The 113,416-nt window shown below is 38.3% G+C and overlaps 1 protein-coding gene across 4 annotated transcripts; it reads left to right on the top strand.

Annotated features, from left to right (window-relative positions):
* The first annotated feature begins 7,642 nt into the window (after positions 1-7,642).
* LOC108713498 (protein NLRC5-like) lies at positions 7,643-103,684 on the top strand. Of its 4 annotated transcripts, none has more exons than XM_041590146.1 (48): positions 7,643-7,823; positions 27,282-27,493; positions 28,999-29,294; positions 29,378-29,413; positions 30,755-30,823; positions 32,544-34,257; positions 34,532-34,615; positions 36,126-36,209; positions 40,131-40,214; positions 40,300-40,389; positions 40,717-40,767; positions 41,084-41,125; positions 42,781-42,864; positions 43,577-43,660; positions 44,555-44,644; positions 44,951-45,016; positions 45,824-45,907; positions 46,011-46,094; positions 46,843-46,932; positions 47,011-47,058; positions 49,799-49,864; positions 50,720-50,803; positions 52,734-52,817; positions 53,555-53,644; positions 64,868-64,930; positions 67,280-67,363; positions 68,111-68,200; positions 74,229-74,294; positions 74,434-74,517; positions 76,073-76,156; positions 78,450-78,536; positions 79,056-79,115; positions 79,402-79,437; positions 81,501-81,584; positions 83,545-83,628; positions 84,750-84,833; positions 85,778-85,861; positions 87,092-87,178; positions 87,549-87,632; positions 88,346-88,429; positions 89,017-89,100; positions 91,239-91,322; positions 96,843-96,926; positions 97,845-97,928; positions 98,836-98,919; positions 100,135-100,218; positions 101,403-101,486; positions 102,965-103,684. In XM_041590146.1, coding segments are annotated over exons 2-48 (5,424 nt in total). In that variant the 5' UTR covers positions 7,643-7,823; positions 27,282-27,491; the 3' UTR covers positions 103,050-103,684. The 4 variants fall into 4 exon arrangements, with proteins under 4 accessions (XP_041446080.1, XP_041446078.1, XP_041446081.1 ...); XM_041590144.1 differs by lacking the exon at positions 7,643-7,823 and adding an exon at positions 7,833-7,998; XM_041590147.1 differs by lacking the exon at positions 7,643-7,823 and adding an exon at positions 7,833-7,998 and having other exon boundaries at positions 27,282-27,729.
* Positions 103,685-113,416: the final 9,732 nt, after the last annotated feature.

Genomic DNA, 113,416 nt, shown 5'->3' with positions numbered 1-113,416 from the left:
AATAAAAAATGATGCGAGGTGAGGTGGCAGTAGCCCGCAAGTTACCAAGAAACATACCTCCCAATTGTCCTGTTTTTCTAGGGACAGTCACGATTTTAATGGCTCAATCCGTAGTCCCGGATTGTTAGTGAAATGTCCAGAGTTTCTCTGTGATCTCCTCCACTGAACAGGCAGAAAAAGATACAATGTTTTTGAAATGTAATTAAATAAGAGGCTTTTCGCCCAATACTTTGGGCAATGTGCAATTGTTTTTCATTTTTTATTATTTGTGGTTTTTGAGTTATTTGGCTTTTTATTCAGCACCTCTCCAGTTTACAATTTCAGCAATCTGGTTGCTAGGGCCAAAAGTACTTTAGCAACCATGCCCTGATTTGAATCAGAGACTGGAATATGAATAGGAAATATCCTATATACAAAACTGAGTAATAAAAAGTAGCAAAACCATACATTTGTAGCCTTACAGAGCATTTGAATTTTAGAGGAGGTCGGTGACCCTCATTTGAAAACTGGTAAGAGTCAGCAGAAGAAGGCAAATAATTCAAAAACTATAAAAAATAAATACTGAAGACCGATTAAAACGTTGCTTAGAATTGGTCATTCGATAACATACTAAAGGTTAACTTAAAGGTGAACCACCCCTTTGGCAATTTCACTTTCATTAGCTATTTGTAAAATGGATGTGGTGGCATTTACGGGGTATGGCCATAAAAGTTGTTTCTGTTTTTTCAAATGTTGGGTAAAGCCACCCCTGGTAAATTTAAGAGGCAAAATTCTAATTATTACATCAGAATTCCAGTTCTACTAGTGCAGAGAGCTCAATCTTACCACCCCTCATCCTGCAGGGGGCCCAGGAGATATAGGGCAATTTCAATATATATTGGTAAAACAGGACAACCTCTGAATATGTTGGGGGCCCGGTAACATCTATTTACTCAACTGCAGACAACTAATCTCTGGTTGTGAGAGCATAATATGATACTTCTGTGCAACTGGTCAATTTTGAAAATCCAGGGCCATTGCCAATTACCATGGACAGAAAAAATCAAAACCAGAAATGTGTCCCTGGAAATGTGGGACATTTTGTTTTCAACACAATACACGAATGACCAGAAAAGTATTCCTAGAGAGACATTCCTGACGGGCTAAAATGTCACCTATGATCTGACTGAGTCTGAGCCCATCATAGTGTTCAGTGACTAACCATTACCATTCAGTTTGTAGTTGTGACTCCGATCAGCTCAGACAAAGCAAAAACTGCACAATTATGTATTTAATGCATCCACTGACTGTGACTCAATCTGAGTACCTGACTGGCCGATCAGGGTTGCCACGTCTAATTTTCAAAACCTGCCAAAGTCAACTACAAAACCAGCCCGAAACTAGCCAAGACGCACTAGTAGCCCAAAAATAGCACAATATGTACAGTGAAAAAAAAGTCTAAAAAATAAATGAATACATGTGAAAATATGCCCTTTTCAAATTTTCACTGTTTCGCAAATTTTTCCATGAAGCAAAATAGTACAGGTTTCATCAGGCGTGTAATTAAAGAGGGGGGCCCAGAATAAGCTGGAAAGCCCATAATACTGTACATACATACCTCCCAACTGTCCCTTTTTCGGAGGGACAGTCTTTTGACAGCTCAACCCGTAGTCCCTCATTTGTACTGGAAAGTCTCTCTTTTCCTGTTCCTTCCACATGGCAGTGGGCACACTATGGGTTAATCCCCCCTGTCACGTGATTGGACAGGCTTTCCTCTATAAAAAACTTACTTCCGCCCCTGGCCGCCATCTTTTTTCCTCCTGTCGCTCCCCCCTGAAGTCCAGCAGACTGCCTCTCTTCTGCTGAAGCTCTTGAGCCGAGGCCTGAGTCCTTGTGAGAGCTCTTGGAGAAGCCGACGGGCTTATGGCCAAATTGTGCCTCCAGTGCAGTCAGCCGCAATGCCGCGCGGGCGGCGCATGCGCAATAAGACACTGATGCTTCCACTTCCAAGATGGGAAGGACGCCGGCGTGTTTTCGCGGACACAAGTACGTATTCACGCCGGCGCATCTACGCGGACGCACGCTCATTAACGCTGAGGCGTAAAGGCACACGGAAGTGGCTTGGCACGAAAATCTAAAAATCTTGGCGCCTTCTCCCCCCAAAGCTGCCAATCTGGTAAGACAAACTGTTTGCCTGGAGTGCCTTTGTGCGGTTCAGAGGGTACAACTGTAAGTACACCTCTGTTTATTACGTTAGCCCATATGAATGAGCAGGACACCCTGGATACATTTATTCCTCTCCTTCCAGGGTCAGGATATAGGATTCGATTATTCTTCATGAGTTCCAGACGCTCTCATTCGGGCTCAAGGGGGTGAGTTATTATGAGAGGCGAAGATGGATGTTCTTTTGCAAGGGAATAAAACATAATAAAAAATGTTTGCAGAACTAATTATCTTTTTCTTTGACAGGAGTTCTCCTGGAAGCCATAGAAGAAAGTCAAGCAGGAAAGTATGTGTATCCTGCAATGATCCAGCTTTACCAGACAGCAACTCCTGCGCTAGATGTCTACAAGAACCATCAGATAACACTACTCAATTTAAAGAATTCATGACATGGATGAAGGATTCATTTAACAAATCCATGGCGGACATGGTCACACAGGTTACGGATAATGTACTTAAAAACATTAATCCTCATCTAAGTGGATCACATCAAGCAACACCAGTGGCTATACATCTTTCCAGTTCTGAGTTACCAGGTGACAGCCTAGAGTCAGACGGGAAACTATCTTCCAATTGTTCTACAACTGAGGATTCAGCTTTCAACACAGACATGGTAGAACCTTTAACTAAGGCTTTAAGGAAAACCTTGGACCTGGAAGAAAAATCACAGTCCCCAACCAAAAAAGATAAGATGTTCAAATCCGTATCGAAGAAGAATCATCTGTTTCCAATCCATGAATTTATCAAGAAAACGGTGGAATCTGAGTGGGAAAATCCAGATAAAAAATTTATGATTTCCAGAAAATTTAGGAAAATGTTCCCTTTTCCAGCAGACCAATCTAAGACTTGGGATTTTGCTCCTAAAGTGGACGCAGCAATCACTTGTGTGGCCAGAAGAACCACGCTGCCAGTAGACGAAGGAGTCTCACTCCGAGATCCTATGGAGAGAAGGCAGGACGCTTCACTAAAAAGAGCTTATGTTGTCGGTGGAGCCACTTGCAAAGCAGCGGTAGCCATTACTTCTGTCACAAGAGCTAACAATATTTGGCTGCAAGAACTGGAAGAAGCCATCAAAAGAGGCGAAGACAGAGGCAGACTCGCCAACATGTTACAAGATATCAAGATAGCCAATGATTTTGTAGCCGAAGCCTCTATGGACATGGTCAAACTAGCAGGAAAATCCATGAGCCTATCAGTATCTGCGAGGAGGGGTCTATGGCTAAGACACTGGAACGCCGACCCACAATCAAAACACAACTTATGCTCTCTACCCTTCAAGGGCAATCTCTTGTTTGGACCAGAACTGGATCAAATCATATCCAAGATGTCAGCAGGGAAATCACCATTTCTTCCCCAAGAAAGAAGAGATAATAGATCGGTCAGAGGCAGACCAGCTGTGGGGTACACTTCTAGACCCACTTTCAAGGATGCAAAACAATACAAACCAGGCAGACCTTTTTACAGGCAGTGGAGACCAAAGGACCAGTCCTTTCCTGGTAAGGGAGTCCAAAAACAGAGGAAAAGAGCATGAAGGTTGTGGGGCCCCTCCGTCCATCATAGGAGGCAGATTATCTCTATTTCAGACAGAGTGGGCTCGAGAAATACAAGACACATGGGTGACGGACATCGTGTCAAAAGGATACAAGCTGGATTTAAGAAATTCCCCATTTCCTCAGACAGACACATGTCCCCAGAGGGGAAAAAAGTTATTACCAGCATCATACAAGATCTGTTAGAGAAAGAAAAAGATCATATCAACAGTTCCCAGGGACCAAAGGTACCAAGGCTTATATTCCCATCTTTTCCTTCGCAGGAAAACAAATGGAGATTTCAGAGTGATATTAAACTTACAGAAACTCAACTACAACCTCCATGTCCCCTCCTTCAGAATGGAGACCCTGAAGTCAATATCCCAATGCCTGGAACAAGGGGATTGGCTAGTGAAGCTGGATCTGAAAGATGCCTACCTACACATCCCAGTAAAAAAGCTTCACAGGAAGTACCTAAGATTTTACATACTAAATCAACATTTCCAATACCGTGCCCTACCCTTTGGACTCGCCACGGCTCCAAGGATATTCTCCAAGATCTTGGCACCTGTAGTGGCCAAACTGAGACTAGCAGGTATACAGATCTTTGCATACCTCGACGATCTCCTGATCATGGGGCCCAACAAACTACTTCTGACGTCGCATCTTCTAACGACAACGTCGTACTTACAAAACCTGGGCTGGTTGATCAACTGGGAAAAAAGCCACACTCAGCCAACGCAAGAGCTAAAATTCTTGGGAGTCCTGATAAACACTCAAACTTTATCCCTAAGCCTCCCAGCAAAGAAAATCCCAGATATCAAAAGAGCAGCTCTATCGCTCATTCAGTTTCCCATGACAACAGCACGAGTATGTCAACAAGTCCTGGGGAAACTAGGATCCACATCAGAATGCGTCAAATGGGCCCGAATGCACACCAGAGCCCTCCAAAGGGAGTTTCTCTCGAAATGGGACCACAACCAGGAGAATCCCAATCAGCTCATCTGTCTAAGCCCAGACATTCTAACATCTCTAAAGTGGTGGCTGCAGGAAGACAACTTACTCCAACCTGTGTGTCTTCTCCCGAAGAATTGGATAACCATAACAACAGACGCCAGCAAGAAAGGCTGGGGGGCTCACCTAGAGAATCTCAGAATACAGGGGAACTGGAAGAAGGAAGAAATAATCAAAACTTCCAACTGGAAGGAATTGAAGGCCATACATCTGAGCCTTCTCAACTTCCAACACATAGTTCAGGGAAAGGCGGTAAGGATAAGGTCGGACAACATGACTGCAGTGACATACATCAACAAGCAAGGTGGAACAAGATCCAGAGAGCTATTAACCTTGACCACACTTATGTACTCATGGGTAGAACATCATTTGTCAGATCTCAAAGCAGTACATGTCCCCGGCAGTCTGAACTCTCTAGCAGACAAACTGAGCTGCTCCCATGCAGTTCCAGGGGAATGGGAACTACATCAGAAAGCTTTTCTCCTCATCCAGTCAAAATGGGGTCCGTTTTCCCTAGATCTGATGGCAACGAACAAGAACGCGAAGTTGGCAACATTTGTGTCCTGGAGTCAGGACAGAACAGCAATATTCGCAGACGCATTTTCAAAAAAGTGGAACTTCCACAGGCCTTACATCTTCCCTCCGTTCCCCCTGATTCCTCGGATATTGGGCAAAATCAAGGAAGACCAAGCAGAAGTGGTACTGGTAGCCCCACTCTGGCCAAGAAGACCTTGGTTCCCCCTTCTCCTACGACTATCAGTCGAACAACCCCTCAGCCTTCCGATCTTCCTGGATCTCCTCAGCCAAGGAGTAATACTCCATCCTCATCCAGAAAGACTACACCTGATGGCATGGCTCTTGAAAGGAGAAACTTAAGATCTTCAGGATTCTCTGCCAACTCCATTTCCACCTTATTGGCAGCTAGGAAAACTTCTACAATCCAGAAGTATTTTGTTGTGTGGGAGAAATTTCTTGACTGGGGAAAGTCCAATGACATGAACCAGCTTAATATATCAGAAGTCAAATTAATAGAATTTCTTCAACTAGGCGTGGATAAAGGTCTCAGCAACTCAACCTTAAAAGGTCAAGTCTCAGCAATTTCACACTTTTCCGAAACCACTTGGTCTCAACAGGCCTTGATCAGAAGATTTTTTCAAGGACTGAAAAGACTGAGACCTAAAGTCCGTTCACATGTTCCCCCATGGGACCTTAACCTAGTCCTTAACTCCCTGACAAAGGAACCCTTTGAACCTTTGGATCAAGTACCGCTTAAGTTCCTGACACTCAAAATGTGTTTCCTGCTAGCCATCAGTTAGGAGAGTTTGTGAGCTACAAGCCCTGTCAGTACAAGAAGGTAAACTCTCCTTTCTCCAAGACAGAGTCATCTTAAGAACAACAGATGATTTTCGTCCTAAAAGAATCTCTGATTTTCATACCTCGCAAGAAATCGTATTACCATCCTTCTTCCAAGACTGACAAGGAAACCCGGCTACATACTCTAGATGTAATCAGATGCTTGTCTATCTATTTAGACAGAGTCAAGGCCTTCAGAAAGACCGACTCCCTCCTGGTGATCTCGTCTGGGAACAAAGCAGGAACTCAGCCTTCCAAGTCGACAATAGCCAATTGGATCAAGCAGTGCATACACTCGGCTTATAATTCTCAACATGACAGTGTACCCTCTAAGATAAAAGCACACTCCACAAGGGCATTAGCTGCATCCTGGGCATTCCATTCCAGGGCTTCGGCGGAAGACATCTGCAAAGCAGCAGTCTGGTCCTCTCTTCACACTTTTGCTAAACACTACCAATTTGATGTCTTTATGAAAAAATGTTCGGCATTTGGATCAGCGGTTCTGCAGTCTGCTTTATTTGACGATTAAATATTCCCTCCCAGCAGTTTGTGTTGATCTTTTGTACATCCCATAGTGTGCCCACTTCCATGTGGAAGGAACAGGAAATGAGAAAATCAATTCATACTTACCGAGATTTTCTTTTCCTGGACTGTAACATGGCAGTGGGCACAGCTTCCCACCCTGTTTTGGGGGAGACTCCAGTAGGGCAAAGATGGCGGCCAGGGGCGGAAGTAAGTTTTTTATAGAGGAAAGCCTGTCCAATCACGTGGCAGGGGGGATTAACCCATAGTGTGCCCACTGCCATGTTACAGTCCAGGAAAAGAAAATCTCGGTAAGTATGAATTGATTTTCTCATTTCTCTGCACTGAACAGCCAGAGAAAGAAACAAAGTTTCTCACTTAATTGGCTTTTAGCAGAGAGCCCAGAACAGCTAACAGGTGCAAATAAGATACTTTGTAACAATTTTGAGACACAAAAACACAGTTTAGATAAGGAGAAATATTTTCAAACTTTCATAACCTGCCAAATTTTGTAAAACGAACATGGTAATTAGGGGGTGTGGCCACAGAAAGGGGTGTGGTCAAAAAATGCTGCGCTACGTGCAGAAAAAAATTTTGGGAGGTATGTACATATACAATTTCAATAAATATTGGTAAAACAGGTCAATCTCTATAAATTTGGTGGCCTGCAGATTTTTGCCCCAAAATTGTCTGAAATTGAGAAAAGTAACTGGAAAATGCAAGAATGATGGGTGACTGGGGTACAGAGGCCAAAATCTGGTAACTCCCAACTTCTACACAACTCAGTCCCATTGCATGCTGGGTATTGTAGTCACATTAAACTTGACGGCTGGCAAATTATTAAACAAATATCACATTACCCAACATGCATTGGGAGACAGGCGTGGCACATTAGGGCAAGAAACTTTGGCTGGTTTCCAAAGTACAAACCAGCCCAAGGCACAATAAGTAGCCCAAATCCGTACCTTGGCTAGTTTGTACTTTCGAACCCCATCTGGGCTTTAAATTAGTAGCCCAATTTGGCTGGAAAACCGCCAACCTGGCAACCCTGCAATGAAAACAGGATCATGCAGTGCCGGTGTTTATGCCCATAGGCAGCTCTTGGTTGCCCTGCCCAGCTCCTCACATGGTTTCTCCTAAACTGCAACTTCTTTCACTTTCGTTTTCCTGCAAACACTGCCTTGTGGATAAGGGGAGGAGAAGGTACGTGAAGCAAAGTTAACTCTTTCTTGTGAGAAGCAAGTGATGCTGCTGGCCCCTGGTTTAGCATGTGGGGATATAATAAGCTGATGGAATGTTATCTGGAAGCTGTGCCACGTATTGTTCATTGTGCTGTTTCTGTAACACACTCTTTAGGGTTGTGCAGCTGCTGCATGTGGTAAGGATTTTCTATATATTGTGCTTTGTATTCTCATTATAAATCTGTAACGCTTGCACAGGCAGCAGGCTGGCCGACCATCTGTCTTACGTGTATTCTATTATCATGGGTATCTTAAAGAGGTGATTCACCTTTAAGTTAACCTTTAGTATGTTATAGAATGGTCAATTCTAAGCAACTTTTCAATTGGTTGTCGTTTTTTTTTAATTATAGTTTTTGCATTATTTGCATTACATTATTATATTCTTCTGACTCTTTCCAGCTTTGAAATGGGGGTCACTAACCCCATCTAAAAACAAGTGCTCTATGAGTCTACACATTTATAGTTATTGCTACTTTTAATTACTCATCTTCTATTCAGGCCTCTTCTATTCATATTTCGATCTCTTATTTAAAGCAATGCATGGTTGCTATGGTATTTTGGACCCTAGCAACCAGATTGCTGAAATTGCAAACTGGAGAACTGCTGAATAAAAAGCTAAATAATTTGGACCCTAGCAAACCAGATTGCTGAAATTACAAACTGGAGAACTGCTGAATAAAAAGCTAAATAACTCAAAAACTGCAAATGATAAAACATTTAAACCAGTTGTAAATAGTCTTAGAATATCACTCTCTACATCACCTTAAAGTTAACTCAAAGGTGAACAACCCCTTTAATGAGACTGTAACACCAAAAATAAATCTATTTAATCTTTCTGACATACTATTTATTTGCTTCCCATATGTAAAATCATTTCATTTAAGTGGATTTTTGTCCTTTAAATAACATTTCATTATGATGTAGGGAGTGATATCATTAGACAATTTGCAATTGGTCTGAACATTTTTTTTATTTTTAATTCAGCTTTTTTTTTTTTAAATGCCTCTACAGTGACTCGAGAGGAGACCTAGAATAGGAGAGGCCCAAGATAGAAAGCTTAATCATAAAATAAGCTTCACAGAGCAATTGTTTTTGGCCCACCATTTGAAAAATGGAATGAGGCAGGAGAGGAAGGCAACTCCGAATGCAAAAATCATGAAAAATTCGTGATTTTTTTTATAAAATCGGATTTTTAAAATAATCACAAATTTTTTTGAATTTTTTAAAATCAGAGGATGGAAAAGTCAGAATCTGAAAATCCGGCATCTGAGCCCTATCGAGGTTGCATATAAGTAAATGGGAGAAGTCCCAATGATTTTCTGATGTGCGCTAGGTTTTTGGCAATACCCCGAAATTTTCAGAGTTTTCTGTCGAATAATCCAAAAAAACTTGAAAATCGGATGAAAAATCCGTGAAAAAACGTGAAAATCAGATTTTTCATGATCTTTTCAGATTTTTTCCTGCAAACAAAATTTGAGGGAAAGTGTATTAATAAATAACCCCTTATAACCTGTACTGAATTGGTCGGAGTTTTTCTCAGAAAATATTGAGATAAATTCGGACATTGATACTACGAATGCAAAAATGATGAAAAATTTGTGATTTTTTTATAAAATCAGACTTTTAAAAAAATCTTTAATTTATTAAACCCATAGGATGGAAAAGTCTGAATCTGAAAGTTCGGCATCTCTCAGACCTGTCGAGGTTGCATATAAGTCAATGGGAGAAATCCCAATGATTTTTTGATGTGCGCTGGGTTTTTGGCAATACCCCGAAGTTTTCAGAGTTTTCAGACAAAATTCGGAATTTTCGGGTGAAAAATCCCCCCAAAAAATCGCGAAAATCGGATGAAGAATCCGGAAAAATCATGTAAATCAGATTTATCACGGATTTTTCGGATTTTTTTCCGCAAACAATATTTTTGGGAAAGTGTATTAATAAATAAGCCCAAAAAACCCGTGTGGATTTGGTCTGAGTTTTTTCCAGAAAATATTGAGATAAATTCGGACTTTGATAAATAACCCCCTACAACTATAAAAAAAATATTTTTTGCCAATGAAATAGTTGGTAAGAACAGGGCATTTTGTAACACATCACATGTCAAATTAAAGGAAAATGACCATTTAGGCATAAGTACTGTTTTTTTAAAATGTATTTTAATGTGTCTACAAACAACTCTGCTATTTTCAGCCATCATTGTATCTGTTGTCTTAAAAACTTTACCCTGTCTATTGTGTTCTGTGGAGACTTAGATGATTCATATTCATGACAAGCCACCAAAAGCCCATACAGGAAAAAACACATGGGGCCTACTTATCAAGCTTTAAAGGGGTTTCAATTAATTTTTAACATGATGTAGAGTGATATTCGGAGACAAATGATAACTTGCAATTTTTTATTATTCGTGTTTTTTGAGTTATTAAGCTTTTTATTCAGCAGCTCTCCAGTTTGCAATTACAGCAATATGGTTGCTAGGGTCCAGATTACCCTAGCAACCATGAATTTATTTGAATAAGAGACTGGAATATGAATAGGAGAGGACCTGCATTGAAAGAGAAGTAATAAAAAGTAGCAATAACAATTCATTTGTAGCCTTACAGAGCATTTGTTTTTTTGATGGGGTCAGTGACCCCCATCTCAAAGCTGGAAAAAGTTTTAAGAAGGATGTAAACAAATTTAAAAAATATAAAAAAATAAATAATGGCAACCAATTTAAAAGTTGCTTAGAATTTGCCATTCTATAACAGACTAAAAGTTAATTAAAAAGTGAACCACCCCTTTTATGAGCCATATAAAATAAACAGTGTATTTATTTATTTAAAGCAGTGTCTTAAAAAAGCTGTGTCTGTCACCTTAGGCGGTTTTGTGCTGTGCATTGTGATCCCTGAAACATTCATTATAAAAAAAACTAGTCCTCATATTTATAAATGGCATTTATTAATTTGAATATTTACTTTTTCACTGCCCAGCCGTCATCTTTTTTGTCATGATGTTATGCAACCTCAGACGTGGCATTACCCATTTAACACATCTAGAAAAATTTCAAGAAAATGTATTGTCAAAGCAACTGCTACTTTTTATGGTGGAATTTTAAAATGGGCAGTGTAATGAAATCAATTTTATAATGTGCTATGTAAAATGCCTGAAATAAATACACATTTAAACAGATATACCAGCTGTTATGCAGTGATGCCTAGCGTTCAAATGTGTGGCGCCATTTTTTTTTATACAGCTTGAATTCTAAGGATGATTCTAAATGTAAATACCTATGGCATTTAGAATACATTCTACAGCTTAATAAATAGACCCCTTTTGAGAAAGCCAGTCAGGTGATTAGCATAACGTCTTCAAGGAAAAAGAAAAATATAGCAAGTCCTGTGGATTTGACTTCTTACTATAGATATACCATGAAGTGGATGAATGAGAACCTTCCCAGACATTTCCTCTTATTATTTCGAGTTGAGTTGGTTTAATTTTAAGTTCTTCCTCTGAGGGATCTTAATTGTTGAGCTCGACCACAGTTTCCACACGGTGCGCTATGTGTGGTGTCTTGAATGTCTCACCCTTTGGTTAAAAGCTATTTTAATGTAAATACAATGATTGTGAGTACCTTGTTTGGAGGAAAGGTTGGATCTGAAATTGAGAGCTTTTTTTTTGATTTTGCTGAATGCATAAGAAGAAAATGGTTTTATTGCAGCAGCTTTTACTAGTGATGACAGGGAAACAGTAGCTGGTAGGGTTTCATAAATAGGGTAAAGATGATTTTAATCTTTACAAACATTAACTGCCCTGCACACTGAGCGCCAAAACCCATTGAAACCTTTAAAAGCTCTTGTTTATTTTATATCAAAGGCACTTTTTGTGCACAAATAGCTTGTCATGTTGTCCAGCTGCTTGGTGCACTTGTGAACAGGGCCGCCATCAGGGGGGGGGGACAGGGGGGACTTACTTGATTAGCTGAGCCCCCCATCTTTCTGAGAGCTGCTGACTTCAGGAAGGCATGGACGTTTAAGGGACCCTGGCCACCAATTTTCTTATAATGGGGGGGAGCCCTGGCCACCAATATTTTTTCTCATGTGGGGTCCTACCCACCAATATTTTTTAATGGGGGGGCCCTGGCCTCAAATGTTTTTTTTTTATGGGGGGCCCTGACCACCAATATCTTTTTATTTTTTATTAACATGTGGAAACCTTAGCCACTAATATTTTTTTTGTTTTTTTTACTGTGTGGTGGGGGGGGGGCGGACCTGTGGCGTGGGGAGGGCGGACCTGTAGATGGGGCTTGTGGTGGGTGCAGCCCAGGGGGCCCAGGAAATTTTGTTGTATGGGGCCCTGCGATTTCTGATGGCCGTCCTGCTTGTGAAAGTGGGAACCACAGGTCATGGTGGTGGAAATGCTAATCATTTTTATTCTATTTGACCTTCTCCCCCCCCCACATTCTAGGAGCCTGTCATTTGTCATACTGCCTTCACACATACCTCCCAACTTTCCCATTTTTTTCCGCAGGACAGTCCCGATTTTGACAGCTCAACTGCAGCCCCAGATTGTTACTGAAATGTCCCCAAGTTTCTCCTGCAGTGAGCAGCAAAATTGTAATAACACATAAAATCTGACCCTAAAGCCCCCAGAAATGTGTTCAAACTTTCCATAAGCTGCCAAATTTTGTAAAATTGATGTGATGTTTATGGGCTGTGGGCATGGTCAAAAATGTTTGCCCCACTATGTACAGCAGATCTTTTTGTCCCTCTCAGGGCCAGAACTAGGGGTAGGCAGAGTAGGCATGTGTCTAGGGCGCAAAGCTGGGGGAGGCACCAGGCCTTATACTGGTGCTCAAGCCTATTCGCAAGTGCGCATGTGTCTGTGCACATGCCTATTCGCGTGTGCATGTCTATTCCGTGCCAGGACCAGCCAGGTTACCTAGGACTCCTTGCCGGTCTGGCCTCGCACTGGTCCCTCTTTCTATTTTTCAAATGTTGGGAGGTATGCCTTCACATAAAGTACTTGGCACTTCAGTTGTTCCACACTTAGCAATTAGATTGGGAATACACTTAATCTGATCTCAGCTCACTCGTGCTATCTATGAAATTAAAACCACTACTGTAACTGCTTTATAACTTAAATATTGGAGGAAATTCAGACAGTGTTACAGTCTACCTTAGAAACCATGCGGTCAGCTAGATATGACTGCTATAAATACCATGCCACATCTAAAATTATTGCCGGCCTCATTCGAGAATCACTGCCATTGACGGTGTATTGCTTTAAAAACTTTTGCCTGCCGAAGAATCTACAGTGCCATCATAATTATAGGCAACATGGGGTGTAGTAAGATCACAAGCTGCTCAAAAAAAGTTAATGCAGAGTTGGTATTAAAACAATATTGGAGAAATGGCTTCATTTGTAAAGAAAATATGATCACTGTCAGCTGTCTTCTCTGAAATCACATGACATTTACAGGAAAAGAGTCTTGTACAGGCAGCAGAAATTTGGCAGAATCACAAATTGAAATTCTCTTAACCTATTTGTTAATAATACAGTAACAATTCCATCTTCGATACCAAATATTAGATAAATTAGGCACGGTAACACCAATTTGAGTGTGCGAAGGAGATTTGTTGACTTTAAGATGCAGCACCTGTATCTCTCTATCCCAGGTATCCATTCCTTAGGATTAGACAGTGCTCTCTATTCAGTGCATACCTTGCTTATGTTTTATTTTTGAGAATCTTTTGAGAATAAGTCCTATTAGGGTAAATGAAAACTTTTGTTGGCAGCTCTGCTGCGGTTGCCACTTTTTCTGGAAAAAAGTACCGGCATTCCTATATTTTTATCTTTCTGCCCTATTAAAAATATTGGCAGCAAGCATCATTTTCATTGGCCACGTGGAAACCCTAAGCCCTGTATTAGTGTGGTGCCTTTATTAAAATTTTAATAAGGAATTTAAATAAAATAGTTATAGGCACAGTATAGATAGACAGATAAGTTAATTGTTTAATTAAACATAGATTATGACTTATTTTCACTTTTCTCTCCACATTTTACTACTCAAAGAAAGTCATTATACAGCAATCAGAGCTTGTCAGAGCTGGGTAGCTGGACCTGAATAGCTGGCTCAGTGGGGCATTGACTGTGGCCAGCATCCTCCCCATATGAATAACATGCAAGTTAGGAATGTTGAAGGAGGGATGCCAAAACAAAGTGCAGAGGCCTGCATCAATTCCTAAAGAAAGAAGGCACTAAAATACTTAAAAATACAATCAAATAAAGTAAAAAGTGTATAATAAATGCTGGATTTGGATTGTGTTCATTGATCACTGCCTTCAAAGTAAAAAATTACACCATTACTTAGATTTTGTAGACACTACAGTGAATATTGCTTTATTTGTTGCTGAGATTTCTGCTGTACCTGCTTCTATTGTATATCTTATATAATCAAGTATACTTCCCCTGCAAACCTTTGAAGCATTTTGTGGTTTATCTAGATGTGCAGCACTTTCTCTGCGTCTGCTGTATGTTTCTTGTATCTACCATTTCTAAATATAAAGTTTCCTATGAATATGTGTATGGAAAAAACTGTCAAACTAGCACTATAAACTTTTTTAAAAATATATAATTACGATTTTGGTTGCCACCGGGGGGGAGTCAGGTTGGCTATGGAAACACTTGTTCAGGTGGGCTTGGAAAGGGATAACCATCAGGGGCAATAGGGGTCTGCGAGTTGGATCGCAGGTGTATGGGCAGGACTCTATAATCAACCAAAAGATACATTCATATATATTATACCAACATATGTCAAAGGTAGTCAGTATGGTGTAATAAAAAATGTAAAATAATCGGACCTAGGCTAATGCCCAACATGGCATTTTCTTGCCTCTGTAAAAATGCATCAATGTGATATGTAATAGAAACACTAATGACAAAGGTTAAAATGCTTATAAATGATGCACAACAAGCGAAGCTGCAAATAATACACAAGAATGCTACAGTATACTGGGGTACCCAGGTACAGTTTTTATGTACAGTTGAGTCAAGCACCTCTTACCACTCCAGTATTGGGCCCCTCATCATAGGGCATTCTTTTTTTGTGTTTTCAATAACTTTTAAGTACAGGTCTAAAATCCATTATCAGGAAAGCCATTATCAAGAAAACTCAGAAATATGAGTTTTTTAAACATTTTTTATTGATTCTCTCAAAGTAAAAGTAATACAAGTAACAATGAACAACTGTGGTACATCAGTGTCACAAAATTAAATCAGATACGATAACACACGGCTCCTGGGGCTATTTCTATACATGCTCAGTTAGCATATGTTGGCTGTGTTGACCATACACTCTTAATCAAGTAATTCAAAATTTTAAAACATATTTCCTTTTTCTCAAACAAATTGTTTAACTGAAGTAAATTCTTAAACATACATAAGTCCCTTAAATGGTGTCATAAAACGAACTAACGATTTTTTTCAAACCACTGATATAAGGGATTAGGAGAGCATAGAAAACTGGGAAATCTAGCACTGGTAGTCCATGAATATTTCCATGTCACTTCCTTGTGGGCGAAGTAAAATGTGCGCTTAACTTTGCATGTTCTATGACCATTTGGCTGCTGCATCCTCCACTCACTACTACTTTATTACACAGAAGAGCAAGAATGAAAATATATGTAGTGAAAAAGAGAAGTTTCAGCTTTTTGTGTAAGTCGCATGTAAGCTCTGACAACTCGATTTCTGCATGCACTGTTAGGGACTGGCAAGATTGTGCAAGATGAATATCATTTTTTCATCTTTAAAGGAGAAAGAAAGTCGTTTCACACTCGGGGGTGCCGAATGTTAGGCACCCCCAAGTGAAGAGGGACAGTCCCTCTTTTGACAGCTCAACCCGCAGTCCCTCGTTTGTACTGGAAAGTCATGCTTTTTCTCTGCACTGAACAGGCAGAAACAGAAACAAAGTTTCTAACTTAATTGGCTTATGGCAGAGAGCCCAGAACAACCATTGCAGCAGATAAGATACTTTTGTAACAATTTTAAGTAATAAGTAATTGTAACAGGTCCCTTGGGGAAAGTTAGACTGTCCCTCTTTTTTATTTCCAAAATGTTGGGAGGTATGCCTGGAACCCTGGGCCGGTGCTCCTATAAGGAGAAAACTGCACTGGTCTGGGGATTCTTCCAGCAAGCACCACGGAGTGATCTTCTTCCAGCTTCTTCTTTCTTCAAATTTCCCGGGGCAGACACATGCACAGTAGAATGAAATAGCTGGCCTTTTAGTTGAAGTTCGGCTTATCACTCTAATGCAGTGATCCCCAACCAGTAGCTTGTGAGCAACATGTTGCTTTCCAACCCCTTGGATGTTGCTCCCAGTAGCCTCAAAGCAGGTGATTATTTTTGAATTCCAGGCTTGGAGGCAAGTTTTAATTGCATAAAGACTAAGTATAGTGCCAAGTAGAGCCTCTTGTAGGCTGACAGTCCACATAGGGGCTACCAAATAGCCATTCACAGTCATTATTTGGCACCCCAAGGGAATTTTCATGCTTGTGTTGCTCCCCAACTCTTTTTACATTTGAATGTGGCTCATGGGTAAAAAGGTTGGGGATCCCTGCTCTAATGCGCATGCGCTGCCGTGAGAAGAAAGAGGACCCTTAGGTAGAATCCCTTATTCAGATTCTGAGCCACAGGATGTTGCATTGATCTTATCAAAGCTATCTGAAAGCCTTTTTGAACCAAAACACAAACTAAATAGCATCTTTATGAAATTGTAACAAAAACAGAATTCACATGATTGCAGTTTGACTGACTGCAATCATAAGGCCAGCAGACATTTAGAGGGTTTTTTACTAAAATCTATTTTAATTTAAAAACCATGACCAAACTACCATACCTGATTTGACCTTATTTATTATTTAAAAAGCTCAAATTAATCGATTTGGGGAAAAACACAAAACATCTTTACAAAAAATTGTGTTGTACGATTTTTTCGGGTTTTTTCCCCGAAAATCCTGAACTCATCTGATTTTTCAGGCTAATTCCAGCACAGACTACGATAACTTCCAATTAGGATAGGGACCTCTGCCATTGACTTATACACAACCTCGGCAAGTCTGAGATGGCGGATTTTGGATTCTGGCTTTTTGCTGCAAAAAGCTTGAAAAATCGGAGTTGTTAAAAAGAAAGCTAAAAATTCCCCTTAACCTAGATCTTCTCTTCCAAGAGGTTTGGAGGCCTATTTTATCAAAGGTCGTATTTTAGTGGTTTTTGAAACCACGACTAAACTACAAACATTTATTTAAAAAGCCGAATAAAAAAAGTATGAACAGAAAATTACGCTGAACGATGCAGTCTAAAAAATCCAACAACCGTACCAAAAAAGAAAAAAATCCTTAAACCTCTAAAAGTCAGAATTAATTTAAAGCTGTCCAATAGGATCAGCACAGCTCCCATTGACTTCTATAGGACCTCAACAACTTTTACCTGGCGATTAGTGGTTTTCATGGTTTTTACACTTAAGAAATCTCAAATTTTTAGAGCTTTTTAAAACTACAAAGTTTTCCTCAAGAAATGTCTAAATTTCCTCAAGAAATATCTAAATTTGATTGTTAGAAAAAGAGAAAAAACGTAATCAAGAGGAAGAGGGCATATGCAGATAATGCTGCCAAGGCTACTTTATGTACCTTGGGCAGATTTTTAAAATACTCCAGGCATCCCAGTTCACAGGAGCTGCAGAACAGGCAAGTAATAAAAGCAGAGAGCTACTTAAACATAGAAATAAGGACCTCAACTCCCCCAAGAAAGCAACAAAAAAGACTTTCCCTAGCCCTTCCTACCTACTCCATGCATGAATATAGTGCAGGCATTTTGGATAAAATTATTACTGTGTGCTGCCTCACTTAGCATAATGTGCTTAATAAAGACGAAAAGACCTGGCATAAGAATGTGCACCTGCCTGGGTTTGCAACCTGCTTTAGAAGTGCCAGGTAAGCATAAAGGAGTTCAGACTTCTCTGAGAACCTCCCCCCCCCCGAGTCTGCATACGTCCTATTACTCTTGATTACCCAGTATAGCACACTTGGTTGTATTTTCGATCTTACGAAGGGATTGACTTAGAGACCGTCTTAGTATTTATGGTCTTTTTTCCTAGCAATGAAAACCACTCCACAACTAGCCTAGAACACAATATAAAATAAATTAAACTGCTTGTATACAGGCTTCCAAATAAAGCAAGTATTACAGGCTTGCAGACCAACACCTGTCCAATAAACGAAATAAGGAATGCTCCAACTCCAGTATACACTATTTGCAGGATTCTTACAACTCTAAATGGAACTTTTATTAATGGAAAGGGCGAAATATTAATGTTTAATAAGGATAATGTGAGCTAATTGTGTTACCCCTTAATTTAAGAATGATTTGCTGATTGCTATCACAAACTTGAAATTTCACATTTTAACTCAGACTTGTCCTAAACCTAGTGGACCCAGGAAAAGGAAGTTATCAAGTAAGTTATTCCCATGCTTAGATCTCATTATGTCCATATAAATGTGTTGACTACAGGGCATCCATATACTCTGTGGTAGGTTCTGTCTGATTGTTGTATTGCCGTTTATATGATGTAGAACTAACCATTTCCGTTTCCACTTTTTAATTTTAGCTTCATTTAAATGAAGTCTTTGCTTTCTTGAGCTGCTGTATTTATAGCTTTTTCATAAAGGTTATTTATAATTGGTTGTTGCTTTCTAAGCTAAGTTCCTTCTATGCATATTTTTACACAGTGACCATAATGATTCATACATTTTTGCATTGCCTTGGGTATATATAACCAAACAGCTATTATGTCTTGCACTATACAGACTTACATTGCTTCCAGTCTATATGGTTCAAATATGGTAGGGTTCTACTATGTGGAGTAAAGGTGGCCATACACGGGCCGATAAAAGCTGCCGACAGACCGAGTCGGCAGTTTATTGGCCCGTGTATGGGGCCCCTGACGGGCTTCCCCGATCGAGATCTGATGGGACTAAAAATCCCGTTGGATCGCGCCCGCATCTGTTCGTTGATGCGGTCCCACGATCCGACCACCCGTTCCCATTAGGTAGGATCCGATCGTTGGGCCCTAGGGCCCACGATCGGATCAGCCCGATATTGCTCACCTCAAGGTGGGCATATCGGAGAGAGATCCGCTCGTGTATGGCCACCTTAAGAGTGTAGCGTGTACATGGCACATTCGTTTTGGCTTCAGCTTCTGTGTTGTTCTAGAACAGTGCTGTCCAACTAGTGGCCGTCAGCCCCCCTTATGTGGCCCTCCATTTAAATTTGGCTTTGCTTACCTTTAAAAAGTATAAGAACTGTGATGAGCTGGCCCTGCATTGTTCACAACTCAGATTCAGGCTGTAAAGTCCTGCATTGTTCACTATTTTAATCCTATGTATTTTTCACACCTACAAGGACTGATCACACCTCATACTGTCAGTACCCACATTGTTCACCTGTTCACTGGCATTGTGTCACTGTACATAGTGCAGTACCTACTGTTCATCTTAGAGTTGTCGTTTTAGGTTTCACTGTTTTTTAGTTTGCCATTAGAAAAAGAGTGGGCTGGCACAAAAATGGATTACAATGAAAAAAACTTCCTGCTTAAAAATATTTATTGTGTAAAAATTACATCTGTCAAGGAAGCCTTATGAGTTTCATGCCTCACTGGGGCACTTAGACAGCCCTCTCTTTTCCTAATGGTGAACTATGGAACGGTGAACTCTCCTCTAGCTGAAGGTCTGGGGCATGTGCATCTGGACCCAACGATCTGCATGGTAAGTCTACACTTACTTCCAGAATGAGTCATACAATTATCTTTATTGCTTCTCTGTCTCTTAGCCTGCTCTACCCTATCTGTGTGTGCCCTACTCTGCCTGGCCTATGCTGTCTGTTTGTGTCATACTCTTCTGGTGTGTGCCATACTCTGCTTGCCCTAATCTGCCGATGTGTGCCATATTCTGCCGGCCCCAAAGTGCCTGTTTGTGTGCCATACTCTGCCCTATGCTGCCTGTGTGTGTCATACTCTGCTTGCCCTATGCTGCCTTTGTGTGCCATACTCTGTCTGCCCTATGCTGCCTAAGTGTGCCATAGTCCACCTGCCCTATTCTGCATGTGTGTGCCATAGTCTGTCTGCTCTATGCTGCCTGTGTGTGCCATAGTCTTCCTGCCCTACTCTGCCTGTGTGTACCATACTCTGTCTGTACTATGCTGCCTGTGTGTGCCATAGTCTACCTGCCCTACTCTGTGTGTGTGTGCCATTCTCTGCCTGCCCTACTCTGCCTGTGTGTGCCAAAGTCTATATGCCCTGCTCTGCATGTGTGTGCCATAGTCTGCCTGCCCCACTCTGGCTGTGTGTGTTTTGCCTGCCCTATGCTGCCTGTGTGTGCCATACTCTGCCTATGGGAGGTGAATTTGGTGGGGCTAGCATTTGGAAATATTTGTTAGGGCAATGGCACACCAGGAGATTAATCACTAGCGATAAATCTTTGCTTCTCGGGCGACTAATCTCCTATAAAAGCTTTTACCAGCAATAATGTGAATTGCTGGTGGTAAAACCCATGAGTTGCTTCAGTCTCCCCAAATCGCTTGAAGTTGCCTCAAGAGAAAACTGCATGAGATTTTGGGAGACTGAAGTAACACGTGGACTTTACCACCAGCGATTCTCATGACCTAGGCATTCACCACTGCATCCTCACACTGATCTAACAGAAATAACTGTGTGACGCTATCATATTGGAATGATCCTGGCCACAGATTTATTAAATTAACACAATACACTCCATCAATTCATAACATTTTCATGTAAATATAAACATAACACATCTCATAAATGCATTGAACATAGCAGAAATTACATTGATATTACATAACCTTAATGCAATCTGAGCCCCTGTGAGTCTACCCTTCCATTACCAAAGCAATATCCTCTAGCCGCAAGATCCTGACTATATATATATATATATATATATATATATATATATATATATATATATATATATATACACAAATATAAATATATATATTACCTGACTCCATTCACCCATGATGGTCACCCACCTTAGGGGTTAAACCATCCCACCAAGATTATGCCCCCCCCAGAGGCACAATTTTATACCGAGCAGACTGATAAGGGCCCGCCATAGCTGTGACACTTGCCTTTGACAGGATGACAAGTTGCAATTTGCCTATCCCTCCTTAAAACACTTACTAGATAATTGCTTTACCTCCCCCCTTTCACACCCCTAGTGGCAACTCTGAAAAGAAACTAAACAACCAAGGACGCCGCAATCTAGGGAGGGCGGGTGGGGAACCTTGCTTCAACTACCTCACAGTAAAATGGTGGCAGAATAAGCCTGTTCTCTCATTAAAATGGCCACCTATACTTAGCTCCCCCACCTACATAAATCCACCTATAGGGATCCATCTGGGTTAAGCCTGGGTTATGCTGCCCCTCCTCCAAGCTCTGCTGCTATCCGTGGCATTACTTTGTCGTTGGAAAAGCTTTTACAGGACATTAGTCGCCAGCAGAAACAGATATTTATCTCTAGCGATTAATCTCCTGGTGTGCCATTGGCTCCACAAGATGTTTAATCATGTGCTGGGGCTGCTGTGCTATCCACAGAGAAGGAGGAGGTATAAGGATTTAAGGGTGTATCTTAATATGACAAACTTTTTTCACATACAGTATGAGTGATGGGCGACCAACCATTTTTTGGTGTGCTACTAAAAAATGTGGATATTGTCTTAACATTTCTTGTAACATGGGTGTGGTTTAAAGTGGGTGTGGTCAACACTGGCTTTCATTATCGGCCCTCCACTACATAGTCCAGAAAAACTCCAGCACATGGTACCAACAGTTTGGACAGCACTGTTCTAGAACATGAGCATATTGAGAAGAATCAGAAGTGCTAATAGGAGCAAGTATATGAGTGCAAACTTTTCATTGGCCCATATACTGTACCTACTTATCTGAGCCTGTTTATAACAGCAACTTGTTACTGTCACAAGTTTAACGCTAAAAAGGAAAGTGAAAATATTCTGTAGCCTCTGTAAGAATGATTATAGGTTTGGACTGTATCGTGAATGTCAGTTTTACAGAAAACACATTTCTGTAACATTTTTGAAGACAATTTTCCTTTTCTAGCAACATAATTTTAATCGGAATCTTCACTCTGAATACAGAAAGAAACGCCCCTCACTATACGGGGATTTCCTTAGTATAGTTACTTTCTGTTTTATTTATATTGAATCAGGAGATAAAGTCATGCATGCTCTTCAACTACATGTTTCTAAATGTGAGTAACTTGCTTTGTCTCGTCATACTGTTTTGTTAATTGCTATTATTTTTTTAGTTTTATTTAATGTTACTAAATGAAGACAGGAAAAGAGGATGCATTCTGATACAGTCATGCCACATGACATGCACAAGTGTGAATTATAGCACAGAACTGTAACTTTTATACTATATTTTTTTTATTAAGATAGCTATGCATCTTTTATTCAACAATACACTGAGTTTTCATGTTAAATGTATGGGCTCTTTAGTTCAGAAAAGACTTATTAACTGTATGTTGCATTGCATTTAATTAATCCTAGCACATATAATATAGCCTCTTGAAATATTTTGCCTAATTTGGACAATGGTTAAAAACAGCCACTTCCAGACATCCTCATGGTATTGAAATATGACAGGCTGAAAACTTCCATATTGTGTTTTGAGAGCTGAAAATTATACAAACCAGCACAAACGTCTCACAAAGCAAACATTTTTTGTGCTTTGAGGATGCATGATTAATTCACATTTAAAATGATATGAAATGGAGCGACTGTAGGATTTACTTCGATCAGTGAGTCAGTCCAATGCCCCTCATTCTGTGTTGCACTTGTTTATCAAGTAAATATTCAGACACCTTATAAAACATATTTGCTGGGAAATAAATAATCAGCACATCCAGCATAAAATGATCTAATAAAGAGAATTAGTAATAAAATATCTGCACATAAAGTTTATATACTACTGAAGTTTACTACTGGTAAAGAATCAAATCACTTGCTGTTAATGGCGGGCAAGTACAGTTGCTATGCAGAGTAGTGTTGAAGCAATTATGAAATGTACCTGTAAATATTGTACCGGTTATATTTGTATTTTTTTTTAATTTAATTAATGTTATGATTACAGATGAAAAGGGTGGAGTGTTCAACAGTTATAGACGCATTCTCTTAAGATAAATGAAATTACTTAATGTTTTTGCCACTAGCCTTAATTATTCTAAACAGTTCTTTGTTGTTCCAACATCAGCACAGGCAGACAGATCAATCCCCTAATTACCGTAGTCATGATTAAGATCTTCAGATGAGTAGTGTTTTCCTTTGTCAGACATGAGGTTAGGGAAACACAAATCTTCCTCATTGACTTAATTGACTGTTTTTATATTTTTACAATCATAGAACTCAATGGTAGCTCTAACACATTCCGGGGCATATTTATTACGCTGTGTAAAACGAAATTCTCTAAAAAAAAAAAAATGGTGTGAAAAGTTGGGTAAAATAAATGGCAAATATATAATTGTGTGGGTTGTATTTTATGCCATGCGAACACCAGATTTGTCACCGTTATTTTACATTGCTTCTGGCGGAAGTCACTTTTAAGAAATACGCATAAAATATTTAGCCTGGGGATATGTGGTACATTATCCCGCTGTTTTTGTTTTTTATATTACATAATGATTATGCCTCTCAGTGTTGGACTGGGTACTTTTTGTTCCTATAAATGTCTCTTACATAAGGTTATACACTACAACAACAGTTAGTTCAAAATATTTTCTTTTATGTTACTATAATACAACTTTGCATTCCAGTTTCTTTGGTTAAACATTTTCATGTAGAAATATAAAAGTGCAGGGGCGTAGCTACAGAGGAAGCAGACCCTGTCAAACCTTCTTGTTGACATTTTTTGTTTTTATGTATTACAATAGGGCATACATTTTCTCTATATTATTTTTTGGCAGTGTTTTATCTCTTATAATGTTGTAGTTTATAACATGAGTTATAGTATATAATATAATATAATATAAAGGTAGAATTTGATAGATGTACTATTCTGTTGAAGCTTTCGGTTTATGACAGTTTCACTTTTGCATAACGTCTGCAACCTTATCAGAATGTATTATTTAAATGCATTGAATAAGACATTTTGCCACACCCACAGAGAGTCTAGTCTTTGGCAATGCATGATCTGGTAACTCTGCTGCTAAAGTGTTGTGTTATATGTTCTTAGAGCAGATTACTTGTGATCATGGGCATTTAAGAGAGATCTGAAGATTGGGTGTTAATCAATAGCATGTCTTGCTTCTCTGCAGATGGCTTTTATTTTTGCAGTAATAAAAAATAGGGATGCACCGAATCCACTATTTGGGATTCGGCTGAATCCTTGGTGAAAGATTCGGCTGAATACCGAACCGAATCCGAATCCAGGAAAGGAAAAAGTGGAAAAAATTCTTCTTTTGTGACAAAAAGTTACCTGATTTCCCTACCCGCCCCTAATTTACATATGCAAATTTGGATTCAGTTTGGCCAGGCACAAGGATTCGGCCAAATCCGAATCCTGCTGAAAAAGGCAGAATCCTGCCCGAATCCCGAACCGAATCCTGGATTCGGTGCATCCCTAATAAAAAAGTATGAATTTCCATATATAACAGTAAACTGGTGGCGCAGATAAGTATTAAAATAGTATAGCAATATATAAAGTTTCATATCACATTGTACTTCTTTCAAAATCTGCTTTCCTGTGCATAGTAGTTTATTTAATACCCAATGATTTCATGTATGTGTATATAATACACAAAAGCCGTGAATATCTTGTAAATTATATCCTTATAAACGGTGAGTAGTGATGTCATCAGTTATAAACGGTGAGTAGTGATGTAATTTCTGTCACATGACTCACTAAAATTTGTGTATTATAATTAATAAAGTACCCCCAGTTGCAAAATATGAGGATATTATGTTACCGAGGAGTTCCATGACCTGTATAAAAACACTCGGCCTTCGGCCTCGTGTTTTTATATGGTCATGAAACTCCTCGGTAACTTATAATATCCTTATATTTTACAAGAGGGGGTATTTATTCACTATATACCCGCAATTTGGAATAAAGCATTCCCAGGCCAGCACTTCCCTTAGTAAATCAAGTGATTTTATTTTTCACACATCACAGTGCTCCAACCTGCTCCACAAATTCAATGTAGTATTTTAAGATAGAATATAAGTATGCATGAAGATTTTTTTTTTATAGTTCTTCATAAAATACTGCATACAAAATGTAGGAAGTTGTACATCCACATAATACGCAACATTGATGGTATGATATGGGTATGATATAAAGAAACAAACAAAAATGAATAGAAAAAAACTGCATTCAAGGTTTTATAAAGAAACTTGTTTTTATTCCATATTAGAACATCATGGGGTAATGTCACTGAACAATCGTTGTAGTGACCAAAACATAATTGCTTTATTCCTCACATAGTAAAATAGTAAGTTAGGTTGAAAAAAGACAGACGTCCATTAAGTTTTATCTATTTTAACCTGCCTAACTGCTCGTTGATCACGAGGAAGGCAAAAAAAACAATTTGAAGCCTCTCCAATTTGCCTCAGAGGGGGAAAAAATTCCTTCCTGACTCCAAAATGTCAATTAGACTAGTCCCTGGATCAGAGCCGGGCCATGCTGGGCAGGCGCCCTAGGCAGGCACGGCAGTTGCAGCGTCTATTTAGTTCGCGTGCGCATGTGCGAATTTGCGCATGCGCAGAAGCGCGTAAAGCGCGAACAGTACATAGAGTCGGCCAGAGAAGGGAACCGGACTGGGGGTAGGCGACAGAGGAGGTACGTGCCTGGCGCCCTCCCAGCTTTGCGCCCTGGATCAACTTGTGCTATGAGCTATAAACATTTCAAAACATTCTGCTCCACCAGCATTGCAAGGGTGGTGGCATAGTATAAAAAAAAAAAACACCCAACCCAATATTTGCACCTATTTGTATTTGTACTCAAATCACTAGTGATTATGTAAGGGGGTCCAAGGGACCCATGTGAGTATTGTGGTTACATGAGATATTAGTGCCCCCACCTATCTGCACTGGGTGGTGAGGTAGATGATTTTGAGATCTGATCAAGGGAGAAACATGCAATAACTCAACATAGGTATTTCTCTGTACCTAAAACAATTCAAAATTAAACAAACAGAGAGCTTTTTACTCAGGTATGGTAAAACATTCTACAAAATAAATATAGCATTCTAGCTTGCACTATTGCAGCTAATCTATTGGCAATAAAATGCCTTAATAGCTTTCCTTCCATACAGGGGTGTTACTAGAAATAGGTTCCCTAAAGGACAGCTTAAGCTCCACTAATAATTAAAGGGGATCTGAAACCTAAAGAAAAATATGCCCAGACATTCTAAATTTTATATACCGGTACTTTATTTATATCAGTCCTATAATAACAGCAGGAGAAGCTCAACAGTAAGTTGAAAGTGAGGTTATTCCTGTCATAGAAATTGATGCTTCTTTGATTCTGATACAGAAGACATTGGGGCTCATTGACCAACACCAGGCACATTTTGTAAATGAGCTTATTTCAATGCTTTTATTTAATGCTATACTTAGCACCATCTTATTAGGGACTTTATACATATACTCAGAGCATTGGTTTGATATCAGAAGTAACAAAGATTGGGAGGTACTGGAAAAGGAGGCAGAGATCTTCACTGCTAAAGGGCTTGGTGGTGGAGGTCTAGAATATTTATGCTGAAGTGTGGCTATTACTGCCTCAAAGACTTTCTTACTATTAATCCTGCTTGTAACATTTTAAGACAGTAGGTCCTAATAAAGTACACACTGGCAATGCAAATTAGCTATAGATTTTCTTTACCTCACCCCAAAATAGGTGCTAGCAATAATAATCAGTAGGATTGGAAGTGTATTATTAAATGTTGTATTAAAGTGATACTAACACTAAAATACAACTTTTCAAAATATTAATATACACAGAAAATTACCTATTGGCCATATTGACCGTTTTTCCCTCATATGTCTGCTTTTGTAAGTATTTGTTACTTGAAGTTCCTAAACCTGTCTGTTTTGCCAACCTGACTTTCCCTTCTCATCTTGTCAGTTATAGTTTCTAATGCTAACGAACTACCGTTGCACAAATATGACAGCCCCCTTATAGAGAAACATGGGGGATCAGATAGGTAAACGTAAAATCATCAGTAAATAACTTTATGGAAAAATTATAAATAGCATGCAGAGACAATGTTATGATAGATGTAAAAAATGTTTAATTTCAGGTGTCACTATCTCTTTAAGGACCTTGAAGATTAATTCTTGATTTATTTACTTGCAGGTACCCTTTGGAAAATAATAGCCAGAGTCACGCACTGCTCAGCAGAATGTACTTCACTGTTTTCCAATTAGTGGCCCAGTTGAAAAAAATTATTCTTCTAGGAAATGCACCAATCAGAGAACAGTCTGCACTAATTATTGGAGGCTGCCACAGCTTAACAGAATAAAGAGACTTTCAGCTTCATCATAATTTTAAAGGACAACATTAAGAATGTGAGGATTTTGCTCTTTTCATTAAACTGCATAATTAAAATCACAATACAACTTGAGCGATGCACATATTAACTTACAGTCTTTACCATTTATAAATATGTTAAATAACGCCTTCATCTATGGAAATGCCTATAACATTCATATAAACTCTCAATGTGGCAAAGTAGAAAAAACAGCTAGTAAAAACAGGGTTCATGCCTCGTGTTTGCCACCCATGTCATCTTCTTCTATTTAAGGTAAGAATTTTATACCTAGATTTGCTGGCATGCAAACCAATGGCACAAGTTAAAGGTAGAGACCAGACCTACCATAAGTCTTCTACTACTTTCCTCTGGTTATTATTTTTGCAGGTCACCAGTTAATAAAAAGCTACAATTGTTTATTTTTGCTCATTAGGGGCAGATTTATTAAGGTTCAAGTTGTATTTTCCAATAAAAAATTTTTTGAGGTTATTTTTGAGTCAAAAATCAATTAATCGTGTTGAAAAAAGCTTAATTTTTTGGAGTTTTTCAAAGAAAACTAGAATTTTTAGAGATTTATTATACAGGTATAGGATCCCTTATCCGGAAACCCGATATCCAGAAAGCTCCGAATTACGGAATGGCTATCTCCCATAGACTCCATTTAATCCAAATAATCCAAATTTTTAAAAATGATTTCCTTTTTCTCTGTTATAATAAAACAGTAGCTTGTATTTGATCCCAACTAAGATATAATTAATCCTTATTGGAAGCAAAACCAGACTATTGGGTTTATCTAATGTTTAAATGAATTTCTAGTAGACTTAAGGCATGAAGACCCAAATTACGGAAAGATCCATTATCTGGAAAACACCAGGTCCCGAGCATTCTGGATAACAGGTCCCATACCTGTAGCAGATCCTGTAAATAGCTTGAATCCAAAAATACACTAAAACTGGTTGAGGTCACACGGCAGAGGTCCCTTGAACTATTTGAAGATGATGATGTTCGAGTTTTTTTCAGTCGGTCTTCCTTGAAAACTTGATCAATTCGGGGTTTTTTTCTGTGGAAAATTCCATTAATTTGAGTTTTTGTGCAAAATCGCTGAATCGAGTTTGTTCGTAAATTAGAAACCATTCGAGTTGTAAGTTCATTCAAGTTCATTAGAGGTTTAAAAAAGCTCACATAGTGTAACTAAAATTTTACCTTTGATAAATAACCCCCCCTAATGTTGAATCCATTATAGTTTTTGGGGTTGCTTTTAGCTTAATCAGGTACAATGAAGAGGATTGAGTCAGCACCTACAGAGACTGCATATGTATAAAGGATGTGGGTTATTTTGGATATTCACAGTAAGAATAGTTTATTATGGTAATGGCAAAAGTTTTGTAATTGTATCAGGGCATTTACTAGCCTAGACAGAAATTCTTATATCAGGTTAAGAAAATAACTGGAGAGTTTGTATAGAGACATCACTACTTACATCAGTATAGGTAATGCAATAATTGTATTAATTTACATAAACATTTGAATTTGTTGTTGCAGGGATAGGCTGGAGGGAATGGAATTTCCTGATGACAAAGCTCATTTACTGCCCAGGTTGGAGGATTATTTTTGCAGTAATTTTGACTATTTCCTGCAGAAAATATTTTTATTTCTCCCCAGAGTTGATTTTAGCCAATTCATTCATTTATCCGATATCAAAAAGAAAGTCTCATTACTTCTCCATGAATTGATGATGAACCACACTGAAACTTTAAAGAACATTATACAGAGTGTTTGCATGGATGGTGTCCTACCAATGGACCTGGAGATAGAGCTAGTAAACATGACAGGGGAAGGTGTGTTTTGTATCATTTTAATTAAACTAAAATTAATATAACAAAAACATTGTTGTGTGATGATGTAATTATTATTTCTGTAGGTAATCTGATTTCTACATCTTCATTTGAGAAAAAAAGTAAGTGAACACATTACATAGCAACATAGTAACATAGTAAGTTAAGAAAAAAGACACATGTCCATCAAGTTCAGCCTTAAGTCTGTTATAACATGCTTAACTGCTAGTTAATCCAGAGAAAGACAAAAAAAAACATTTGAAGCCTCTCCAATTTGCCTCATTCATTTTTTTTCATTCTTTGAACATTGTTCTAATTGCCTATTAAATGCAAAAATATCATCTAGGTCTAGATATTTAGGTATTTACGAACAAACATGTTCCATGCACCTCCCTGCATTTATCAAAGCGCTGTGTTCATATAGAGAATATTCTATTTTTATTCTATAATTCTATACAAGTGGATACATAGCTGGGGTGTTCATCTCTACAAAGCTGTAGGTAGAATGGAAAAGACAATATCATATTACCCCCACCTTAATCAGACATTGTCATTAACTTGCATTTTTTGTAGTACAGTGATTATATCATTGCTGACATGTATCACTATGATTTCTAGAGCCAGAATCCGGTGCAAACACATCTTGTTTGAACCAAGTTCTGACTTATCAGATTTACTTTTATTTTAGTTTTCTATTTTCTTCAACTGTTCAATATTCCCATTGCAAACTCAAACAAAACCTTGAGGAGAACATGATAAGAGTATTTTTTCTTTTAAAATGCACAAAAGTGATATCATTTTTCTTTTTGGCAGACACTTTTGTTTGTTTCAGTTAGAGAATTGTATGCTGCTATGCACTGAGACTTTGTTGGTAGATTGGGTTATAGTTAAATGTGCTGGGATATTTGTGAGCATATGTTTAACTTGGAAATCAATTTATATACAAGTAATATATATATTTTCAAATGATTAACTTCAGAGACAGTTATGGAGTACTTCCCAATCACCCGATCATTCTGATATTTCTGACCAAATAAGGCAAGGGTGGACCAGGGGCAACATTCAATATGAGTGTTAGCCTGTTAAGTTCATTGACTCTATAAGAATGCTGCAGTTTGGCAGCTTGATATTTGTTGTGTAAAAGTAATCTTTAAAGAACAAAGCTAGTGATTTGGATAGTAATTTTATTGTATAAACCAGCAGTACATAACAAAATCTGTTGATAATAAGACATTGGTCGCTGATGAGGAGAGATTTGCAGCAGCCAACACTGCTGAATAAATGTCCTAAAAGGCAAAATCATATGTTTGGTGTGCTTCCTCCCTATGGGAATTGTTGAGATTTGCAGCAGGACATAAAAAGACCAGACAATTCAAACGGTTTATATGCATTTAACAATACCAAATTAGAAGTAAGGTGGGATGAATATTCTATGGTAATAAAAATGGGTATCTTTTCTCTAGGACGGGAGGAAGAAACTACAGACTGTTGGCTTTCCAGTGAAATTGCAGGAATTAAACGGCAGAGAATAGGTAACAGCTACAGACTGCTCCATGTCAGACTTTGTAAATGTGATGCATCTAAACAAATGGGCTGGGGAAGTCTGTCTAGTTGTTGCATTTTTAATTTATAATATTGTATAGTGTACTGGTTTATTCAGTAGCACAGTCCTTTTTATTTCAATCAGCCTGCCTTGATTTAATATGATGATGAAAGCTAAATATTATGCTTTGTGCATATACTCACAATACAGCACAGTGGCTCAGAGGTTAGCAATGCAGCTTTGCTGCCTGGTGTCCTGAGTTTTTTTGTGACCTAGGAACTATCTGCGAGGAGTTTGTATGTTTTCCCTGAGTATGTGTGGGTGCTTTTGTTCCCCCGCCCCGCCCAAACACTTCAAAAGACGTGCAGGCATATTAAGGGGCCCATTTACTTAGCTTGAGTGAAGGCACAGAGGAAAAAAAACGTCCAATTTCGAATGGTTTTTTGGCTACTTAGACCATCGAATGGGCTACTTCGACCAGCGAATGGGCTACTTCGACTACGACTTCGAATCAAACGATTCGAACTAAAAATCATTCGACTATTCGACCATTCGATAGTCGAAGTACTGTCTCTTTAAGAAAAAACTTCGACCCCCTAGTTCGCCACCTAAAAGCTACCGAAGTCAATGTTTGCCTATGGGGAAGGTCCCCATAGGTTTAGCAATCTTTTTTAGGTCGAACAAAAATCGCTTGATCGATGGATTAAAATCCTTTAATCGTCCGATCGAACGAATATCGCTAAATCCTTCGACTTCGATATTCAAAGTCGAAGGATTTAACTTCGACCGTCGAATATCGAGGGTTAATTAACCCTCGATATTCAACCTTATTTGCCCCCATGTGTTCCTGAAGGAATTCACCCTGATGTGTGTATGTGAAATTTAGGTTGTAAGCTCCAATAGTGAAGTCACTACTATTAATAAGGACAAATATTGCTGCATAAACGTATATAAATAAAGGGTTATTAAAGGAGAACTAAACCCCCCTATGTACAAAAGTCCCCGCAACTTCTTCCCCTGGAGCCAGCCGGGCATGCACATCTGAAGCTGATCTTGGACTAACTCCAATTGTGCAAGCTCTGGTAGATTAGTGTAGTACTACCAGCTTGCACACTCTGGCTCTCCGTATCGTGAAAGCCCGGTGCTCGGTGAAGAAGGCTTCAGTATCCTCCAATACAGGTCATTGTAATAGATACAACTGGCACACGGGTCCAAAATCAAGCAGGGACAAGCCCTTGCTATGTTTATTTGCAAAGTGCAACGTTTCGGGGTGAACCCCTTTGTCAAGCATACAGACAAATGTCTATTTAACACCACCCCTTGTGTAGCTAATTAACATAATTAATTTTAACTTTCAAATAGAAGCGCTTTTCGATGTAATAGACTATTTAGTGAAGAATAGATGACGGGGTCTATGGAGAGCAGTTGAGGGGGGCTTTTGTATGAAGGGGGTTTAGTTATTTTTTAAATATCATTTTCTTGGAGATGCATGCAAGCTCAACAGGGCCATCTGACAGATAAATACAGCCCACAGATTTCATTAGAAAGACTCAGAAAATAGTTACTCTTTGTTTGTACTGTTGTTGTTGTTGTTTTACAAAGACCCTTTAAGCAATATATAATATTGGTGTTTGTTGTTTTATGCATGCTTTAATCTAAACTAAATGCATTTTGAATAACATTTCCTTTTTCTTGTATCTGTTTCTTAGATTTCATTGAAAGATTTAAAGAGAAAATAACGGATTCCTTATTACAGAAGTATCATTTCAAATCTAAAGAAGAATCCAGTCAACATGTCAGGCAGATGTTTGTTGAGCCATTAATCCATAAAGATGACAGGAATCTCAAAGAAAAACTGAAAGCTAAAGTTGACTCAGGGGTGTCGTCGGGCACAGAGCAAATTACCGACAGTATGAAAATATCTAATCTGTTTGATAGGAGCAATACCTCAGAAACACATGCTGTTTTACTTGTGGGGATGCCAGGCACTGGGAAAACTATGCTAACACGACGGATCTGCTACGAATGGTCAACTGGGGAACTCAGTCAGTTTACGTTAACATTTCTCTTTGAATTTCGGCAGCTGAACTTAATACTTAAAGCTGTGTCTCTTAAGGAACTTCTGTTCAATCTGTTCCTGAAACCTGATGGCAATCCAGAGGAAGTGCATCAATATATCATTGAAAATCCACAACGTATCCTTATCATGTTTGATGGGCTTGATGAATTTATTGGACAGATTTCACCTGATCCTCCTCAAGTAAACCCTGATACTGATAGGCCAGTCTCTATCTCAGAGCTATTCACTTGTCTCCTACATGGAGTTATTTTATCTGGCTGTACTGTTGTGGTTACTTGCAGATCAAAAATATTAGACAACATTCCACTGAAAACCATCGACCTTGTTGCTGAAGTTTTAGGGTTCAACCAGGAGAGAGTTGAGACATATGTGACGTCATTTTTCCACACTGACCAACTTAGGGAGAAAGTTTTATTACATTTAAGAGAAAACACTAAACTCATGCACATGTGCTTTGTGCCAGCATTATGCCATATAGTATGCATTTGTTTGGAACATTTACTGCAAGCTCCTTCGAGTGCGCAACTTCCTCAAACAATAACACAGTTTTATGTGGTAATGCTGAATATTTTTATTGCTAAAGACCAAAAATCTCCCAAAGCAGAAAAGGCTCTGTTAAAGAAATTTAAGTCATTGATCACCAAGTTATGTGATCTTGCCCTTAAAGGACTTGATGAAAAAAAGACAGTGTTTTATGTTGAGGATATATCAAAAGGCTTGCAGGGCTTTGCTCCCTGCCATGGCCTACTTTCTGTTTTTGATGTAAAGAAAATGGACAGCAGCAGTGAAACTGGGTATTCCTTTATTCATTTAAGCTCACAAGAGTTTTTTGCTGCTTTATACCTGATGATAAGCCAGAAAGTGACAGAGACTGCACTTAATAAAAAACTCTCTCTGAAGTCAAAGTGGAATTTGAAGCATAAAACTAAAAATGAAATTACAGAAAACTTCCATATATTTTTGTCTGGGTTGTCGTCCAAACAATGCCAGTCATTTCTGTATGACCTAGCAGAACATAGTGAGGCACTTATTCAAAAGAAACAGCAAACTATTATTGAATGTCTTGTTAAACTGGCAGAGACCCAGCTTACAGGACCAAAGCTTATTGAACTGTGTCACTGTACATATGAAACCCAAGATCTAGATCTGGCCCGACGTATTGGGGGACACCTTAAGTCAAAGTATGAATTGAGAAACTTCAGGATAGCACCAGTGGATATGACAGCTTTGAGTTTTATTGTCAACCATGGAACGTGCTTGGTTTGTTTGGATTTTGGAGGTTGCCCAATGGAGCTGGATTGTTTAGAGGTTCTAGGCAAATGCAAAAACTTGAATAGTTTAAGGTAATTTTCTTATATTTATAATAATAATAATAATAATAATAATAATATCAACTCGTGTAGAATGTCCATGCAGATAAATTGAACCTAAGAGATGCTTGCACTTGGCTTGATTTCATCCTCTCTTCACCTTCTTTTAAACTGATGAGTTTTACCTGGTTGAGGAGGCAACTGCAAATGATAACATTTTAACAAATCTACGTGGGGATTTTATTTAAAAATAATCTTGCTCAGTAACACGCAGTAATGTAGTTTGTTGCTTACTGTCTTGTTTTAGTTTCAGAAATAAAAAATATGGAGACTCATTTGCACAAGCACTTTCCAAAAACATAGCCGGCATGAAAACCTTACAGAGCCTCAGGTAGTATTTTATTATTTCAGTCTTATGTGTACCATTTGTATTTTACTGTACTTGGCCCCCATAAAAATGACCCTATGATAACTATATTGTAACCACAACTGGAGCGGGCTTGGATATACTGACTGGCGGAATGTTTTGTAAATGTTACCAGTATCATTTTTTAGCTGGGATGTTACAAGTAGGTCAATAATATTTTGTTACAATATTGCTTATGTATTTGGAATTCACCTTGCAAAATATGTAGTAAAAGTTAGTTAAATAAAACTGAAGGCAAACAAGGAATTTATGTGAGCCCCTCAATAAAGTGGATAGAGCAGTAGTTTTTAACATTAAATCTGTTTTAATAGGACATAATGAATACACTGTGTTTTATTTCTAGTGGGGCACTTATTTATAGGTTAGCCTGTGAGTAAGTGCTCCACTAGGCACAAAACACACCAGACTATTAACCGTCTACTAATAAAACGTAAATTCCTTGTATGACTTAACATTATTTACCCTGTAACTAGGATCTCATATAACTAATGGGCTGCCTTATTAATTTAACTAGGGATGCACCGAATCCAGGATTCGGTTCGGGATTCGGCCAGGATTCGGCCTTTTTCAGCAGGATTCGGATTCGGCCGAATCCTTCGGCCAGGCCGAACCGAATCCTAATTTGCATATATGCAAATTAGGGGTGGGGAGGGAAATTGCGTGACTTTTTGTCAGAAAACAAGGAAGTAAAAAATGTTTTCTTCTTCCCACACCAAATTTGCATATGAAAATTAGGGGTTGGTTCGGTATTCGGCCGAATCTTTCTTGAAGGATTCGGGGGTTCGGCCGAATCCAAAAAAGTGGATTCGGTGCATCCCTAAATTTAACCCTATAATACTACTCTATTTTGGAGCAATACCAACACCATATCCCTCATTGTTTTTTACTAAACCAGGAGACACACTACATATTTAAAATACAACAATGATTGATAATCAAAGGCTATGATGTGATAACTAGAGGTTAGATTCTGCTTTCACTGTCTTTGATCCATATGCCAGTGTTCTCCCCAGAAAAAAGGGGGTGGTCTGTTAAAAAAATCGAACCAGCATAGGGAAAATAAATAAATATTTACATGCCATCACCACCTCTTCTGTCCTATTACAAAAGCTCTTTCAGTATCCGACAGGACAGCACACTGAAAATAAAGCAGACTGTCCCACCAGCATCTGAAAAAAATTTGGATGTGGTGCATGTGACAGGGACCAGAGGAGTGCTGAGCAGTGTGGAAATAATCCCAAACTTACCTTTGTTCAGTTTTATTCATTCATTAGGAAAGCCTCTGTATGGACATGAACCCCCACTGTGTTTTTTAATATCCATATAAACTTATGTAGGACAGTTTTCAGTTTTGAAAGTATTGTATTTTATCATCTAAGGCACATTTGTTATAATCGTGCATGCATGTGTAACTACTATATACTGTATATATATACTGTATATTACAGTAAAATACGTTTTTTATATTCTGCAGATTGACTGCTGGGCGGCTTACAGCTGTGGGGGCTGCTTCACTGTCTCAGTCATTCCTCTACTGTCCAGAGCTTAAAGAGATCAGGTAATAGCCATTTTTCTTTGATAGGCTATATTTGATCTTATAAAACATGTGATGGGCTGAAAAGAAAAGGATGGAGTACATATTATTATAATATTATAATATATATTTTATATGTATACAATTAGCAAGGTTTGTCACTACTGTGACCACAATGATGAGGGGTAAACTACAACAGGAACTGAGCAGCTCCACACATAGGGGTATATTTATCAAAAAGTGAAGTTAGAGATCGCCACAGTCATCTAGAGTCAAATTCCTCCACTCTAAATTAATTTCTATGTGATTTTGAAATGTGTATTAATCATAGGATGAACTTTCACTTTCACCCATTGATAAATACTCTTTTTAAAAATCCCATAGAAATGAATGGAGAGAGGCGGAATTTCACTCTAGAGGACTGTGATCTCTGCGATCTCTAACTTCACTTTTTGATAAATATACCCCATAGCCTCAATATTGGAGCTTAGTAAGTTGATAAACAAGCCTTTTTTTACCTCTTTACATGTGCCTTGTTCACAGCAGTATCAAGGTACATACTTGTACTAATCTTAATATGACTTATTGCAAAAGAGAGAAGCTGTTACATCAATATAAAATAATGTATAACTGTTTTCTTACCTCTGAATCGTAACATAATGGCATATAAATAATTCTGAGAGAGAGAATTCACCGGCGTTTAATAAAGTAAAAAGCAGCAAAGGCTTGCCCTGCTAAAAGAAGTCTGTGAATTTTCTCTTGGCTACTTTGGAGGTCGCCAAACCCTCTATCATCGTGCACCTAGCTAATTATACTGGGTGTAGTAAGGGTTTGCGGTTGCTTCACACGTTCCTATAGAAATAATTCTACCAAATGGGTGTGCAGTCTATGGCAGTTGAGCAAAAAATAGTTGTCAATAGATTTCTCTTAATATGTGCCTCTTTTTATCCAAAAGAGAGAAAATGAAGCACATATTTTTCTTTACTTTATAATTTGATTAATAATAATGTTAAATAATATTCATATATTTATGCCATTTCTAAATTAATTCTAAGCATAATTATATAGAAAATGCATATTTTAGTAAAACATAAACCCATTGTTCTGATATATCCAGTTGTTTGGGTCTAAAAGGTGCTTTAAATCAACACAAACTGACTGCATTAATCATATAGAAATAAAGACAGCAAATGACCTGAGCATTTATATTAAACTCATGCTGAAAGTATATTGGAGATGACAGGAAAGATTAAAACCATGTCAAGACCAAGGCTGTCCAAAAATTAGATTGTGTTCTACCAGTAGGTCTTAAAGGGATACTGTCATGGGGAAACATTTTTTTTTCAAAATGAATCAGTTAATAGTGCTGCTCCAGCAGAAATGAATCAGTTAATAGTGCTGCTCCAGCAGAATTTGCTCAAAAGAGCAAACAGATTTTTTTATATTCAATTTTGAAATCTGACATGGGGCTAGACATTTTGTCAATTTCCCAGCTGCACCAAGTCATGTGACTTGTGCTCTGATAAACTTCAATCACTCTTTACTGCTGTACTGCAAGTTAGAGTGATATCACCCCCTCCCTTTTCCCTCCAGCAGCCAAACAAAAGAACAATGGGAAGGTAACCAGATAACAGCTCCCTAACACAAGATAACAGCTGCCTGGTAGATCTAATAACAACACTCAATAGTAAAAACCCATGTCCCACTGAGACACATTCAGTTACATTGAGAAGGAAAAACAGCAGCCTGCCAGAAAGCATTTCTCTCCTAAAGTGCAGGCACAAGTCAGATGACATGGGGCAGCTGGGAAATTGACAAAATGTCTAGCCCCATGTCAGATTTCAAAATTGAATATAAAAAAATCTGTTTGCTCTTTCAAGAAATGGATTTCAGTGCAGAATTCTGCTGGAGCAGCACTATTAACTGATTCATTTTGAAATTTTTTTTTTTTCCCATGACAGTATCCCTTTAAGGTAGTGACCCATAGATCCAAGTAGCCCAGCGTTGTCCATAAGAAGTTTCATTAGATCACTCTTTTAGGTATTTTAATTATTCAAAAAACAGTGGCTTCAGAGAGTAGTTGGGTTATTTAATTAAAACACAGTGGGCCTCATTTACAAAAACGGGGCAAAATACAAAAATATTGATGGAAAGCACCCTCTTTGGGTAGTTAGTACATAGGTATTCTCTAAAACCCCAAGCTTGTGTATTAAGTTTAGAGTCTTGGGGGACACAAGGTTCTAAGGGCTTGTTTACTAACACTGGAGATAATTTTGGGAGATGATGTCCATGACAACCAATCAGCAATTATATTTAAACCATCACCTACAAGTTAGAAAACAAAAGCAAATATCTGATTGGTTGATATCTCCAATGTTAGTAAACATGCCCCCAGCTAGCCTTGTTCTTAATGTCCGCTTGATAAAATTGCCATGGTTGGATATATACATTTTTACATATATTTTTGTTTTTATTTGGATTTGTTTGGTTGAATTAGCTGCATTCTAGATATATGATATTTTTATACATGTAGCTTTATTGGGTATGTTATTTTGTTACAGTTTGGATGGCTGGCAGGCCCAGAGTTGTGGGATTTGGGAAGGACACAAAGGCCAAAGATTTAGGGCAACGATTTAGGGGTGGCATGCTACTCACTTGCCAAATTTATAGGGAGCTCTACCACATGCTGCACCTGCTTTCAAACCTCCTAGAGTGCTGCACAGGTTGAGGGGGAACAGGGGTGTGGGTTGAAATGGGATCACCTAGGGCCAATAAATTTGAAATGGCTGGTAAAAATCTTCTTGTATTTTCCAGGACATCACAAATATTTGGTGAACAAATCTGGGAATGTCCTAACATCCAGAAGTTTAATTGCACTGTTAGTTGGAATGGCAACGTTACTGTAACAACTTACTCCGGTAGGGGTGGTGGGGGTCGGTGGGGACGCCTGCCGCACTCCAAGCGGGGACGCCCGCAATGATCTTCTGCGCCTAGGGCGGGCGCGCTGCGTCTTAAATGGCGCGAATTTTAAATGTATTTAAAGGTACATTTTCTTTTTACAAACTGCCCGTGATAGGATTGTGTTTCCTGGTGCTCCTGAGCCTTGTGCTATTTGTTTGCTGTATCCTGAACCTGTTTGATTCCTGTTGTGACCCCTGCTTGGCTATTTTGACTATTCTGACTTCGGGATTCTGACCCTTGCCTGATTACCGACTACCTCTTCTGATTAACCCTCTGATTGACTTCCTGGTTTGACCCTTGCCTGCCTGACTACGTTTATATTCTGCCTGCCTCGACCTGGCCTGATCTGACGACTCTTTTGGCTAACGTCTTGTACTACCATCTTCTGTCCAAAGACTTTGCTTTACAGTCGTGCCCCTCTGCCTATCCAGAACCCTCATCTTGCACCTCTCGTTTAAGTCCAGGTGGCATCCAAGTAAGCCGAGGGCTCCTCCCGAGGTCACACTACTGGTGAAGCACGAGCTGAGACCAGGGTGCCTGGTGTTTGTTCTGGTGTTGGGTGCCGACCGTGACAGTTACATGTAATGTTGGCTAGTATTGCAGTGCTAATTTAATTACCCTCCTCCTAGATCAGTAAGTGTAAAGTTTCAAGGATCAGCTACATACTTCAGGAACTATACAGCTGACTTGAAAACATTCTATACTGATGGCTTAATAACAAAACATTTAATTTATATGCAAATATGTGTCTCTAGATATGTTTGAACCTAAAATTAGGTGCACTGTTAGTGCACTGGGGCAGACGAAGATAAATGTTTTTGTTTTTCATGCTTTTGCCAGTCCTCCACCACACCTGTAACCAGAATCACTTTTTTATATGTTGTAGGGACAGTTGGTCACACAAAGGTATACCCTTACTATGTTTCTAAATCTGTAGTGGCTGTAGTGTTTAACATATATTTTTTGGACTCTTTCTCTCAACAGTTTGCAAGATAACCGCCTAAAGACTGAAGATATGGTTATTTTTCTTGAATTATTTTCTAAGATGGAGCAATTAAAAAAACTTGAGTGAGTTTCAGAAGAGCTACACATTTTCTAGATTACTTATGTTGATGTAATTTCTTAATGATGTTTACTCTGTTCTTATCTGCAGCTTGAGTAACAATGATATTATCATCAGTGGTGCTCTGGCTTTGGCAAAAGTAGCTGCAAAGTGTCCCAACATCACAGATATTAACATTAGGTAAATTACATTTTTGGTTCAATTTATTTATTTTGCTCATCAGCACTTGGGCAAGATATTTGTACTATTTTGGGTACCAAAGGCAACCAATATAAAAAAAAAAAGCAGATCAGTAGTTTTCTGCCTTATGATATAGGATTTGTCTGACAACCATTACAGCCTTTAGGGTCTATTATTTATCTGCACTTATACAATCAGGCGCTTCCTGGGTACTCGAGTATAGTTGAGTTTATGTTTAGAGTGCATGAAACACATTTAACAGTGATGAAAGGAATTTAACCTAATATCATATTGGTTAATAGTTCAGTTTTTGTCCATGTATTTTAGGTGTGACAATTCTACAGCCATCTTTTCATCAGAAACTACGCTACTGTCAAGGTAAATGATTTATTTTATCATATAATCACTGTGACCCCAGTCATGTCTATACAAATTATTCATATATTAATTACATACATGCCTGGCACGTCAGTGTGTTGGGACAAATCTTGGTCACAACATCAAGATGCAAAATGAAGCCCAGCTAAATGTTTTAATATCTTTTCATCTGTGTGCTGAATACTTATATTTTTATGTCCTAATATGAAAATACCCCCCTAGCGTTGTTTAAAAGTACAAATGTACTTTTGCTCCTACAGCCAAACACTATATAAAAGTACAAACCTTATATGACTCATTTCCTTTTGTTGAGCAGGCCTCCACTATCTGAAGATATGCCCAGAAAGAAGGAAATAAGGTATCATTAAATACATTTAGCAGAAAATGTTCAGCTGAAACACTTGCACACTTTGTATCTAATGAAATAATTTACAAGATTAAAGGATGCATTGTACATGTTCTGTTCAAAATAATACAGGAATTCTCTTATCATAAGATATTTGCATTCATTGTGATTATAATATTGACTAGAGCTGCACATCTGAACAGTTTTTTTTAAATGGCTTCATGTGCTTATTGTTGTTAACATACAAACCTCATTCTTTAGAAATATCACAATCTCAGTTAGGTTTACAGGTGTCTACAAATAATACCATTCTATATTTTTTCACAATACATCCATAAAAACACCAGAATTAAAACAATAGATATTAATAAACTTCGCACAGCGCAGAATGGTTCGCACAGTAAAAATATTCTCCCTGCCCATGGTTTTATTTATAAAGCTAGATAAGAGTTGTGTACTTGTGCAAAAAGAATTGCAAGGGTTTTTTTTTGCACTGCGAATATCCATAAGAGCTTTTTAAATATGGCAAAAACACAAATTGTGAATATTCTGCGTTGACTTCTACATGACCTCGACAGGTTTTAGCTGGAGTATTTTAGAATTTGGATTTTTAGCAGCTTTGGGTTATAATAAATCTCTAAAAATTCGGGGGGGGGGGGGGGGGTGGGGGTTTCCTTTAAAAATTAGAGTTTTCCCCTTAAAAACTCGATCAGAAAAATTTGAGGTTTAATAAATAGGCTCCTAAATGTCATTACATTCTTTGTTTTAGATAAAGTGAGCTTAGTTGTGGTTTCAAATACCTCTAAAACCATTACAACCCAACCTTTAATAAACAGGCCTCCACAGTTTGTAAAAGGTGATAGCTAGAAAAAATTAGGTTTTTATTACAGGAGACAGAAATTCTTAATATCTGCTTGAGGGAGTGGCTTTAAAAAGTAGAATGATAGTGATTTTGTGCTTTTATTAAATGTTTTGAGCCTTATGTATTAATTGTCTGCTATTGTCTGTCTGTCTGGTTATTGGGTTAATGAACTTGATTACATGATTGACTGCTAAAACCAATGCTCGACTGTCACACATCTGAAATGCTGTGCAGTGGTTATGTGAGCATAACTGTATGTCTCAGAGAATGTGAAAGTCAATGTATCTTCAGAATGAGCATTTTTTGTTACTAAAGGTATATATGTGTCTGTAAAGAGCAGGAAACAGGAATTACACACAAGACTCCATGTTTGTAAGAAGCAGACCAGTGTTCATGTGAAATACTGATGTGAATAACCATGTGTTGAGTGTTTGGATGGAACATTTTAACTAATGCACCACTTTATCTCAGTTACAGTATGTGAGGCTATAGTCACCCTGTATAAAGCATCTAAATCTGGGTTATGTGGTTTTATCTCCCAAGAAATAAAATTGTCACTATGGAGCCCCATATATAGTTTAGCTAAATTACAACCTGGTTATACTTTTACAATAGAAGAGAGTAAATCAGAGGAGCGCACACTGGATCGTTTAAAAATGTGTGTCTTTATTCGTCAGCATTAAAAAAACGCACGTGGCATTATGGGCCTGACGTGTTTCGGGCACTTCTGCCCTTCATGGCATGTGAGTTTGAGTGGTGTCTTTCCTTGTGCAATACTTTTACACTTCCTAATATTTTCTTGCAGCCTTACACACTGTGACCTGACCTCAGCTGACATACAGCATCTTGTACAGATACTCCAAGAACTCTCACAGATTTCTGATATAAAGTATGTCACAAAAGAAAACTGGTGAACTGTGAGGGTATACTACCACTTTAACATCATCTTAATTGTTGTTTGCCCAGTATGCATTTCTGGCTTGTGACTTGTATTGCTTGTTTTACTTTTCAAAAATGTTCCAGTGCATGCTTTTCATAATGGCAATGAATAATGAAAGTATTGTTCTAACTGTTGTTATTATACAAAAAAGTGTATGACAAACATTATGCATTTAGAAAAGATTGTTGATCTATATATGCAGTACATCATTGCAGTTATAATGCCTTATGCAAGACGCATATATGAATAGTGGTGTTTTTAAAGGACTTCTACCAGAGCATGTGACTGACCAACCAATAACTCACCGACATCATTCTAAAGCATTAGTCCCTTATTCAGCGTGACTGACCAACAACCTAGAATAAATGTCTTAGCTGCCGACTCAAGGTGATATAGGTTTTTATCACCTGCAGATTAGCTATCCAAAGAGCATTATTTTGATTTGATCTTTGTACATGTTGAAATTGTAAGGTGCTTCATAGCTCTCATGATTCATTTTTATATATCTATCCAGCATCAAAATATTAGTTATATTAACTACTATCTTATAACTAAAACAAGATCTCATTTAAAAATGGCACGAATGCTGGTTTGGAATTGCTAAAGAACAAAAACATGTCATAATTAGGCTGACAAGGAGTAAAAAGTGTTTTTTTTTCAGTTTATCAGATAATCCTATTGGAGACTTTGGCTGTATGCAGCTGATTAACAGCTTGCCTGAAATAGAGATTTCTGGCCAGTTAAGGTAAGTATTATATTATACTTTGATAATAATGAGTTTTCTATTTGTCTGCCCTATTTAGGGTTAGTCCACAGGAGGAGATTCGGGGAGATTTAGTCGCCTGGCGACTAATCGCCTCTTCTTCTGGGGGACAATCTCCCCAAACTGCCTTCGCGTGTCTTCCCATCCGCTATAATGAAAAGTCGCCTGCGCTAAAGCACACGCGGCATTTCTTTTCCGAAGTCGCCCGAAGTTGCCTCATGAGGAAACTTCGGCGACTTCAGAAAACGAAGCGCCGTGTGTGCTCCTCGTGTGGACTAATCCTTATTATGATGTTGCCTTGAGATTATGAGATATAAGCTTTTATCCTGTTGCATGGAAACAGTTTTTCAGAGAATTAACATTCTCATGTTTTGCTGGTAATTGAGCATCACTCCTAGATAATATCCTCAAGTTGCCAACATGCTTCTTTTGTTCCACCAAAAAAATCTAATGTGTGAACAATACTTTCTGTGCTGCAGTTGGGGCCCCTCCTTATATCAGTTTCTAACGTGTTTTTGCTCTGATTGCAGTTGTTTGTAATCCACCCTCCAAATCAATTCTCAGTTAGCAAGCAGCCAAATATGGCGTGAATTTAACCTGCTCCTCACAGGAGTAAGAACAGGCACTTCCGACAGTACATAAATGTATAGTGTATTTATTATAAATCTGGATAAATCTGGAGCTAGAGGGATTTTCTACATGCAGAATAGTATTTCTCTGCTCCATTTTTATTTGGTAACAGAGATTTTCCCTACTGGTGGTATTTGTGCTCAATATATGGCAATAACACATTATTATATATGGGTCAAATCTGGATGGCTATCTGTCTTGGAAATCATTCTAGCTGTAAAATGGGTCACCATTTTTTTTTTCAAGTCTTCATAGGACTCAGATATCTGTTGAAGGCCTGTCTTACCTGGTCAACTCTATGGTCTCTTGTCCAAGAGTAGAAAAAGTGGATATCAGGTAAACCTGTAATTACCTATACTGTTCATATACTTTGTGTATAAAATACCAATTGACTGTTGTATGCCCATGAACTGTGGTGGTAATTGTTCATAAATTCCCTTGTCTTGGTGAGATGGATACTGCATGCTATATATTTAGGGAATCTCAGTACTGGCTGTAAACTGACAGGTATTATTACATCTGCACATTTTACAAAACAAAATGTAAAGCAATGTATACTTTGCAGTAAGGGAATGTTAAGGATGTTGGTGTGTAACAAGATGTAGCCAGTAAAATGTTTCTTAGTGCCTGTTTGTTGTTTAGGTTTATGCAGCAGACGGCAGCCATTCATTTTCTACCACAGCCTGCTACAGGACCCAGAGAGATCAGGTACTGTCATCTATCTTTACATGTCATATGAGTGGTATGTTTTCCTTCAATGTGCTGCTTTCATGTGTACAGCCCTGTTTGGGTGGCTTAGGGTAGTGCATGTTCATTTACTTGGTGTAATCTACAATATGTTCAATGTGCATCTGTGTAATTTGGCTAATGAATGTGTTACAGGCTGTGCGGTATCACAAAAACATAAAAAATACAGTGTTTCAAGCACAAGTTAGTGTGCATATAGTGGTTTGATAAAAAAAAAAAGAGGGCAGCATGTAGGCTTTTACATATGCAGACAATCACAGACTTCAAGATTTAAAATTAGCGGAGAAAGTGGATTTACAACTTTTCATTATGATTGCACACATTCATTCAGGCACTGAGAACTTTGTACTTGCAGCTTGCCTTGTTGAGTACAGCATACTTTTAATTCAGAACTTTGGGTTAAAGAGGCATCCAAAGATTGCATCCATTGACCTTGTTGCATGTTTTCATTGTAGTGCTATCATAATAGTATTGCTGCATATGCTCACACAAGTGATGAATCTTTTGTCCCTGACAGCGGCTGTTTGAGCCTAGCAGCAAAAAAAAAAAAGAAAAAAGAATAATAGCTTCATAGAGATGTCGATATCCTAAATCACATTTGTTTCCAACCTTATTATTAATACGTATTTATAATATGGTAACATATTCCACAGTGCTGAACAATAAATGCCTATATACATTGAACATGCCTGCTTAACATGTATTGTTCATCTGTTGTTTATCTAGCATTATTGTGGACATTTTAATTATGTTTATTTGGTTCTGCAGGATAATTGGCTTTCGGCTTCTTAATAAAGTCTTTGGAAAACTTTGTTCCATATTCCAACAGTGCAGCCACTTAGCAAGCTTGGAGTAAGTGAATTTGATTTTTTTAAGTAGTCCACAGATATGTATACCAACAGTCACTGCTGTTTAATAGAACATAATATGCTTTATAATCATTTGTATCTCTTAGTTTGTCTGAGAACAGTTTGGAAAATTCTGGAATCAAGCAGATAACAGAGGTTCTTCCTGATCTAAAAAGTATGCGTTGTCTTAAGTGAGTATATTATATTTCTTACATGTGCTCAGTGATTACTCACACTTCTCCAACAAATTGGAAACTGTAACTTTTAGCACTATTTTTCAGCTGAATGTTACAATGGGAGCATTAAAGAAGTGGGTGGGTAATGAATTTGCATCTCTGCCCAGAAATATATTATACTCAGGCATAGCATTTTAGAGTTTCAAAAATGTCAGGTGTCAAAACTAGTGGAAGATAGTTTTGACACCTAGTTGATCCTGCTGAAAGTGTGCCTGAATTTATCAAAACATGTGTAATTGTGTACACACTTTTGGATGAATCAGATGAAAGTTGTTCCAAAATTGTGAGAGCTGGTTGCGCCATTACTGGTGCATTACTGCTGCTCACTGTGAAATTTGGGCACAAGTCTGTTGCACCTATTAACCCAATCTGCAGTGAGAACCCTGGAATTATTTCCATCTTTAGGATGGCTGTAACTCTATGGTTCATAACTATAGCCCAACCATACCGAAGTGCAACACAATTGTGTCCATTTAGTGCAACTGCGCTTTAAGCAATGAATGTAAAGAAGCCCTAAAATACTCATGTATACTGTATACTATAATGTCATGGGCAGTCAATGCAAAGGAGGGAAACCATTGCAATATAATATAAAATTCACATAACTCAGTGCTGGCCTCTTTATGAGCAATACATTTGAATTCCTACAGGCAATGCAATCGGTATGATTGTTGCATAATAAATATTGCTTTTTCTATTTTAGATTGAATGGAAATAAAATCTCCATGGATGGAGTGATTTACCTTGTGAAGTCTTTTTCCTCCATTGACAACATGACAGATGTTTCAGTTAGGTATGGTCAAAAACTTGTCGCTGTAACCTTATAACTTAGCACCCATTGCTACATCTATATTTTTTCTTTTCACTGCAGCTTTGCTGGGAGCCAGAAAGTTGAAGTTACTTTTCAAGACAAGGAAAGGTACAGTTCTCTAGATTGATTAAGAGAATCCCTAAAATGTAGTTGATATTAAGAAACGGTGGTGCTTTGCTTTGGCAATGTGACTTCCATCCAGTTCTGCAATATTAAACGCAAGACCAAATAAAAGAATGTGATCTATTTTATAGAACTGTCCTCCAACTAAAATCCAGTGGAGCTGATATGGCCTGGGATATGACATGTGATTTCTTATGGCCTTATAGACTTACTAATGTGATATCATTATTTAACAAATTGTGGTCAATAAATCAATTCAAATAAATCAAAATTAACAAGGTCATAGCACCTTAAAAGTAGTGCCCCATGCAACCCACCAGACACACAGGGGCAAATTCACTAAAGGACGAAGCGCCTAACGCTAAAGAAATCAGAAACCCTTTCCATCTCTTTCCTGAGAAGAACAACAAGAACAGTTAATTCTTAATTTTGCTTCTGAATGTATTTCTTTCCTACTGTACAGTCTGAAGAACTGACCAGCAGGTGGCATTGTTCTTACAAAATCCCGTTATCGAGAATGTTCAGGACTTGGGGTTTCTAGATAAGATATATTTCTGTAATTTGGATCTCCATACCTTATGTCTACTAAAAAATTATTTAAATATTTAATAAAGCCAAAGAATTGTTTTGCCTTCAATAAGGATCATTTATATCATTGTGGGGATGAAGTATAAGGTACTATTTTATTATTACAATAATTTTCAAAAATTTTAATTATTTGCGTAAAATGGAGTCTTCGGGAGTCTAGTGTAACAATCAATTTCCAAAAAGCTAACAGTCTGTATAATTTGCTAGTACAGGTATAGGACCCATTATCCGGAAACCCGTTATCCATAAAGCTCCGAATTACGGAAAGGCCATCTCCCATAGACCCCATTTTATCCAAATAATCCAATTTTTTTTTTAGATGATTTCCTTTTTCTCTTTAATAATAAAACAGTAGCTTGTATTTGATCCCAACTAAGATATAATTAATCCTTATTGGAAGCAAAACCAGCCTTTTGTGTTTATTTAATATTTACATGATTTTCCATTAGAAATAAAACATGAAAATCCAAACTACAGAAAGATCCATAATTTGGAAAACCCCAGGTCCCGAGCATTCTGGATAACAGGTCCGATACCTGTAGTGATTACTTTATTATACAGTAAATACTATGTAATATACAATTACCTTAATATAAAACTGACTACAGAAATGTCATTAATGGGTAAAAAGTGCCATCTGCAGTTCAGTTTATTCACAGAATCAAAGTTATGGGGAAAAATCACTATTTGCAAAAAAGGAAATATCCACATCAATAAACATAATTAAATAGATAAAAATAAATACTTGTACTTAAGAAACCCTTAAGGTGGGCAAATATCTGTAAAATTCACCATCAATCAATATGCATGTCCATAAATAAGGAAATATCAAAGGTTCTCCTCTAAAATGTATGTTCTCACTATTTCTACAGTGAAGGTCAATTCTGCACTGTTTTATTATGTTATTTATTTTAATATGTATATCAAAAAATATAGGTTTCACACTGAACTCCAAAGGGCATACATATATATGCACACAAACTGTGGAACCAGGGCACACAGCAAACTACATTATTCACTCACCATATTGGCTTTAGGGGCAATTTTATAAATGCTTGAAACTGAATGCTATTTTTGTTGCATTATTGTGCATTTCACCATCATATAATGCATTGCACATGCAAAATGCATGATAATACAGTATAAACTAGACAACGTTTGTAATATTGGGAAAAGTATGCAGTGATATGGAAAATCAAAACACATTTGATACTAAGGGGCAGATTTATCAAGGGTCGAATTTCGAGGAGTTAAAACCCTCGAAATTCGACCATCGAATTGAAATCCTTAGAATATCGAATTCGAAGGATTTAGCGCTAAAATAGCATTCGATCGATCGAATAAAAAAAAAAACATTTCTAACTATATTTAGTGATCGAACAAACTATTTTTATTCGATGCCAAAAACTTTAAAAAATGCACTGGAAGGTCTCCATAGGCTAATATAGCAATTCGGTATCTTTAATTTGCCGAAGTATTTAAAAAACTATTTTTTATTCAAATCGTTCAATTTGATCGAATATAGCCAAATCGATGGTTGAAGTACCCAAAAATTTACTTCGAAATTCGAGCAGTAAAGTAAATCTGCCCCTAAGTGTTTATAAATATACTCCTTAAAACATTAGACATTGCAGTAAATGTTAAATGAACATGAACACCAAAAAGTGTTTTGAAGTAATGAAAACAGAATGTTCTGCACTGGTAAAACTGGCATGTTTGCTTCAGCAACACAACTATGGTGTATAAAAACAAGCTGCTGTGTAGCCATGGGGCAGCCATTCAAAACTAAAATAAAGGAGAAAAGGCACAGGATACACAGAAAATAGCAGCTAAGCTCTGTAGTATACACTGGGATTCTTCAGAACTTATCTGCTATGTACTGTGTATTCTGTGCTTGAATGGCTGCCCCCATGGCTACACAGCAGCTTATTTATATTAACTATAGTAGTGTTTCTGAAGCAAGCCCACCTGTTTTTCCAGTGCAGGGCACCACTACATTATATTGTCATTCCTTTAAAACACCATTCAGTTTTTAGCTAGACTTGCCCTCTATGATGTACTTTGCAAACAGAAGTTATAAAAGTGTGATTTTCTTACAAAATAATAGAAGCACAATAACTCTGTTTTTCCTCTACAGGCCTAGAACCTCCATGACTTTTGCTAAAGGAACAGAGGAATGGCCTGAACTGCCGAAAACATTCAGGTGAAAATTACCTTTCTTTACCATATATAAGCGATACAACGGAAAGAAAATCAAGCTTAATGTGCCTACAAGTCTTTTCTCGTTTCAGTCCCTTTTTACCCTTATAAAGTCCACCTGGCAACACAGTTTTCTCCCAATCGGCCTTCTTCTCAAATTTATGTCACTACCTCCTATCAGAATCTGAAAAACATCAGTTCCTCTTTTTCTTACACTTTCATTGGATTTTCTTTGCTTTTTCCATTACCCTGTTTATTGGTGCTGTATTTATGCTGTATTTTTTTAATTTGTTCAGAAGTTCTGCTTACATTGCTCACCTTAATAGCTGTACTCCTCCACTATTAAATACGTGCACGTCTTTGGGAGCTAGGACTCAGATTGATAGCCTGTTTCCTGTTGTGCTCGTTATACATCAATGTATGAAATCTCATGGACTTGTATTCCTTCATACGATCCCACTGTATTTGTTAAGATAATGTAATAGAATAAATGAGATTAGGACATTAGGTAAATGTATTATGACAGTATTCCTTTAAAAGATAGAGAAAATGGCAGCTCATTGATCTACTTTCCATCTCACTCTTCACCTAATCTGATCTTGTAATATAAATGACACACATCAGAGTTGGTGCTACATATGTTCACATAAAGGGCCAGATTCAATTCAGTAATAAAAAGTTATCTCATGGTTTATCATGTGAAACTTGACCTCTGGTTTCCTTTTGATAAAATGTCAAGAACAATCAGCAAGGAGGTTTCAGCCTTGTTTCTATTCTTCATTATAGTCATTCTGTATTCCTTCATCCAATCTTCCAACATCTGCCTAAATTGCTGTAATCACTTTTGCTTCTCCTTTAGCCTCACAGAATGTCGCATAACTGCCCAGATGCTGAAGAAGCTTTTTCATGTTCTAAAACCATGCAAAGCGCTCACCATGATCAAGTGAGTGCATGTTTCATCAAGGGTACTCCAGTTCAGACCATGGGTGAATACTGTGCATTAGGAAGGTGTCATCAAACCCAAGTAGAAGATGATGCAATGTTTGCTCTGTTGGCTGGAGTATTTGTAATTATGTTCAGGGAGTTAAGTTAATGTCACAAATGCAACATTTTCTGAATTCAGTTGACAAGTGTAGGAAAAATTGCTAATGTGCTTTGGAGAGGAAGAAACATTCTCTGAACAAGTACATAAGCTATAAAAGCGTATTTGCTCAAGATGTCCATAAAAGTTAGTAAAAAAGATGGTGGAAATGACAGAAGAAAGACGTAGGTTTCATCATAAGTATAGGAAGGGATTAATCACTTTAATGTTGGTCAGATTTTGGATATGGGTTGATTATGAGTGTTTCAATGGTATTGTTTAAGATGAAGTGGAATTCTTTTAGCAATAAAGGGTGCATGTAGTTTCAGAAGAAGAAAATGTATTTGATCACCTTAAAGAGGTGGTTCACCTTTAAGTTAACTTGTAGTTTGATTGGCCTTAATTTTTTATAGTTTTTCATTTATTTGCCTTGTTTTTCTAACTCTTTCCAGCATTCAATTAGGGGTCACTGACCCCATCTAAAAAAACAAATGCTTTGTAAGGCTACAAACGTAGCTACTTTTTATTACTCTTTTTTCTATTCAGGCCTTCCCCTATTCATAGCCCAGCTTAGTTGCTAGGGTAATTTGGACCCTAGCAACATGATTGTTGAAATTGCAAACCAGAGAGCTCCTGAATAGAAAGATAAATAACTCTAAAACCTCAAATAATAAAAAAATATCACTCTCAACATCATACTAAGGGGCCGATTCACTAACTTCGAGTGAAGGATTCGAAGTAAAAAAACTTCGCATTTTTGTGCTCCTCGACTATCGAATTGGCGTAAATTCGCCTGAGTAGAATGATTCAAATAGATCGAGCGCAAAAACGCTGCGACTATTCGCCATTCGATAGTCGAAGTACTGGATCAAGCGCAAAAACGCTGCGACTATTCGCCCATCCGATAGTCGAAGTACTGTCTCTTTTAAAAATACTTTGACTGCCTACTTCGCCACCTAAAACCTACCGAATTGCTTTAAAAGCCTATGGGAAAGTCCCATAGGCTTGTTTTCCAAGTTTTTGATCGAATAAAAAGGCATTCGATCGAATGAAAATCCTTCGAGCGAATATTCGATCGAGCGCCTATTCGCCTGGCGAATATTCGCCAATTCGACTATTCGCCAGCGCGTAAATTCGCCTGAATTGTCTATTCGATTCGATTCTATTCCCCAGTCGAATTTCGAGGGATTTAACCCCTCGAAATTCGACCCTTGATGAATTTGCCCCTAAAAGTTAATCTGAAGGTGAACAACACCTTTGAGATGTTTGCATTCATCTGGATCATCTTATAGAAAGATAGGAACAGCTGAAATGACTGAACTTCATTTTCTTTGTAAAAATGTAACATTGGAATTATGTTCTGGATATTACAAAGACTTACAAATACAGGAAGGAAGTGGTTAGATATAACTACATACAGTGACCAAAAAGAAAATGCACAGAAATGTTAAAAAATATCAATACTGGATATGCATGGTCTACTAATCTTTTAATTTTAACTATGAATATCTCTATTTAAGTCAGGGGTTTTGTTAAAGATGCAAGTACAATCACTGCATTTTGTAATGCTTTTAATTTAATTGTGTAAATGATGAGAAGTAGCAGTCCGGCAGATTTCATTTAGACAATAAAGTTGAACTATGTATTTTTTTTTCAGCCGAAATTACTAAGTTAAGTAGAATGTTCAAGATTTTACAAAGGGTGTGACTGTTTTGGCGCAACATATTTTTCAATTCAGCTTTATTCCTAGTTAAAGATCCAATTGATGACAAATAACACTTCCTCTCAACAGCCTGTCCAACAATTCGCTAAGTTGCCAGATGATTGAAAACCTTCTCACGTACCTGCAAGTGTTCCCCAATCTGACATTCCTAAAGTAAGTTACTGTATGATTTTCTGCAAATGTTAAGCCAAAATGAGAAATAAAGATAGTGCCACCAGTAAAGCTATACCTCCTAAATTAAAAATAAAAAATAATTGTTTTGTTCAAATCCAAACCAAACCATAATTTGCAAATTTTGCATTAATTTAAAAAAAAAAAAGTCACATTAGGATTTCGGTTCAATATCTGAATTGTGGCAAAAGTGCTCAGATTTGGCTGAATTCTGGATTCAATGCATTTCTAATTCTAAATGACTAAAAGGCCTGGGACTTCTGGTTTTAAAGGCCACAGAGGCAAGAGGTAGCAGGGTTTATTTATAATAAACAGGTAATGGTTGAGAACTGCTGTAGCCTCCTCTGTAATGGTATGCTACTCACTGAATTCTCTATGAGTAAATACACAGGGATTTCAGGTACATATATACAGTACACGAAAACACTGAAATCCACTAGCCATGTGCATATTCCCCTGCCCATATTTTTCCAAGTGCAACTCTATTTGGAAGACTATATAGGATTTCCAGCCCAGTAAGAAGGTCAATGTGCTGTCTTGCAAATAGAACAGTATCAATGCAGTTCAGGGCTGCACTTTAGCCAAACTGTAAATATTGTTTCTGGTTAATTAAACAATTTATCTATGTTCATTTTGTTTTGTTCAGTTCTATAGTTCCTCTTTCAGGTGCCAGAACAGATTTTATCTTTAACACGTTGTCATTATTCCCTGTCCTTTAGCATCAGCAATAATGACCTGTCTTCAAACTCTGTTTTGCTGCTGGTAAATTCCGTAAATCTTTGTAATCGAATTAAAGAAGTTGATATCAGGTAAAATTTAGTGATAAAATTATACATATACATTTCCATCACTTTGACTTACAGTATGACTGCCTTTCACATCTCCAGTAGATCCAATTTTTCATCACTTCTTGAAAATTATTGATTTTGTTTCTCTGGGCCTGCCTTTTCATGCTATTCTATCATGCCATGTGCAACTGATTTCTCATATGCTATGTTTTGTTAAACTCTACCTGTTTTTTAAACATACTGTGACCCCTGATATGTATACTTAAACATGGCTGTATGCCCTTTTTCATAACCACACCCAAGATTGAATGTTTAAGGAACACAGAGGGGGTTATTTACTAAACTCTGAATGCAAAAATGACAAACAATTCATGATTTTTTTTATATATATATATATATATATAAAATCGGACTTTTAAAAAAATCACGATTTTTTTTGGAATTGATCAAACCCCCGAGGATGGAAAAGTCTGAATCTGAAAATCCGGCATCTCAGACCTGTCGAGGTTGCATATAAGTCAATGGGAGACGTCCCAATAATTTTTTTGATGTGCGCTGGGTTTCGTGCAATACCCCAAAGTTTTCAGAGTTTTCAGGTGAAAATTCCAAAAAAAATCGTGAAAATCGGATGAAAAAATCCTCTAGATAGACTATGGGGTATATTTATCAGAGTGAAGTTAGAGATCGCGAAACAAACATGCAGAACGCCATTACGGGTAGGCAGACATGACTTCCGGTTGTCGAAGAAGAAAGCCGGTCTGAAGCGGCAACTAACAAATGTCACAGGGTGCTGGCAAGCAGGTGGCAACCGGTTCATTCAAGGTGGAACCAAATGTAAATTAAAACTTCATCTTTATTAATCCGAATAAAACAAATTATACACGAGGGCAGGGAGAGTAGCTTGACGCGTTTCGTGACCAATACGTCACTTCATCAGAAGCTCAAGCACCTCCCTTCAAAGAGCACATTTTATAACCACCACCAATAAAGGAATAAATTCACCAATTAAAAGGTCACAGTAATTGCGTGTTAGCCAGATCTGACTATACTTGTATTAGCATAAAGAAATTCAAATCGATTAAATAAGATTAAATGTAGAAGGGTATTTCGAGCAAAAAAAACATGATATGAAACATGAACTGATATAATAACATTTAAACTCAATTGATACAAAAATTGCTGCCTAAAAAAAGGGAGAGAATATCTCATATGATACATAGTATATCAATATTAAAGTTGCAATTGATTATTGTAGCAAATTGTAAGTGTGTCAAATAAGTATAGCTATATAAATATCACTCTAGGTATCAGTGCAGAGAAGACAAGCGCTAGCATATAAAGTATATAAAACAGAATCTAAATATTAAATATTATTAATAAATCTAAATACAACCGAGTATTAATAGTTTAGAATAAACAACCCTCGGGAATTATTATCATGACGGTGGGAAGGACAGAAGTTTGAAGTTTGAAGTTTGAAGTTAGAGATCGCCACAGTCCACTAGACTGAAATACCACCTCTCTCCATTCATTTCTATGGGATTTTTAAAGGCGTATTTATCAATAGGGATGTAGCGAACGTCGGAAAAAAAGTTCGCGAACATATTCGCGAACTTGCGCAAAAACGCGAGCGGTTCGCGAACGGTTCGCGAACCCCATAGACTTCAATGGGAAGGCGAACTTTAACATCTAAAAAAAAAATTTCTGGCCAGAAAAATGATTTTAAAGTTGTTTAAAGGGTGCAACGACCTGGACAGTGGCATGCCAGAGGGGGATCAAGGGCAAAAATGTATCTGAAAAATCTGCCTGTGTGTGCTTGGAAGAGATAGTGTAGGGGGAGAGCTGTTAGTGATTTCAGGGACAGATGATAGTAAGTTTGCTGGCTAGTAATCTGCTTGATACTGCTCTGTATTGGAGGGACAGAAGTCTGCAGGGATTTGAGGGACATTTTAGCTTAGGTAGCTTTGCTGGCTAGTAATCTACTGTTCTCTTTAAACAACTGCCATACGTTGACCTTGTAGGCATTGTTTGCCCAGTTTTTTTGGACGCAGCCACTGAAGCACAGTTGCCAGAAAAAATATGCCATATAAATGCTGAAAATAGTCATTTTTCGCCATACGTTGACCTTGTAGACATTGTTTGCCCAGTTTTTTTGGTTGCAGCCACTGAAGCACAGTTGCCAGAAAAAATATGCCATATAAATGCTGAAAATAGTCATTTTTCGCCATACGTTGACCTTGTAGACATTGTTTGCCCAGTTTTTTTGGTTGCAGCCACTGAAGCACAGTTGCCAGAAAAAATATGCCATATAAATGCTGAAAATAGTCATTTTTTGCCATATACGTTGAGTCAACGTATGGCAAAAAATGACTATTTTCAGCATTTATATGGCATATTTTTTCTGGCCTCTGTGCTTCAGTGGCTGCGGCCAAAAAAACTGGGCAAACAATGCCTACAAGGTCAACGTCGTTGACCTTGTAGGCATTGTTTGCCCAGTTTTTTTGGCCGCAGCCACTGAAGCACAGAGGCCAGAAAAAATATGCCATATAAATGCTGAAAATAGTCATTTTTTGCCATACGTTGACTCAACGTATATGGCAAAAAATGACTATTTTCAGCATTTATATGGCATATTTTTTCTGGCCTCTGTGCTTCAGTGGCTGCGGCCAAAAAAACTGGGCAAACAATGCCTACAAGGTCAACGTCGTTGACCTTGTAGGCATTGTTTGCCCAGTTTTTTTGGCCGCAGCCACTGAAGCACAGAGGCCAGAAAAAATATGCCATATAAATGCTGAAAATAGTCATTTTTTTGGTCGCAGCCACTGAAGCACAGTTGCCAGAAAAATTATGCCATATAAATGCTGAAAATATGCATTTTTTTGGTTGCAGCCACTGAAGCACAGAGGCCAGAAAAATTATGCCATATAAATGCTGAAAATATGCATTTTTTTGGTTGCAGCCACTGAAGCACAGAGGCCAGAAAAATTATGCCATATAAATGCTGAAAATATAAATTTTTTTGGTTGCAGCCACTGAAGCACAGAGGCCAGAAAAATAATGCCATATAAATGCTGAAAATATGCATTTTTTTGGTTGCAGCCACTGAAGCACAGAGGCCAGAAAAATTATGCCATATAAATGCAGAAAATATGCATTTTTTTGGACGCAGCCACTGAAGCACAGTTGCCAGAAAAAATATGCCATATAAATGCTGAAAATAGTCATTTTTTGCCATACGTTGACCTTGTAGACATTGTTTGCCCAGTTTTTTTGGTTGCAGCCACTGAAGCACAGAGGCCAGAAAAAATTAAACCAGTAGGGTTTGCACCCTAGTTTGTAACGGTGGCGGAGGGAGGAGGAGGACGCTAAAGGACAGCTGTGTGTGGAGTCATGAGGCTTGAAGAGAAGGACAGCTGCATAGAAGTCAGAACAAGTCTTCCGGCGTGCAGTAACCCTCCGAGATCCACCCCTCATTCATTTTAATAAAGGTCAGGTAATCGACACTTTTGTGACCTAGGCGAGTTCTCTTCTCAGTTACAATCCCTCCTGCTGCACTGAAGGTCCTTTCTGAGAGCACACTTGAGGCTGGGCAAGACAAGAGGTTCATGGCAAATTGTGACAGCTCTGGCCACAGATCAAGCCTGCGCACCCAGTAGTCCAGGGGTTCATCGCTCCTCAGAGTGTCGATATCTGCAGTTAATGCCAGGTAGTCCGCTACCTGCCGGTCGAGGCGTTCTTTGAGGGTGGATCCAGAAGGGTTGTGGCGCTGCCTTGGACAGAAAAACATTTGCATGTCTGACGTTACAGACTGGCCAAAGGGCTTTGTCCTTGCAGGTGTGCTCGTGGCAGGATTACTGGCACCTCTGCCCCTGGAATGTTGATGAGTTCCTGAAGTGACATCACCCTTAAAAGCATTGTACAACATGTTTTGCAGGCTGGTTTGTAAATGCCGCATCTTTTCGGACTTGTGGTATGTTGGTAACATTTCTGACACTTTATGCTTGTACCGAGGGTCTAGTAGCGTTGCGACCCAGTACAGGTCCTTCTCCTTAAGCCTCTTGATACGGGGGTCCTTCAACAGGCATGACAGCATGAAAGACCCCATTCTCACAAGGTTGGATGCAGAGCTATCCATCTCCGCTTCCTCATTATCAAGGACTGCATCATCCACGGTCTCCTCCCCCCAGCCACGTACAAGACCAGGGGTCCCCAAAAGGTCACCACTAGCCCCCTGGGAAGCCTGCTCCTGTTGGTCCTCCTCCTCCACAAAGCCACCTTCCTCCTCTGACTCCACTTCTGGCACCTCTTCCTGCGTTGCAGCAGGTGCCTGGGTTCGTTCTGGTGATTCCGACCAGAAATCGTGCGCTTCCAGCTCCTCGTCACGCTGGTCTACAGCCTCATCTGTCACTCGTCGCACGGCACGCTCCAGGAATAAAGCGAAGGGTATTAGGTCGCTGATGGTGCCTTCGGTGCGACTGACCATATTTGTCACCTCTTCAAAAGGTCGCATGAGCCTGCAGGCATCGCGCATAAGCACCCAGTAACGGGGGAAAAAAATCCCCAGCTGTGCAGATCCAGTCCTACCACCCAGTTCAAAAAGGTACTCGTTGACGGTCCTTTGTTGTTGCAGCAGACGTTCCAACATAAGGAGCGTTGAATTCCAGCGAGTCTGGCTGTCAGAAATCAAACGCCTGACTGGCATGTTGTAGCGCTGCTGAATGTCAGCAAGGCGTGCCATGGCTGTGTAGGAACGTCTGAAATGGGCCGACACCTTTCTGGACTGGGTGAGAACGTCCTGGAATCCTGGGTACTTGGAGACAAAACGTTGGACTATTAAATTTAACACATGTGCCATGCAGGGCACATGTGTTAAATTGCCTAGTCTCAACGCTGCCAACAGATTGCTTCCATTGTCACACACCACTTTTCCGATCTGCAGTTGGTGTGGGGTCAGCCACCGATCGGCCTGTGACTGCAGAGATGACAGGAGTACAGATCCGGTATGGTTTTTGCTTTCCAGGCACGTCATCCCCAAGACAGCGTGACAACGGCGTACCTGGCACGTCGAATAGCCTAGGGGGAGCTGGGGGTGCACAGGTGTGGAGGAGGAGAAGGAGGACCCAGCAGCAGAGTAAGAAGAAGAAGAAGACGAGGTAGAGAGCGATGGAGGAGTAGAGGTGGTGGCAGAACCGCGTGCAATCCGTGGCGGTGACACCAACTCCACTGTTGTTGTTGAGCTACCCATTCCCTGCTTCCCAGCCATTACCAAGTTCACCCAGTGGGCAGTGTAGGTGACATACCTGCCCTGACCATGCTTGGAGGACCATGCGTCAGTAGTCATATGGACCTTTGGCCCAACACTAAGTGACAGAGATGCGGTAACTTGGCTCTGCACATGTTGGTACAGGTGTGGTATTCCCTTTTTAGAAAAAAAATTGCGGCTGGGTACCTTCCACTGCGGTGTCCCAATTGCTACAAATTTGCGGAAGGCCTCAGAGTCCACCAGCTGGTATGGTAAAAGCTGGCGGGCTAAGAGTGCAGATAAGCCAGCTGTCAGACGCCGGGCAAGGGGGTGACAGTCAGACATTGGCTTCTTACGCTCAAACATGGCCTTCACAGAAACTTGGCTGGTGGCAGATGACTGGGAATGGGAACAGGTGGTCAAGGTGGAAGGCGGAGTGGAGGGTGGTTCAGACGGGTCAAGGAGAGCAGAGGTAGAGCAGTAAGATGCTGGACCAGAAGGAGTGTGGCTTTTAGTTTGCCTGTTGCCTTTGAGGTGTTGCTCCCAAAGTGCTTTGTGCTTGCCGCTCATGTGCCTTCGCATAGAAGTTGTACCTATGTGGCTGTTGGGCTTACCAAGGCTCAGTTTCTGACTGCACTCATTGCAAATTACAATGCTTTTGTCAGAGGCACACACATTAAAAAAATCCCACACTGCTGACTTTTTGGAAGTGTGCGATCTGGCGGTAACAGTAGAAGTTGGCGGCATTGGCGGCAATGGCGGGTGCGTTGGCCGGCTGAACACAGGTGCCGATACATGTTGTTGCCCTACTGATCCCTGCGGGCTGTCCTCCCTGCTTCTTCTAAGTCTTATTCTCCTACTGCCTCTCTGACTCTCCGTCTCTCCATCTGAACTACCCTCCTCTTGCTCTCTTCTACTAGGCACCCACAAAACATCAATCTCCTCATCATCATTCTCCTCAGATGCATCAATTTCTTCTGACACATCACAGAAGGAAGCAGCAGCGGGGACCTCCTCCTCATCACTCATTATGTCCATCTCTGTCGTGTTCTCTGCCAGAATTAAATCTGGTGTAAGGTCCTCATCTCCTTCATCTTCTTCTGGCAATAATGGTTGCGCATTACTCAGTTCAAGAAACTCATGGGAAAATAACTCCTCTGACCCCAGTGAAGAAGGGGCACCGGTGGTGGAGGAAGTGTTACGTGGGGTGGCCATAGCAGTGGAGGATGAGGAGGATGTTGTGGTAAAGTTAGAAACGGTAGAGGATGGGGTGTGCTGTGTAAGCCAGTCAACTACCTCTTCAGCATTTTGGGAGTTCAGGGTCATTGGCTTTTTAAAACTGGGCAATTTGCTAGGGCCACAGGATTGCATAGCAGCACGGCCCCTAGCACGGCCTCTGCGTGGCGGCCTGCCTTTGCCTGGCATTATTTTTTAAAAAACAACAACAACAACAAAAACTCAGTTGGTTTTTCTGGAAACGATAATACACACAGCTAGATGGCGGGTTGAAGAAAACAGTGTGCAAATAATGCCTACAAGGTCAACGTATACACTACTACAGCGGTGGATACGGATTACGTAAAATATATTATGGCTGCTTGAAAAAAGTCACTCCGGTGTTTTTTCTGGAGACGGTAATATTATGGATATTTAGACAGAATGTGAACAAGGTCACACAGCTAGATGGCGGGTTGAAGAAAACAGTGTGCAAATAATGCCTACAAGGTCAACGTATACACTACTACAGCGGTGGATACGGATTACGTAAAATATATTATGGCTGCTTGAAAAAAGTCACTCCGGTGTTTTTTCTGGAGACGGTAATATTATGGATATTTAGACAGAATGTGAACAAGGTCACACAGCTAGATGGCGGGTTGAAGAAAACAGTGTGCAAATAATGCCTACAAGGTCAACGTATACACTACTACAGCGGTGGATACGGATTACGTAAAATATATTATGGCTGCTTGAAAAAAGTCACTCCGGTGTTTTTTCTGGAGACGGTAATATTATGGATATTTAGACAGAATGTGAACAAGGTCACACAGCTAGATGGCGGGTTGAAGAAAACAGTGTGCAAATAATGCCTACAAGGTCAACGTATACACTACTACAGCGGTGGATACGGATTACGTAAAATATATTATGGCTGCTTGAAAAAAGTCACTCCGGTGTTTTTTCTGGAGACGGTAATATTATGGATATTTAGACAGAATGTGAACAAGGTCACACAGCTAGATGGCGGGTTGAAGAAAACAGTGTGCAAATAATGCCTACAAGGTCAACGTATACACTACTACAGCGGTGGATACGGATTACGTAAAATATATTATGGCTGCTTGAAAAAAGTCACTCCGGTGTTTTTTCTGGAGACGGTAATATTATGGATATTTAGACAGAATGTGAACAAGGTCACACAGCTAGATGGCGGGTTGAAGAAAACAGTGTGCAAATAATGCCTACAAGGTCAACGTATACACTACTACAGCGGTGGATACGGATTACGTAAAATATATTATGGCTGCTTGAAAAAAGTCACTCCGGTGTTTTTTCTGGAGACGGTAATATTATGGATATTTAGACAGAATGTGAACAAGGTCACACAGCTAGATGGCGGGTTGAAGAAAACACTGTGCAAATAATGCCTACAAGGTCAACGTATACACTACTACAGCGGTGGATACGGATTACGTAAAATATATTATGGCTGCTTGAAAAAAGTCACTCCGGTGTTTTTTCTGGAGACGGTAATATTATGGATATTTAGACAGAATGTGAACAAGGTCACACAGCTAGATGGCGGGTTGAAGAAAACACTGTGCAAATAATGCCTACAAGGTCAACGTATACACTACTACAGCGGTGGATACGGATTACGTAAAATATATTATGGCTGCTTGAAAAAAGTCACTCCGGTGTTTTTTCTGGAGACGGTAATATTATGGATATTTAGACAGAATGTGAACAAGGTCACACAGCTAGATGGCGGGTTGAAGAAAACACTGTGCAAATAATGCCTACAAGGTCAACGTATACACTACTACAGCGGTGGATACGGATTACGTAAAATATATTATGGCTGCTTGAAAAAAGTCACTCCGGTGTTTTTTCTGGAGACGGTAATATTATGGATATTTAGACAGAATGTGAACAAGGTCACACAGCTAGATGGCGGGTTGAAGAAAACAGTGTGCAAATAATGCCTACAAGGTCAACGTATACACTACTACAGTGGTGGATACGGATTACGTAAAATATATTATGGCTGCTTGAAAAAAGTCACTCCGGTGTTTTTTCTGGAGACGGTAATATTATGGATATTTAGACAGAATGTGAACAAGGTCACACAGCTAGATGGCGGGTTGAAGAAAACACTGTGCAAATAATGCCTACAAGGTCAACGTATACACTACTACAGCGGTGGATACGGATTACGTAAAATATATTATGGCTGCTTGAAAAAAGTCACTCCGGTGTTTTTTCTGGAGACGGTAATATTATGGATATTTAGACAGAATGTGAACAAGGTCACACAGCTAGATGGCGGGTTGAAGAAAACACTGTGCAAATAATGCCTACAAGGTCAACGTATACACTACTACAGCGGTGGATACGGATTACGTAAAATATATTATGGCTGCTTGAAAAAAGTCACTCCGGTGTTTTTTCTGGAGACGGTAATATTATGGATATTTAGACAGAATGTGAACAAGGTCACACAGCTAGATGGCGGGTTGAAGAAAACACTGTGCAAATAATGCCTACAAGGTCAACGTATACACTACTACAGCGGTGGATACGGATTACGTAAAATATATTATGGCTGCTTGAAAAAAGTCACTCCGGTGTTTTTTCTGGAGATGGTAATATTATGGATATTTAGACAGAATGTGAACAAGGTCACACAGCTAGATGGCGGGTTGAAGAAAACACTGTGCAAATAATGCCTACAAGGTCAACGTATACACTACTACAGCGGTGGATACGGATTACGTAAAATATATGAATGCTGCTTGAAAAAAGTCACTCCGGTGTTTTTTCTGGAGACGGTAATATTATGGATATTTAGACAGAATGTGAACAAGGTCACACAGCTAGATGGCGGGTTGAAGAAAACAGTGTGCAAATAATGCCTACAGGGCAAATAATGCCTAAAAGGTCAACTTATACACTACTACAGCGGTAGTAAAATAAAAAAAAGTAAAATAAAAAAAAAATGAATATTAAAAAAAAAAAATTAAAGTTGGTGCTGCTGAACTACTAGGAGCAGCAGATTAGCACACCAGTCCCACTCCCCAACACTGCTAGACTAATAGCACTGGGCTCTTATAGTAGTAGTAGTAGTAGTAGTAAAACAACAAAAAAATAAATAAAAGCAGTCCTTACAAGGACTACTGTTATTGCAGCAGTCAGCAGATGAGATCAGAAGCAGGACAGCTGCCCACTGCAGCTACATACAGAGCACTGCAGTAGAAGGTAGATTACTAGCCAGCAAAGCTACCTAAGCTAAAATGTCCCTCAAACCCCTGCAGACTTCTGTCCCTCCAATAACAGAGCAGTATCAAAACGATTACTAGCCAGCAAACTTTCAACTGTCCCTGAAATCACTAACAGGCAGCAGCTCTCTCCCTACACTATCTCTTCAGCACACACAGGCAGAGTGAAAAAACGCTGCAGGGCTTCGGTTTTTATAGGGAAGGGGAGTGGTCCAGGGGAGAGCTTCCTGATTGGCTGCCATGTACCTGCTGGTCTGGGGTGAGAGGGCAAAAAAAAGCGCCAACAATGGCGAACCCAAAATGGCGAACGTCGCGCGACGTTCGCGAACTTCCGGCGAGCGCGAACACCCGATGTTCGCGCGAACAAGTTCGCCGGCGAACAGTTCGCGACATCTCTATTTATCAAATGGTGAACTTTGATAAATACACCTTTAAAATCCCATAGAAATGAATGGAGAGAGGTGGTATTTCAGTCTAGCGGACTGTGGTGATCTCTAACTTCACTCTTTGATAAATATACCCCAATGTCTTATATAGCTCTTACACTACGCTAAAAAAGCAATATTGCTGACTTGGAAAGCAACGGAACCGCCTTCCTTGACTTTTTGGATTAAATTAATAGATGCCAAACATCCACGCCAAAAATTAACATACATGGCGCATGGATTCCCTGCCAAGTTCGAAAAGATCTGGAACCATTGGCTAGCTGACCCACAGACAGACAGTATTGTACTGTAAAGTGGACTACCATTTGGCTAGCCAATAGTCATATATACTGACTACAATGCACAATTTACATTCAATTTAGTATGTTATAGAATGGCCAATTCTGAGCAACTTTTCAATAGACCTTAATTTTTTTCTTTTTTATAGTTTTTGAATTGTTTGCTTTCTTCTTCTCTTTTTCCAGCTTTCAAATGGGGTCACTGACCCTGTGTAAAAAAAAGTCTACACATTTATTGTTATTGCTACATTTTATTACTCTTCTTACTATTCAGGCCTCTGCTATTCATATTCCTGTCTCTTATTCAAATCAGTGCATGGTTGCTAGGGTAATTTGGACCCTAGAAACCAGACGGCTGAAATTGCAAACTGGAGAGCTGCTGAATAAAATAACTCAAAAACCACAAATAATAAAAAATGAAAACCAATTGCAAATTGTCTTAGAATATCACTCACTACATCATACTAAAGTTAATTTAAAGGTGAACAACCCCTTTATTGTCTTGCAACTCAGCGACGGGAATGCCCATCACCATTCCCCCCCCTTCCTTCTATAACACCCCCTTCTTCTTTTTCTCCTTCCTCATTCTCTCTCTCCAAGTATTAAAATGATGAAATATTAACAAATAAAAACTTAAAAAAAAACCGCATTGATCTGCTTTGATACATGTCTTATCCTGGCTGTGATAACATTTGAACTGCTGAGAATTTTAAGATTGGTGCATTATCAGTTTGATTAGCTCTTTAATGGAAGTTTTACCATGATGTCTTATCTTTCAGGTCCTCAGAAAACATCTGCTTGCATTTAGAGAAGCAACATAAAGCCAGTGAAGTCATCTACAGGTGCAGATTTGTATTCAGTTATGTTTAAAGTGTTTGTGTATCATGCATGTAATTGCCTACCAGATTTCAAGCATCAAGCTTTTTATAGGGTTGTTGAGTTTCAGGGTCTCATTGTACCTACAATCTTAGTTTTGTGCAACCTACTTTATTTTCCATTGATTTACAAATGGCTAGGTGAGTCCAGGATACAGGACAATATAAAGGGCACAGGACAGGGTTAATTATTACTTTTAGTTGTTTGGTGCACCATCCAAAGTGCTGTTCTGTTCTCAGGGGGAGAAGTCAACAGAAATCCAATAAAAAACAGGGGATACAATGCTACTGGCAATCTACAATCTAAAAATTCTGCAAATCTTAGTGCATCAAGGCTATATACAGTGTGTGGTACTTGCCCAAAGTTATCCCCCTATTCACAGTAAAGGACCTTACTTACATTTAGGGAATTATTTACTACTCAAACTCAAATTTATCTCATCTTATTAAACCAAGCTCGATGAAACTCCTATCCAAGATTTTACCTTATCTATCAATAAAATAACTTGAAAAAGTCAGGTCGGGAAAATCGCGAGAAAACTGAAATCGTATGAATTTTTGATGACTGAATAGTTTCATTTCTTTCTCTGGTTATCATCTGAAAACCCTGAATCCCAATATCTTCAAATGTATAAGGGATATCTGACATTGACATCTACATGACCTCTGCAAGGTTGACATGGTGGATTTTCAGATTTGGACTTTTAGCAGCTTCGGGGTATAATAAATTAAAATTAGAGTTTTTTCCCATAAAAAATCATGGTTTAGTAAATAACGCCCTTGAAGTGGGGAGTGGAACTGCAAGGGTTGCAACCAAACCTGAAAATAGCTGGAAATGCTTGCAGGAAAGAGCATTTAGAGAATCCTGCAGTTCAAAGAATATTTATTAATTATATCATTAGACTGCTTCATATTCGCTACAATAAAATGGTGTTTTTACACTGAAATATTGATGGTTACTTCTTCAGGATGTAAGGTTAGATAGGCATGAGCAAAGGTGAAAGCAACTTCTCTGGCAGTTCCTATAATATATTCAAACAGTCATTTGAATATTTAATGTGAGAATATTTGTACAGTATTAAGTACAGGTTGTAATTATATATGTTATCCACTAGAGGGGACCAGTTACCTTGCTAGCACAAAGGAAAACCTCAGCTGTTTGTACACTACATCGTCCTACTGGGGGATTTAGATGTTTGTTCCTATAAAGTGCAATATGATAGAGATTATTTGACATTCAGGATATTTGAATATGGAAAGGTTGCCTTACACCATTCACCAGATTAATATATTTTTATATTATTTTGTTTATATCCTGTTAACAATAAACAGTCATAGTTTCTGTACATTATATTGTTGGGTTGCCAAGTGCTGCAGTTATGCTCTCCAATAATTTGCTGCCTCCACCAAATGCAGTAAATAGAAAGTTGAATGGGGGAGTGCTTATCATGCATGACTAGTGGCTATTAGGGTGAAGAGACACAGAGCTACTAGTAGCAGCTACTTGTCACGGCTACAAAATAGACAATAGTGATAATTAGCTTTGCTAAGAATATACGTGTGTTTTAGCAGAGAGAGTTCTCAGTATTGTCTATGGCAGGGTATTTTTTTGGCATTTTGTAACCACAAAAAGTATATACTACTAGTAGCTCCATCTACTAGTAGCAGCTACTTTTTCTGGATGAAAAATTCCCTGCCATAGACAATGGTGAAATTGCCTCTGCTAAAACACGTGTAGTGTCTTAGTAAAGCCATTTATAACTATTTTCTGTTTTGTAGCCGTGACAAGTAGTTGCTACTAGTAGCTTTGTGTGTCGTCAAGCTTATAGGAACAAGGACTACTATAAGGGCAGAGACATACACTGCAATTCGGGTAATGTAGTCGCTGGAAGTTGCCTCACGAGGAAAATTTGGGGCAGCTTCGGAAAACGAATTGCTCCGACTGCCATCCCGCCAGTGGTTTACAATTTGTTGCCCACTATTATTTATGCATGACTGCGAACAACAAATCTTCTGAAAATGTGTCTCATTTGGAAATAACTCAAATTGCCGGCATATCGCGAGGTCACCCAAAGTTGTCTCCCATGACAAAGTTGTGTCCTGGGAACCCTATTATCTCCTAGACCATATAGGCAATAGTCAGGCTTTGATATGCTATGGAGCATTATCTCAACTTTAGTCCTTGAAGGATGTACTCTCTCAAAATCAGTAGCTAAATTCCTGTTAGAGTTATCACCTACTGTAAGAGCCATGTCTTACAACTGTAAGTCGTATCATTAGTTATCATTAACTAACTGGTCTTTATTCGCTGTGCAGGTTGACTAACTATAAAATTGGCAAGAATGACATTGAAGAGCTTATGAAAGTATTCAGAAGGATTACAAACTTGACTGAAGTGAAGTAAGTGACTGCTGGAGCCCTAGGGAGAGTGATGGGGATTTTGCACTCTGGGCTAAGAAGGAGTTAATATGTTTATCCTTATTAATACAATCTGTTATCTGGAATGCTTGGGGGGGGGCTGGGGTTTTCCACAAAAGGAATCTTTCTGTAATTTGGATGTACACACCTTAAATCTGCTAAAAATAATTGAAATATTAGTTTTGTCACCAAAGGGTCTTGAATTATCCTGTTCAGTTTATAAAAGGAAACAGAGCAACTTTGGTCCTTTCTAAGCTATAATTCTGACCTGCAGTGTAACTAGATGTCAGGGCCCCCTGAAGACAAAACATGGGGTATCCCTCCCCATCAGAGGACTAATAAAGTGCACTCTGTCTGGCAGCATTATACCTCCCAACAAACATTTTTTGGCAATGGCCACGCCCCATACACCAAGTCCATTTTACAAAAAGACACCCTAAGATCAAGAATGTCCAATGAGTACTCCATTTACTCCAGACATGCCAGTATGATCACTCCAGAAATGGATAGATTCAAAGCATTATCTCGCCCACGTTATTGTTCATTATGAGGAAGTGAATTAGGGATAAATGGTATCTTGTAGCAACCTGCTTTATAAAAAAAAGAAATTTCAACAGGGCTAGAACTACGAGTAGGCAGAATCCTTCCTAAGGCCAAGGGAACTTCAGAATGGAGGGAATGATTCCAAAGTTTTGTGGCCTGACTCTGAATTTAACTATTTCTTTGCAGCATGCGAATGAATAATATCATGGAGGAAGGAATCCTTGTCCTGCTTACCTCTCTGAGCAATTTCAGGACTTTTACTAACATTGATGCCTGGTGAGTTAAACTGACCTCTTTTTTTTGTTAACAGTTTGCTTTAGTAAGAAGTAATCTTTGGTTGAAATTCAGTTAACGATGACAATATGCATTGGGCAATATGAGCTATTCAGCAGAAGTAAGTGAAGATTAATTTCTGGTAAGGTGTATTCATATTCATGTCTGTATTAAATGTGGGAGCTGCTCTTATAAGGGATCCATCGCATATACTCTTTAAAGCTTTATTTGTCAGCAGGTCCTTCCAGAAGACAAAAGGATATCCATTCAGATTAGAAGCAAGGAGGTTCCATCTTAATGTTCAGAAAGGGTTTATTTACAATGAGAGCTGTGAAGATAGGGAATTGTCTCCATGAAGTGGTTGTAATGGCAGACACAACAGACATTTTCAAGAAAGGGTTGGCTTTTTAGCAAGTGAGAAAATACAGGGTTACTGAACAAGTTGATCCAGGTACTGATCTGATTGGCAACTAGGAGTCAAGAAGGAATTTTCTTCTCTTCAATGAGGCAAATTGGAGAGGCTTCATATTCTTTTTTGTGGGATTTTATTGCAGTCATACATGTTTCATTTAGGCAAAAAGGTTGATGGCCCTGCGTTTTTGCACTCTATGCTACTATGTAACATTCCACATCATTTCATACAGTTATTGTTATACATCTTGCTTTGAGTGTCTGAACTTTTGTATTTGTCTTATCAAGACAAATACAAGACAAATACATGTATTGTTTTCCATTCCCATAACTAGTAAGGGGCAGATTTATCAAGGGTCGAATTTCAAAGTGTAAAATACTTCGAAATTCGACCATCGAATTAAAATCCTTCTAATTCGAATATCGAAGTCAAAGTATTTTTCACCGAATTTGGCCATCGAACGGTCGAAGTCAAATGATTCGTTCAAACTATTTTAGCGTACGTTCGAACGATTTTACTTCGATGTGTAAAGACTTGCGAAGTATTGAAGTCGAAGTTTTTTTAAAGAGACAGTACTTCGATTATCGAATGGTCGAATATTCAAACTATTTTTACTTCGAATCGAATTCGAAGTTAATTCAAAGTCGTAATATCCTATTTGATGGTTGAAGTATCCAAAAAATTACTTAGAATTTCGAATTTTATTACTTAGAAAATTCCCTCTAATTCACTTCGGCCCTTGATAAATCTGCCCCTAAGTGTATTGTTTCCTACGAGCTGATGTGTGAAGCCTTAACAGTGCTGTTTGTATTTGACAAGGTTTCTTAGGACAGCAGTTTGTGCCTTGGTAATATACCAGATTTATCTAGGGTCAAATTTCGAATATTGAAAAACTTCGAAATTCAAAGAGACCAACCGGCATTAAATCAAAGGGTTTTTTTTGGCCGAATAGGTCAGTTTTCGATCGAATAGGTCCGTAGTAATAGCGCATTCGAATCGTACGATTCAAAGTTTTTCCCAAAAAAAAAAATCTTCCACCAATTGACTCCAAAAAGGTTCTAGGAGGTCCCCCATAAGCTAAAACAGCAATTTGGCAGGTTTTAGATGGCGAATGGTCGAAGTCAAATTTTTAAAGAGACAGTACATGATAAATTTCGATATTCGAATTTTCGATCTTTTTTCAAATTCGAATCGACTTTTGACTATTCCCTAGTCTAAAATGATTAAATCATCGTAATTTCAGTAAATTATCTCATTCCTATTTCTTTAAGTAGATTGAGGGATATTGTTTTTGATTACACTGCATACTTTCCCTGACAGATGAGAATGAAAAGCATTAGTTACCGTAAGTACTAATTCCTTGCTTGAAACAGAATATGCATTAAGTATTATTAAGAAAGTTACCACCATGTCCCTTGCCCTGGCTTTTAGCTGGCTCCAGGTTTGCCCCCCCCCATGGGATGCTGAAGTTTCTCTGGATTATATTATCTTTATATTGGACAAAATAACCTGTACAATACAACTATAAACTGTGCTTAGTCATGTACAAATACCTAACCTTTTTTCAGGCAACATGGTTATGCAATGGTTAACCTTGCAGCTCTGGAGTCCTGGGTTTAATTCAGGGCACTGTCTGCAAAGAGTTTGTATGTTCTAGGGATGCACCGAATCCACTATTTTGGATTCAGCCGAACCTCCAAATCCTTCACGAAAGATTCTGCCAAATACCGATCTGAATCCGCATATGCAAATTAGGGGTGGGAAGGGGAAAAACATTTTACTTCCTTGTTTTGTGACAAAAAGTCATGCCACTTTCCTCCCCGCCCCTAATTTGCATATGCAAATTTGGATTTGGTTCGGCCGGCCAGAAGGATTTGGCCGAATCCTGCTGAAAAAGGCCGAATCCCAAACCAAATCCTGTATTCCGTGCATCCCTAGTATGTTCACTCTGTGCTTGCATACATTTTCTCCCCTAATCTTCTAGAAACATACAGGCAAGCTAACTGGCTCTTGATAAAAATTATCCCTAGTATGTGTGAATGTGCTAGGGATCTAAGCTTGTAAGCTCCACCGGGTCAGTGTGAATGGTGTATAATCATTAAGTGCTGCAGAACATATCATATTTAAATAAAGGATTTTCATAATAATGTATGGTGTATATGTCTACCTGTAAATGTTGGATAGGAAAGAGCTTACACAACACAATCAACAGATGTCTGTTAGAAATTCCCATTCTGGTAGTAAGTGAAGCAAAAAACAACATAAAAAATAATTTGTTTTAAAGATGTTGCTCACAGTTAAAAGTAAACAACAATGACACACAATGTAATAATATGTTAGTAAAAAATAGGATTTTTAAAACAACATTTTCCAGAGAGAGAGCTCTTCTAGCCAGCATGCTTGTCTCTGTATACAAGCAGTTAGTCTATGGCTGGAGAATGCTATAATTATTTTTGAATTGCCTCTTCACTACAGGGTACTCAACAGGCAAACATTGTTTTACATTTTGGCTCATGCTGCTGCATTTAAAATTCCAGTGTTAGATACATTACCATTTGCATGAGAACTCCATTCCTTACACAGTGCTAATAATATTCAGCAGCACTGAGAATTCTGAAGAGACACACAGTTAAAATTTTAGATTTTCTATGCCACTAGCGGTGTCCATATTTGATCTACATGGGGCTTGAGGATACTCAAAGTGACAGTGAATATAGGGCCCCTTTGCACTAAACAGGAATGTGTATTTAAATGGAAATGAAATGGCACGAGAAGTATAAACTGTACATTCTTAAATGGATACTGTCATGGGAAAAAATTTTTTTTCAAAATGAATCAGTTAATAGTGCTGCTCCAGCAGAATTCTGCACTGAAATCCATTTCTCAAAAGAGCAAACAGATTTTTTTATATTCAATTTTGAATTCTGACATGGGGCTAGACATTTTGTCAATTTCCCAGCTGCCCCTGGACTTGTGCCTGCACTTTAGGAGAGAAATGCTTTCTGTCAGGCTGCTGTTTTTCCTTCTCAATGTAACTGAATGTGTCTCAGTGGGACATGGGATTTTACTATTGAGTGTTGTTCTTAGATCTACCAGGCAGCTGTTATCTTATGTTAGGGAGCTGCTATCTGGTTACCTTCCCATTGTTCTTTTGTTTGGCTGCTGAGGGGGAAAAGGGAGGGGGTGATATCACTCCAACTTGCAGTACAGCAGTAAAGAGTGATTGAAGTTTATCAGAGCACAAGTCACATGACTTGGGGCAGCTGGGAAATAGACAATATGTCTAGCCCCATGTCAGATTTCAAAATTCAATATAAAAAAATCTGTTTGCTCTTTTGAGAAATGGATTTCAGTGCAGAATTCTGCTGGAGCAGCACTATTAACCGATTCATTTTGAAAAAAAATGTTTTTTCCCATGACAGTATCCCTTTAACTCATGGCTTGCTGGATGTAATGAGCACATATTGTTCTGGTATGCATTGTTACTACACAAAGCTGTTTGCCTTGCCACGTTTTAACAGCATCCTTTATATTGATCATATTAACCACTCTAAGGGTAGACTACAGGGGTGTTTTCATTGCGATCCGACAGGCTGCGCAAAAACGCAGGTGTCAAGTCGGATGCGACAGTAATAAGATAAGATTCAGCGTCTGCATCCGACAGTCATGTCGAGTCGGATCAATGCTGCGACACAATCCGGCAATGCTATTGCTTACCTTATTTCCGTCGCATCCGACTTGACGCCTGCGAAAACGCCCATGTAGTCCTACCCTATATCTACTGAGGTTCAGGGGAGTACTATGATACTGTCTAGACACTATGTGATATGAAAACCCGATATCCAGAAAGCTTTTAATTATGGAAAGGCCATCTCTCCATTTTAAGCAAATAATTATATTATTACTTTTTCCTCTGTAATAAAAACAACAGTACCTTCTACTTGATTGTTACCAAGTTAGCTTAAATCCATATTGGTAGCAAAAAATCCTATTGGGTTTATTTAATGATTAAACATTTTTGGTAGATTTAAAGTATGGTGATCCAAATTACAGAAAGACCCCTTACCAAGAAACCCCCTAGCTCCTCTGCTGGCTATGGAGAAAAGTGGAACCCTGGAAATGATGGTGGCTAACACACATAATTTACAGCAATTATTATATCCATGTTATAGCTACCCACCAATTTTGCATACATATATAAATTGATCACCTTTGCTGTAACCTATAATAAGCTGTATAATGGAAAGACTCATTACCTCCATCTCTTTAGGGCATAATAAATAGAATAAAACAGGTTAGAACAGGGGTCCCCAACACAAACAAGAAAAAGACCATGGGGATGTCAAATAAGAGATGTGATTGGCTGTTTGGTAGCCCCTATATGGACTGGTAGCCTACAGGACTCTCTAGCAGTACATCTGGTTTTTATGCAACCAAAACTTGCCTCTAAGCAAGGAATTCGAAAATAAGCACCTGATTTTAAACCACTGCAGCAACCTTGGAGCAACATCCAAGGTGTTGGTGAGCAACATGTTGCTCGTTAGCTACTGGTTGGGGAACACTGGGTTAGAAGGATGGAAAACCTAACGGCCTTAGCGCATGGCACATCGTTAGCATCTGAAGAGGATTGGTTTATTATTGGTTTATTACAATGAGTTACAGGACCACAAATAACTACAGGCTTTGGATACAAGTGTTTTCATACTGGTCTCAAAGACTCAAAGGAGAGATAATGGGTTGTCCATTAAAGGGGATGTAAAGGCAAAAAAAAATAAAATCCCATTTTTATTTTTTTAATGAAAAAGAAATCTATCTCCAATATACTTTGAAAAATTTTTTTTTACCGTTTTTATAATAAAAATGTCTGTATGCAGTGAAATTCCCCCTTCGTTTTACTTGCTCTGACTGCTGCAGATAACTTCAGATGGTCCCTAACTGCTCTGCAGGGAAAGGATCATACTTTCAAACAGCAGGGTGAGCCACCCTACCTTACTTCCCAGCAAGCAGCTTTGTTTGTTTCCCTGTAAACAGCCGACAACTGTGTAGAAATTCGTATCCGCAGACTCAGTGCAGTCTGCATATTCTGATTATTCACCGGTATTGCTGTATCAGCTTCTCTGGCAGATATTATTTGACTTGTGCTGTTTTGATCATTTTTGACCATCCCTAAGCTTAACCTCCCAACTGAAGCCCAGACCACACTGAGCATGTGTATAGTCTTGGTCTTGCAAAGATGTGTATGAACGTTACAAGATGATGACCCCCTGCAGCCAACTTTGAAAGCATAAATCATGTATTTAATTAGGCTTCTGCTGCAGTAAATTCATGTGTATGTTAAGTATACAAAGTACAGTAAGAAGGGCCGGAGACTGTCCAAAAGGTGCACAGCTCCTCCGAATTCCTTAATTGCAGGTTCCGTATGGTACCACACAATGTAACCACCTATGTACAATTGTTATGTTTTAGATTCCCATGTATACATTATACAAAGAGACTTGTATGCTGCTTTCATGAATATGTTTTATTTATCTTTTTATGCAAATAAAAAACACAGTTGGAAAAAAAAAAATCGATTACAAAATTAATTTATATTTGCTTAGATTTATTTTTATTTTACAGTTCACAGCCAAAAGATGCAGTTCACCTCACGTTTGCCCCTGATAAAGATTTGCCAAAGAAAATACGGTACAATATGAGAGAACTGATTGCCAAATATCTGTATTTACAATTAATCAGCAATCTTACTAAATGATTGGTCTGGTTATACTGCCTATGTTTCTGAATATGTTGAATAATGCAGTTTTGTTCCTCTACCTTATTTTAGGTTAGCAGAGTACAGATTTCAAGCAGATCATCTTCGGAAAATCTGTTATTTACTTGGCGGGTTCAGCAATCTCACGCACTTCATGTTAGTATCCAAATCCACTATTGTAAAGAATAGTGTCTTGGTTCCTGCACATTTCATTCCACATTGTGCAACTAATACCCTGCACTAATCATTCCGCCCCTGCTCTCCTAATTCAGCACATTTGCTGGCCATTCTGTACTGCACTGCTCATCCTGCACTGTGTCATTTTCACCCTCACTTATCATTCTATACCGTCAGCATGTACTCAACACCCACACTGCCCATTCTGCACTGTGTAATTTGTATCCACACTAATTATCCTAACAAAGAAATCTCCAGCGCTCAGTCTACCTCTTGTTGTAGAACTAAAGCTGCTAGAAGCTTTAACATGCCAGTGCTTAAACCTGCATTAAAATATTGTCAGACTTTTTTTTACCTCTTTTTTTGTAAAATAAAATGCAAACATTTATACAGAATAAATCTGAGTGTTTGTAACTATTTTTGAATGCACAATGTTGTGTTCATTATTCACTTTCAGCACTCATTCTGTGCTTCATTTGTACTTTTTCGGTAAATCGCTTCCTGCGCCTGGGCTGCACATTCTGCAGTTAAATTTTTCTGTGTTTGTTCTACTAATTCTAACCCAGCATTAGTCATTCTTCTAAATCCCACGGCCAGTACCTTTTGGGGGAATGTAATGTGTTTCGCTAGCGTAAAAAACCTGCGTAAAGATGCAAACGTTACCGACCATGTTTGCGTCCTTTTTGACTGGTTAAAGACCTCAACCACTTCATCTCAAAGTTTGGCTTTTGCAATCATTCTCAACGCATGTAATTAAATTTCGCAAGCACATAGACTATTTAAATATTCTATAAATATTTAACGAAACTCCAGAGCAGGTGACTAAACATTTGCTTAGCGAAAATGCGCAGTGTAATATTTGCTAGCGAATGATTTTACATTGCGAGCAGTGCTAAACATTTGCAAAGACGCCATTTTAAATAACTCTTGCAACTTTTAATTACATTCCCTCTTTTGCACCTAAATCATTGCTTCTGCACTTTTATTAGATTTATACTATATGTATATATTAGATTTATACTATACCCAGATTGCCTACTCTGTTTGCATGCTGTCCATATTTTACACAACCTGCCTATTCTGTATGTGTAATGTTTATATTGTATCTGGTTTGCCCGTTTGCATATTTTGTGTATGTGATGTCATATTGCGTGTCTTATTTGTGTACATGCCTGATTTGCTTATTCTTGTGCTCTTCTTTTATGTAATGATTTTGTAATAATTTAAGCATTCTACATTCATACTCATTGTGCAATTTCAAATCTCATTTCTTTCTGTGAGCAGTATAGACTTATGTCTTTTTCTCTTTCTTTTCTCACCTGTGTTGCTTATTCCAAACCCTATACAAGCTCTATCTAAAATATTCTATACATGCTATACAAGGTTCAGTGGCTCTTGCTCCTTATTTACTTGGAACACTTGTCCTTGCTCGTTAATTGTGTATTCCCATTGGTATGTTATTTCTCTGTTGTACATTTGCCTTTTGTTATGGCAGTCACACATTATAAATTAATAGACTGCTTTATATTTACAGATCAAAGAACAGCAACATTAACCTTGATGTCTTGGGGGATTTCCTAGGAGTCCTTTCAGGAAAGCCCCATGATTTTATCATAAGGTGAGCAACAAACTGAATAACAACAATTGTTATTTATAGTAGTAGTATTGCTGTGTTTCATATGAAAGAATTGCTCATTCTGTATTTAGGCTAATCTAAATATAGGTATAGTTAATTTACCATCTCTGGTGTTTTAATTAAAGGAAAATGTTTTCCCCCAATAACAGTAAATGATAATATAATGGATTTTACATTCTGTACTAATATGTAATGATGGTTATGTTAGCAAAGGGTATTGTATACCAACAAGCTGTATTAGACATTACTGTTTTCTAAGGAACTGCAGCCTACAATGACACTGCAGATGAAGCATAAGCTGCTAAAACAACTCCGGCTGTTGGTCCTTGGCTCCATTGTATGGCAAATGGAGAGTGGGCAAAGACTCTGCTTTTTATTGCACTGGTATGATACATTTCCTGTGCTTCACTGTGATTGGTTTGTTTGTACATCTTTGTCATTATGCACAAAAGCATGAGTTTTTACCAGACCAGTGATGCCTAACTTGGATCACTAATATATAATAATAATAATAATACAACTAATAATTTATAACTTCCACTGTTCTCTGACCCAGCCAGCTGATTTATTTTATGGAAACAATACAATTTATTTACCTTTACAACAGTATATAAATGCATATTAGTTATAGATAGGAATAAGGTTGGCTTAGATATAAGCCACTTATAATAAGTGAGAATACATTAATAGTGGATTTGTAGAATTGGCCATTTAAAATTAGATTAGATAAAATTGTGCAGTGTGTAGTAGTGAATACATCAAATGTCAAATAAAATTAGAATATAGTAAAAGCAAGGTGGTAACTATAACAGAATTAACAGAATATGGTAGAAACATAGAGGGGTGCCCAACATTATTACATTTAGATCTTGGTAGATACACATAGACAAATAGAGGCAGAGTGTGTAGATACAATAAAATGTGTATGCTAATAGATATCAGTTGGCTATAGCCATCCTAAAAGATTACAGAAGGTGAACAAAACACATACACATTTTTAGGCAAGTATAAATAAATGAATAAGAATATTTAGTATGTGTTTGATCATCTGTGGATCCTAAAGTGATTGTATTAATAATGAGAACATTCATTGTTTGTTTATGTTATATTGATTCTAAATGGTTGGAAAATGCCATTGAATGAAAACCTTATCTGGCTGAGGATGCATGGTCATGCATTTGATTTTTGTTTCTACCATTATCTGTTAATAGTTATATTTACTACCTAGTTTTAACTATATTTAACTTTTATTTGGCATTTGATGTATTAACTACTACACACTATCCTGTAGTGATGTATTAATAATGAGAATATTCACTGTTTGTTTATGTGACATTGATTCTAAAGGGTTAAAAAATACCATTGGATGAGAATCTTATCTGGCTCAGGATGTAGTGCTTGTCAGATATGTCTGTATGGCCAGGCATTTGGTTATTTGGGCACCAATATACATATAAAGCATGATTGAAACCACAAAATAAAAGGTCAAACAGGTAGATATCTTTTGATAATAATTATAAGATTTTATTCAATGCTTCAATCCCAAACCAGGACCTTCATCAGGATCAGAAACAACACCACCCACAAACAAACCTATATACCCCTTTCAAGGTGGCTGCTAAACAGTTTCTAGGCAACAGTGTATGCAGACAGCACATGTGTTAGAGCTGCTACTTCAATGACAGAGATAATTAATTTATCACTGTTAGGGGACAAATTATAACATTTTGTTGAAGGAGTAGCGATAGTAAAACATGCAGGGAGAGTGCATACAGTGGAAATAGAGCCGGTGTGGCTCACTGATTAGTTATTTTGGAGTATATGGAGATTTTTTAAATAGGACCTCTATAACCTGTCAGAATAAAAGAAAAAGGGGCCTGTTTGCTCACTTGATCATTCTTCCAAAAAAATTATTTTGTTATTTTGTTATTAACCAATTTATTGTAGTTTGCCACACGTGACAGTCATCACAGCACTCAGGAAAGCTTCTGTGCAAAGAAATGTCATGGTAAATTTAGCAACACAGCAGCAGTTCCTCTGTGCAATTCCCCACTGAAAAGAGCTAAAAACTATCATTTATCATCACAATGCCAAAGTGCTCAGAAGAGCACTTAGAATATAATTAAATTAATTTCCTTTTAATGAATGTTCATATTTATATTTGGTTATACTAAATACTATAGTATACTATATTGTAGGCTCACGTATACTAAGCTCACAGATAATGTTTGTCAAAAGGCTGTGCTCTACCAACATTATTCTCATTGCATTGCAGTATTGATGAACAGTGGGTGAGAGGACAGAATGTTATTTCACTGATAGATAAAATCACTAAGACGTGTGCCAATGTTGGAGCAATTCAGTAAGTATAAAATGTCAGAGATTTCATTGTTTCTCATTAAGACAGCAGATGTCTTGTACCAATAACATACTGAGGCAGCTGCACCAGACTTGTCACAGGCATGCAAACAACCTAAAGGAAGGGATGGAGTTATTGGAAGAACTATGATGACACAATAGAGGAATGCTTAAAAAATACTCGTGATTTTAGTCACCTATATGATCAGTCAGTAAATACCTCATGTTGGACAACTGCAGTAAGACCAAAAAAAACAAAATTCTGAAAAGGGTTTTTTTTTTACAAAGTGCAAAAATATGGATGAAAACTTCTATATTTTTCACTCTTTGAACCCTGCCCTTTTATGAATTGTCACTGGTCTCATAGTAAATGACCCCTAAAAAATTTGTCTGCTTTGTAAACCCCACCATTTGGTAGTTTATTAGTATGGAAACTGTTAATTCTGTGAATTTTGTATGTTCCTGTATGTTCTGTAGATTTTCTAAAAACCTGAAAATGTACCATATTGTGTTTTGCATCTAGCATAAACAAACACAAAGTGAAAATAAAGTTAAAAGGAAGTGGAGACTCCCTTCATAGAAGGTAAGAATTGCACAGGTCAAAGCAGTTTATAATCTCAGTAGGCAATTTCAATGACTTATATTAACAAAACATATACTGCATAACTACAAAATACAATAACTCAAGGGAACATTTAGCATGTCTCGTTATATCAAATATAGAACAGGAGAATCCCCTAACACTTTGTAACTTTCAAACTGGAAAAGTTAAGGAATAATTTATATTAATGTCAAGAACTGGATGAGGAATGAGGAAAACAGTATCCCATACTGAGAACTGACATTTCCTTGTGGTGGTTTCTTTTCAGTTCTGTTACATGTTGTGAAGAGCTGGTGTCACTAAGGTAAATTGTTTTTTTTTTTTTACTAAATCAAGCAGCCAGTCCCCACTCAAGGGAAGAATATATATATATATATATATATATATATATATATATATATATATATATTACTGTATCATTATTGTCATATACAGATATATGTTTTTAGTGAATCTCATAAGATACATTTTTAAATAATAAAATACACCAGTGTGGCCTTAGAGATATCATGTTTGGTCATCTGTGTAAATGGATGCCCAGTTTATATTTGGGAAATATATATATTTGAAACATCTTGCTGTGTGACCTCTTTATGTAGACTGTCTAGCTAAATAAGTGACATTTATTTCTAAACAGTCTCCATAGGCAATGTACACAGCATAGGAAAAAATATAAATATCCAAAAGGAATATGCAGTAAACAGCCTTTCCTAAAACCACTGTTTAAAATAAACAGTCTATATAAACATTCCATAAAGCATATTACTTCCCTACATATTACTTCCATATATATGTCATACATGTTTTACTGACTCCAAAGTTTTAAAGGAGAACTAAACCCTTAAAAAAGAATATGGCTAGCAATGCCATATTTTATATAATGAACTTATCTGTTTCAACAGTTTCAGCTTCTCAATAGCAGCAATGATTCATAACTTCAAACTTGTCACAGGGGGTCACCATCTTGGAAGCTCTGCGACACTCACATGCTCAGTAGGCTCTGAGCAGCTGTTGAGAAGCAAAGCTTAGGGGTTGTTGCAAATTATCAAGCAGAGATTGGCCAGTAATATAAGATGATGCTACATGGCTGATTATTAAATTCTGATGCTAGTTGCACTGGTTTCTGTGCTGCCATGTAGTAATTATCTGTATTTACTACTGTATGTAGTAATCAGCCTTATATTGTGACATTTATATTCTATATATACAGCATATTGTGCATTGGCCCCGACAGTAGCACAGAGCATGTGCAGTGAATTAGCAGAAAAGAAGATGGGGAGCTACTGGGGCTTCTTTGGAGGCACAGATCTTCCCTGCTAAAAGGCTGTGGTTGCCTTGGGTTGGTACAGAAGCCCAAAACATAATGTACAACATTTCTAGCCTACTTCTTTAGTAAATCTTTAGTTTTCCTTTAATGTATCTATGAGTAAAACAGGGTCCCTAAAAAAGTATTGGTTTGTGGCTCATGAAGTTCCAACTATGCCAAAGCCATCCTCATGCCAACAGGCCACAAAGATTCCTTTCTAAATGAAAAGTTTAAGTAGTGTTAGTGTGGAAGCAGCAAAACCATATTGCATTTGCAATGAAATTGAGCAAATTGAGGAATGACAATATAATGTACTGTTGCCCTGCACTGGTAAAACTGGTGTTTTTGCTTCAAAAACACAACTAAACAAGCTGCTGTGTAGCCATGTGGGTAGCCATTCAAGCACAGGATTCACATGACAGATAAGGTCTTAAGAATTCCATTGTATTCTACAGCTTATTTGTTATCTGCTGTTTAACATGTGCCTTTTCTCCTTTTTCAACTTTGAATGGCTGCCCCCATGGCTACAGCAGCTTGTTTGTATAAACTATAGTAGTAATCTTGCTGACGCAAACACACCGATTGTAACAGTACAGAACAATCAGTACATTATATTTTTATTACTTTAGTATGCTTTCATTTTTTGGTGTTAGCTAAAAAAATGCCTTCAAAAATCGTTGCAAATAAGGGACAGCTTTGTCATCTTTCCTTTTTGGTGCTAACCTATACATACCTGTTTCTGCAGGATTTTAATGCATTATAAGAGGAGGTTTCTGGTCGAATAGTAAATAAGTATTACTGCAGGATACAGATAATAAGGAAGTGCCAAGCTTCAAAATAAAAACTCAGAGAAAGAAAATAAATTGTAAAATTATTCAGAATAAAATTCAGACCTATTGCATTTCCCATTTCCTTCTCTTATTTCCTTAGCACTTACACCTGCTGTCTCATTAGTCTTTAATATTGCTTGTATTTAAGAATATGTTTTTATGAAAATAAACTTTTTTATGTTTGATATTGATGTAAGCAAATAATTATTTGTACACCTATTCATTCACCAGGCTTAATCACTGTGAACTGGAAGAACAACATGTTTCACTCCTCAGTCCAATAATCATGCAATGTACAAATCTCTGCGAACTTAAGTAAGAACACTTCACGATCAAGTTATAAATATTTTGAGGTATATGTATCCCATCACTGTGAGCAATAGGGAATTGCATCTATTTCTTTTGTACTGTCATTAAACACACATATGTACACAAACCTAGACATACTCTCAATACATACAATATCATGCTTAACTGAACTCTATAAGCTGATTTTAATGTAAAGTGCATACGCCTATACAGACCTATCAATACACTCTTACATCTAAAACCCTAAAATGCACCTCGACATTTAGTTAGCAAATAAGGAATAAACAACAGGAGGAGGAAGAGAGTGGACCAAATGGAAGATGTGCTATGCTGGCAGGTTGTAGCAAGAGGAAAAAAGTGGTGAATGGGTCTGATTTATAGAAAAAGTAGGTGCAAGGGAGGGAACTTGCATCTACAGGAAGGGTCAACCCATTGTTTTCAGGCAACTGTGAACCCCCAGTTCCTGTTATTGTGCAAAATGAAGGAAATGGAAGATTGGGGGGCTTTGGAGACTAAAAGACAACTACCATTCCACAGTCACTAGCACTATCTTCATACAATTCTTTCTAAATTGTACAGCAGTTTCTAGATTGACAGTTTTCAATAGGGACCAATTTGTGTTACTTTTAGGCAGAGTTGGTAGGAAGTAGAATCGTTTGGTTTGATACACACAGGGCTGATCCTATCAAATGTGGGGCCCAATTGGGACCATGTTGGCGGGGCCCCTAGACAAAGTGTTGCTGGCTACTGACACACCAAGTATTTAGGAAAATAAGGGCATACAGGCACAAAATAGAAAGGAAAGGGGCAGACAAGGTAAGAGATTGAGAGGGATGAAATAGGGGCACACAGTGTAAGAGAGAAAGGGAGGAAATAGGAGAGTGGACTGGGCCAATTAGTTTGGGGCAGGCTGGGCCAATTCAGCTTGGGAGCAGGCTTGGTAGGATTGGGGGCAGGCAGGGCCTATCAAGGTTGGAGGAAAGCTGGGCCTATGAGAGTTGGGGGCAGGCTAGACCTATGGAATTGGGGGATAGGCTGGCTTATCAGAGTTGGGGGAGGGCTGGACCTATGGATTTGGGGATGGGCTGGACTCTCAAAGTTGGGGGCAGGCCAGGCAGCATCATGTGCTGAGGGAAATATTATCTGTGCTGCCCTGTGGTGAGGGGCCCCCAGAGGTGTGGGGCCCTGTTGGGCCCAATTGGTCCAATAGGCCTAAGGCCGGCTATGGATACACAGGACCTTTGGTACACTGTAACCATATTTCAATTGTTGCGGCCCTTGAGGAACACACAAGCCACATCAACATGCAAAAAAAAAACTTGCTGCAGCTTCTGACCAATCATTATGTGGGGGTAATGTAATAAAAGCTGCAACTACCCAAAGCAACCAGTCAGCAGGTAACATTTCAAACACATCTGTGGGAGCAACACTGAGCCACTGTTTAGCAATCCCTGTTTTAGGTCTAGATTAATATTGGAGAGGGATTGGAGGGGTAGTATATCCCCTTGTTCAACATGAATTCAATTAATAGGGATGAATATACTTTTTGCCTATTGTTTTAATCATGAAAAATCTATACTGTGTGTTATTTCTTGAATTAAACAGGACATCAGGGAAACCTATTTGGTTCTTGCGAGGTATTACTAGATGAACAGTGCCAGGCAACCCAGCTGTACAACCCCACCTCTGATCTGCCCTAGCCCCATTCCTGATCTACCCAGCCCCATCTCCTTTCCATTGCATCTTACCCCTGTGGAATTAATGGCTGTGGAAGTTAAGGGGAAACATATGTTCAGCACAAGCCATATTTGCACTCATGTCGAACAAAAGGGTATACTGCACAGAGCCTTGTTTTTTCCACCACCTAAATAAGTTTGCAGATAATCATTTTAGTGCAGCATTACAGTCCATAGATACTGTAACTACAGTTCTTAATGACACAGCTATTCTTATCATTTTCCCATAGTTTCTCAAATAACTGTATTGGAGATGAAGGAGTCCATATCTTTTCTGATTTGCTGATTTCACTGCCCTTACTGAATACTATTGTGTAAGTAAGAAAATACAGTATTTTATCTATGTCACAGCCATTTGTGGAAAAATATTACCCTGAATAGATAAACATTGTCAGAAACATCAATAACCACACAGCCTATCTGATTATAATTTGTTAGGAAAATTCATAGAATGACCTAAAACCCCTCATAAAAATCCATGTTATTTATTTGCATTACAACCTGACATCCCATGGAGATTTATTTGCAATGACAGATTTGTAGCCCTCCCACCCCATGAGCACCCAGGCCTTCTTCAATAAATCTGTAGAAGGAACATTTTTTTCAGTGCCCATCTTCCCCATGTCCAGATATATGTGAATGTTCTAAAACTCTTTAATTAGACTATAGCCTCAGCAAATATGAGGGTTACATGGAAAGAGTCCTTACTGCATTATATATACAGTGACAGTCAGTGGCATAACTAGATGTTACTCGGCCCCACAGCAAAATAATTTTAGGGCCCCCTAAATATCCAGAGGTTGTCCTGTTTTACCAATATATGTTGAAATGGCTCATTAATTGAGCCTCATTGGGCCCCCTATATCTCCCGGGCCCCCTGCAGCCGCAGGGTCTGCTTCCTGTGTAGTTACGTCCTTAGTGACAGCTCTCCTTACATAGATGGTCAAGATGTGGTTCCTCTAAACTAAAGCATGAGTCAGAAATTTTTAGTACAGCAGCATTCAGAACAGAAACCATAAAACTTTCAGAACAGCAGCCCTCCAATGGAAACGTTGTACAGAGTCTTCCTGTTTAAGCAGTTTTGATTTTCCCTTCAGTGTAGGATAACGAGTCATGACTCAAAATGTGTTTGTTATAGTCTAAATAACAAATTAAAAAAAAAAACAAATACAAAAAGTATTGTAGAAGTGATACCTATATTGGCTAACAATAAAAATACATTGCAAGCTTTCAGAGCACCAAGGCCCCTTCATCAGGCAAAATATAAATGAAAGCTATAAAGGCACAGAATATATTCTGTTAGATCAGTGAAAGTATTCATGGGCAAATAAATTAGGAAGTTACAGATAGATAGAGATCAATCAAGAGTTTGGGAAAACTTTTTCTGTTATTGGATTTTATTTTGTGACATTTTTTTTACATGCTTTCATTGCAGGTTAGAATCTGTAGGAATGTCACATGTTGGCATGTCCCACATTACTGAAGGACTAAGGAATTGCATATCTCTTCAAAGTATCAAGTGAGTTTGTGCTAAATCATAAAACCACCTAGGACATTGTGCTTTCTTTCTCTAATCTTCTATAATCTTCACATTGGCCTTTATAATGTGTGCATTGCTGGGTTCACTATAAGATCTGCTTGTTTGATGGGGTCTCCATTTTTTATGATTTGTCATAAAATAGTAGGCTAGATTAAGGTAATCCTGATATTCAGTCCTTTTGCCAATGTTTCACATCAGGGTCCTGTGCAGATCTGCACAGCCCAGTGAGACCGTCAGCCAACAAGCCCTGAACAGACATTGTGTGTCTTCAATGAGACTATCATTTTTGTACTAGGATTCAACTGATTGCTAAATCCACCATAAGTAAATTGCATTATATGCCATATATGGGTACATGTTTGTTTTGGTATAGTTGTTATCCATCCTTCTGATTGACAGATCAAGTTCTGATTGACAGATCAAGTGGCCATGATAGACATAAGACACCACAAAACACAATAGCACAGCATGAATTTCAATGAAAGAGGTGTGATTATGATTTATTTAACTTAAATGATTGAAGGAAATGTCACTTGTTGAGCCATCTGTGCCAAATGTCTAGATAAAGTTTGTTTCATCTGTACCACTGAAGTCATGAAACAGAAATCTTGCAGTTTTCCATGCTGATATTATATATTCTATAAATAATAGGGATTGCATCAGCCTTTGAGAAACAGCTATGAAAAAAAAAGAAACGTCTGCAGTGAATGAATAAGCCTTTCATTGTGATTAATTACAGGAAAAATCCAGACAGCAATGTTGCCTAAATTCTTTCATAGGTCAGCTGTGCAATAGTTGCTCATACTTATTAAACACGCAGAAAAACAATAGATGATTTTTCTTGGGTTTTGTGCTTACTTAAATAGTCGAAAGCATGAATTCTCTTTAAAAAATTACTACCACTTACCCTTTCATCTTTTCAGTTTATCAGGAAATATTATTGGGGAGGAGGGGGCAATTGCTTTGGCAAATCTGCTGCCTGAGAAGAGGAACCTCTGCTTCATAAAGTAAGTAATAGAAAACTACTATGGTTGGTTTCAATGGATAGCTGGAGCTGGCATAAATGCTATGCATTCAAAAATCGGAAATGAGCATGCTCCCATGGACTTATATTAAATTAAATATATTAAATCCTGTGTTACATTGTAGTGGAATGCACAAATATCACTCAATAAACAGTTAAAAACACAAGTTCAAAAACCTGAATGGATATATAAAATATGATGTAGTGCAAAAGCCTACATTTTAAAGCTCCCATGTAGAAATGTGGGTTCTGAGTGCACATTCCCCAGACCTATAGCATTAGGAGGTAATTTATATCCATATAAACAGCAGTCAATCACAGATCCGACAAACAGGTGGGAATAAAAGTAAAGATTTTTTTTTATTACAAAAGCATTGAACAAAAAACCTTGATGGTGCTGGCTGCCATAAAAGTTCCAATATTTGTATATAGTGAGCAAGATTTAGGCCTTGATTAATTAGCTATTTTAAAGAAATGCACTGCTACAATATAAAACCACAACTAACAGAGTTCATATTGGTTTTAGGAGGTAGTTTAGTTTCTGTTTTAGAAGGAAAATTTGCTATCATGGCTCATCTCTTGCTAACTCAATGGCAGTCTAATTATCAATCTGCTGGGAAATACCACTTCAAGTGTAGAATTCAATCCCCTTGAGAAAAGGAAATAAAGCTGGAAAATGGAAAAATATTAAATCCACATCCTAATTGGTTAATTGCCAGTTAATTAAAATGCATATTTCCTGACTGCACAGAAGACAATCTGCAATCTGCAGAATGTATCTTAACTGCTAATTAGCCATCACATAGAATGAACACATGTCCGTGTATTTTTAGATTGCAAGTTCTAATGAGCAGTGCCCTCTTTCCATCCTTTATCATTCAGTATTTACCCCTCATCTAGTTGAGTATATGTGATCTGGCCTAGTATGTATCCTATGTTTTCTGCCCTATGTTTTTATTATTTTATATTATTTTTTCACTTTGATACCATTTCAAAGCGGTAGCCAACTAACCAGGATAATTAATTAATGACAAAAATTCCAAATGGATTTCTGCAGTTTACCAAAACGTTTTTTTTTTCACAGACACTTCAGATTTTCTGTATCCCATTATACCTTAATTAGGTGCCCAACCCTTTTTTGAAATCACTAAAGCTTATTGTATCACACTGTTTACAATGTATTGATGTGTCTTATGATTTCTAATTCTTCTAGCATCTCACGGTGCTTTTCTCTTACCTGTGATGGAGGACGACAATTTATCCAGGGACTTTCAAAATGCCCTGAGCTGCAAGAGATATAGTAAGCAGATTATTGTAACCACTCCTCAGATTTTAAAGCCATTGGACAGCTTTTTCTTGATCACTGGCTTTCTCTTTCATTCTGTAATTAATAAATGGATTGATAGGGGAATTTCCAGCAATGTACAAAGGGTTCACCATGAATCATTGAGTCATGGGTAATGACACGCTGCCCCTCTCTGGGCAGAAATGGGCTGTTGCCCATACAGAAACTATGGTGGAAACTAAGGTTTGCTTGAAGCTGTAATGAAGTGGCCCATATCTGGTGTACATTAGAATGTTATTTTCACTGCCCAGTTAGTATACAGTGCAGAAAAGGTCAAGATTAAGCTTCCCACCCTCTGACTTTGTTATTTTTTTTTATTGTCCAGTTTAGATTCGGTGGAACTTGATCACACTTGTCTTTCGATGTTATGTCATGGCATGCTACAAATGCCTTTATTACAAATATTGAGGTAATTTCGAAGATTTCATCACACAGCTGTAGTAACATGTTGTACATACACAATCGCGTAATACAAATGTCATTTTGTTTAAGTCCCTTGTTTGCTGCTGTTTTTGTTCAAACAAAACAGTATATATTCAGCTTTGGCATCTCTAAGAGCCAAAGCACAATTTTGTGACCCTAAGAAATAATTCCAAATTGTATTCTATCGGGTTAGTGGAGCAAAATAAAGTTATTTAGCCTTTTATTAAGCAGCTTTCCAGTTTGCAATTTTAGCAATCTGGTTGCTAGGGTCCAAATTACCCTAGCAGCCGTGCATTGATTTGAATAAGGGACTGGAATATGAATAGGAGAGGGTCTGAATAGAAAGATGAGTAATAAAAATAGTAATAATATTTGTATAATATTTGATCCCCCCACCCCCATTTGAAAGCTGGAAGAAGAATGCGAAAAATTAAAAAACTATAAAAAAAAATGAAGACCAATTGAAAAGTTGCTTTATCCATTCTATTGAATGCTAAAAGTTAACTTAAAGATGAACCACCCTTTTAAAGAAGGATTAAGCTGCCATCAGAATCAGTAAAAACTAGTTAAAGCTCAACTTTATAAGACACCCCCACATAAGCATTTGTGGAAAGCATTTTTAACATCCACATGTAAAGCAATGCCTCTACTGCATGCCTCAGTCATTTCTATACTCTTACAGTCTTTTTTTGGCTTCAGTTTAAGCTGCAATCCCATCAAGGATGTTGGAGCTAAAATGCTTTCTGGAGTTTTACCCAGTATGAAGAACTTAAGAACCATCAAGTAGGTTCTGCATTTTAGATTTCTTTGACATGTTTATTTTGCTCACAGTTTTATCAGTAGTTGTTTAACCCTCTCAAGCTGCCAATATAGCGGTTGCAACAGCATGTTCAGTTATAAATTTGTCAGTCTACGCGCAGACATTCGAAGTCAATAAAAAATGGTCAATATGAGATCAGAATGTGATCCTTATGTCTAGGTGTATTTTGCCTTTACTGACTGATTCAAATAATGTGACCTATATAAATAAATGGTATTTAAGTGGACCACATGGATAAGCATTTGTAATCAAATTATTCATTTACTTAGACATCTATAGTAAAAGAGTAAATTACATACTGATAATCTGTGTCCAGAAAAGTTTCCCTGACATGCTAGAAGGCTAGAGCTTTCAAGTTTATTCTACTTAATTATTCATTGATGAGGAGCTGGGCGTGAGAACGGCACAGTCTCAAAGGAAAACTCAAGACAGGGCATCAGATTATACTTAGACTTATATGTTCAACCTTGGCACTGTGAGCTGTGACATTGAAAGCACTGCAGTATTCTTATGTATTGAATAACACCAGCTCTGTATTCCGATTTTGCAGCCTTTCTCAGACCAACATTGGCCCTTTGGGAGCATTAACAGTTGCAAAAGCACTAGGAAGCTGTGGATCTGTGGAAGAATTACTGTAAGTTCAATGTCATGTTTATTGTTACCTCCTTGCAGCGATTACGCTCTGAACTGAAATTAACTACTAGTTTCATGATGAATAATATCATCTAGTTTTGCTGCTTAGTGATAAAAAGGCAAAAACAAAATTGTGTGTTTATTATCTATTGTTTATAAAACATGATTTGTAAATAATCATCTATCAGAGCTATATGTGTGCTGCACATATTATGATAACGCCCACACCTAAACGCTATGGGGGTAATTTACTGTGACCCAAAGACAGAAGTGCAAGAACACTAGGGGGCGCTAGAGTGTGCATGCAGAATGCACTTTTGCCTATAGTTTAACTTTGCTCTGCATCTGCTGACGGTGACCATACACGATAAGATGCGCTCGTTTGGCAAGGTCAAACCAGATATGCCCACAAAAAGCCGGTGATATTGGGTTAATCCAACTGGATTACAACAAAGTAAATTGGTAAAGATGGGATGAGGACTGCATCAACTAGTCGATCGCCAAGAAATCAAACCTGCCTGATCAGATGACCAGCAATTTTGGAACCCCAAAGTTACTCCACTGCATCTGTGCATTCCACAGCATTGGCGCAGGCCAGCTCTGTATTTACTATCTGCTCTGCTGCAGATTAGGGCCCCATTGCCTTCTAAAACCACCGTTGCTGCATTGAGATGCATATGCTTTCCTTTATAAAAATGTGGGGCTGATATTCATAAGCTGGGACTCCAGATCTCATCCAAAACATGCTACGCTTTTTGTTACGGCTGCTGATACAGAACAGTTTTACATTCTGTTTGAAATAATATAAGGGCAGGTGGAAAAAATCTGAAAATATTATAGCACTAGTTTAGCTTGTCTAAAAACAAGCCTAACTAGCACTATACCATTTTCTGATTAGATAATAAAAATTTGGGAATGAAGCTTTGAGAGCCTGTATTTAATAGCATGAAATTGTTGTAGTAAAATATGTCTATTTGTGCTTGATCTGTTTAGCATAATTAAAATAATGATAAAAGCGAGTGACTGAAATTAATCACTGTGAATAAGGCATATCCTATGTTTCTGTTAGCATGAGAAACTGATTATTAGATTCTATCTACTTTGTCTGAATCAGTGACAAGAGTTTTCACATGCTCAGTCATTATCTGTCTGAAAGTCTGCTTGGGGTCATCCAGTTCTACTTGATTTGTGTTTAGTGACCTGAGCTTTGGAGGTGCATCTACTAATATGACTGCTGCTGTGCTCTGACTGCTCAATAAAGTACATGAACAGGTATCCTATTCAGTAGATACTGTATCATTAATTGACTGGAGCACAGCACTGATCTTGGTGGTTGCTGTTCTAAAGCTTTTCTTGCCAGATGAGAGAACGATGGAGCTGCAAAGTCACTGTGTCCTTGACTGGGAAACATATCTTCTTCTGGACCTTAGTACAAGCTGCACTGATCCTGGGTGTATTTCTACAATCCCAATCCTAAAGTATATCTCTGCCCTAATTCCTCATTATGGTCGAAGGGTATTGGGTGAAAACACCAATACGGAACTTTCACTTGTCTCATGTGAAAATACAAACTTCTGTCTCCCCGCTAGCATGTTCAAATTGAGCAAACATTTTATTCAAAGGTGTATTTTAGTAACTTGGAAACCATAATGTATATTGTTAAATGTTCTTAAATCGGATCACCACCTAAAAACTGTTTTTGAATAATGAAATAAAATGTAAATCTAAGCAACTTTCCAATGTACATTGTGTAGCACAGAGACTGGTTAAATCTCTCCCAGAATGCCCAGTGACACATCAGATGAGGAGAATAACAGGTTACATAGTTAAGTTGGGTTGGAAATAGACCAGTCATCAAGTACAACTCCTCCAAATGAACCCTCTCTAAATATATATACTTGAAATCATTTGATTAACCTTTTCTGACGTCTGAATCCTTAAAATATGTAGCATCGTTTCAGAGCCAGAAAGAGACTATCAGTAGTAATAACATTGGATTTTTTTTTAAATTTATGAATGTTGGAAAAGTGCTTATAATTACATTTTCTTTCATTAGGCAATAAACAATTTATAGGTGGAGGTCCATTTTAAATGACTGACTGGTGATATTACACTGGGATTCTTGTTCCTTTATTTTAGTTTAGCAGTAAATACATTTGGAGATGAAGCTGCAGAACAGCTAGCAGTGATGTTACCAGTGATGCACTCTCTAAAAGTCTTGAAGTAAGTATAGACATTCCCTTGTTTGCCATATAACTTTGCCTATTTGCAGCAGAACTTTGTCTTATGTTATGTGCCAATAAAGTGTATTTGGATAGTAGATTTGTATCATAGACAGCATAGTCAGTTAAAAATATTATCTTTTTAGAATTCAGTGATCATTTTAAATGCCAGTAGGAGATGAGGGGTCACATCTGTTGGGGGGGGGGTGCAAGGCCTTGTCCTTACTGCTTGCCATAGAGCAGGTTGTAAGAATTGGGCTTGTTTGCTTTCCACCAGCACACCCTAAATTGCATGTAGGGTTGCAACCTGACTGGTATTCTGCCCTGCCTAGCTGAAAAAATATCCACCAAGGCAATATACTTGCCTGAAAAATTGTAATCACGAGTTGTTCTGCCTCCAGCCTGCCTATACTCTACCCCATTCCCAACTCTCCACTCATCCTCCATTCTGCCTCCTTGACAATTCTCCATCTGCTTCAACCAGTATAGTCATAGTCATGTCATAGCCCTGCCCCCATTGTATCATAGCCATGCCACTTTAAGGCACTGATCCACCTCTTTTATAACACTGATCCGTCCTCTCAGTCCTATATGTCATTGGCTAGTAAGGCCCTGATGAAAATTTGGAAACCCTACTTGTGTCTTTAAATGATGTGCAAGTTAGGAGGTGGTTATAGAGGAGAAAACAGGATTCCTAAATGCATCCCCATAGCCACACCTCAGGACTACAGGGCTGTATCCACCGGGGAAGCGCAGGTCTTTGTTCTCCATTTTGACAATAAAAATCTGCTTTTTTGGCCCCTCACCAGTGGGGCATGGGGGCAAAGGGTAAAACATGGCGGCTTGCAGCCATTTATGGCATGTACAACCTGCCCCATGTGTGATAAATGACCCTTATGATCTGTAATTGTTTAAGGGAAATAATTATAACCCCACATAACAAGGTTCTGGGGCTGAGCTTTGTCATAAAAATATTTTAGTGCATTATTGTAAAATAGACAGAAATATCTGTTGATTATTTAGTGACTGGGGTATATTAGTGTTAAACCAATGCTTAAATCAGGATATGCAACAGTGATGGAGCTCCAGGGGTGATTCAGGGCTGTGTGCCACCTCAAGGCAGCCTTTCCCAATGCACTCTCTTCGCCCCATGAGCTTACATTTTTTTCATTGGATTGCTAGTACATAGAGGGCAATTACAGTATTTACACTTAGGGCTAGTCCACACGGGGAGATAGCCACGCGTTTGCGGTCGCGGTGACAAAGCGCCGCGCCAGTCGCCGCGACCGGCGCAGGCGACAGTTTTGTCGCCGCGACCGCAAACGCGTGGCTATCTCCCCGTGTGGAATAGCCCTTAGTGGAAAAAAACAGCCTTTTTTGACTCTTAAAGTTACTAGGATTGGCTTTTTGACATCCCTGATAACTCGTGGGGTGCTGCCACCTGACGCCAGATTCTCAGCTTCCATCGTGGCAGTAGTACCTCTGGGGAGCTCAGTGCTCAAAATGTTTTGCTGCTTTCCACTGCCAATGGTGTCTCATTGTTGAACCACAGAAATTTATTACATTCAAATGATTATGCCTTTACATTTCTTGGGAATTTAAAGGGACAACAAAACTTATTATTAGGACATATATACTGTAATCAATCTTTCTTTCTGAAAAAAAGGCAACAATGAATTTCATACCAAATCAATATTCCCTGTACTAATGGCTGCAACTCTATACTGCTTTCTAAGTCAAATAGCTATCCTATCAGTTTGAAGTCACCAAATTTGCCATTTCTACTTCCCACAGTGAATTCACAATTTTCACTCTCCTTAAAGGAGACATCAAGTTATAATGTTACCTCCCTGTGATTATAATTGAGTCTGTGGGCCAGTGCACATGTTTGCTGAAAACTGAATTGGCCCAGTGTACTACTGTAGGAGTGCCACATTGGCATCTTCTTACTCTTCATGTATGCTAGGTATGATTCCAGGCCAGGCATGCAGGAGAATTAGAGCCAAACACTGTCTTTTTCCTTCAAAATTTAGCTTTTTGCTCTACTGCACATGTGCACAGCAAAAATCAGCTGTAAGAGATCTCTACAAGGTAGGAGACAATGGTGACGTGGAACTCTAATGATAGTACGGTGAACCTTTTAGATGGTGGTGCTTTTAGTGCTGGGGGGTTCAAGTTGTTTTACAGTGATTTGCTTACTTCAGATCTGAGCCAGCACACTTCTTTCAAATTTTCACAAGCTCAGGATACTTTTCTAGTCAGTGCCATGCTGTCATACATTTTCAGTGCCCCAAAATTCTGTTTTCCTAATAGGCATGGTACAGAAATTTATTGCTGGTTTCTGTACTTCACAAGCAAAGAGGATACAGGGGCATTAAAAGGGAAAGGTGTTGCAGGGCTGAGATCAGGACAACCTATTATTTATTCAAGCAGCTTTTTTGAAAAGTAATAGAAAAATAGCCTTAATAGATTTGCCACTTGCAGTACCAGGAGACAAATATTTTCTGTACATGTACAAAATAAACATTGCTATAGAATTTTTGTAATGGAATTTTTAAAATATGACACAGGCTTTTAATCACTGCATAATAATATTGCTTTATATCTTATGACTTAAAACTATAGATATTTATGGTAAATCTTTAAACTCACACCAACCAGAAACTAATGCCATTCTGAGAAGTCATTTTTCGTGGAGCAATCCAACTTGTGTAGCACCCTATCATTTATATAATTCAGGGATATATAATGTATGGGGCTGCTTTGGGCCCATCATGCTTCATTTTGAGTGCAGATATGCACTTTCTCCACTCTTCTCACAAGTTTGGGTCACGTCTAGCACTTCATTTGGGGCATTAATATATGAGTCTCTCTGTGCAATGTTACAGGGTCCTGTAGAGGAACAGCAAAAACATGTCTTAAAATGAGTTCTGCAGAAGAAATAATCCTTATTAACAACTGTCGCAGCCAAAGAGCTTCCTGAGAGCCCCATAGCAGCGAAGTCAGAGGAGGGGCTGCATGACCCAGCTCTGCATGCCAGCGGGTGATAGGCAGAGATTGGAGGGAAAGGGGGGGGAAGGGGCATAGCAACAGCCAGAGAGAGGGAAACAAAAGGAGCTGGGTAGGCTGGGCTAGCCACCATTTTATGTGGACAGCAAGGAAAGAGGTCCCACCCACCCTCCCCTTTTTAGCTTGGGTTTAATTCTCTAATTGGTCAATGATGTTTGAGAAGCAATGCCCGGAGGGTTTGGGAGTTTCAGAGTCTTATGGGCTATTAAAAGGGGTTAGGGGTATTTGTCACAGCACAGGCGGGTCCTTTTTGTCAGTCTACCGGGGAGGTGATCTGTTATGGGAGGACATATCAGGTCAATTGGGTGGTTTAACCCCTTAAGGTGGGTGACCACGTGTAACAGATGGAGTACTAAAGGGGGGCAATAGGAAGCCCCAGGAGAGGCGGCAGGGATCCTCTCAGCTAGGGACTGGGCGGCTGGAGGAGATCCTGGGTTACTTTGGAAGGGGTAGACTGACAATGGGCTCAGGCAGACAAGTTTGGGTTACTTATTGTTATTATCTAATGGAATTGTTGCAATGTTATATAAATGGATGTTATGGATAAATTATTCACGATTACATTTGTATTGATGTTATGCATTGTTATGTATTAATAAAAGCTGTGGCCATGATCATTCCAAATAATGATATTTGTCACTGGTTACTATGTGTCAGAGGAGTGAGTGTAGGCGGATGCATGGGTCATGCAGCACAGGGGTTAAAAGCTCCACACTGGCACCTGTTTGTGTTTACGAAAAAGGATGTGGATAAGTCACTGTTGCAAAGATGAGATTAACTTTAATAAATGTGTTGTGTAACTATTTCCCTTGTTTGTCTGTAAGCCGCCGTCTTAATGTTTCAGAAGTGATTTCCCAAGGAGCATTTGTTTGCAGGAGTAAGACTGGGCGTCACTGTGGGGCTGTGCCGTCCCACACATTTCCTAGTGGCTCGCCTCTGTCAGCTGCTGTTTATTTCATGGGTTCACAGTCTTGGGGCATCTGATGACATCACCAGTGAGGAGTACACACTGACAGGCGCTGACAGGTTGCCATGGCAACTTCCTTTTTAGCAGCAAGTGAAAAGAACATTTCATTTTGTTGGCTTTTCATGCCAGCGTTAATATCCTGTGTACTGACCTATGTTATTGCCAAGTGCAGGCGGCATTGGCACTAGGCTCATGCCATGTGACTCTAACAATACTTCCGCACAGTATTACAACAATGTTTGTCTGTGTCATACAGAGAATTTTAGATTCAAAGGGAGTGTGTTTCTGTGTGTTGTATACATTGAATTTGTGTTATATAAGTGTCTATACTCGCTATTGTGTTGTGTATCTATTATACACAGTAATGTAATTACTACCCCCTCCGTACGCTATTTCTGCATGAATCCAGTGGCGCGTGAGCTGAGGGGGTGCGGGCCCTGGCCCAATTGCACCCTTTGCTCCCCTGGCAGTTACGCCACTGATTATACAGAGTGACAGAGAGAGACTCGTATATCTGTATGATATGGCAGTTGGACATATCTGCATTACATACAAGTCAGTGGGTTAGATACTGGTTTTGTTTTTGTTTATTGTTTTGTTTATTTATGTTACTCTGTTATTTAAAAGCTGCTGTGTTTTACTTACTGTAGACATGGGCCAGTGTGTATGTGTGTTATATGCAAGCCACGGTGTATCTGATCAGGGCCGGATTTACATAGTGGGCTCCCCTAGGCCCACTGGCATTCATCGCCCCTGTCCCCTTCCCTTTATTCATGCAAATTTTCATTATCTGGACTGGAGCAATGGAGATTGGTGCAGGGGAAATTTAAAAAATTATTCTCTCCAGCGCATCCCCAGTGTTTTTGAATAAATGTGGGTGTGGTTGGGCAGCATGCCGCCCCCTAAAATCCTGCCACCCTAGGCCCCACAAATCCGGGCCTGTATCTGATTAATATTGGCAGAGCATATACTTTATTAATAGGTCAGTGTGTGTCTTTATTATTTACATTCCATGTATATATCTACTCTCCTAAATCTGCATAAATGTAGTTGAATAAGCATATATGTGTTATATATAGACCAATGTATATCTGTTATACACAGCACATTGGAACACTCTTTGTGTCTGTATTATATATAGGCTTGTGTGTGTATCTATGTATCAATTATATATTCAGGCCACTGTGCATCTGTTTTATGTATACTGTATATAGTAGTGTCACAGTGTGCACTTATGGTTGGAAAGCACAGTTGGCCATATTTTCCAGAAATAATTGCAACCTGTGGCTAAGGGCAATTCCCACTGCCATGGAAGTGAAGCTATCTGTGATGATTTCTACAGCAGGGAAACACCTCACAGTCTCTGACTTGACACTGAAATGTAAGATGGCTATAAAATTGATTTATACTTGTTTTCTAGCAGTTCAGAGAAAGCAGGATGGCTGTACTTTCATTCACCCAAATCTTTCCAATACACATTTTCAGCTTGCAGTCCTGCAGTCTGGGAGTCAATGGTGGCAGTGCATTCATGATGGCTCTGGCATCTTGTCAGCAGATAGAAGACATTTGGTAAATGCATTTAATTAACTTTTTTCTCTTATTTTGCAATATGGCATAGAGGGGGAGGGCCAGCCATTCTAATCACTTACTATTAAATAGTGAACTTCATAAAAACCCTGATTACTGAAACTAAACCTGAGGAAAGAACATAACAAGGCTTAATGCCCTTTTCTAGTCTTCCAGCAAACTAGTCGTTTTACTAACAATGCTTGTCACTTTGGTATATCTCGTGAATGGCGACCTGATAGCATATTCCAGCCATCACCCACTGACTGCTAGCTCCCTTGTCCTGAATTTGACTCACTGAATTAGCAAACACTAGGAGGCTGATTTACTAAAACTCAAATTCATCTAATTTTTTTCTAAAAACGAAGTTAAACTAACTCCCTTCCACAAATTGAATTCATTTAGCAATAATTTTTCTCGAAAAAATTGGAGCAACAAAACGTCACAGCAAAATCAAGAGTCAACTTTTTCGGATTATCACCCGAAACCCCAGACTTTTTCGGATTATCTCTCGCAGATCACAATGTCAAGTTCAGTGACATCTGCCATTGACTTCTGGAGTACTTTCAGATTTCGATTTTTAGCAGCTTTGGGGTATCATAAATCTCTAAAAATTTGAGTTTTCCCCCCCTGAAAACCTCAACCAGAAAAATTGAGGTTTAATAAATGGGACCCTAGCTGTCTCCTTGTTTATTTGTAAGTTCTTGAAATGTTGTAATTAGAGTCTTTCTAGGGTTCACACCTTTTTATAAGAAGGGAACCTGAAGACAAACCATAGGACAAAAAAAAGAGTAGGCACATGTTGCACTGCTAAACAAAATATTTTAATTTACTATCTATTAAATAACAATAACAGCTTAACAACATTCTTGAAGTATGACATGCATTATAATGCCCATAATGTTTGTTTTTCTTATCTAGTCTATCAGGAAACATATTTGGGGACACATGCCTACTGGAATTTGCTAGAAGTCTTCAACATTTTACCCAACTTAGGAAGATAAAGTATGTGAAGTTTTAATTTTGTAATTTGTCTTCCTTTGTATTTAAATACCATACCATATGGGGACCCTTCAAAGTTTGTTTCACTGTAGTGCTAAATATGTATTTTGTTATCTGAAACTGCAGCATAACTTCCATTTTCAACATTGTAACTCAATTTCATTAACAACAACCATTATTTCTCCATTATTAACAGTTCTAAACTAAAAGGTTGAACTTGATGGACGTGTGTCTTTTTTCAACCTTACTTACTATGTTAATGTGTAATTACTTTCCTTATACTGGAATACTATATATTCATATAGGTAAAGTTGCTTGTTTACAACTTAATCGGGGTAATTTATTCTCAGCACAATTTAATTTCACCCTTAAGTGTTAAAGGACATAGTTGATGCACTGATATTTCTTATAATTTGTATACACTAATGACACTCGCCAAAGTTATCATTTGCTTTAGTACTTGGAGTTAAAAAGACTATTACTGGGAAAAACTGGATATGGAAAAGTGTGTTGTGTAATTGACAGACAATAAAATATTATTCATAAGAAGCCAGAATACAGATTTATCAGAAGGCTAAACCAAAAAAACACATTTCGAATTTTAATTAAAAGGGATTGTAGTATAGTATGTAAGTGCTTCAAAGCTGTATTGTTTGTACTGAATGCAGCACCTTTTTGCTAAAAGAATATTTAATGGGTGAGTGCAGAACACATCGTATCATATCACATCAGTCCCTCAATCAGATGCTAGTTGTAAAATCAAAAAAGATTTGATGGTTATCAAAAATCTGTTAAATATTAGGAAAACTGCCAGTGGACCCCCAGAACAGATGCACCTTATTCCACAGTCTATTGTATCACATTACTTGTCATCTATAACTGCTTTGTTCTAACACATTTTATTTTTTAGCTTGAAGTTGTGTGAAATATCCGACAGTGTTTTCTGTTCCCTTGCTGTTGGCTTTGGAGGTTGTAAAAACCTTGAAGAAATCATGTACGTATGTATAGATGTACAGGGCATATATAACACAAACAACCCTTTACATTCATAACACTGCAGTTTTTAAATGTTATACTACCTAGGAGATGTTCTTTCTGGTAATGAAAGGTTTCGTTGCAGGGCAGGATACAAAATGCAAAAACTGGCAATAAACTGTCAAGTATTTCACACTGAGCTCCTTCCCTGCATTCCCGAATACAGTGCTGTTTGTGATCAGCAGCACTCAGTGTCGGACTGGGACACCAGGGGCCCACGCAAAAACCTTTGACCAGGGGCCCACTGTCAGTACTATTATTCTTCCTCTCCTCACTTAACCTCTATTCTCCTAGTCTCTCTTTCTTTACATACTGTTATCTATCATTCCAACTATTCAGCCAGTGTTCTCATTGAAATAGGGAATGGCCATGAAATAGGCCAAATGTTTAGCAGCATGAGAGCCACTGACACCTGGGCCCACCGGGAGTTGGGAGTTTTCCTGATCTCCCGGTGGGCCAGTCTGACACTGGCAGCACTGTATTCATGACAGGTGGGTGGGAGGAGGGACATAGGCCATACCTCCCAACTGTCCCATTTTCGGAGGGACAGTCCCTCTTTTGACAGCTCAACCTGCAGTCCCTCATTAGTACTGGAAAGTCCCTAGTTTCTCTGCACTGAACAGGCAGAAAAAGAAACAAAGTTTCAAAGTCTCTGGCTATTAGCAGAGAGCACAGAACAGCAGGTGCAAATAAGATATTTTGTAACAATTTTGAGACACAAAAAAACAGTTTAGATGAGGAGAAATATTTTCAAACTTTCATAACCTGACAAATTTAGTAAAATGAACATGATAATTAGGGGGTATGGCCACATAAAGGGCGTGGTCAAAAAAATTTGCTGTTCTAGGTGCGGAAAAATTTTTTGCCCCTCTTTTTACTTCCAAAATGTTGGGAGGTATGCATAGGCATCATGCCTTCTATCTATGCACCAGCACCATGAAGCCTTGTACTTGCCATCTGCAGTATGGATGGCTGAAATGATAGGGCTGCTTTGCTCTTGGCACCTATCTCTTTTAAATCTGGTACCCCATTCTGAGTACAGCCAAACCAATACACTTGTGTCTGGGGGCATAGTAAACGGAACATGCAGTCTGTGATCATGTGCAGTAGACAAAGTTAAGGCTCAGGTCAGTAAATTATGTGTAACAAGAAATTTGCTCATTATTTTAAACAGATTGTCATGGAACAGCATTGGTGATAGTGGAGCATTTTCCCTGGCCAAAGCTTTAAAAGGAATGAGAAGACTGAAGAAGTTGGAGTATGTATGACATCTTAATGCATTTGGTTAATTAAAGTATTATGAAATCATGCTAATTTCATAATACTTTCATTTCATTATACTTTCATTACGAAATCATGCTGATTTCATAATGAAAGTATTCTGTTTGACGCAGACTGAAATGTCAGAGCCTCATAGTTATAACTGTCAGAGCAGCTTTCACTTATGGCTTAGTGTCCAGGTAGATAAAGCATGTACTGATATCTGGCATATTTCAGTGACTTTTATAACTGTTATACCACTATTAGGATACTATTTTAGCTTTTCAGTAAACAAATATTTGTCTCAGTAAATACTGCTTTGTTGACACTGACTTATTCCTATGGCTACTGAAAAGACTCTCACAGTAACTTATGCTGAATTTATGTAAATATGTTTGGTAATAACATTTTAGTACATGGTTCTTTGAAGAGTATGGTATAAAGGTGAGATTGGAATTTCTAGTAGTATTTGGGGATGGAGAAACCAGTCTAATGAACAGAACAGGGATAGAATTGTTTAATGCAAGTACTAATATCCAACAAAGGATAGGCTTTAAAAACTAGATGTTAGTGCACACTGTACCCACCTAGAGTTACAGCAAACCTGCCTTTATAGTTGTCCCTAATACTAATACTGCCACCTTTCTGATAAATGGTAGGCTTTCACAGTATGCCTTGTGGTTTTTCAGATGCTTAGAAGCTCTGGGTTGCTTACCGACCAGCTAAGGAGTGGGGGTTAGGTCTGTCAATCAAAGCAGTCTAGAGCCATTGAATATATGCAAGGTCTATGAGGAAATATCTCTGGCATACACATGAAGTGTTTTGTATGTATTGATGTAAATAGTAAGTCCATCATACTAGCTCACTTCTGTGACATATCTAAAATACTTGGGCACTTATTTTTAAAGTGTTTATCGTGTATATATATATATATATATATATATATATATATATATATATATATATATATATATATATATATATATATATATAACAAACAAGGGAATGTTGTGATGAGGTTGTGACCACAAAATTCACATAGACAAATACAAGAGATCCTCTGCACTCAGCCCATTATCGATATATTAAGGACATTTAACATTTTGTGCCTTAAGCTACTAAAATATATGTATATATATATATATATTGCATAATATATTTCATTTGTCATTTTTGTTACAGTCTAGAGAGAAACCAGATGACTGAACAAGGGGCAGAGGCAATAGCTCAAGTTCTGAATGGCTGTATTGGGATAAAATTAATCCGGTATGTAAGGGAATGCATTTATACATTATGTTATGGTTGCATTCTCTATAAATTTGTTTCATGTAAATATTCAGGCCTGTGGCACAAGATGATTTTGAAGTGTTTTTCTTGCCATGTTTACCATTATTTGGCTGCACCAGTGCCTTTATGTGTTTTATTCACCCAAGAATCTGTATAGGTATTATTGGCTTAATCTTAAATGTTACCCTTGCATAAGCACCCACTGTCTCATTGACTTCAAGCTGCCCACAATTGTTTGCTCTTATATACCATGGGGCAGATTTACCAAAGGGCCGAATTGTCGCCATTGACCACTTCGCCAGGTGCAAATTCGTTACCACTAAGCTTATTCACTAAAATGCAAAGTTGCGTCCTGGGCGCCGAGAGCTGTCAACTTTTCTCTAGCGATACTTCGCCAGTGCGAGCATTTCATAGGGAAGATTCACTAGCATTCGTTTATGCCTAGCGGGTACATTAAAGTTGCATTGACATCTTTATTAGAGATGTTGAAATGCTTGAAGTGGCCACTTTTTATTACAAATTACTTGAATGTTCAATGGCCCTCAAATGTCTGGGGAAAAATGTTAACACAAAAAAAGTTTAAGTTAGGACTCGTGCTTAAAAAAAAGGAAAAGTCGCAAGCGTTTTTTCAACTTTAATGCATTTTTGGCAGACAGGATATTATGTAACTGACATAAGATTGAGGAAGATCTAGCTTCATTCTAGCAGTTTGCCTGGTCTGAGGTGACAAAGTCAACTGGCGAAAGAGGTAACGTTCAGTAACATCCACACTTTGTGGAAATTTGTGGAGCAACGACCATTTATCTGAGCAAAAAGTCACCTGCCAATAGAGTGCGAGCGAACGCTAGTGATGGTCTCTTTCACTAGCGAATTGTCATCTGCCCCTGTAATTGAATTGTGGATGTACCTGCGGATGTGATTTCTGGCGAGAAGTCGCTATCGTTAGCCACATTGCCCTTTAGTAAATCTGCCCCCATATGTCTACGGCAGCACACTTTGTCATGCCACAAGGCAGATGCCCACTGACATGAAAGTTTTCCCAAGTTGCCCTATGCATAAAAGAATTATCATTCATTACAATTATAGCATGCATGTTGTTATTGTGAGTAACAAAAAAGTATAGTATTATGTTCTGAGTGAGAAAATGTGGATGAACGTGCCTTTTAGTTTACACTAAAACCGCTCTGGATTCAGTGAGGGAATCATTAAGGGGTATATGGATAAAAAGTGAAAGGCTATTTACCCATAGCAAATGACTTCACTTTGGGGGCACATTATTCTACAGAACTGTTCAAGTACAGAATGGTAGGCTATTGTGTAGCTGTTGAATATAATTTTGACTTGAAAATTGCAGATTTGACAGCATTACATTATAAAGTGCTATCCACAGCAATGTGCACAACAGAAATGTTCTTCACAATCTGGATGCTTACCCGGTTTTACTTATCTTTTTATAGTTTATGGGACAATAAAATTCCAAAGCCCATTGAAGAGAAGCTGCATAATGAAGATTCAAGACTAAACTTCTCATTTTTTGAATAAGAAAGGCACGACAAACCTTCCAACTTGAATGGAGGCTCTGCATTACTGCATAATAACTTCCATCCTTTCTGCTGATTTTAAACACCAGTAACACCAAAAATGAAAATGATTAATCTGACCTAACAGTCTAGTTAATTCAGTCCAGTATGTGTACAACAAAATGCTCTGAAAGCAGAATTTTTGGTGTCAGCATTAATGTTTTAGCATGAACAAATCAAATCAGCACCAGTGTTATTGTCTAACCAAAGTTTAGAATTAGTGAACGTATAACTACATTTAGGGCATTTTTATTTTCTGGTGTTACTGACCTGTAAGGCATGATTGGTAGTTCATGTTTGTCCTGTCCTGTAATAGACATAATTCTCATTACGCATCACAATAGACATAAAAATCAGCCTCATACAAAAGAAATCCAATGTAAATTAGCTATTGCAGAATGTATTCCTCTGTAAAAACAATACTTGAATTGTCTCCAGTTTTTCTAATGCAAGTCTAAAAAGCATATAGCTATAATGCACTGAAAATCACCAGAGTAATTTCACGAAAATATTGCACTAAGAGAGCACTGTCATATGTATAAAAACATTAGTATTGCATATGAAAGTACTGATTCCAAGTACAGATGGGGTACATTTTATTTTAACTGCACCTTAAGGATAAGCAAGTTGGTAACCAGACCTCTGGTTGTAAATATAAAGGATGTTACAATGGAGCCAAAGAGCTCACAAAGCAAAGGTCCTCTGAACTTCATAATCATTCTGCCGGTGAGTTTTGAACTATTAAAGGAACAGTGCCAAATCCACTCTAAACTGCTTCAATAAAAGCTCTATTGTGCATAAAGTTTATTATATTCAATGCTCTGTCTAAAAAACATATTAAATCTCTGCTTCCGGATTTACACTGTAGAATGGCAAAAGGGTGATTCTGTAAAATCTGAGGTGCGGCGCTCCACATCTCCGCCTAGACTGCTGAACCAGAAGCTAGTTCTTGCTGCTGTACTGAGGATTTTAAAGACCTCTGCAGGACTTACTTCTGTGCTGCAAACAGGGATGGAATGTCTGCAGCGTAATTTACTTCTGCGAGTGCTGCACGTGAAGAAGAGTGGATTTTACTGTTCCTTTAAGTATCAATTTTGCAGTGTTGTGTGCATGCTCCATTATATTTCTGCAGGACTTGAACACACAGCTGGAGCATCCTTGGCACATAAGTTAAGCAAAGGCAGAGGGGGACTATCTTTCCTATCTGTATAAAGTATATGTAAGGGGAGTCATTCATTCCAACTTGATATAGACGATTTATCTCTTAAAAAGTATTGTCCCATTGTTAAAAGTTTATCTTTTATTGACCATAGCAACCAGATTGCAACTGAATAGTGTAAATGGGGAGCTGCAGAGAAAATGGGTTCATTCAAAAGCCAAGGAAATAAATTGCATTTGCATGCCTAAAATAATTCTGAGGTTAAGTTTCCTTTTGAAGTTACAATGCAACTTTATTGGATGTAAAAGGTAAAATGTGTACTTCTTACTCTTTTTTTCCTGTAAAATGTTAAATTCTTAGCTATAAGTTTATTCCCCCCCCCCTAGTTGGTTGTTAACAGATCAACCTGTGCATTTACATCTGTGAAGATAAATGGCCTTGTACTCCAAACCAAAATCTAAACAGGCTGAAATAGAGTGGTGCATATAGTGTAAGGTTCTATTTATTGTAGCTGAACCTGTGAATGTAACCAATGTTACCAGGTTAAGCAAAGAGGACTAAACACAAAGCAATGCTTTTTATAGCCTGAGAGACTGCTCACTATTGACTGAAATCAGGGACTGGTTTATCAAAGGTCAGATGTTAGAGTTTTATTTTACCTCGAATAAACGCGAGTAACCTCGAAACTTGAATGGTATATTATTTAAGATACCCCATTTTTGAGCATTCAAGTCCCGCAACCCAAAAACTCTAATTGATCGAGTTTTCTTAAAAAAAATTTGAATGAATCATTCTAGTTTTGGCAAAACCCACTGAAAAAAACTCAAACTTCAAGCAGGCTGTTAACCTATTTAAATGGTTCCATGGACCTCAGCCATTGACTTCTACAGAACCTTGACAGATTTAAGGTGGTGAATTTTAGGATTCAAGCTATTTTTACGGGCAAAGTATAATAAATCTCCAATAGTCAAGTTTTTATTTTATTTTTTTTAAAAAAACTTGATCAATTCAATGTTTTTTTTAACCCGATAATGTGAGTTTTGACCAAAAAATACAACTTGAATACTTTTTGTGGAAAAAACAACTCAAACCTTAATAAATTTGCCTCTCAGTGTAGCTCAGTGCAGTTTACCTTTATTAAGCACGTCTTTGACAGGTGCACAGTGAAAAATGTATTCAAATCACCATTTTTCTGCTTAAAAATTTGTCAGGACCCCTAAACTTAATTCTCAACAGCTGCTGAGAGCCCACAGAGCATGTGCAGTGTCATTAATACTCCTAACAAAATTCAAGATGGGAAACTCTGACAACTTTGAAGGCCTGTCTTCAATAAGACAGCCAGCCTGGCTGGTTCAATAAGTTCAATATAGAAAATATCGCATTTCTAGTCTAGTTCTCCTTTAAATACGGCTGGCACTGTATTCATGAGGGGCAGGTGCAGACACACTCTTGCACTCAAGTGCTCCAGCACTTGTATCTAGGGTCAAAGTAAATAATTCCTATAGTATTTCTGGTTCCATTGGTTTTATATTAAGATACATAAACAGACTTTTTTATCATTTGCCTTTGCTTTTCATGCACTCCCAGCCTCTTTGAATGATCACTTAAATTTTTAATGTTCTCTCAGTTTGAATATTGTTTTTTTTTAGCTACAATGCAGTGACTAGGAAAGACATAATTTACGGCATTGCAATGATTGCAGTAGCATTTAGCATGGTAATGATTGCAGCAGTCAGCAGCATTAGCTTGCAATATATTTGCAATTCATTATTAATGTATATAATCAGTTGGGTGTTGTCACTCCAACATGCATAAATTGGATGCAGGATCAAAAATTTAACTTATGTAGGTAGAAGGATTCAAACTCCATATTGTGGAAAAAAGGATACATTTATTCTCACTCGCATTACAACATATATTGTAGTCTTTTTGTTAAGCTACATTTTAACGTTTCATTGATTTATTTTATTCTCCCTCAACCACAATACACATTTTTGAGGTTCTGCAATATTGGGACTAGTCATAAGAGATAAAGAAGCTATATCATATTTATGGATGATTCCCTAATTTGCACTGAACTTTACATGTTTTCATTTGTATGAATGTTTTAACTTTTGTGGACTTATTTAAATGATTAAATAAAATTAATTACAAGAGAAGTGTATATGCATTCACTGACCACTTTGGTACAAGATCAAGAAACTAAATAAAAGACTGTGAAATAAAGTACATAAATCGATTAACACTTTGGGGACCAGATAGTATATGTACCATGTTTGAAACCTAATGGTATAAACCCTTGACATGAAAATACACTTTTATACTGTGAAGCCTTTAATATCTTATGTGTAATCATAAACCCCCCAACCAACACAAATAACTGTAATACAATAAAACTAATAGTATAAGCTCCCTCACCCATAGGTGCAACTCATGATGCAAAATGATGTTCAATTTAATGTCAAATGATCCGGGAGAAAGAATAAAGAAGCATGCCAACAACAGTATGATTATGAGGATTGCCAGATAGCTCAGTTATTATAATGATCATTTTAAGATGTAAAACTAAAAAGCAAAAGGGAGGGATAGCAAATATTTATGTATGTGCATACGGGCAGAATATGGTAAATACCTTTAAAAAAATAAAAAAGTACAGTGCAGAAAGCGTGAGTTCAAGTGTTTTGTCCCTACAGCCCTGTGGGCAGGAGCATAGTGTTCGAAATTGCCCATAATTTACTTTTATATCAACTGGAAGCATGGGTCCACTCTAGTGATGTGTGGGCCGACCCGATACCCACGGGTCCGGCGGGTTTGGGTCGAGCTCGCACTGCTCCTCGCCGGTGGCGGGTGCTTCTCCTGCTCTCCCCGCCAGCCACCTTCAAATGCCGGCATCCGGGTTCCAGTTTTATAGTCTTGCGTCTGCTCGCCCTGTCACTTTTGTGACGTCATCGGCGGGGCAGGTCAGCGGGGGTCTATAAAAGGACCCCGGAAGTGTGGGTGCGGGCTGCAACAGGGCGGGTTAGGGTTGGGTGCTGGTCAGGAAAACCCTGACCTGCACATTACTAGTCCACTCCCTTGTGAGGCGATTGTTTCTCAGCATCACCAAGTGGCAATCTTACGACAAACTACTGGACCCTTACTGTAAGGTGATTGACATACATCTGAATGGGGGCAAATATGATCATTCTCTCTATTCCCCTGCCCATAGACAGGCCCGGATTTGTGGAAAGGCCACCAAGGCCCGTACCTAGGGCGGCTGGATTTTAGGGGGGCATGAAGTTTAACCACACCCGCATTAGTTCGGAAGCTCTGGGGCTGATCATGAGATACAATCGTTTTTTTAATTTCCCTTGCGCCAATCCCCAGTGCTCCCGACCTGATGATGAAAATTTGTGCATGTGCAAAAATGAAGAGGAAGAGAAAGGAAACGGGATCAGGCCTAGGGGCGCCCGCTATGTAAATCCGGCCCTGCCCATAGGTCTACTAATCTACAGTTAGGTCCATAAATATTTGGACAGGGACAACTTTTTTCTAATTTTGGTTCTGTACATTACCACAATGAGTTTTAAATAAAACAACTCAGATGCAGTTGAAGTGCAGACTTCCAGTTGTAATTCAGTAGATTGCATAAAAATTTGTGGAACCAAAGCCTTTTTTTTAACACAATCACTTAATTTCAGGGGCTCAAAAGTAATTGGACAAATTAAAAAACTGAAAATAAAATGTTAATTTCTAATACTTGGTTGAAAACCCTTTGCTGGCAATGACAGCCTGAAGTCTTGAACTCATGGACATCACCAGATTCTGGTTTCCTCCTTTTTAATGCTTCGCCAGGCCTTTACTGCAGCGGCTTTTTAGTTGCTGTTTGTTTTTTCCGTCCAAAGTTTAGTCTTTAACAAGTGAAATACATGCTCAATTGGGTTGAGACCAGGTGACTGGCTTGGCCATTTAAAAATTTTAAGAATATTGGCTGTATGTTTTGGGTCACATCATTGATAAACACTAGTGTCCCAGTACCACCAGCAGCCATGCACACCCAATCCATCACAATGCCTCCCCCATATTTTATAGATGATGTGGTATGCTGTGGATCATGAGCTGTTCCACACCTTCTCCATACTTTTATTCTTGCCATCATTCTGGTAAAGGTTGATGTTTGTTTCATCTGTCCAAAGAATGTTTTTCTAGAACTGTGCTGGCCCTTCTATTCTTGAGGCTTATGAGTGGCTTGCACCTTGCAGTGCACCCTCTGTATTTACTTTCATGCAGTCTTCTCTTTATGGTAGACTTGGATATCGATATGCCTACCTCCTGGAGAGTGTTGTTCACTTGTTTAGCTGTTGTGAAGGGGTTTCTCTTCACCATGGAAATGATTCTGCAATCATCCACCACTGTTGTCTTCCGTGGACGTCCAGGTCTTTTTGCGTTGCAGAGTTCACCAGTGCTTTCTTTATCAGAATGTACCAAGCTGTAAATGTTGCCACTCCTAATATTGTAGCACTTTCTTGGATGGGTTTTCTCTGTTTTTGCAGCTTAAGGATGGCTTGTTTCACCTGCATGGAGAACTCCTTTGAGCGCATGTTGTCTGTTCACAAATCTTCCACATTCAAGCACCCCCCCTCAAATTGATAATGACACAACAAAGGAATTGCCCACACCTGCCCATGAAATAGCCTTTGAGTCATTTGTCCAAAGCCTTTAGTTCCTCACATTTACGCAATCTTTTGTTCAACCCACTGAATTAAAGTTGAAAGTCTGCAGTTCAACTGCATCTGAGTTGTTTCGTTTAAAATTCATTGTGGTAATGTACAGAACCAAAATTAGAAAAAAAGTTGTCTCTGTCCAAATATTTATGGACCTAACTGTATGTGGATACAAAATGCTAGGAATTACCCATATGCCATTGAAAGGGGGTTCAGTTAACAAAAGAAAGAGCATATCAACTTATTCTGTGCCTGACAGTATACAGATAATCCAAACATAAAATATAGGGCTATAGTGGAAAAAAATTCAACAAGCATAGGAGGAAGTGAGCAACAGGCAAGGACAGTAGGGTTGTGTAGAAGGGATAATAAAAAACAGGCAAGGCCTAGAGGTTGGGGGATACACAGAAAATGAGTTCACAGGCACAATCAGAAAGGTAGGTAAAATGGACAGGATCAAAATCGTCAAGGTTTTCAGAGTTCAGGCAACGCATACCTTTCCAGAGATACAAAAAAGTAAGGAGCAGTGGGTTAACAGACTAGAAATTTTGCTCTACTGGTTATGTTTACACGATTAGTATTCTTTGCTGTGCCCTTCGCATCCTATTGTGTCCTATTGTGAAATTAGAACAAAAAATGTCCCTATATCTAAAGAAAGTGAAATTGACACTTAAAAAACTACTCTTAAAAATATTCACATTCATTAAGGGAGCTGTTTACTAACTCTCTAATTAAGCTCATGTTTTATTAAAACAAAGTCGACCAAACCATCCACGAATTGAACTCATGCATCAATAATTCTTCTAGAAAAAGACAGAGTGAAAAAACTAATTTGTGCGTCAATTCAAAGCATACAATTGACGCTCTGAAAACTCGACTTTCTTGGATTATTGACTGTCGTAGCGAAAACTTGACTTTGGGGCAAATTTACTTACCTTCGAAGTTGCGGCAGCGTTGGTTTGCCGCACTTCGCCGCACTTTGGCAGACGAAGTTTCGCCAGGGCGCGGCTAATTCACTAAATTCCGCAACTAAAAAGTTGCGCTCAGAGAGGCGAGAGGTAGCCAGGTTGCGCTACCGTTAATTCGTCAAGCAAAGCGAAGTTACGCTAGCGACGCCAAGTTAAAGTACAACGTACAGATATATGTAGCAGCAAATACATTACACTACACAAACCCGGGAAAGCTTCATAAAATAAAATAGAGTTGTTATTTTGCCCTATACATGTGCCCACTGTATAGTTTGGGTGTATGTTAGGAAATGTAGGGGGAAAGGAGGGTACCCCCAAAAAAAGTTACAATCGTTTTCAGCCTATCACCCTTAAAAAAGTTTTTTTTTGAAGCAAGCCCTATCTACTCTATGTTACATTGCCTGGTCTGAGGTGGTAAAGGCAAGTCTGGCGCAAGAGGTAACGTTCAGTAAAATGCACAAGTTAGTGAATTAGCGTAGTTACGTCCCTTCGCCATATCGCAACTTCGCCTGGCGTGTGGGTGCGAAGTAGTGCTAGAGCAGGTCCACTTCCCAACGAATTTACGCTAGCACCCGTTAGTAAATCGGCAAAGTAACAAAATTACGTCACACTGGCGAATTTGCGCTAGCGTTAGCCGATTCACGCTTTAGTGAATTTGCCCCTTTATCGGATTATTGGACGACATTCCAGACTTTATTGGATTATCCAGCGCAGGTCACAATGTCAAGAAACAATTTCAGGGACATCTGCTATTTATATCTACATGACCTTGACAGGTTTGAGATGGAGTATTTTTGGATTTGCATTTTTAGAATCTTTAGAGTATAGTAAATCTCAAAAAAAAATTGACGCCAGTGTCCCTTCTCAACCTGTCAGTTTCTAATGCTAACGGATTACTGCTGCTCAAATATGGCAGCTCCTTTATAAAGGAACATGGAGAATCATTTAATTTCTGATGTCATTACAGGTATGGGTTTGTTTATCAGAAACCTGTTATCCAGAAAGCTCCAGAAATAAAGGCAGTATCTCATAGATTCTATATTATCCAAATAATCCAAATTTTTAAAAATGATTTCCCTTATCTCTGTAATAAAACATTACCTTGTACAAACTAAGATATAATTAATCCTTATTGGAAACAAAGCCAACCTATTGGGTTTATTTAATGCTTACATGATTTCCTAGTTGATAATGTATAAAAATCCAAATTACAGAAAGATTCGTTATCTGGAATACCCCAGGACCCAAGCGTTCTGGTTAACAGGTCCCATGCCTGAATATTTTTAATCCAGTGAAACTTCTATTACCTTGAATGTTGTTTCACACTGTCTTTTGTGGTGCCACTAATTTATAATGCGATTTAATGGGTGCTTTTTTATTTTTTATCAAAAGTTAGTCCTGATTTTCCAAAAATGTCTGTATCTCCTCTGCTATTTTTTGTCAAATTAATCTAACCAGATGCATATTTTGCCCTGGTTCTGTCTGTAAAAGTCAAGTACAATTAGTCAAACATTCATGCACCAATCAGACCTTGCACATGCTGCTCCATAGTGTGTTGTGTAGTGTAATATTCATGTAGTGTAATATTAATGCTGCGATGCTTAACCCTTGTCATTAACACAGTAAATATTGTATTCAGTGCCGAGCCAGGCCACTTCTCCCCCAGATGCGACCGGGTGTGCGCTGTTGAGAGTGCTCTACCGAGAGCAAGCGTTGACTTAAGAGCGCACCCACGTGGCCCTTTTCACTGGGGAAACACTTTCCGGCTATGGATAGGTGACAGAGAAGATATGGCATGATGCCCCCCCAAGTTTTGCCCTAGGCACATGCCTCTTCGACCTACCCCGAGTTCCTTAGTTTGTTAAGAAAAAAACTGACCTCTGTGTTTATATCCTTTGAATAATGAAACATAAGTTGATTTAACACATTTCCTTGATTTTACTGGTCCCCTGAAAAAAAGTAAAATGGGAAAAGCATGCAATGTAACATTAGGGGCAGTGTGAAAAAGCAAAAAACAGTGAGGCTGAGTTTGCAACATGGTATGGAGTGAAGCAGAATGTGGAGGGTGATTAGATAATAAACCAGAAAGCTATTCCTCAACCAAAGACTTGTACGTTGTGTACAAATGCAATATAAGAACTTTTTAAAGCTCCCGTCAACAAGATCACACAGTAACAAAAGTAATGGAATATTAAGGAGACTTGCAACAAAGAATACATTCTTGCTTGCTGATTTGCGTATTGCTGTTTCAATAACTACAAAGCAAAGGATCTTGGAGCACAAGTGGTGAGTAACAGGGTTACGGGAAGATTAAAAGAAGCAATCTGTAGCGACATTAAACCACAATCAAGTCATAGAACATGTAATCCAGAATAGCTGTAATTACAGTCTGATCCCCGTAAAAAACATATTTATAAAGCCTCCCCTCTAACCATAATCTATTTACAACTTCATCTGTTACATTCCAAATTAGGTCTAGAAATGAATGCAATGGAAAAGGAGCTGAAAAAACCCCCAACAACAATATAATAACATTATCTTCAGTTTGAATTTTGTTTCTATCCTAAAAGAAGTAATTGTATGACTCCAAAGGGAAAAACCTGCCCAGAAATTGACCAAACATATTTCCTCCCTATTGGCCAATAATTCATCCAGTTAACCTGTTTAAATGTTGGAAATCCTATGGGTCAGTCGGCTGTTAGGCAGGTTCCATTTAGACCAAAAAGTTTAACCTGATTGATTCATGTTTTCTTTACAACCTAGATTTCTAAAAACTTACTTTGTAGAAATTTTAATAATGTCAGTTACTACTACGATAATTAGGAGAGTCCCCTTTTGTTCATACAATCTTTGGCCCATTGCCTCCTTTTGAGCTGGTATCATTATAATTTTTCATATGAATATTTAGTTGTGTTTCACAACTCATATATAGGATAAAATACGGCGTCCCTTATAACAGGAAGCATGAACATGAAACACCTAAAAAAGTTAATATTGGTCCAGTTTCAGTTTGAGAAAAAAACTACATCTTAAAACTCTTCTTATTAAAACTTCAGAATAAACAGATATAGTTTTCGTCCTTGAACTGAATCTTGCCCATTATATTATATTATTATATTTTGTGTATATATATATATATATATATATATATATATATATATATATATATATATATATATATATATCAGTTCATGAAAGCACGATGTGAGCCAAAACGCGTTGATACATCATGCACCAATAAATGAGTTTTTGATACATGCTTGATGGCGATTGCTGAGAGTGCTTTCATGGACTGCTACATTTGATTTTGGTTAGCACCCGGCATAAGACTCTGCGAGTGGTGAGTGCCAAAAACCTCTGTGTATATACCTGTATATATATATATATATATATATATATATGTAGAAAGGCTGTGGCACACACTTACTTAGGCAAAACCCAGGTGCTAGTCAGATAGAAGCCATATAACCATACAGAAAGCTGACGCACACTGGGATTT

Source organism: Xenopus laevis, chromosome 4L (genome assembly GCF_017654675.1).
Source record: "Xenopus laevis strain J_2021 chromosome 4L, Xenopus_laevis_v10.1, whole genome shotgun sequence".
Lineage (NCBI taxonomy): Eukaryota > Metazoa > Chordata > Amphibia > Anura > Pipidae > Xenopus > Xenopus laevis.
Note: the sequence above shows the minus strand (reverse complement) of the source record. Positions and strands in the feature narration are given on the sequence as shown.

Coding starts and splice junctions, on each gene's coding strand:
- LOC108713498 (XM_041590146.1), top strand. Junction 41,126..42,780: donor CCCAGAAAGAAGGAAATAAG/GTATCATTAAAT, acceptor ATTTTCTTGCAG/CCTTACACACTGTGACCTGA. Junction 87,179..87,548: donor CCTGAGCTGCAAGAGATATA/GTAAGCAGATTA, acceptor TTTATTGTCCAG/TTTAGATTCGGTGGAACTTG.